At 44.7% G+C, this 112321-nt stretch overlaps 1 protein-coding gene, 1 long non-coding RNA gene and 1 other non-coding gene across 3 annotated transcripts; 2 read left to right on the forward strand and 1 right to left on the reverse strand.

Moving 5' to 3' along the window:
- The first annotated feature begins 5892 nt into the window (after nt 1-5892).
- On the forward strand, nt 5893-10539 carry LOC149465249 (protein kinase C delta type-like). The gene is made up of 7 exons (XM_089673491.1): nt 5893-6111; nt 6778-6866; nt 7682-7744; nt 8472-8610; nt 9467-9661; nt 9835-10130; nt 10290-10539. The coding sequence occupies exons 1-7, from the start codon at nt 5893-5895 to the stop codon at nt 10537-10539; spliced, it is 1251 nt and encodes a 416-aa protein (XP_089529617.1).
- Nucleotides 10540-27429: 16890 nt separating this feature from the next.
- On the reverse strand, nt 27430-82718 carry LOC149465250 (uncharacterized). The gene is made up of 3 exons (XR_016312225.1): nt 82640-82718; nt 55285-55393; nt 27430-27538 (listed from the first exon to the last, which is right to left on the reverse strand). It is a non-coding gene; the product is annotated as an uncharacterized LOC149465250 (long non-coding RNA).
- TRNAR-CCU (transfer RNA arginine (anticodon CCU)) lies at nt 69225-69297 on the forward strand. The gene has a single exon. It is a non-coding gene; the product is annotated as a tRNA-Arg (tRNA).
- Nucleotides 82719-112321: the final 29603 nt, after the last annotated feature.

Below are 112321 nucleotides of genomic sequence, written 5' to 3' on the forward strand. Positions count from 1 at the left end.
ATTCAAAAAGCTGAATATTTACTGAATGCACCTCAGTGGACATCGATCCTAGATGTCTTCTGTGTGCTCCCACATTGAGCCTGTATTATTCTAAGCAGATCAACAGACACGCCATGACCAGTCTCCATCTCATCCTTACATGTCATTTCTCAGCTGTCTGCACCCTGACTGGCAAGACGGGTACCTGGTAACGAGCGCCATCAATAGACAGGCAGAAGAACTGCAGGAGAGCTCAGATATTAGCTCCATGGTGACAGAAGTCTGTACATCCCCGCTGCTCACAGACCCCGCCCATCTACCAACTGACGCAGGGGAAGCCAATCAAAGTGGAAGCACTTGGAGGACAAACCAATCCTGTAGCATACTGTAGACGTCAGGGGAAGAAACAGAGCTAGGAGAGGCTCCCATCCCAGCAGTGACCCCACCCCCATTTCTCTGTCCGGGCGGCCCCATCGAACACTCATACCTTGTCTGCCTGGATTAATACTTGCTCGGGCCATCGCTGCCTGAATTGCCCTATCGTGGGCCGGATTACAATTGTTTTGGGCTCCGCCCCTCTCTTCCCCTTTTTTGGGTACCCAGATGCTACCTTCCTACCCTGATTGAGTGTCTCCCAGATTTCAATAAAACTTTGTGTGTTTATCATCTTCCGTGTGTGTTCTGTCCTGCCTACGCTTCCCTCACATTGTTATTTTAGAAGAAAGAACTTTAGTGTCACTTTAAGTGCACATACCTACCTGTTATTCTTACCAAACATCTTGAGAGTTGATTACTCCTGTGCTCAATGCCTCTGCTGACTGTTATCAGTTACCATTATTCCCATCTACCATGGACTACAAAACACCTCACCACTATGTTATGGAGAAAAGGAGGGGGTGTTTGCAGTCCTGTCCCAGGGTGACAACAGTACTCCTTCATAGATAGAGTACACTTAGTGAGCATTGTCATGACAAGACGGGAAGTGTGTGAATAGAAGGATCCCCGGGGATAATAAAGTAATAAAAAGGCTCATGAAAAAACAAAAGTGGCCACCACATCTAAGAACTGGCAACCAGCAATAATAACATATTTGTTTTTGGGTTTAGATACACTGTAAAGCCAAGGAACTTTTTATCATCACAAGGAACAGTTCCTACAGTCATATGAGAAGTGTCCCTTTTGCTGGTTGCTGCTCTCTAAGTTGAAGTCTCCTGTCCTCTGCTCACCCTGACACCCCAGCAACGGTAATATTTTGGTGTTGCAGGGTGTTAATAAAGAAACTGGACCTGTTGTAGGCACTCATCAAGAATGCAAGCAATGCCTGCCCTTCCTGCCCCCCTCCTCTATTCATCAAAGCTGTATTATAGCTTCCATCAATGAAGTGTTCTATGAGTGGCGGTAGGGTTGACAAATTAATAGCTTCTGATGTTGTGGGGGAAAATATGAGGGAGGATTTCTACTAAGAAAGCAGCCACCAGCCCAAGAGACAGTATGTAAGTGCCATCCCTTGTGCTGATTTAAAAAAAAACTAAACTTAGGCCATAACTACAACATATGTCACATTTGTAAGATCCGTTGTGTGGATGGAAAATGTAATTGGAGAATATGTAGAGCCATTGCTCCTTGCACTCTTGGTTTCATTTGAAACTTGAAGTCTTGTTGTTATGAGCAAAAATTTCTCTCATCATTTATGTAGTTACAGAGTAATTAATGGAATTCATGCCGATTGTGTATATCATTTATAATCCTTCGCAGGGAGAGAGTGGAAAATAGATTTTATGCTCAGATACTTATATTGTCTTATCTCTGTGCTGCTGTCAATTAAACCTGTTCCTCCCTATGTCTGATCAGGGCTCATCAAGGAACCAAAGCAGGGAAAACATTAAACACTAATTTATTGCGGAGTGTAACAGGATGGGCTGGATTTAAGGCTCTGTGCTATCACCCCCTATAGTAGACGGTTGGGGTACACAGGGTGTAATGTGGGGGGATCTCTGTATGTACACAGCACTGTGCTGTCACCCCCTATAGTAGACGGTTGGGGTACACAGGGAGTAATGTGGGGGGATCTCTGTATGTACACAGCACTGTACTGTCACCCCCTATAGTAGACGGTTGGGGTACACAGGGAGTAATGTGGGGGGATCTCTGTATATACACAGCACTGTACTGTCACCCCCTATAGTAGACGGTTGGGGTACACAGGGAGTAATGTGGGGGGATCTCTGTATATACACAGCGCTGTCCCCCCCCCCTAGTAGATGGTTTCATCCATTCATTAAATCCATTAGGCCGCAGTGGGGAAGAAGCAATCACAGTGGTGGGGGAGGGGGGTGGAAGAGTCCCCTGACCCCCAGAAATGATGGGATTGTTTTGCAGGATTTCCTGGTGTTCGGGGAATATACAGGACATCCAGCCATTGCACATAATGCAGTTTCAGCGCAGTGCACTCTATTCCTCCAGGGAACTTGCACTCGGCTTCACTGGACGTCTAACAAGTCTAAGGACACTTTCCTGTATTTTTTATCCCCTCAATACCAGCCTGGTTCTTGATTTTTAAAAAATGAGACATCACCCCGGGGGTCACACCTTCATTTTGGGGGTGTTCGCACTACCCTCCCCCACCCCCCACATCAGCAGCAGCCAAGAAATTCAAATTTAAAAAAAAAAAAATGTCAGTTATTTTCTCAGAAGCAGCAAAGGAATTCAAATTTAAAAAAAAAAAAAAATTGCTGCAAACAGATTTGAAAGTGGCCTAATTTGCATATTCTGGTTGTCATGGCAACAGAGCACAGGCTTGGTCATGTGACCTCATGCTCACTGTGACATCACAGGTCACATGCTCAGTTTGAAAGTAGACTAGCCTCATTTGCATATTCCGGTTGTCATGGCAACAGAGCAGAGGCTGTGACATCACAGGTCACATGCTCACTGTGACATCACACGGTGAGGGAGCCTCAGATTGTGACTGACCTTTGAAGAGAGAGGAAGCAATTGTACTTTCTCTTCAGAATCGCTCGTCGTACGATGTTCAACTTCAACAAGCTAATCAGAGATCATTTTCTGAGCAGAATTCCAGCACAATCAACACAGGAGAGAGACGAATTCCCAATGAAGGATCACCAGCAAGCCGCACAGCCCCATGTTACCGCCCCCAAAAGGGGTGTGGCTGGGGCAATTAGACGGATATTCAAGAAAGACATGAAAATTGACCCTCTGAACAACAACCAAGAGGGTCCAACACTGGAGAGGGCGGGACCCTTGGTAGAGGACTGCCAACCAGTTGCACAGCCCCATGTTACCGCCCCTAAAAGGGGTGTGGCTGGGGCAATTAGACGACTATTCAAGAAAGACAAGAAAGTTGACCCTCTGAACACCAACCAAGAGGGTCCAACACAGGAGAGGGCGGGACCATCGGCAGAGGGCTGCCAACAAACCGCACAGCCCCATGTTATTGCCCCTAAAAGGGGTGTGCGTAGGGCAATTAGGCGGGGGGTTAGAGCAGCTGCACACAGGATTTGGCCCTTTTGTCCAATTTGTCGACCGAAAACCAGGAGAGACGCTGATGGTAAGTATTCTAATAGAGAGATATAATGCAAACACTGCAGGGAAATGTAATGTATGTCACCCACATATATACTATATACACTGGGGTCACTACTATATACACCTAGGGGGGTCACTGATATATACACCTAGGGGGGTCACTGATATATACACCTAGAGGGGTCACTGATATATACACCTAGGGGGGTCACTGATATATACACCTAGGGGGGTCACTGATATATACACCTAGGGGGGTCACTGATATATAATTAGGGGGGGTCACTGCTATATACACCTAGGGGGGTCACTGCTATATACACCTGGAGGGGTCACTGATATATACACCTAGGGGGGTCACTGATATATACACCTAGGGGGGTCACTGCTATATACACCAAGAGGGGTCACTACTATATACACCTAAGGGGGTCACAGCTATATACACCTACAGGGGTCACAGCTATATACACCTAGAGGGGTAACTTCATAGAGTAGGGAAGTGTTCGGACCCCTGTCTTTGTATATACACGGCTCTATACTGTCACCCCATATAGTAGACGGTTGGGTTACACAGGGAGTAATGTGGGGGGATCTCTGTATATACATGGTACTGTGCTATCACCCCCTATAGTAGAAGGTTGGGGTACACAGGGTGTAATGTGGGGGATCTCTGTATATACACAGCTCTGTACTGTCACCCCCGATAGTAGAAGGTTGGGGTACACAGGCTATAATGTGGGGGGATCTCTGTATATACACAGCTCTGTACTGTCACCCCCAATAGTAGAAGGTTGGGGTACACAGGGAGTAATGTGGGGGGATCTCTGTATATGCACAGCACTGTACTGTCACCCCCGATAGTAGAAGGTTGGGGTACACAGGGTGTAATGTGGGGGGATCTCTGTACATACACGGCACTGTACTGTCACCCCCTATAGTAGAAGGTTGGGGTACACAGGGTGTAATGTGGGGGATCTCTGTATATACACAGCTCTGTACTGTCACCCCCGATAGTAGAAGGTTGGGGTACACAGGCTGTAATGTGGGGGGATCTCTGTATATACACAGCTCTGTACTGTCACCCCCTATAGTAGAAGGTTGGGGTACACAGGGAGTAATGTGGGGGGATCTCTGTATATGCACAGCACTGTACTGTCACCCCCGATAGTAGAAGGTTGGGGTACACAGGGTGTAATGTGGGGGGATCTCTGTATATACACGGCACTGTACTGTCACCCCCTATAGTAGAAGGTTGGGATACACAGGGAGTAATGTGGGGGGATCTCTGTATATACACGGCTCTGTACTGTCACCCCCTATAGTAGACGGTTGGGGTACACAGGGAGTAATGTGGGGGGATCTCTGTATATACACGGCTCTGTACTGTCACCCCCTATAGTAGACGGTTGGGGTACATAGGGAGTAATGTGGGATGTATTCTTCAATGATGTCATTCTAGTGAGTGCACTACGTATACTTCTGTCTATAGATCATTCGCAGAGTTCAGGAAGCCCCCTTGTTGTACAACTGCTGAGATAAAACCAATACAGGACATTGGAATGATTCTTAGGATAATGGGAGAATGGACTCCCGGGGCCCAGAACCCCCACATTGTCCATGTATAGAATTCCCATAAAGGGGGCCGGGTGACACAAGATCATTTCCACAACACGGATGACATTCACTTACATATGTAGAAAGGAATGAAATGTCCGCAGATTCTGTGGACTATCTATACATGATGTGTAGACAGAGGAATAGGAATAACTGTTTGTTTTTCTCTCTCCAGATGAATATAAGATCCAATCCGCCAACGATGGAACGACGACCAAAGGGGTTCCATTTATCAGCAAGATCTATCTAACCCCAGGACCCAGCAATGGAACATCGAGGAGGCTCCACCCACTGGCTTCAGACCGCAGCACACCATGGAATGGTCCATCTTCATCCATATTATTCTACACAGCACTATGGAATGGTCCATCTTCATCCATATTATTCTACACAGCACTATGGAATGGTCCGTCTTCATCCAGATTATTCTACACAGCACTATGGAATGGTCCATCTTCATCCAGATTATTCTACACAGCACTATGGAATGGTCCATCTTCGCCCGGATCATTCCACAGCGCCATACTGAAGGGTCCATCTTCACCCGGATCATTCCATAGCGCCATACTGAAGAATCCATCTTCATCAGGATCATTCCACAGCGCAGTATTGAGTGGTCCTTCTGCTTCCAGACCATTGCACAGCTTGATATGTAGCGCTTCACACTCACAAATCGCATGCGGCGCTGAAATATTTAACAAATCATTTTCAAGCAGTTCTGATCGCTATGACCAGACATGTACACTATCGATGGAAACATTCACCTTCCATAAGATCCTTGGACAGGGGTCCTACGGGAAGGTGTTGTTAGCCTCCCATTCCGCCATTCAGCGGAAGCTGGCAGTGAAGCTGGTCAAAAAAAGCAAACTGAAAGGTCAGTATGAATTGGCGTGTATAGAGTCCACCGTAATGCAAGTCTGTGGCAGGCTCCCGTTCATCATGCACCTATTTGGATCCTTCCAGACAAAGGTAAGTCTTTCCATCTTCCAATTTCTTCCTCTCTTTCCTGTACTGCGCCCCAACACTGATCCAGACCCAAAAATACTCATATCGGAAGTCAGAACTGACACAAGGCCTCCCTCTTCCACCGATGATGGTCTTCGGACCTATCAATTAGTCCTTCAGCCAATGAGTGTTGAAAGGTGAGAGGCAGAAGGGAGCTCCACTTGTGTCCCACAACAGAGGGCTCTGGCTGTAGTCGGGTGAGCAGTATAGGTAAGAGCAGAACTCTAGAGCGCCTCCTACAAAGCTGGAGGTTGGTTAGGACAACTGTACAGAGTAGGGGTTTTCTTTACAGAGGTTGCCATTGCTGACCTTCTTCCGAAATCACTAGTTGCCTGGCTGCTTCTGGACTCAGAACTCTGAGTCATGGATCCAGAAGGAGCCTACAGCTAGGACAGAAGTCAGACCTCCTGATCTACACGAGACTTCTAGGATGGTGACCAAACTACTGAAGTGACTGGATCACCCTAACAGCCATACAAACCTAGTACTGTGATCAGGATAGTCCAGCCATGGCGGCCTACGTATTTACTCTGTTTGGTTTTCCAAACTCGTGTGCGTGTTTCTGTATATTAATCCACAACGTGAAATCTTCTATGTCTAATGTAACCTCTACCTCTTCTTTTCACACAGACTCATCTGGTATTTGTCATGGAATTCCTGAGCGGAGGGGAGCTCTTCGGATTGATGGAAAACAACGCTCTGAATGAAAAAACCATAAGGTAAGTCAATGATAGAGACACACTACAGTTGGGGTGACTGACCACTGAGCATAGGCAATCACGTAGTCAGGCCATTCATACCCCTTAATCCATACCCCACTACATGTACTCCTCTACCCATACCCCTCTACATGTACTCCTCTACCCATACCCCTCTACATGTACTCCTCTATCCATACCCCTCTACATGTACTCCTCTACATGTACCCCTCTACCCATACCCCTCTATCCCTACCTATCCATCCATCCCCCTCTACCAATACCCCTCAATCCATACCTCTCCATACATACCCTTCTATCCATACCCCTCTACATGTACCCCTCCACTCATACCACTCTACCCATACCCCTCCACATATACCTCTCCATCCATACCCCTCCATTGATAACCCTCTATATATAACACTCCATAACCTTCTATCCGTAACCCTCCATCCATACCTCTCCATCCATACACATCCACCCATACCTCTCCATCCATACCTCTCCATCCATACACAGCCACCCATACCTTTCCATCCATACCCCTCCATCCATACCTCTCCATCCATACCCCGCCATCCATACCCCTCCATCCATACCTCTCCATCCATACACATCCATCCATACCTCTCCATCCACACCCCTCCATCCATCCATACCCCTCCATGCATACCTCACCATCCATACCCCTCCATCCATGCATACCTCACCATCCATACCCCTCCATCCATACCTCTCCATCCATACCCCTCCATCCATAACCCGATGTACATTTAGCTTTTATTGGTTTGTGATGATTTTGAATACTAATTCATATTTTCTTTCTCCATCAGATTCGTCACTGCTGAAATATTATGTGGCCTGCAGTACCTGCATTTTCACCGAATCGTGCACAGGTGAGTATTGGATCCGCTGAATAATAATGGGATATTTAAAGCTGAACCTCAGGAAAAAGGAAAATCCTCCCTTCCACTAGGGCTCCCACTGCACTGCAAGGGTTAAATATTTATGTCTAGGGGACCAATAACAAGGACTTTTACTGACCTTCCCCGCTCCCCTCTTCTCCCCGATATTCCCATTTGGGGGCGGTCCCTCGGTGTCCTCGGTGCATTGAGGGAGCGGGAGATTAGGTCAATGTCCTTTTCCTGGTTCCCGGGCATAAACCAGAATGTAACCCTTGCAGTGTGGAGGGGGGGAGACCACTACAAGTATTTTCTTTTATTCCCCCAATTCTGCTTTAATGAGTCCTTGTAGTTCTGGGTGGAATCTCTCTTTGGCTTCTGATATCAGGAAGACTTTCCACCAGAGTTCCCCGTTGTGTTCTCTCCTGTAAAGTCTCATTCCATCTGCTGCAGAAGTCTCCCTGCTCATGCCATATTCTGCTTCATGTAGGATTTATACAAAATCCAGCAAGAGGAGTGAGAGCTCCTCATAATGAATATCGCAGGTGGGCGGAGCTGGGAACCCCGGAACAGAGATCTTCCTGTAGTCAGATAAAAAAAAGAAGCCGATGTCCACCCATCAATGTTCATTCTTCTTTGTATAGATGTATATTTGTATCTTTTCTCTCTTTAATATAATGTGGGATATGCAGAGCTAACTGTTCTCTTCTTTTCTTCACAGAGATCTCAAACCTGAAAATATTCTTGTGGACGGCGCCGGACACATCAGAATTGCCGATTTCGGATTGGCCATGGTCGGTGTCACCGAGTCGAATAGGATCAGAGGACGTTCGGGTACAATGTTGTACATGGCTCCAGAGGTAAGTTTCATGACATCCTGATATTAGACGCCATTGTAATGTTTATTATGGGATATAGAGAAGACATAAAGGGGGCTCCCCTTTCATTAGATGGAGAATTCCCCCACTGGGGCCCCGGTTGCTGTCACCGGGTCCCCAGGTCAGAACTATATCCAACAAAAGGTGGGAAGTTCTGAGAGTTGTAGCAGTGTTAGAGCCTCTTTGTAGAGGACATTGAGGCCGGGTGTAGATGGATGGATCTGTCTGTCCGATTTACACATACAAATGGGATAAAAGCTTCAGGAACGCCTCACCTGCTCTACGCCTTCTCTTTACCATGGTGAGCGCTTGTGAACATTGAGCTATTGGGCTCCGTACACCTCTGTCTGTCTCCTTTAACATGCACAATTAAAGTGTACCTCAAGGCAACCTGCTTTTTAGTTTTGGATAGAGCGAGGAAGGGTTAGACCCTCTCTCAGGTTTATATTGGTGTCCCCATTGGGGAGATTCATCCTCTATTTGTACCGGTGATCATTTTCACCGAAAAAGAAATAAAGAGAAAGTTGTCCCGTCTGACTTCCTCTAGGACAGGAAGTGAAGGGAAATTTGTCCAATGGTACAATTCAGCAATGAATAATCTGCCAGGATTCCGAACCCTAAATTACTGGATCCAACACTAAGAAAAGATTTGACTATACATACACTTTAAGCCCCACCTCCAATGCTCACAAGCTCCGCCTCAGTTTGATGTATTTTGAGTACTATGTTAGGACTCCTGGAGGCTCCATACGTCACATATGTTAGCATGGAGTCTCCTCTGTCCTCTGCCTGGCCTGACAAGGTCCTAATCCTTCTATCTCCTCTTTTGTTTCTACAGGTCTTGCAAAATGTGCCATACTTCACCACCATAGACTATTTCTCCCTGGGAGTGATAGTCTATGAGATGACGTTCCACAGACATCCCTTCCTCAGACGCCAAAAGACTCGGAAACAGTATGCGTTCAATGTAATCAACAAGAATCCTCGATACCCCAAGAGAATTGGGTCCTCCCCGCGGGACTTCATGGAAAGAGTAAGTATTCGCAGGGTTTTACCTTCTCTTCCTTCCTTCCCAGGCTCCCTTGGGTTGGGGAGCAAGTTTAAAGGGACAAGTAAGGAAGATGAAATATGTCACTGTCAGAATCTAATAGTAAACGGCATTCTAGTTATTCAATGTTTCTAATTCTATTCCCTTCTTCATTGCAGCTCTTATGTAAGGATCAGGATAAGAGAACGCTCCTTGTAAAGGGTCTAAGACGCCATTCATTTTTCAAGGACATCAACTGGGCAGAGTTGACGGAAGGAAAATCACCCTCACCCCTGATAATGGGACCTGAGCAACCGGAAGATAGAAAAATAGAAATGACAGAATTCATGTCCAAGGAGTATTCGGAGACGGAAGACCAGCATATCAGCGAATTCTCCTACATGAGCGAGTGTTTCCAGCAGCAGCCAATGGCCCCATCTCCAGCACCGCCAGAGGGCCAACAGATTCTACGCAGGTCTCGGTGGCGTTAGTATGACACCAGAAGGAAGACCCTTTCCTTCTTCCTCTCCATTTCCTCCTGTACTTATTGTGTATGTTCAGGGGAATTCAGAACGGCTCTAACACCACTTTTCTGGCGGGAGTCCCCTTTAAGAGCTACCTACGCCTAATTCAGGCAAGCATTTGCTCCGGTGTCACTAACATTACCGACACGTGCCGCAAATTCAGGAAGTTCTTACTACCGCCACTTCAAGTATGGCCGTGACATATTCTTCAAGGAGAAGTGTGGGAATGAAAATAACAGACATCCATCCCAACCTACATGGCTGCAGCTGTCCACCGCTGGCTCCAAGACCCGAGAACTGAGCGATCACATGACCACTGATCACTCGGTTCTCGGTCTTCAGAGAGCAGAAGAGGGATGACAGTCAGTGACCGCTCGCTGCTCTGCCCCCCCAGAGCTCACTGGAGAGCCGGACTGTGGAGTGGGTGGTAGCGGCTGGCTCAGAATCACGGCACCATGCTCAGAGAAGCGTGAACCAGCGAGCCGGTCAGGGATCTAGGTGGATCCCTACAATATTGTCAGGATCTTTGTTGAGCCAGGAATGGCTCTGTGATGTCAGGTGACAGGGTTGGGGTTAGATTTAGGGAGGGGGTAAGAGGGGTGGGGGGATAAGGGTTAGGGTGGGGGGATTTGGGTTAGGGGATAAGGGTTAGGGGTGGGGGGTAAAGGGTTGGGGTTATGGTTTGGAGCTTACGTTTAAGCTGTCATCTGACATCACAGAGTCAGTTCTGGCTCTGCAGGGATCCCGACCGTACTGTTGGGATCCACCCACATGACTGACCGTCAGCTGACTCGGCCTCTCAGTGTGTTGCTGTGATCTTGAGCCAGCCGTCCCCGCCCCCTTCACAGCCCGGAGCTCCGGTGAGTCCTGGAGGGATAGAGAAGAGAGCCAGAGACTGACAGTCACTTCTCTCTGCTCACTGAGGACCGAGAACTGAGCGATGGGTGGTCATGTGATGGGCGGTCATGTGATGGGCGGTGTTTGATCGCTCAGTTCTCGGGGTAGAGCCGGTCAGGGACAGATGCAGCTGGGATCCATGCTGCAGCCATCTAGGTAAGGAGGATGATTTTCTATAAACCCGCACTTCTCTAGGAATGGATGGCCAGCCTGAGCCATCAGCCAGGAGATTCCCCGGACGACAGCTTCATGTACACAATGAGGGGAGGATACAGGGATGTCATTGGCCACTGCCCATATTTGGGGAATGACTTGCACTGGGTGGGCGGAGCCTGATGAGGAGCGGAAAAACTAGTGCCCAATCAGGTCCGCTTCACTTGTGACTGACGGTGCCCAGCAGTGGGCGGATCTGAAAGCCGCAGGATTGAAGAGCAGCTATGGACCCGCCCACTGCCTGTGCTGTCAATGAAAAGTGTAGCGGACCTGATGGAGAACTAGTCTCTCCCCTCCCCCATCAGGCTCCGCACACTCCTACTATACAAATCCTCGGCCAAGCGCCTGTCAGTGTGATGGGTGCAGCGGCCAGGCAGGGAGGGCGCTGGGGGAGGACTGTCCGGTGTGGCGCTCCTTCCCCAGTGCAGACATGGACACATTCATAGACCCGTCTGTGACACATACATGGACTGGGTGTAAGCACCGACACTTTCACTGCTACCTTCAGTGTCCGACTTTCAGGATGGGGCCCCCAGGATGTTGTGGCCCCGCCTCTACCTTCTGAGCACTGTACAGGGACATGAATTGGGCACCCCAGACTGATGATTCAGGGACAACCAATCGCCTTAGGGGGTCAGGAAGGATTTTTTTTCCCCCTTTGGAGACCATCTGACCAAGGGGGGGGTTTGCCTTCCTCTGGATCATCGGAAGGTTTAGGGGTCTAAAAAAGGCATCATGTCTTCCACAGAGCTCAGGGTCCAGGACTGCACAATACACAGAGCTCAGGGTCCAGGATTGTACTATATACAGAGCTCAGGGTCCAGGACTGCACAATACACAGAGCTTAGGATCCAGGACTGCACAATACACAGAGCTTAGGATCCAGGACTGCACAATACACAGAGCTCAGGGTCCAGGATTGTACTATACACAGAGCTCAGGGTCAAGGATTGTACTGTACACAGAGCTCAGGGTTCAGGATCGCACAATACCCAGAGCTCAGGGTTCAGGATCGTACTATACACAGAGCCCAGGGTCCAGGATTGTACTATACACAGAGCTAAGGGTCCAGGATCGCACTATACACAGAGCTCAGGGTCCAGGATCGCTCTATACACAGAGCTCAGGGTCCAGGATTGTACTATACACAATAGATAAATATAAAAAATAGCAAAAGACATATAGAGTGATATAAAAAAAAATACAAACAAAAGATAGATAGATAGATAGATAGATAGATAGATAGATAATATATAGATAGATAGATAGATAGATAGATAGATAGATGATAGATAGATAGATAGATAGATAGATAGATAGATAGATAGATAGACAGATAATAGATAGATAGATAGATAGATAGATAGATAATAGATAGATAGATAGATAGATGATAGATAGATAGATAGATAGATAGATAGATAGATAGATAGATAGATAGATCGATAGATAGATGATAGATAGATAGATGATAGATAGATAGATAATAGATAGATACATAATAGATAGATAGATAGATAGATAGATAGATAGACAGATAATAGATAGATAGATAGATAGATAGATGATAGATAGATAGATAATAGATAGATACATAATAGATAGATAGATAGATAGATGGATAGATAGATACATAGATAGATACATGATAGATAGATAGATAGATAGATAGATAGATAGATAGATAATAGATAGATAGATAGATAATAGATGGATATAGGGGCAGCACAGCGGCTAAATGGTTGGCACTTCCGCCTGGCAGTACTTGGGTCGTTGGTTCAAATCCCAGCCATGGCACCACCTGCCTGGAGTTTGCATGTTCTCCCTGTGCCTGCGTGGGTTTCCTCCGGGTACTCCGGTTTCCTCCCACACTCCAAAGACATGCTGGTAGGTTAATTGGCTCCTGTCTAAATTGGCCCTAATATGTGTATGTATGAATAGGGACCTTAGATTGTAGGCTCCTCGGGGGCGGGGACTGATGTGAAGGTACAATATATATGTGTAAAGTGCTGCGTAAACTGACGGTGCTATATAAGTACCTGAAATAAATAAATAATATAGATAGACGGAGGGAGGGGGGGGGGGGTGGAGATAAAGCTAGATAACAAAGCCCCGGTGGCCTAATGGATCAGGCACTGGCCTCCTCAGCCAGGGATTGTGGGTTCGAGTCCCACCTGGGGGGATATCTTGCTTGTCTCTTATACCAGGATGAGGGGAGGATGAAGAATAGAACCATCTGGGGGGGGAGGGGGGATCCACCTCTCTGTGCTCCATGTGTCAGTCCTAGAAGGTCCCTTTCCTGCGATCACCCGCTGGAGCAGACTCCATGGACCACTTGATCTTCTCCTGCCGTCACTCTTCTATGTTTCTTCCCCAAGAAAGGCCCCTCCACCAGGTGGATGCTGCATCTGTCCCCACGCCGGCTCTAAGACTGAGAACTGAGCGATCAAAGCCTGACAATCGCTTAGTTGCTGCCTATCAGTGCCCATCATTGCTGCCTATCAGTGCAGCATCATTGCTACCTATCAGTGCAGCATCATCAGTACCACCAAAAGAAAGCTCTCTGTGAAAACAATGCTACAAATGTAATCTGGGTAAAGTGTTGCATGACCGCGCAAGTGTCATTCAAAGTGCAACAGAGCTGAAAGCTGAAAATGGTCCTGGGCAACAAGGGGTATAAGTGCCCGGTAGGCGGGGGGTTAACTAGGCCTGTAGTTTGCTCCTCCCTGCTCACTTCCCATTGGCCATACGACTGCTGGTACCGGATTACCTGGGTACCTGGTTACCTCCCCCCCCCCCTTGTACTTACCTGAACCCCATCACGATCATGCCTTTGGGAGTCATGCTTGTAACTGTCAGTTTTGCAATGCCTCATGGGACTTGTAGTTCTACAACAGCTGGAGGGCCACAGTTGGCCACCCCTGCTATAGACCTATCATTATGATGGGCCACCCTACAGGCCATAATGGATAACCATGTGTTAGCACTATTACAAAGTTCCAATGTTTTATTGTCAGAATTATTATTATACAGGATTTATATAGCGCCAACAGTTTGCTCAGCGCTTTACAATATAACGGGAGACAATACAGCAACAATACAGTTCAATACAAGAGGGTTAGGGCAGAATGGCCCAGGGTTCTGCTGTAATGATGGGGTTAAGGAGACTGTTGCTGGTACTTGCAAGCACCTCTATAAGAACTTCTCCTATTTGTTTCCCTTTGGTGTGTTAAGTATACCACTGAAAGCGTATACAGAGGTACCTCGGTTTCTGAATGTAATTAGTTCTGCGGAACTTTTCATATTGCGAAAAATTCGTAATGCGAAACGCGGTTTCCCATAGGAATACATTGAAAACCAATTCATCCGTTCCGGAGGTCAGAAAGAAGTGGAAAAAAGTCTTATCTGTTCAAAACTCTTTATAAAGTGCACTTTAAAGACATAGTACTGAACAGGGACATGATTATAAAAAAATTTGTAAATGCATTGAAAACCAAGTAATCCGTTTGTATTGCGAAAAAAATTCGTAAACCGAGGCATTATTTTCAATGGATTTTCATTCGTTAACCGAAAATTAACTTAACTTCTTCAGCCCCAGCTACTGCATTAGTACGTTTGCAGGGCGGCACGGCTGTGCAAAACCACGTTTTAAAACGTGGTTTTGCAAAACAGGTAGGGGTCGCGAGCGAGGCGCGCGCCCGCCCTACCTGTCCCACGGGTGTCAGCAGCGGGTCTCCGTCGCCGGGTCACGGCCGGTCATTACCGGCCGTTTCACCGTGATTAGCAGCGATCGCTGACAGAGAGCAGGCCTGCATTGTTTACACACAGCCCTGCTATCTGTCAGTTGCCTGTCAGCTCCTGACAAGCTGAAGAGGGAGAGAAGAGTTTCTCTCTCCCGATCAGCCTGTCCCCGTCCAGCACACACCCCCGCCCCCTAGTAAAACACTCCCCTCACACAGTTAACACTAAAAATGTTAATCCCTTCCTCCCCAGTGCCATTAGTACAGTGTCAGTGTTTTTTTTTTGCACTGATCACTGTATTGGTGTCACTGGGGATGTCAGTGACCCCAAGTCAGTTCCCCCCCAGTGTCAAAATGTCCGCCGCAGTCCCGCAGTCCTGCCATAAGTTGCTGATCGCCGCCATAAGTCGCTGATCGCCACCATATGTCGCTGATTGCCGCCATTATTAGTATAAAAAAAAAATCCCACTATCTTTCCTGCCATTTGTAAACGCTATCATTTCATGTAAACCAATTCATTTACACGTATTGGGATTTTTTTTAGCAGAGACATGTCGCAGAATGCATTTTGGATGAAATTTGTGACAAAATTTGATTTTTAAATTTTTTTTACTGGACATGTTTTATAGCAAAAAGTCCAAAATATTGTATTTTTTCTCAAAATTGTCAGCCTTTTTTTTATAGCGCAAAAAAATTAAAAACACACAGGCGATCAAATACCACCAAAAGAAAGCTCAATTTGTGGGAAAAAAGGATGTAAATTTAATTTGGGTGCAGTGTTGCATGACCGTGCAATTGTCAGTTAAAGTAACGCAGCACCGTAACACAAACCTCTTCTGTAACCGCTTCCTGACCATCCTACAGCAGAAATACTGCTACAGGGCGGCATGGGTACGCAAAATCACATATATATATATATTTATATATGTGATTCGCGCTCCTGTGGTTTTCACACCCCTCCCAGATAGCGTCAGATTGCCCGTCAGTACACCAGTCATCACATTTAACCCCTTGATTGCCAGGAGCACGCTCATGTACAATAAACCTCCATTGCTAGTATAGTGTCTGAACGGGTCAATATCATTGATCAGGTCAGCACTATACCAGCGTTCACATTAGTATTGCATCCCCAAAAACGCAGCGTTAGCGGGATCAACCACGGTACCTGCCAACACCTGCGTTTAGCCCCTACGCTTACCCCCCCTTCTCCCCCAGCAAGTGCAGTGTCAGTAGGTCACTGTCACTTGATACATTGTACCAAAACCGCAGTGTTCGCAAAATCAGGCCTGATCTCTGTTAGCACTTGCCGGTAAATTTTGATGACTCTCATATGCAGCAGAGTGCCAGTACTAGTGCCGCTCTACCTTTTGGTGAACTGGCGAGTACCAGCGGTCTAGTACATCCTGGTCTTTCACATACCTTTTTGATTTTTGGAGCTGTTTTTCACGGAATATCTGTATGCGTTGATTGTGGATCAAAGCAGTTTATATGCACAACAATTTATCGCCGCCAACCCAAATTCAAACCTTGCCAGACCATTCGCATGGAAACTCATTACGGTTTTCAAATTTACATTATTTTTGGGCCTAACCCTCAACACGGGCATTACTAAAAGAAATGAATTGCGGTTGTATTGGTCCGCAGACCCGATTCATCATATGCCCGTGTTCTCTGCTGCCATGGCCAGGCATAGATATGAGAGTATAATGTGTTTTATGCATTTCAGCGACAATACACTCTGTCATCCTCGGGGTAACCCTGAATTTGACCGGCTCCAAAAAATTCAGCCCCTCCAAAATCACCTTAACCAAAAATTTGCAGATGTCTATACTCCCCAGCAAAACATCTGCGTTGAGGAGTCCTGCGTTGAGGACAACAGGCTATACTTATAAGTTTCGGATTTACGAGGGAAAAGATAGTCACGTGGAGCCCCCCGGATGCCCAGACTACATGGGGAGCAGTGGCAAGATAGTTTGGGACTTGGTGTCATCATTTCTCCATATGGGGTACCACTTATACGTGGACAATTTTTATTCAAGCGTGCCACTATTTAGACATTTATTCAATCTTGGAACTGGCATTTGTGGCAAAGTGTGACCTAATGTGTGCCCACCATTAGAAGTGGGTGGATGCAGGGCGGTATATTCTAATGGTGGGCATACCACACACTTTTTCTGGCAGAGATTTCTTCTAATTTTTTCATTCAGTCCACTGGCTGCATACAGAAAAATAAAGAACATAGCATATATAACCAACAAGGACCAGCGATGTACTGGTACATCACTGGATTTGAATGGTTATACCAGGATGATGCCTACAGCTGCAGGCATCATCCTGGTATCGTTTTTTTCAGCCGGTGATCGGCTTTCATGTAAAAGCAATCCTAGTGGATAATTAGCTGCAAGATTGCTTTGACAAACAGTAAGAGATAATGTCCCCCCTCCCCCGCTGCCTTCCACCACCTTCTCGGGCAGTCCCGTGCCATCGGGAACCTGAGAATGCAGCCGGTGTTTCTGCCAGCTGACCATAGAGCTGATTGGAGACCAGAATGGTGCCAATCATCTCTATAGTCTAAGAATTCGGAAGCTACAAGCATTTCATCACTTCAGTTTCGCAGGGTATAAACAGCGCCATTTGTAAATTGGGAAAGCATCTGATCACACCGATTTTGGTTTGATTAGATAATGTAAGGGCAGAGGAGATATCTAGAGTCTGATAGACCCCAGATTTCTCAAAAAAGAATATGACAATGCCCATTGAAGTTATAGGGGTTATTTCCATTCCCTCTTATAGCATTAAAAGTGATAAAAAAAAAAAAATGAAAGGTACAATGTAAAAATAATTAAAAAAAACCAAAATAACAAAAAAAAAAAAATTGCCCCTCCCATGCGCGCACACCTGACCTTGACTCTGTGCCGTTATGTAAACAGCGGTTGCACCATGCATGTGAGGTATTGCCGTGAAGGTCAGATCAAGGGCAGTAATTCTAACACTGGACCTCCTCTGTAAATCTAAAATGGTGGCTTTTAAAGCGCTGCCTATGGATATTAAAAATGTTTGCAGTTTGGCGCCATTGAACGGGGCATGCGCAGTTTTAAAGCATGTCATGTTTGGTATCTATTTACTCGGCATACCATTATCTTTTATATTTTACCAAACAATTGGCCAATATATTGTGTTTTTGTGCATTAAAAGTAAAAAAAGTGTATTTTTTTTTTTAAATTTCTTATGAAAAATCGCTGCGCTATGTGCCATAAAAAATTGTAGTACCCACCATTTTATTCACTAGGGTGTCTGCTTTAAAAAAATATATAATGTTTGGGGGTTTAAATTAATTTCCTAGCAAAAAATACTGATTTTTTTCATGTGAACAAAACGGCTTGGTCTTCAGGTGGTTAGAAGAGTGAATGATGTGTGGCATAAACTTCTAATGCTGGGCATAAAACGCCCCCACCCCACAAAATGACCCCTTTTTGGAAAGTAGTCACCCCAAACTATTTGCTGAGAGGAATGTTGAATCAATAGAAGAATTTATTTTTTTACCACAAGTTTTTGGAAAATGACAAAAATAATTTTTTTTTTTTTTTACACAAAATTGTCACTTAAATGATTTACTGCTCACACATGCCATGGTTATATGTGGAATTACTCCCCAAAATACATTTTGCTACTTCTCCCGAGTATGGGGGTACCACATGTGAGAGACTTTTTGGCAATCTAGCCAAGTACAGGACCCCAAAATCCAATAAGCACCTTCAGGCTTTTAAAGGGGTTTATTTCCTCATTACACTTCCAGACTACCTATCACAGTTTCGGAGGCCCTGAAATACTCAGTAGAAGTAGCAGAGTGTATTTTGGGGTGTAATTCCACATATACCCATGACTTGTGCGAGAAATAAATCATTTAAATGACAACTTTTTTGTCATTTTGCAGAAACTTGTGGAAAAAAAATAAATCTTCCATGGACTCAATATGCCTCTCAGCAGATAGCTTAGGGTGTCTAATTTCCGAAAAGGGGTCATTTGAGGGTGTTTGTACTATCCTGGTATTTTAGCACCTCAAGAAATGCGATGAGCAGTCAGAAAGTAAAAGCTGTGTAAATTCCATTATCTATACCATAGTTTGTAGACGCTATAACTTTCACAAAAAGCAATCAATATACACTTATTGGGATTTTTTTAACCAAAAACATGTAGCAGAATACATTTTGGCTTAAACTTATGACGAAATTTTAGTTTTTTTAGATATTTTTTATGACCAAAATGAGAAAATATTGTTTTTTTCAAAAAAAATGTTTTTTCTTCAAAACTTTTTCTGGTTAATTTCCCTATTCCCCCTGCCTGGACTGTCCCTGAATCTCCCTATTCCCCCTGCCTGGACTGTCCGTGAATCTCCCTATTTCCCCTGCCTGGACTGGTCCCAAATAGATACAAGTACACTGGATTCTGTAACAAAATAAATGTATTGGTAAATACGGCCAATAAATAACTAAGAAATGCAGCCAGGCTGACTTATAGACACCGGTCAGTACTGGAACTGCCCTTAGTAACCAGACCCCTGGTTGCTATGGTAACCATTCTAAATTTGCTCCCCGTATGGTAAACAAGCCTGTAATTACCATTACAACCCACTGTGATAAGTCCATCTAGACCTGTGTTTTACTAAAGGGTGGCCATACACACTACAATCTGATCGTACAATCCCATTTACCAAAACTACGTCATATGACAATATACAATACTATACAATCCAATCAATGTCTATCTAATTGCACAGGCCTTTATATTGCATCGTTGTTAGTACATCTAAAGGAGATTGTACAATCAGATTGCATTGTACTAAAAAAATATGAGAATACACCTTCTTCCTATATTCCATCAGCCACAGGAACAGAATTGGGAATCGTTTACACCAGTCTGCACGCTAAAAGGCATGCGTGCTGGTGTGCGTTTCGTTAGGGCAGTACCATGTGCTGTATTTTGATTTTTTCAGCTATATTAAAGTGACACGTCATTCAAAAAGCTGAATATTTACTAAATGCACCTCAGTGGACATCCATCCTAGATGTCTTCTGTGTGCTCCCACATTGAGCCTGTATTTTTCTAAGCAGATCAACAGACACGCCATGACCAGTCTCCATCTCATCCTTACATGTCATTTCTCAGCTATCTGCACCCTGACTGGCAAGACGGGTACCTGGTAACGAGCGCCATCAATAGACAGGCAGAAGAACTGCAGGAGAGCTCAGATATTAGCTCCATGGTGACAGAAGTCTGTACATCCCCGCTGCTCACAGACCCCGCCCATCTACCAACTGACGCAGGGGAAGCCAATCAAAGTGGAAGCACTTGGGGGACAAACCAATCCTGTAGCATACTGTAGATGTCAGGGGAAGAAACAGAGCTAGGAGAGGCTCCCATCCCAGCAGTGACCCCACCCCCACACTACACCCATGGGGGAGGGGGTACCTCTCCTGCCTTGGCCCCACCCACAAAATAGTGAAGCCAATGGAACACAATGACAACGAGGAGAATTGCATTTCACAAGGAGCAGTCAGCAATGGCAGCGTTCTTATTCATTTTGTGTCAAGTTTTTTGTCTTTCTTTTTAATCCTAAAACTGGTCCTATGGATTTTATATCTTCTATTATTGTTTGCAACATGATGATTAAAGATGTGATATTTTTTTTTCCTCAAAAAAATAAATAAAAAGAGAATAATAAAAAAGAGAAGAACACAAAAAAAGGTCATAAACAAATAAGGAGAATTGCATTTCCACAATGGGCAGTCAGAAATGGCAGCATACTTATTTCCTTTTTTTTATTTATTAAATCCTAAAACGGGTCCTATGGATTTTCATTTATTATACAGTTGTCTCTAACCTGATCATGTGACCAGCTTAGAGCTATACAACTCCATATAAGGTCATGACCATATAAGGTCAATGTGTCATGTGATCACAGTGGAGCAGCATTCTAAAAATAGAACTGGCAGGTGGAGCAGAGCTGAGTGTGAGCTGCTTGACTGCAGTGAACATCTCTGTTCCTTGTGGGTCTGTTCACATCGGTTTTTTATACGTTTACTCGTATATTTTATTGCAAGTTTTCTGCCTTCAATTGAGTGTGTAAGCTTGCGTTTTCATTTACTGTTTCTTATCAAGCTTTCATCAAAATGCCACTGAGAACGGCAAAAAGAGCATTGGAAAGGAAAGAAAAGATGAAATTAGAGAGATCAAATCATCCAACTTTCACTCAAATGCCACTAATTAAGATGGAAAGCGTAGAAAAAAGAAATGAGAGGCTCAGATTAGAGAAAGCCAGGCAGGAAGCTTTAATCAGAAAGGACCTCAAATTGGTGGAAACGTACCTGCAAAAGAAAGAGAAGAGGAAAACAGACAGAGCAAACGACATTCTCCAGTTTCTCAAGGACCGTTTCCCATCTGTCCGCGAACCCCCCCATCAGCCCACGTATGTGTTACACCGCAATTCGCGTCAATATGTTGGAGTTCCGGACACAGAGGAATTCAAAAAAGAGGACCACTACCGCAGCAGGTGGGAGACACGGCAACGTCGTCTAAATATGGGACTTTTAACCCCACTCGGTGAACCATGCAATCCTTTTGGAGGGCCGGTCCTCGACGAATTAGACATTTACGCCTGCATGCTAAATGATGAAGATCTACAGTCCTTAAAGAAATTCATAAAAGAGAAATATGGAGAAGAGACAATACCAGAACCAGAGATCATAGTGACAAAGAAGAAGAAGACTCGGCAGCCGCAAATTGTGACACATTCAGGTACTCCTGAATACCTTAAAAAACGAATAGGCGATAAACAAACAACACCCACACCACAGCGTCCTCCAGAGCTCTCCAGACCAGCCCCTGAGCAGAAGAATATTTCTACAACGCATACAACTCCTGATGGTTCACAATCTGGAGCAGCTCAGCCAGGACAAAGTGCTAAATGTATGCCAAGACTGTTAGGGAAAAGAGAGCAATCTACTCCACAGCTACGCGCTAGAGAGTTAAAAGCCGCGGAGGACACAAAGCTGAGACCAGTGGATACTGTGCAAAAAGCCTTCGCAAACTACAAAGAGGCAAAACAGGAAATGGTACAGAAGCCATCCGGGGTACAGAAAGCTCCCCAAAGATGCTGCAGGACAACATCAACTGTACCCAAACTTCCAAGCCTCACAACAAAAGGCACAGTTTCTGAAGACAAAACGAATCCAAGGTGGCAAAAGTGTGCCGACAAAATGCTGGTGCCTAGACCACCTCTACCAAGAGTCAGCGGCAAAACTCCTCTTGTAGCTGAACACAGAAGAAGATTTACTGACGTCAAGATTTCCTCAGACAGAAGGTTCCTATAGAGATTTCTGAGAGGAAGACAGTGGCTGCAGCCAAGCTGCACAGTTTAAGGAAGGATGTCAAACCATCAATAACACTGCTCTCTTGTTGGGTAACTTTACAAATGTACCGTTTCCTAAAATACAATGCTTGGGGAGCACTGATGAAGTGGCACGGATAGGCAGCACTGATGGTCACTGACAGGCTGCACCGATGAGGTGGCACTGATGAGGCGGCAGTGCTGGGCATTGATGAGGAGGCACTGATGATGCTGCACTGATATGCAGCAATGATAGGCACAGATGGGCAACACAGACTGTCGGCGCTGCTGGGCGGCACTGATGAGTGGCACTGCTGAATGGCACTGCAGGGTGCTTATCATCAGGACACTGATCTTCAGTGTCGATCTGCTCTGTGACAATTGCCAGTTATCGGCAGAACTTTCCTCACGCTGTGTCCTCCCCTGGGTAAGGTATCCTACTCATGTTGAGAGCACATGCTTTGGTATGGTTCAGAAGGAACCACTGATTCGTATAATAACGACAGATATATAGATATATATGGAGTTTGCATGTTCTCCCTGTGTTCGCGTGGGTTTCCTCCGGGTACTCCGGTTTCCTCCCACCCTCCAAAGACATGCTGGTAGGCTCCAGTCTAAATTGTCCTAGTTTCATCTCTGGCCATGTGGGATCTCATGCATGGTAAGAGTTGGGGAAAGACCTGGCAACCTATCCTGTAAAATAATTGCTAAGAGAATTTCATGGAAAAAGTCATTTAAGAGTGACAGTCCATGCAATCGCCAAGGGTCGGATACGACTGAATGGATATATATATATGAATAGATAGATAAAAAAGATAAAGACACTTAAGGTAAACAGTTAGATAACATAGGATAGATAGATAGATAGATAGATAGATAGATAGATAGATAAGATCTGTTAGATTGTAAGCGCTGAGTAGGATAGATAGATAGATAGATAGATAGATAGATAGATAGATAGATAGATAGATAAAGATATATAAAAAAAAGATATAGATAGATAGATAGATAGATAGATAGATAGATAGATAGAGAATAAGGTAGGAACTGGCCAGAGAGGGATTACTTTGACGTAGTTGGCTGGCTTAAACATGCATTGAAATGTATGTGAACGAAAAATCCCTGTTTATATGGAAAGTTTGCTAGAAGGGGTTATATAGCAATGTGCAGATGGTTTTCCAGAATTTTTGTTGGTCACACCCATCACATAGATAGATAGATAGATAGATAGATAGATAGATAGATAGATAGATAGATAGATAGATAGATAAGATCTGTTAGCTTGTAAGCGCTGAGTAAACTGTTGGCACTATATAAATCCTACAAACAAAAAATACCTCACTCCCTAAATCCCTTATAATTACAGTAACAGTGCCAAAAATCAGTTATATACACAAACTAAGTGCAATATATTATATATTCACAAATAATTGAATCTGTATCACAAATGCCTGATACCTATATACATTATGTGCAAAATAAATGACAATGTGAATATTTCTATATAATTATAAACAAAAGTCAATTTTTAAAGAAAATAAAAAACACAGCTCAAAAAAAAATATAAATAAATAAAATAAAACAAAAACGTATTGAACAGAAAAATAAAAAAAATAGTAAATAATATATGAAATAATGTCCAAATAAAAGTGCAAAATAAAAGTCCCAATCCAAAGAATGAAAAAATCTTAAATCCAATGTGCTCTAAAAAATAAATGAATAAGTGCCATATGCAGAAACTTCAGTGTATTGGCACCATCCATGTTAACCAACATATACTGCACTCACCAAATATAGTGGACTCTCAGTGATTAAGAGTCAAATACGCTTTGTGGGTATTATATATCCTCCCAATAGGGGTTCACACATGGGGCCAGGAAACAGGGAAGGCAGGCTGCTCCAGTTCTCTTCTCATGGAGGCTTTACAATACACAGTCCAATCAGCTCCCATAGATTAGACTGGATCTGGACGCCGTGGCCTCGGGAATCCAGCAGGGGGGGCTTCACCGACCGTCACTTTGTCCACACTCGATGGCGTCACTCCCGTGTCTTTTCTAGCCCTCCTCTAGATGTCATACCCCGGAAGGCCGTCGCTCCGACATGAACAAAACACGATCATTTAGCCGGCTCCGCGACCTAGAACACCCGTCTACAAGGCACTGGCTGTGTATTGAGCTCGCAGCTCACAAGGCGCTCCGGCTGCCTTGAATGGGAAGGAGAAGTCCGCATAGTCCAACCAAGGCGCTGCGACACTACACATCGGAGCTACACACAAACAGCACCGAGACTCACCGCCGAGTAACCCGGGGGGAGTGCTGGGAGGAGTCCCCAGGCTCTGCCATTGGTACTGGGCGGGGCACTAGCATCTACTATAAATGACAATGTGAATATTTCTATAGAATTAGAAACAAAAGTCCATTTTTATAGTGCTTCATATCCGACTTCCATATTCCCAGTGTGCAGAAATAAAGACAGCCAAGAAATAAGTGCTCTTCCTCTCTTCCCAAGAAGGACAACACACCGCACTCACCAGAAATATATGACATCTTCTCTCAAAGAAGGTCATGTACGCTTGAAATATCAGAAATAGATCTTATCCTCCCGATTGGCCAGCTTGCATATATGGAAAAGACTCTAAGGGCTAGTTCACACTAGATGCAGTCCAGTGCATTTTGTTTTCTGCATCAAAAATACATGCACAGTGTTTTCCATGTATTCCAATGGCCCTAGTTCACACCAGTGTAGTCAGTTCCAGTTAGTTTCCGGAGCAGAAAAATGTAGAACATGCTGCGTTTTTCTGCAAACCATACTGGAGCATAGCAAACTGCATCAAAACTGCACCAGAACGGAGTATGGTGTGAGCTGTAAACAAAAACATATCCGGAATGCATACGAAGTGCATTTTTGTAGTATGAAATGAATGAAAACGTTTTTTGGTGGGATCTGGTATGTTATGGGCCAACCTATTTCGTAGGTTAGGGACTTTACGATACAGTGGAAGTGCGGCCTAGGGTGGATCTTCTTGTGAAGTGGCAGTGCGGCCTATGGTGGCTTGTTTGTGGCCTAGGGTGTGCAGAGCAATACAAAGCAGTCTGTTCCTGTGCTGAAAGGGGAGAGATCTCTATTGTTTACATACAAACCTCTCCCCTGTCAGCTCCGCCAACGATCACCGAGTCCAGTGATTGACATGACGAGGAGCCAATAGCGGCTCATGTAGGGTGGCGTCCTAGGAATACATGCAGAAACACACCTACGTTCCCAGAAATGTGCAAAATACACGCCAAAGCGTTCATCGGCCTTGTGGTGCCATTCATTTTTAGCGGCACTCCAAACACGGGTAGCAGTTGCTTGTTTGTTGCACGACAAAGTGTGGGAAAGACGCACAAAAACGTATACAGCAAAACGCGCTCGGCTCGCTACCAAAAAAAGGTACATGAGCTGCTTTGGGAGGCTTGTCACATGTATGGGGAATCATCCAAGTGAATGCTGTTGCATGACAAATCTGCCAAAAGAATTTGGGAAAAAAAAAGCGACGCATTGCAAAGGTATGAATGCAGCCTTGGTGATGCCTTTTACTCTAAACATCTGAGAAATACAAAGAAACAATCTAGTTTAACCACTTGCCCTCCAGAGGATTTACCCCCCTTCCTGACCAGGCCATTTTTTGCGATACGGCACTGCGTTATTTTAACTGACAAATGCGCGGTCACGGAACACTGTACATAAATTAATGTCATTTGTTCCCCACAAATAGAGTTTTCTTTCGGTGGTATTTGATCACCTCTGCATTTTTTATTTTTTGCACTATAAACAAAAAAAGGCTGACAATTTTGAAAAAAAAAATGTATTTTGACTTTTTCCTATAAAACATATGCAATAAAAAATGTGAAAAATCAAATTTCTTCATAAATGTAGGCCAAAATGTATTCTGCTACATGTCTTTGCTAAAACAAATCCCGATACGTGTAAATTAATTGGTATATATACTGGAATTTTGATTTTTTTTTATACTAGTAATGGCATTGATCAGCCACTTATAGCGGGACTGCGGCGGGCATTCTGACACTGGTGGGGAACTGACTAACTGCCACTGACTTCCCTATTGACACTAAGGCCCCTCTCACATGGGCGGTTAGACTTCAGCTTTTAGCTGCAGTTGGAGAAACTTATTTACCTCAGCTAAATGCAGACAATGCATCCCTATGGGTCTGTTCACACACTGGGTTTAGCAACGTTTTCATAACATACGGTGTGATGTGTTTAGGAAAAATAAAGTTGACAGTGTCCAGGAGCGATGTACCGCAGCTATCTGTACATAAACACAGTCCATTGCAGTACAAAGAAAAAACAAGTAAACAGTTGCTATAAAAAAGGCAAGAATTTACTACTGCAGCTAAGAGCAGCCGCATATAAGCGCACGTAAACGCATGGCATCGCAGAGAAACACAATGTACAAACACAAGTGACCTCTGTGCCAGGAATGTTGGAAATGCACAATAAAAAAACATGCTTTTACAAGCGGCAGAACAACCTCCCGTGTGAAAGAGGCCTAATACAGGGATCAGTGCTAAGAAAAAGCACTGACACTGTACTAATGACACTGGGCAGGAAGGGGTTAACATCTGGGGCGATCAAAGGGTTAACTGTGTGCTGTGTGTGTTATGCTGTGTGCACTGTGTTGTGTGTTACTATGGAGACACGCTGTGCAGAGAGATACAAAACAGCAGTCCATGCTGACAGGAGAGAGACCTGTGTTGTTTATACTCAGGTCTCTCCCCTGTCAGCTTTCCCCGACGATCAGTCGCTGAGTGCTGGCCGGGACCCGATGACTGACATCCTTAGCCGCCAATAGCGGCATGGGCAGGGCGACGTGCGTGCGCCCCTACCAGAAATGTATATATACGTGATTCTGCGCAGCCCTGCTGCAGTAGTTCTGCTATAGGGTGGAGGGCAAGGGGTTAATAAACGGCAAGTCCACCCAAAAACTTATATTTAAAGGGGAACAAAACTCACCTCCACTCCCTTGCTGGCATCACATCGCCTCCTCGCTACCTATTAAACACCTCTGAAAAGCGATTTGAGGGTGGATCGCCAAGCCATATAGATACAAGGACACTGGATTCTGTAACAAAATAAATGTATTGGTAAATACGGCCAATAAATAACTAAGAAATGCAGCCAGGCTGACTTATAGACACCGGTCAGTACTGGAACTGCCCTTAGTAACCAGACCTCTGGTTGCTATGGTAACCATTCTACATTTGCTCCCCGTATGGTAAACAAGCCTGTAATTACCATTACAACCCACTGTGATAAGTCCATCTAGACCTGTGTTTTACTAAAGGGTGGCCATACACACTACAATCTGATCGTACAATCCCATTTACACAAAACTATGTCATATGAGGAGAATATACAATACTATACAATCCAATCAATGTCTATCTAATTGCACAGGCCTTTATATTGCATCCTTGTTAGTACATCTAAAGGAGATTGTACAATCAGATTGCATTGTACTAAAAAAATATGAGAATACACCTTCTTCCTATATTCCATCAGCCACAGGAACAGAATTGGGAATCGTTTACACCAGTCTGCACGCTAAAAGGCATGCGTGCTGGTGTGCGTTTCGTTAGGGCAGTACCATGTGCTGTATTTTGATTTTTTCAGCTATATTAAAGTGACACGTCATTCAAAAAGCTGAATATTTACTGAATGCACCTCAGTGGACATCGATCCTAGATGTCTTCTGTGTGCTCCCACATTGAGCCTGTATTATTCTAAGCAGATCAACAGACACGCCATGACCAGTCTCCATCTCATCCTTACATGTCATTTCTCAGCTGTCTGCACCCTGACTGGCAAGACGGGTACCTGGTAACGAGCGCCATCAATAGACAGGCAGAAGAACTGCAGGAGAGCTCAGATATTAGCTCCATGGTGACAGAAGTCTGTACATCCCCGCTGCTCACAGACCCCGCCCATCTACCAACTGACGCAGGGGAAGCCAATCAAAGTGGAAGCACTTGGAGGACAAACCAATCCTGTAGCATACTGTAGATGTCAGGGGAAGAAACAGAGCTAGGAGAGGCTCCCATCCCAGCAGTGACCCCACCCCCATTTCTCTGTCCGGGCGGCCCCATCGAACACTCATACCTTGTCTGCCTGGATTAATACTTGCTCGGGCCATCGCTGCCTGAATTGCCCTATCGTGGGCCGGATTACAATTGTTTTGGGCTCCGCCCCTCTCTTCCCCTTTTTTGGGTACCCAGATGCTACCTTCCTACCCTGATTGAGTGTCTCCCAGATTTCAATAAAACTTTGTGTGTTTATCATCTTCCGTGTGTGTTCTGTCCTGCCTACGCTTCCCTCACATTGTTATTTTAGAAGAAAGAACTTTAGTGTCACTTTAAGTGCACATACCTACCTGTTATTCTTACCAAACATCTTGAGAGTTGATTACTCCTGTGCTCAATGCCTCTGCTGACTGTTATCAGTTACCATTATTCCCATCTACCATGGACTACAAAACACCTCACCACTATGTTATGGAGAAAAGGAGGGGGTGTTTGCAGTCCTGTCCCAGGGTGACAACAGTACTCCTTCATAGATAGAGTACACTTAGTGAGCATTGTCATGACAAGACGGGAAGTGTGTGAATAGAAGGATCCCCGGGGATAATAAAGTAATAAAAAGGCTCATGAAAAAACAAAAGTGGCCACCACATCTAAGAACTGGCAACCAGCAATAATAACATATTTGTTTTTGGGTTTAGATACACTGTAAAGCCAAGGAACTTTTTATCATCACAAGGAACAGTTCCTACAGTCATATGAGAAGTGTCCCTTTTGCTGGTTGCTGCTCTCTAAGTTGAAGTCTCCTGTCCTCTGCTCACCCTGACACCCCAGCAACGGTAATATTTTGGTGTTGCAGGGTGTTAATAAAGAAACTGGACCTGTTGTAGGCACTCATCAAGAATGCAAGCAATGCCTGCCCTTCCTGCCCCCCTCCTCTATTCATCAAAGCTGTATTATAGCTTCCATCAATGAAGTGTTCTATGAGTGGCGGTAGGGTTGACAAATTAATAGCTTCTGATGTTGTGGGGGAAAATATGAGGGAGGATTTCTACTAAGAAAGCAGCCACCAGCCCAAGAGACAGTATGTAAGTGCCATCCCTTGTGCTGATTTAAAAAAAAACTAAACTTAGGCCATAACTACAACATATGTCACATTTGTAAGATCCGTTGTGTGGATGGAAAATGTAATTGGAGAATATGTAGAGCCATTGCTCCTTGCACTCTTGGTTTCATTTGAAACTTGAAGTCTTGTTGTTATGAGCAAAAATTTCTCTCATCATTTATGTAGTTACAGAGTAATTAATGGAATTCATGCCGATTGTGTATATCATTTATAATCCTTCGCAGGGAGAGAGTGGAAAATAGATTTTATGCTCAGATACTTATATTGTCTTATCTCTGTGCTGCTGTCAATTAAACCTGTTCCTCCCTATGTCTGATCAGGGCTCATCAAGGAACCAAAGCAGGGAAAACATTAAACACTAATTTATTGCGGAGTGTAACAGGATGGGCTGGATTTAAGGCTCTGTGCTATCACCCCCTATAGTAGACGGTTGGGGTACACAGGGTGTAATGTGGGGGGATCTCTGTATGTACACAGCACTGTGCTGTCACCCCCTATAGTAGACGGTTGGGGTACACAGGGAGTAATGTGGGGGGATCTCTGTATGTACACAGCACTGTACTGTCACCCCCTATAGTAGACGGTTGGGGTACACAGGGAGTAATGTGGGGGGATCTCTGTATATACACAGCACTGTACTGTCACCCCCTATAGTAGACGGTTGGGGTACACAGGGAGTAATGTGGGGGGATCTCTGTATATACACAGCGCTGTCCCCCCCCCCTAGTAGATGGTTTCATCCATTCATTAAATCCATTAGGCCGCAGTGGGGAAGAAGCAATCACAGTGGTGGGGGAGGGGGGTGGAAGAGTCCCCTGACCCCCAGAAATGATGGGATTGTTTTGCAGGATTTCCTGGTGTTCGGGGAATATACAGGACATCCAGCCATTGCACATAATGCAGTTTCAGCGCAGTGCACTCTATTCCTCCAGGGAACTTGCACTCGGCTTCACTGGACGTCTAACAAGTCTAAGGACACTTTCCTGTATTTTTTATCCCCTCAATACCAGCCTGGTTCTTGATTTTTAAAAAATGAGACATCACCCCGGGGGTCACACCTTCATTTTGGGGGTGTTCGCACTACCCTCCCCCACCCCCCACATCAGCAGCAGCCAAGAAATTCAAATTTAAAAAAAAAAAAATGTCAGTTATTTTCTCAGAAGCAGCAAAGGAATTCAAATTTAAAAAAAAAAAAAAATTGCTGCAAACAGATTTGAAAGTGGCCTAATTTGCATATTCTGGTTGTCATGGCAACAGAGCACAGGCTTGGTCATGTGACCTCATGCTCACTGTGACATCACAGGTCACATGCTCAGTTTGAAAGTAGACTAGCCTCATTTGCATATTCCGGTTGTCATGGCAACAGAGCAGAGGCTGTGACATCACAGGTCACATGCTCACTGTGACATCACACGGTGAGGGAGCCTCAGATTGTGACTGACCTTTGAAGAGAGAGGAAGCAATTGTACTTTCTCTTCAGAATCGCTCGTCGTACGATGTTCAACTTCAACAAGCTAATCAGAGATCATTTTCTGAGCAGAATTCCAGCACAATCAACACAGGAGAGAGACGAATTCCCAATGAAGGATCACCAGCAAGCCGCACAGCCCCATGTTACCGCCCCCAAAAGGGGTGTGGCTGGGGCAATTAGACGGATATTCAAGAAAGACATGAAAATTGACCCTCTGAACAACAACCAAGAGGGTCCAACACTGGAGAGGGCGGGACCCTTGGTAGAGGACTGCCAACCAGTTGCACAGCCCCATGTTACCGCCCCTAAAAGGGGTGTGGCTGGGGCAATTAGACGACTATTCAAGAAAGACAAGAAAGTTGACCCTCTGAACACCAACCAAGAGGGTCCAACACAGGAGAGGGCGGGACCATCGGCAGAGGGCTGCCAACAAACCGCACAGCCCCATGTTATTGCCCCTAAAAGGGGTGTGCGTAGGGCAATTAGGCGGGGGGTTAGAGCAGCTGCACACAGGATTTGGCCCTTTTGTCCAATTTGTCGACCGAAAACCAGGAGAGACGCTGATGGTAAGTATTCTAATAGAGAGATATAATGCAAACACTGCAGGGAAATGTAATGTATGTCACCCACATATATACTATATACACTGGGGTCACTACTATATACACCTAGGGGGGTCACTGATATATACACCTAGGGGGGTCACTGATATATACACCTAGAGGGGTCACTGATATATACACCTAGGGGGGTCACTGATATATACACCTAGGGGGGTCACTGATATATACACCTAGGGGGGTCACTGATATATAATTAGGGGGGGTCACTGCTATATACACCTAGGGGGGTCACTGCTATATACACCTGGAGGGGTCACTGATATATACACCTAGGGGGGTCACTGATATATACACCTAGGGGGGTCACTGCTATATACACCAAGAGGGGTCACTACTATATACACCTAAGGGGGTCACAGCTATATACACCTACAGGGGTCACAGCTATATACACCTAGAGGGGTAACTTCATAGAGTAGGGAAGTGTTCGGACCCCTGTCTTTGTATATACACGGCTCTATACTGTCACCCCATATAGTAGACGGTTGGGTTACACAGGGAGTAATGTGGGGGGATCTCTGTATATACATGGTACTGTGCTATCACCCCCTATAGTAGAAGGTTGGGGTACACAGGGTGTAATGTGGGGGATCTCTGTATATACACAGCTCTGTACTGTCACCCCCGATAGTAGAAGGTTGGGGTACACAGGCTATAATGTGGGGGGATCTCTGTATATACACAGCTCTGTACTGTCACCCCCAATAGTAGAAGGTTGGGGTACACAGGGAGTAATGTGGGGGGATCTCTGTATATGCACAGCACTGTACTGTCACCCCCGATAGTAGAAGGTTGGGGTACACAGGGTGTAATGTGGGGGGATCTCTGTACATACACGGCACTGTACTGTCACCCCCTATAGTAGAAGGTTGGGGTACACAGGGTGTAATGTGGGGGATCTCTGTATATACACAGCTCTGTACTGTCACCCCCGATAGTAGAAGGTTGGGGTACACAGGCTGTAATGTGGGGGGATCTCTGTATATACACAGCTCTGTACTGTCACCCCCTATAGTAGAAGGTTGGGATACACAGGGAGTAATGTGGGGGGATCTCTGTATATACACGGCTCTGTACTGTCACCCCCTATAGTAGACGGTTGGGGTACACAGGGAGTAATGTGGGGGGATCTCTGTATATACACGGCTCTGTACTGTCACCCCCTATAGTAGACGGTTGGGGTACATAGGGAGTAATGTGGGGTGTATTCTTCAATGATGTCATTCTAGTGAGTGCACTACGTATACTTCTGTCTATAGATCATTCGCAGAGTTCAGGAAGCCCCCTTGTTGTACAACTGCTGAGATAAAACCAATACAGGACATTGGAATGATTCTTAGGATAATGGGAGAATGGACTCCCGGGGCCCAGAACCCCCACATTGTCCATGTATAGAATTCCCATAAAGGGGGCCGGGTGACACAAGATCATTTCCACAACACGGATGACATTCACTTACATATGTAGAAAGGAATGAAATGTCCGCAGATTCTGTGGACTATCTATACATGATGTGTAGACAGAGGAATAGGAATAACTGTTTGTTTTTCTCTCTCCAGATGAATATAAGATCCAATCCGCCAACGATGGAACGACGACCAAAGGGGTTCCATTTATCAGCAAGATCTATCTAACCCCAGGACCCAGCAATGGAACATCGAGGAGGCTCCACCCACTGGCTTCAGACCGCAGCACACCATGGAATGGTCCATCTTCATCCATATTATTCTACACAGCACTATGGAATGGTCCATCTTCATCCATATTATTCTACACAGCACTATGGAATGGTCCGTCTTCATCCAGATTATTCTACACAGCACTATGGAATGGTCCATCTTCATCCAGATTATTCTACACAGCACTATGGAATGGTCCATCTTCGCCCGGATCATTCCACAGCGCCATACTGAAGGGTCCATCTTCACCCGGATCATTCCATAGCGCCATACTGAAGAATCCATCTTCATCAGGATCATTCCACAGCGCAGTATTGAGTGGTCCTTCTGCTTCCAGACCATTGCACAGCTTGATATGTAGCGCTTCACACTCACAAATCGCATGCGGCGCTGAAATATTTAACAAATCATTTTCAAGCAGTTCCGATCGCTATGACCAGACATGTACACTATCGATGGAAACATTCACCTTCCATAAGATCCTTGGACAGGGGTCCTACGGGAAGGTGTTGTTAGCCTCCCATTCCGCCATTCAGCGGAAGCTGGCAGTGAAGCTGGTCAAAAAAAGCAAACTGAAAGGTCAGTATGAATTGGCGTGTATAGAGTCCACCGTAATGCAAGTCTGTGGCAGGCTCCCGTTCATCATGCACCTATTTGGATCCTTCCAGACAAAGGTAAGTCTTTCCATCTTCCAATTTCTTCCTCTCTTTCCTGTACTGCGCCCCAACACTGATCCAGACCCAAAAATACTCATATCGGAAGTCAGAACTGACACAAGGCCTCCCTCTTCCACCGATGATGGTCTTCGGACCTATCAATTAGTCCTTCAGCCAATGAGTGTTGAAAGGTGAGAGGCAGAAGGGAGCTCCACTTGTGTCCCACAACAGAGGGCTCTGGCTGTAGTCGGGTGAGCAGTATAGGTAAGAGCAGAACTCTAGAGCGCCTCCTACAAAGCTGGAGGTTGGTTAGGACAACTGTACAGAGTAGGGGTTTTCTTTACAGAGGTTGCCATTGCTGACCTTCTTCCGAAATCACTAGTTGCCTGGCTGCTTCTGGACTCAGAACTCTGAGTCATGGATCCAGAAGGAGCCTACAGCTAGGACAGAAGTCAGACCTCCTGATCTACACGAGACTTCTAGGATGGTGACCAAACTACTAAAGTGACTGGATCACCCTAACAGCCATACAAACCTAGTACTGTGATCAGGATAGTCCAGCCATGGCGGCCTACGTATTTACTCTGTTTGGTTTTCCAAACTCGTGTGCGTGTTTCTGTATATTAATCCACAACGTGAAATCTTCTATGTCTAATGTAACCTCTACCTCTTCTTTTCACACAGACTCATCTGGTATTTGTCATGGAATTCCTGAGCGGAGGGGAGCTCTTCGGATTGATGGAAAACAACGCTCTGAATGAAAAAACCATAAGGTAAGTCAATGATAGGGACACACTACAGTTGGGGTGACTGACCACTGAGCATAGGCAATCACGTAGTCAGGCCATTCATACCCCTTAATCCATACCCCACTACATGTACTCCTCTACCCATACACCTCTACATATACCCCTCTACATGTACTCCCCTACCCATACCCCTCTACATGTACTCCTCTACCCATACCCCTCTACATGTACTCCTCTACCCATACCCCTCTACATGTACTCCTCTATCCATACCCCTCTACATGTACTCCTCTACATGTACCCCTCTACCCATATCCCTCTATCCCTACCTATCCATCCATCCCCCTCTACCAATACCCCTCAATCCATACCTCTCCATACATACCCTTCTATCCATACCCCTCTACATGTACCCCTCCACTCATACCACTCTACCCATACCCCTCCACATATACCTCTCCATCCATACCCCTCCATTGATAACCCTCTATATATAACACTCCATAACCTTCTATCCGTAACCCTCCATCCATACCTCTCCATCCATACCTCTCCATCCATACACATCCACCCATACCTCTCCATCCATACCTCTCCATCCATACACAGCCACCCATACCTTTCCATCCATACCCCTCCATCCATACCTCTCCATCCATACCCCTCCATCCATACCCCTCCATCCATACCTCTCCATCCATACACATCCATCCATACCTCTCCATCCACACCCCTCCATCCATCCATACCCCTCCATGCATACCTCACCATCCATACCCCTCCATCCATGCATACCTCACCATCCATACCCCTCCATCCATACCTCTCCATCCATACCCCTCCATCCATACCCCGATGTACATTTAGCTTTTATTGGTTTGTGATGATTTTGAATACTAATTCATATTTTCTTTCTCCATCAGATTCGTCACTGCTGAAATATTATGTGGCCTGCAGTACCTGCATTTTCACCGAATCGTGCACAGGTGAGTATTGGATCCGCTGAATAATAATGGGATATTTAAAGCTGAACCTCAGGAAAAAGGAAAATCCTCCCTTCCACTAGGGCTACCACTGCACTGCAAGGGTTAAATATTTATGTCTAGGGGACCAATAACAAGGACTTTTACTGACCTTCCCCGCTCCCCTCTTCTCCCCGATATTCCCATTTGGGGGCGGTCCCTCGGTGTCCTCGGTGCACTGAGGGAGCGGGAGATTAGGTCAATGTCCTTTTCCTGGTTCCCGGGCATAAACCAGAATGTAACCCTTGCAGTGTGGAGGGGGGGAGACCACTACAAGTATTTTCTTTTATTCCCCCAATTCTGCTTTAATGAGTCCTTGTAGTTCTGGGTGGAATCTCTCTTTGGCTTCTGATATCAGGAAGACTTTCCACCAGAGTTCCCCGTTGTGTTCTCTCCTGTAAAGTCTCATTCCATCTGCTGCAGAAGTCTCCCTGCTCATGCCATATTCTGCTTCATGTAGGATTTATACAAAATCCAGCAAGAGGAGTGAGAGCTCCTCATAATGAATATCGCAGGTGGGCGGAGCTGGGAACCCCGGAACAGAGATCTTCCTGTAGTCAGATAAAAAAAAGAAGCCGATGCCCACCCATCAATGTTCATTCTTCTTTGTATAGATGTATATTTGTATCTTTTCTCTCTTTAATATAATGTGGGATATGCAGAGCTAACTGTTCTCTTCTTTTCTTCACAGAGATCTCAAACCTGAAAATATTCTTGTGGACGGCGCCGGACACATCAGAATTGCCGATTTCGGATTGGCCATGGTCGGTGTCACCGAGTCGAATAGGATCAGAGGACGTTCGGGTACAATGTTGTACATGGCTCCAGAGGTAAGTTTCATGACATCCTGATATTAGATGCCATTGTAATGTTTATTATGGGATATAGAGAAGACATAAAGGGGGCTCCCCTTTCATTAGATGGAGAATTCCCCCACTGGGGCCCCGGTTGCTGTCACCGGGTCCCCAGGTCAGAACTATATCCAACAAAAGGTGGGAAGTTCTGAGAGTTGTAGCAGTGTTAGAGCCTCTTTGTAGAGGACATTGAGGCCGGGTGTAGATGGATGGATCTGTCTGCCCGATCCACACATACAAATGGGATAAAAGCTTCAGGAACGCCTCACCTGCTCTACGCCTTCTCTTTACCATGGTGAGCGCTTGTGAACATTGAGCTATTGGGCTCCGTACACCTCTGTCTGTCTCCTTTAACATGCACAATTAAAGTGTACCTCAAGGCAACCTGCTTTTTAGTTTTGGATAGAGCGAGGAAGGGTTAGACCCTCTCTCAGGTTTATATTGGTGTCCCCATTGGGGAGATTCATCCTCTATTTGTACCGGTGATCATTTTCACCGAAAAAGAAATAAAGAGAAAGTTGTCCCGTCTGACTTCCTCTAGGACAGGAAGTGAAGGGAAATTTGTCCAATGGTACAAAGACAGCAATGAATAATCTGCCAGGATTCCGAACCCTAAATTACTGGATCCAACACTAAGAAAAGATTTGACTATACATACACTTTAAGCCCCACCTCCAATGCTCACAAGCTCCGCCTCAGTTTGATGTATTTTGAGTACTATGTTAGGACTCCTGGAGGCTCCATACGTCACATATGTTAGCATGGAGTCTCCTCTGTCCTCTGCCTGGCCTGACAAGGTCCTAATCCTTCTATCTCCTCTTTTGTTTCTACAGGTCTTGCAAAATGTGCCATACTTCACCACCATAGACTATTTCTCCCTGGGAGTGATAGTCTATGAGATGACGTTCCACAGACATCCCTTCTTCAGACGCCAAAAGACTCGGAAACAGTATGCGTTCGATGTAATCAACAAGAATCCTCGATACCCCAAGAGAATTGGGTCCTCCCCGCGGGACTTCATGGAAAGAGTAAGTATTCGCAGGGTTTTACCTTCTCTTCCTTCCTTCCCAGGCTCTCTTGGGTTGGGGAGCAAGTTTAAAGGGACAAGTAAGGAAGATGAAATATGTCACTGTCAGAATCTAATAGTAAACGGCATTCTAGTTATTCAATGTTTCTAATTCTATTCCCTTCTTCATTGCAGCTCTTATGTAAGGATCAGGATAAGAGAACGCTCCTTGTAAAGGGTCTAAGACGCCATTCATTTTTCAAGGACATCAACTGGGCAGAGTTGACGGAAGGAAAATCACCCTCACCCCTGATAATGGGACCTGAGCAACCGGAAGATAGAAAAATAGAAATGACAGAATTCATGTCCAAGGAGTATTCGGAGACGGAAGACCAGCATATCAGCGAATTCTCCTACATGAGCGAGTGTTTCCAGCAGCAGCCAATGGCCCCATCTCCAGCACCGCCAGAGGGCCAACAGATTCTACGCAGGTCTCGGTGGCGTTAGTATGACACCAGAAGGAAGACCCTTTCCTTCTTCCTCTCCATTTCCTCCTGTACTTATTGTGTATGTTCAGGGGAATTCAGAACGGCTCTAACACCACTTTTCTGGCGGGAGTCCCCTTTAAGAGCTACCTACGCCTAATTCAGGCAAGCATTTGCTCCGGTGTCACTAACATTACCGACACGTGCCGCAAATTCAGGAAGTTCTTACTACCGCCACTTCAAGTATGGCCGTGACATATTCTTCAAGGAGAAGTGTGGGAATGAAAATAACAGACATCCATCCCAACCTACATGGCTGCAGCTGTCCACCGCTGGCTCCAAGACCCGAGAACTGAGCGATCACATGACCACTGATCACTCGGTTCTCGGTCTTCAGAGAGCAGAAGAGGGATGACAGTCAGTGACCGCTCGCTGCTCTGCCCCCCCAGAGCTCACTGGAGAGCCGGACTGTGGAGTGGGTGGTAGCGGCTGGCTCAGAATCACGGCACCATGCTCAGAGAAGCGTGAACCAGCGAGCCGGTCAGGGATCTAGGTGGATCCCTACAATATTGTCAGGATCTTTGTTGAGCCAGGAATGGCTCTGTGATGTCAGGTGACAGGGTTGGGGTTAGATTTAGGGAGGGGGTAAGAGGGGTGGGGGGATTAGGGTTAGGGTGGGGGGATTTGGGTTAGGGGATAAGGGTTAGGGGTGGGGGGTAAAGGGTTGGGGTTGGGGTTATGGTTAGGAGCTTACGTTTAAGCTGTCATCTGACATCACAGAGTCAGTTCTGGCTCTGCAGGGATCCCGACCGTACTGTTGGGATCCACCCACATGACTGACCGTCAGCTGACTCGGCCTCTCAGTGTGTTGCTGTGATCTTGAGCCAGCCGTCCCCGCCCCCTTCACAGCCCGGAGCTCCGGTGAGTCCTGGAGGGATAGAGAAGAGAGCCAGAGACTGACAGTCACTTCTCTCTGCTCACTGAGGACCGAGAACTGAGCGATGGGTGGTCATGTGATGGGCGGTCATGTGATGGGCGGTGTTTGATCGCTCAGTTCTCGGGGTAGAGCCGGTCAGGGACAGATGCAGCTGGGATCCATGCTGCAGACATCTAGGTAAGGAGGATGATTTTCTATAAACCCGCACTTCTCTAGGAATGGATGGCCAGCCTGAGCCATCAGCCAGGAGATTCCCCGGACGACAGCTTCATGTACACAATGAGGGGAGGATACAGGGATGTCATTGGCCACTGCCCATATTTGGGGAATGACTTGCACTGGGTGGGCGGAGCCTGATGAGGAGCGGAAAAACTAGTGCCCAATCAGGTCCGCTTCACTTGTGACTGACGGTGCCCAGCAGTGGGCGGATCTGAAAGCCGCAGGATTGAAGAGCAGCTATGGACCCGCCCACTGCCTGTGCTGTCAATGAAAAGTGTAGCGGACCTGATGGAGAACTAGTCTCTCCCCTCCCCCATCAGGCTCCGCACACTCCTACTATACAAATCCTCGGCCAAGCGCCTGTCAGTGTGATGGGTGCAGCGGCCAGGCAGGGAGGGCGCTGGGGGAGGACTGTCCGGTGTGGCGCTCCTTCCCCAGTGCAGACATGGACACATTCATAGACCCGTCTGTGACACATACATGGACTGGGTGTAAGCACCGACACTTTCACTGCTACCTTAAGTGTCCGACTTTCAGGATGGGGCCCCCAGGATGTTGTGGCCCCGCCTCTACCTTCTGAGCACTGTACAGGGACATGAATTGGGCACCCCAGACTGATGATTCAGGGACAACCAATCGCCTTAGGGGGTCAGGAAGGATTTTTTTTCCCCCTTTGGAGACCATCTGACCAAGGGGGGGGGTTTGCCTTCCTCTGGATCATCGGAAGATTTAGGGGTCTAAAAAAGGCATCATGTCTTCCACAGAGCTCAGGGTCCAGGACTGCACAATACACAGAGCTCAGGGTCCAGGATTGTACTATACACAGAGCTTAGGGTCCAGGACTGCACAATACACAGAGCTTAGGATCCAGGACTGCACAATACACAGAGCTTAGGATCCAGGACTGCACAATACACAGAGCTCAGGGTCCAGGATTGTACTATACACAGAGCTCAGGGTCAAGGATTGTACTGTACACAGAGCTCAGGGTTCAGGATCGCACAATACCCAGAGCTCAGGGTCCAGGATCGCACTATACACAGAGCTCAGGGTCCAGGATCGCTCTATACACAGAGCTCAGGGTCCAGGATTGTACTATACACAATAGATAAATATAAAAAATAGCAAAAGACATATAGAGTGATATAAAAAAAAATACAAACAAAAGATAGATAGATAGATAGATAGATAGATAGATAGATAATAGATAGATAGATAGATAGATAGATAGATAGATAGATGATAGATAGATAGATAGATAATAGATAGATAGATAGATAGATAGATAGATAGATAGATAGATAGATAGATAATAGATAGATAGATAGATAGATAGATAGATAGATAGATAGATAATAGATAGATAGATAGATAGATAGATGATAGATAGATAGATATATAGATAGATAGATAGATAGATAGACAGATAATAGATAGATAGATAGATAGATAGATAGATAGATAGATAGATAGACAGATAATAGATAGATAGATAGATAGATAGATACATGATAGATAGATAGATAGATAGATAGATAGATAGATAGATAATAGATAGATAGATAATAGATAGATAGATAGATACTAGATGGATATAGGGGCAGCACAGCGGCTAAATGGTTGGCACTTCCGCCTGGCAGTACTTGGGTCGTTGGTTCAAATCCCAGCCATGGCACCACCTGCCTGGAGTTTGCATGTTCTCCCTGTGCCTGCGTGGGTTTCCTCCGGGTACTCCGGTTTCCTCCCACACTCCAAAGACATGCTGGTAGGTTAATTGGCTCCTGTCTAAATTGGCCCTAATATGTGTATGTATGAATAGGGACCTTAGATTGTAGGCTCCTCGGGGGCGGGGACTGATGTGAAGGTACAATATATATGTGTAAAGTGCTGCGTAAACTGACGGTGCTATATAAGTACCTGAAATAAATAAATAATATAGATAGACGGAGGGAGGGGGGGGGGGTGGAGATAAAGCTAGATAACAAAGCCCCGGTGGCCTAATGGATCAGGCACTGGCCTCCTCAGCCAGGGATTGTGGGTTCGAGTCCCACCTGGGGGGATATCTTGCTTGTCTCTTATACCAGGATGAGGGGAGGATGAAGAATAGAACCATCTGGGGGGGGAGGGGGGATCCACCTCTCTGTGCTCCATGTGTCAGTCCTAGAAGGTCCCTTTCCTGCGATCACCCGCTGGAGCAGACTCCATGGACCACTTGATCTTCTCCTGCCGTCACTCTTCTATGTTTCTTCCCCAAGAAAGGCCCCTCCACCAGGTGGATGCTGCATCTGTCCCCACGCCGGCTCTAAGACTGAGAACTGAGCGATCAAAGCCTGACAATCGCTTAGTTGCTGCCTATCAGTGCCCATCATTGCTGCCTATCAGTGCAGCATCATTGCTACCTATCAGTGCAGCATCATCAGTACCACCAAAAGAAAGCTCTCTGTGAAAACAATGCTACAAATGTCATCTGGGTAAAGTGTTGCATGACCGCGCAAGTGTCATTCAAAGTGCAACAGAGCTGAAAGCTGAAAATGGTCCTGGGCAACAAGGGGGTATAAGTGCCCGGTAGGCGGGGGGTTAACTAGGCCTGTAGTTTGCTCCTCCCTGCTCACTTCCCATTGGCCATACGACTGCTGGTACCGGATTACCTGGGTACCTGGTTACCTCCCCCCCCCCCCTTGTACTTACCTGAACCCCATCACGATCATGCCTTTGGGAGTCATGCTTGTAACTGTCAGTTTTGCAATGCCTCATGGGACTTGTAGTTCTACAACAGCTGGAGGGCCACAGTTGGCCACCCCTGCTATAGACCTATCATTATGATGGGCCACCCTACAGGCCATAATGGATAACCATGTGTTAGCACTATTACAAAGTTCCAATGTTTTATTGTCAGAATTATTATTATACAGGATTTATATAGCGCCAACAGTTTGCTCAGCGCTTTACAATATAACGGGAGACAATACAGCAACAATACAGTTCAATACAAGAGGGTTAGGGCAGAATGGCCCAGGGTTCTGCTGTAATGATGGGGTTAAGGAGACTGTTGCTGGTACTTGCAAGCACCTCTATAAGAACTTCTCCTATTTGTTTCCCTTTGGTGTGTTAAGTATACCACTGAAAGCGTATACAGAGGTACCTCGGTTTCTGAATGTAATTAGTTCTGCGGAACTTTTCATATTGCGAAAAATTCGTAATGCGAAACGCGGTTTCCCATAGGAATACATTGAAAACCAATTCATCCGTTCCGGAGGTCAGAAAGAAGTGGAAAAAAGTCTTATCTGTTCAAAACTCTTTATAAAGTGCACTTTAAAGACATAGTACTGAACAGGGACATGATTATAAAAAAATTTGTAAATGCATTGAAAACCAAGTAATCCGTTTGTATTGCGAAAAAAATTCGTAAACCGAGGCATTATTTTCAATGGATTTTCATTCGTTAACCGAAAATTAACTTAACTTCTTCAGCCCCAGCTACTGCATTAGTACGTTTGCAGGGCGGCACGGCTGTGCAAAACCACGTTTTAAAACGTGGTTTTGCAAAACAGGTAGGGGTCGCGAGCGAGGCGCGCGCCCGCCCTACCTGTCCCACGGGTGTCAGCAGCGGGTCTCCGTCGCCGGGTCACGGCCGGTCATTACCGGCCGTTTCCCCGTGATTAGCAGCGATCGCTGACAGAGAGCAGGCCTGCATTGTTTACACACAGCCCTGCTATCTGTCAGTTGCCTGTCAGCTCCTGACAAGCTGAAGAGGGAGAGAAGAGTTTCTCTCTCCCGATCAGCCTGTCCCCGTCCAGCACACACCCCCGCCCCCTAGTAAAACACTCCCCTCACACAGTTAACACTAAAAATGTTAATCCCTTCCTCCCCAGTGCCATTAGTACAGTGTCAGTGGTTTTTTTTTGCACTGATCACTGTATTGGTGTCACTGGGGATGTCAGTGACCCCAAGTCAGTTCCCCCCCAGTGTCAAAATGTCCGCCGCAGTCCCGCAGTCCTGCCATAAGTTGCTGATCGCCGCCATAAGTCGCTGATCGCCACCATATGTCGCTGATTGCCGCCATTATTAGTATAAAAAAAAAATCCCACTATCTTTCCTGCCATTTGTAAACGCTATCATTTCATGTAAACCAATTCATTTACACGTATTGGGATTTTTTTTAGCAGAGACATGTCGCAGAATGCATTTTGGATGAAATTTGTGACAAAATTTGATTTTTAAATTTTTTTTACTGGACATGTTTTATAGCAAAAAGTCCAAAATATTGTATTTTTTCTCAAAATTGTCAGCCTTTTTTTTATAGCGCAAAAAAATTAAAAACACACAGGCGATCAAATACCACCAAAAGAAAGCTCAATTTGTGGGAAAAAAGGATGTAAATTTAATTTGGGTGCAGTGTTGCATGACCGTGCAATTGTCAGTTAAAGTAACGCAGCACCGTAACACAAACCTCTTCTGTAACCGCTTCCTGACCATCCTACAGCAGAAATACTGCTACAGGGCGGCATGGGTACGCAAAATCACATATATATATATATTTATATATGTGATTCGCGCTCCTGTGGTTTTCACACCCCTCCCAGATAGCGTCAGATTGCCCGTCAGTACACCAGTCATCACATTTAACCCCTTGATTGCCAGGAGCACGCTCATGTACAATAAACCTCCATTGCTAGTATAGTGTCTGAACGGGTCAATATCATTGATCAGGTCAGCACTATACCAGCGTTCACATTAGTATTGCATCCCCAAAAACGCAGCGTTAGCGGGATCAACCACGGTACCTGCCAACACCTGCGTTTAGCCCCTACGCTTACCCCCCCTTCTCCCCCAGCAAGTGCAGTGTCAGTAGGTCACTGTCACTTGATACATTGTACCAAAACCGCAGTGTTCGCAAAATCAGGCCTGATCTCTGTTAGCACTTGCCGGTAAATTTTGATGACTCTCATATGCAGCAGAGTGCCAGTACTAGTGCCGCTCTACCTTTTGGTGAACTGGCGAGTACCAGCGGTCTAGTACATCCTGGTCTTTCACATACCTTTTTGATTTTTGGAGCTGTTTTTCACGGAATATCTGTATGCGTTGATTGTGGATCAAAGCAGTTTATATGCACAACAATTTATCGCCGCCAACCCAAATTCAAACCTTGCCAGACCATTCGCATGGAAACTCATTACGGTTTTCAAATTTACATTATTTTTGGGCCTAACCCTCAACACGGGCATTACTAAAAGAAATGAATTGCGGTTGTATTGGTCCGCAGACCCGATTCATCATATGCCCGTGTTCTCTGCTGCCATGGCCAGGCATAGATATGAGAGTATAATGTGTTTTATGCATTTCAGCGACAATACACTCTGTCATCCTCGGGGTAACCCTGAATTTGACCGGCTCCAAAAAATTCAGCCCCTCCAAAATCACCTTAACCAAAAATTTGCAGATGTCTATACTCCCCAGCAAAACATCTGCGTTGAGGAGTCCTGCGTTGAGGACAACAGGCTATACTTATAAGTTTCGGATTTACGAGGGAAAAGATAGTCACGTGGAGCCCCCCGGATGCCCAGACTACATGGGGAGCAGTGGCAAGATAGTTTGGGACTTGGTGTCATCATTTCTCCATATGGGGTACCACTTATACGTGGACAATTTTTATTCAAGCGTGCCACTATTTAGACATTTATTCAATCTTGGAACTGGCATTTGTGGCAAAGTGTGACCTAATGTGTGCCCACCATTAGAAGTGGGTGGATGCAGGGCGGTATATTCTAATGGTGGGCATACCACACACTTTTTCTGGCAGAGATTTCTTCTAATTTTTTCATTCAGTCCACTGGCTGCATACAGAAAAATAAAGAACATAGCATATATAACCAACAAGGACCAGCGATGTACTGGTACATCACTGGATTTGAATGGTTATACCAGGATGATGCCTACAGCTGCAGGCATCATCCTGGTATCGTTTTTTTCAGCCGGTGATCGGCTTTCATGTAAAAGCAATCCTAGTGGATAATTAGCTGCAAGATTGCTTTGACAAACAGTAAGAGATAATGTCCCCCCTCCCCCGCTGCCTTCCACCACCTTCTCGGGCAGTCCCGTGCCATCGGGAACCTGAGAATGCAGCCGGTGTTTCTGCCAGCTGACCATAGAGCTGATTGGAGACCAGAATGGTGCCAATCATCTCTATAGTCTAAGAATTCGGAAGCTACAAGCATTTCATCACTTCAGTTTCGCAGGGTATAAACAGCGCCATTTGTAAATTGGGAAAGCATCTGATCACACCGATTTTGGTTTGATTAGATAATGTAAGGGCAGAGGAGATATCTAGAGTCTGATAGACCCCAGATTTCTCAAAAAAGAATATGACAATGCCCATTGAAGTTATAGGGGTTATTTCCATTCCCTCTTATAGCATTAAAAGTGATAAAAAAAAAAAAATGAAAGGTACAATGTAAAAATAATTAAAAAAAACCAAAATAACAAAAAAAAAAAAAATTGCCCCTCCCATGCGCGCACACCTGACCTTGACTCTGTGCCGTTATGTAAACAGCGGTTGCACCATGCATGTGAGGTATTGCCGTGAAGGTCAGATCAAGGGCAGTAATTCTAACACTGGACCTCCTCTGTAAATCTAAAATGGTGGCTTTTAAAGCGCTGCCTATGGATATTAAAAATGTTTGCAGTTTGGCGCCATTGAACGGGGCATGCGCAGTTTTAAAGCATGTCATGTTTGGTATCTATTTACTCGGCATACCATTATCTTTTATATTTTACCAAACAATTGGCCAATATATTGTGTTTTTGTGCATTAAAAGTAAAAAAAGTGTATTTTTTTTTTTTAATTTCTTATGAAAAATCGCTGCGCTATGTGCCATAAAAAATTGTAGTACCCACCATTTTATTCACTAGGGTGTCTGCTTTAAAAAAATATATAATGTTTGGGGGTTTAAATTAATTTCCTAGCAAAAAATACTGATTTTTTTCATGTGAACAAAACGGCTTGGTCTTCAGGTGGTTAGAAGAGTGAATGATGTGTGGCATAAACTTCTAATGCTGGGCATAAAACGCCCCCACCCCACAAAATGACCCCTTTTTGGAAAGTAGTCACCCCAAACTATTTGCTGAGAGGAATGTTGAATCAATAGAAGAATTTATTTTTTTACCACAAGTTTTTGGAAAATGACAAAAATAATTTTTTTTTTTTTTTACACAAAATTGTCACTTAAATGATTTACTGCTCACACATGCCATGGTTATATGTGGAATTACTCCCCAAAATACATTTTGCTACTTCTCCCGAGTATGGGGGTACCACATGTGAGAGACTTTTTGGCAATCTAGCCAAGTACAGGACCCCAAAATCCAATAAGCACCTTCAGGCTTTTAAAGGGGTTTATTTCCTCATTACACTTCCAGACTACCTATCACAGTTTCGGAGGCCCTGAAATACTCAGTAGAAGTAGCAGAGTGTATTTTGGGGTGTAATTCCACATATACCCATGACTTGTGCGAGAAATAAATCATTTAAATGACAACTTTTTTGTCATTTTGCAGAAACTTGTGGAAAAAAAATAAATCTTCCATGGACTCAATATGCCTCTCAGCAGATAGCTTAGGGTGTCTAATTTCCGAAAAGGGGTCATTTGAGGGTGTTTGTACTATCCTGGTATTTTAGCACCTCAAGAAATGCGATGAGCAGTCAGAAAGTAAAAGCTGTGTAAATTCCATTATCTATACCATAGTTTGTAGACGCTATAACTTTCACAAAAAGCAATCAATATACACTTATTGGGATTTTTTTAACCAAAAACATGTAGCAGAATACATTTTGGCTTAAACTTATGACGAAATTTTAGTTTTTTTAGATATTTTTTATGACCAAAATGAGAAAATATTGTTTTTTTCAAAAAAAATGTTTTTTCTTCAAAACTTTTTCTGGTTAATTTCCCTATTCCCCCTGCCTGGACTGTCCCTGAATATCCCTATTCCCCCTGCCTGGACTGTCCGTGAATCTCCCTATTTCCCCTGCCTGGACTGGTCCCAAATAGATACAAGTACACTGGATTCTGTAACAAAATAAATGTATTGGTAAATACGGCCAATAAATAACTAAGAAATGCAGCCAGGCTGACTTATAGACACCGGTCAGTACTGGAACTGCCCTTAGTAACCAGACCCCTGGTTGCTATGGTAACCATTCTAAATTTGCTCCCCGTATGGTAAACAAGCCTGTAATTACCATTACAACCCACTGTGATAAGTCCATCTAGACCTGTGTTTTACTAAAGGGTGGCCATACACACTACAATCTGATCGTACAATCCCATTTACCAAAACTACGTCATATGACAATATACAATACTATACAATCCAATCAATGTCTATCTAATTGCACAGGCCTTTATATTGCATCGTTGTTAGTACATCTAAAGGAGATTGTACAATCAGATTGCATTGTACTAAAAAAATATGAGAATACACCTTCTTCCTATATTCCATCAGCCACAGGAACAGAATTGGGAATCGTTTACACCAGTCTGCACGCTAAAAGGCATGCGTGCTGGTGTGCGTTTTGTTAGGGCAGTACCATGTGCTGTATTTTGATTTTTTCAGCTATATTAAAGTGACACGTCATTCAAAAAGCTGAATATTTACTAAATGCACCTCAGTGGACATCCATCCTAGATGTCTTCTGTGTGCTCCCACATTGAGCCTGTATTATTCTAAGCAGATCAACAGACACGCCATGACCAGTCTCCATCTCATCCTTACATGTCATTTCTCAGCTATCTGCACCCTGACTGGCAAGACGGGTACCTGGTAACGAGCGCCATCAATAGACAGGCAGAAGAACTGCAGGAGAGCTCAGATATTAGCTCCATGGTGACAGAAGTCTGTACATCCCCGCTGCTCACAGACCCCGCCCATCTACCAACTGACGCAGGGGAAGCCAATCAAAGTGGAAGCACTTGGGGGACAAACCAATCCTGTAGCATACTGTAGATGTCAGGGGAAGAAACAGAGCTAGGAGAGGCTCCCATCCCAGCAGTGACCCCACCCCCACACTACACCCATGGGGGAGGGGGTACCTCTCCTGCCTTGGCCCCACCCACAAAATAGTGAAGCCAATGGAACACAATGACAACGAGGAGAATTGCATTTCACAAGGAGCAGTCAGCAATGGCAGCGTTCTTATTCATTTTGTGTCAAGTTTTTTGTCTTTCTTTTTAATCCTAAAACTGGTCCTATGGATTTTATATCTTCTATTATTGTTTGCAACATGATGATTAAAGATGTGATATTTTTTTTTCCTCAAAAAAATAAATAAAAAGAGAATAATAAAAAAGAGAAGAACACAAAAAAAGGTCATAAACAAATAAGGAGAATTGCATTTCCACAATGGGCAGTCAGAAATGGCAGCATACTTATTTCCTTTTTTTTATTTATTAAATCCTAAAACGGGTCCTATGGATTTTCATTTATTATACAGTTGTCTCTAACCTGATCATGTGACCAGCTTAGAGCTATACAACTCCATATAAGGTCATGACCATATAAGGTCAATGTGTCATGTGATCACAGTGGAGCAGCATTCTAAAAATAGAACTGGCAGGTGGAGCAGAGCTGAGTGTGAGCTGCTTGACTGCAGTGAACATCTCTGTTCCTTGTGGGTCTGTTCACGACGGTTTTTTATACGTTTACTCGTATATTTTATTGCAAGTTTTCTGCCTTCAATTGAGTGTGTAAGCTTGCGTTTTCATTTACTGTTTCTTATCAAGCTTTCATCAAAATGCCACTGAGAACGGCAAAAAGAGCATTGGAAAGGAAAGAAAAGATGAAATTAGAGAGATCAAATCATCCAACTTTCACTCAAATGCCACTAATTAAGATGGAAAGCGTAGAAAAAAGAAATGAGAGGCTCAGATTAGAGAAAGCCAGGCAGGAAGCTTTAATCAGAAAGGACCTCAAATTGGTGGAAACGTACCTGCAAAAGAAAGAGAAGAGGAAAACAGACAGAGCAAACGACATTCTCCAGTTTCTCAAGGACCGTTTCCCATCTGTCCGCGAACCCCCCCATCAGCCCACGTATGTGTTACACCGCAATTCGCGTCAATATGTTGGAGTTCCGGACACAGAGGAATTCAAAAAAGAGGACCACTACCGCAGCTGGTGGGAGACACGGCAACGTCGTCTAAATATGGGACTTTTAACCCCACTCGGTGAACCATGCAATCCTTTTGGAGGGCCGGTCCTCGACGAATTAGACATTTACGCCTGCATGCTAAATGATGAAGATCTACAGTCCTTAAAGAAATTCATAAAAGAGAAATATGGAGAAGAGACAATACCAGAACCAGAGATCATAGTGACAAAGAAGAAGAAGACTCGGCAGCCGCAAATTGTGACACATTCAGGTACTCCTGAATACCTTAAAAAACGAATAGGCGATAAACAAACAACACCCACACCACAGCGTCCTCCAGAGCTCTCCAGACCAGCCCCTGAGCAGAAGAATATTTCTACAACGCATACAACTCCTGATGGTTCACAATCTGGAGCAGCTCAGCCAGGACAAAGTGCTAAATGTATGCCAAGACTGTTAGGGAAAAGAGAGCAATCTACTCCACAGCTACGCGCTAGAGAGTTAAAAGCCGCGGAGGACACAAAGCTGAGACCAGTGGATACTGTGCAAAAAGCCTTCGCAAACTACAAAGAGGCAAAACAGGAAATGGTACAGAAGCCATCCGGGGTACAGAAAGCTCCCCAAAGATGCTGCAGGACAACATCAACTGTACCCAAACTTCCAAGCCTCACAACAAAAGGCACAGTTTCTGAAGACAAAACGAATCCAAGGTGGCAAAAGTGTGCCGACAAAATGCTGGTGCCTAGACCACCTCTACCAAGAGTCAGCGGCAAAACTCCTCTTGTAGCTGAACACAGAAGAAGATTTACTGACGTCAAGATTTCCTCAGACAGAAGGTTCCTATAGAGATTTCTGAGAGGAAGACAGTGGCTGCAGCCAAGCTGCACAGTTTAAGGAAGGATGTCAAACCATCAATAACACTGCTCTCTTGTTGGGTAACTTTACAAATGTACCGTTTCCTAAAATACAATGCTTGGGGAGCACTGATGAAGTGGCACGGATAGGCAGCACTGATGGTCACTGACAGGCTGCACCGATGAGGTGGCACTGATGAGGCGGCACTGCTGGGCATTGATGAGGAGGCACTGATGATGCTGCACTGATATGCAGCAATGATAGGCACAGATGGGCAACACAGACTGTCGGCGCTGCTGGGCGGCACTGATGAGTGGCACTGCTGAATGGCACTGCAGGGTGCTTATCATCAGGACACTGATCTTCAGTGTCGATCTGCTCTGTGACAATTGCCAGTTATCGGCAGAACTTTCCTCACGCTGTGTCCTCCCCTGGGTAAGGTATCCTACTCATGTTGAGAGCACATGCTTTGGTATGGTTCAGAAGGAACCACTGATTCGTATAATAACGACAGATATATAGATATATATGGAGTTTGCATGTTCTCCCTGTGTTCGCGTGGGTTTCCTCCGGGTACTCCGGTTTCCTCCCACCCTCCAAAGACATGCTGGTAGGCTCCAGTCTAAATTGTCCTAGTTTCATCTCTGGCCATGTGGGATCTCATGCATGGTAAGGGTTGGGGAAAGACCTGGCAACCTATCCTGTAAAATAATTGCTAAGAGAATTTCATGGAAAAAGTCATTTAAGAGTGACAGTCCATGCAATCGCCAAGGGTCGGATACGACTGAATGGATATATATATATGAATAGATAGATAAAAAAGATAAAGACACTTAAGGTAAACAGTTAGATAACATAGGATAGATAGATAGATAGATAGATAGATAGATAGATAGATAGATAGATAGATAAAGATATATAAAAAAAAGATATAGATAGATAGATAGATAGATAGATAGATAGATAGATAGATAGATAGAGAATAAGGTAGGAACTGGCCAGAGAGGGATTACTTTGACGTAGTTGGCTGGCTTAAACATGCATTGAAATGTATGTGAACGAAAAATCCCTGTTTATATGGAAAGTTTGCTAGAAGGGGTTATATAGCAATGTGCAGATGGTTTTCCAGAATTTTTGTTGGTCACACCCATCACATAGATAGATAGATAGATAGATAGATAGATAGATAGATAGATAGATAGATAGATAGATAGATAGATAAGATCTGTTAGCTTGTAAGCGCTGAGTAAACTGTTGGCACTATATAAATCCTACAAACAAAAAATACCTCACTCCCTAAATCCCTTATAATTACAGTAACAGTGCCAAAAATCAGTTATATACACAAACTAAGTGCAATATATTATATATTCACAAATAATTGAATCTGTATCACAAATGCCTGATACCTATATACATTATGTGCAAAATAAATGACAATGTGAATATTTCTATATAATTATAAACAAAAGTCAATTTTTAAAGAAAATAAAAAACACAGCTCAAAAAAAAATATAAATAAATAAAATAAAACAAAAACGTATTGAACAGAAAAATAAAAAAAATAGTAAATAATATATGAAATAATGTCCAAATAAAAGTGCAAAATAAAAGTCCCAATCCAAAGAATGAAAAAATCTTAAATCCAATGTGCTCTAAAAAATAAATGAATAAGTGCCATATGCAGAAACTTCAGTGTATTGGCACCATCCATGTTAACCAACATATACTGCACTCACCAAATATAGTGGACTCTCAGTGATTAAGAGTCAAATACGCTTTGTGGGTATTATATATCCTCCCAATAGGGGTTCACACATGGGGCCAGGAAACAGGGAAGGCAGGCTGCTCCAGTTCTCTTCTCATGGAGGCTTTACAATACACAGTCCAATCAGCTCCCATAGATTAGACTGGATCTGGACGCCGTGGCCTCGGGAATCCAGCAGGGGGGGCTTCACCGACCGTCACTTTGTCCACACTCGATGGCGTCACTCCCGTGTCTTTTCTAGCCCTCCTCTAGATGTCATACCCCGGAAGGCCGTCGCTCCGACATGAACAAAACACGATCATTTAGCCGGCTCCGCGACCTAGAACACCCGTCTACAAGGCACTGGCTGTGTATTGAGCTCGCAGCTCACAAGGCGCTCCGGCTGCCTTGAATGGGAAGGAGAAGTCCGCATAGTCCAACCAAGGCGCTGCGACACTACACATCGGAGCTACACACAAACAGCACCGAGACTCACCGCCGAGTAACCCGGGGGGAGTGCTGGGAGGAGTCCCCAGGCTCTGCCATTGGTACTGGGCGGGGCACTAGCATCTACTATAAATGACAATGTGAATATTTCTATAGAATTAGAAACAAAAGTCCATTTTTATAGTGCTTCATATCCGACTTCCATATTCCCAGTGTGCAGAAATAAAGACAGCCAAGAAATAAGTGCTCTTCCTCTCTTCCCAAGAAGGACAACACACCGCACTCACCAGAAATATATGACATCTTCTCTCAAAGAAGGTCATGTACGCTTGAAATATCAGAAATAGATCTTATCCTCCCGATTGGCCAGCTTGCATATATGGAAAAGACTCTAAGGGCTAGTTCACACTAGATGCAGTCCAGTGCATTTTGTTTTCTGCATCAAAAATACATGCACAGTGTTTTCCATGTATTCCAATGGCCCTAGTTCACACCAGTGTAGTCAGTTCCAGTTAGTTTCCGGAGCAGAAAAATGTAGAACATGCTGCGTTTTTCTGCAAACCATACTGGAGCATAGCAAACTGCATCAAAACTGCACCAGAACGGAGTATGGTGTGAGCTGTAAACAAAAACATATCCGGAATGCATACGAAGTGCATTTTTGTAGTATGAAATGAATGAAAACGTTTTTTGGTGGGATCTGGTATGTTATGGGCCAACCTATTTCGTAGGTTAGGGACTTTACGATACAGTGGAAGTGCGGCCTAGGGTGGATCTTCTTGTGAAGTGGCAGTGCGGCCTATGGTGGCTTGTTTGTGGCCTAGGGTGTGCAGAGCAATACAAAGCAGTCTGTTCCTGTGCTGAAAGGGGAGAGATCTCTATTGTTTACATACAAACCTCTCCCCTGTCAGCTCCGCCAACGATCACCGAGTCCAGTGATTGACATGATGAGGAGCCAATAGCGGCTCATGTAGGGTGGCGTCCTAGGAATACATGCAGAAACACACCTACGTTCCCAGAAATGTGCAAAATACACGCCAAAGCGTTCATCGGCCTTGTGGTGCCATTCATTTTTAGCGGCACTCCAAACACGGGTAGCAGTTGCTTGTTTGTTGCACGACAAAGTGTGGGAAAGACGCACAAAAACATATACAGCAAAACGCGCTCGGCTCACTACCAAAAAAAGGTACATGAGCTGCTTTGGGAGGCTTGTCACATGTATGGGGAATCATCCAAGTGAATGCTGTTGCATGACAAATCTGCCAAAAGAATTTGGGAAAAAAAAAGCGACGCATTGCAAAGGTATGAATGCAGCCTTGGTGATGCCTTTTACTCTAAACATCTGAGAAATACAAAGAAACAATCTAGTTTAACCACTTGCCCTCCAGAGGATTTACCCCCCTTCCTGACCAGGCCATTTTTTGCGATACGGCACTGCGTTATTTTAACTGACAAATGCGCGGTCACGGAACACTGTACATAAATTAATGTCATTTGTTCCCCACAAATAGAGTTTTCTTTCGGTGGTATTTGATCACCTCTGCATTTTTTATTTTTTGCACTATAAACAAAAAAAGGCTGACAATTTTGAAAAAAAAAATGTATTTTGACTTTTTCCTATAAAACATATGCAATAAAAAATGTGAAAAATCAAATTTCTTCATAAATGTAGGCCAAAATGTATTCTGCTACATGTCTTTGCTAAAACAAATCCCGATACGTGTAAATTAATTGGTATATATACTGGAATTTTGATTTTTTTTTTATACTAGTAATGGCATTGATCAGCCACTTATAGCGGGACTGCGGCGGGCATTCTGACACTGGTGGGGAACTGACTAACTGCCACTGACTTCCCTATTGACACTAAGGCCCCTCTCACATGGGCGGTTAGACTTCAGCTTTTAGCTGCAGTTGGAGAAACTTATTTACCTCAGCTAAATGCAGACAATGCATCCCTATGGGTCTGTTCACACACTGGGTTTAGCAACGTTTTCATAACATACGGTGTGATGTGTTTAGGAAAAATAAAGTTGACAGTGTCCAGGAGCGATGTACCGCAGCTATCTGTACATAAACACAGTCCATTGCAGTACAAAGAAAAAACAAGTAAACAGTTGCTATAAAAAAGGCAAGAATTTACTACTGCAGCTAAGAGCAGCCGCATATAAGCGCACGTAAACGCATGGCATCGCAGAGAAACACAATGTACAAACACAAGTGACCTCTGTGCCAGGAATGTTGGAAATGCACAATAAAAAAACATGCTTTTACAAGCGGCAGAACAACCTCCCGTGTGAAAGAGGCCTAATACAGGGATCAGTGCTAAGAAAAAGCACTGACACTGTACTAATGACACTGGGCAGGAAGGGGTTAACATCTGGGGCGATCAAAGGGTTAACTGTGTGCTGTGTGTGTTATGCTGTGTGCACTGTGTTGTGTGTTACTATGGAGACACGCTGTGCAGAGAGATACAAAACAGCAGTCCATGCTGACAGGAGAGAGACCTGTGTTGTTTATACTCAGGTCTCTCCCCTGTCAGCTTTCCCCGACGATCAGTCGCTGAGTGCTGGCCGGGACCCGATGACTGACATCCTTAGCCGCCAATAGCGGCATGGGCAGGGCGACGTGCGTGCGCCCCTACCAGAAATGTATATATACGTGATTCTGCGCAGCCCTGCTGCAGTAGTTCTGCTATAGGGTGGAGGGCAAGGGGTTAATAAACGGCAAGTCCACCCAAAAACTTATATTTAAAGGGGAACAAAACTCACCTCCACTCCCTTGCTGGCATCACATCGCCTCCTCGCTACCTATTAAACACCTCTGAAAAGCGATTTGAGGGTGGATCGCCAAGCCATATAGATACAAGGACACTGGATTCTGTAACAAAATAAATGTATTGGTAAATACGGCCAATAAATAACTAAGAAATGCAGCCAGGCTGACTTATAGACACCGGTCAGTACTGGAACTGCCCTTAGTAACCAGACCTCTGGTTGCTATGGTAACCATTCTACATTTGCTCCCCGTATGGTAAACAAGCCTGTAATTACCATTACAACCCACTGTGATAAGTCCATCTAGACCTGTGTTTTACTAAAGGGTGGCCATACACACTACAATCTGATCGTACAATCCCATTTACACAAAACTATGTCATATGAGGAGAATATACAATACTATACAATCCAATCAATGTCTATCTAATTGCACAGGCCTTTATATTGCATCCTTGTTAGTACATCTAAAGGAGATTGTACAATCAGATTGCATTGTACTAAAAAAATATGAGAATACACCTTCTTCCTATATTCCATCAGCCACAGCAACAGAATTGGGAATCGTTTACACCAGTCTGCACGCTAAAAGGCATGCGTGCTGGTGTGCGTTTCGTTAGGGCAGTACCATGTGCTGTATTTTGATTTTTTCAGCTATATTAAAGTGACACGTCATTCAAAAAGCTGAATATTTACTGAATGCACCTCAGTGGACATCCATCCTAGATGTCTTCTGTGTGCTCCCACATTGAGCCTGTATTATTCTAAGCAGATCAACAGACACGCCATGACCAGTCTCCATCTCATCCTTACATGTCATTTCTCAGCTGTCTGCACCCTGACTGGCAAGACGGGTACCTGGTAACGAGCGCCATCAATAGACAGGCAGAAGAACTGCAGGAGAGCTCAGATATTAGCTCCATGGTGACAGAAGTCTGTACATCCCCGCTGCTCACAGACCCCGCCCATCTACCAACTGACGCAGGGGAAGCCAATCAAAGTGGAAGCACTTGGGGGACAAACCAATCCTGTAGCATACTGTAGACGTCAGGGGAAGAAACAGAGCTAGGAGAGGCTCCCATCCCAGCAGTGACCCCACCCCCATTTCTCTGTCCGGGCGGCCCCATCGAACACTCATACCTTGTCTGCCTGGATTAATACTTGCTCGGGCCATCGCTGCCTAAATTGCCCTATCGTGGGCCGGATTACAATTGTTTTGGGCTCCGCCCCTCTCTTCCCCTTTTTTGGGTACCCAGATGCTACCTTCCTACCCTGATTGAGTGTCTCCCAGATTTCAATAAAACTTTGTGTGTTTATCATCTTCCGTGTGTGTTCTGTCCTGCCTACGCTTCCCTCACATTGTTATTTTAGAAGAAAGAACTTTAGTGTCACTTTAAGTGCACATACCTACCTGTTATTCTTACCAAACATCTTGAGAGTTGATTACTCCTGTGCTCAATGCCTCTGCTGACTGTTATCAGTTACCATTATTCCCATCTACCATGGACTACAAAACACCTCACCACTATGTTATGGAGAAAAGGAGGGGGTGTTTGCAGTCCTGTCCCAGGGTGACAACAGTACTCCTTCATAGATAGAGTACACTTAGTGAGCATTGTCATGACAAGACGGGAAGTGTGTGAATAGAAGGATCCCCGGGGATAATAAAGTAATAAAAAGGCTCATGAAAAAACAAAAGTGGCCACCACATCTAAGAACTGGCAACCAGCAATAATAACATATTTGTTTTTGGGTTTAGATACACTGTAAAGCCAAGGAACTTTTTATCATCACAAGGAACAGTTCCTACAGTCATATGAGAAGTGTCCCTTTTGCTGGTTGCTGCTCTCTAAGTTGAAGTCTCCTGTCCTCTGCTCACCCTGACACCCCAGCAACGGTAATATTTTGGTGTTGCAGGGTGTTAATAAAGAAACTGGACCTGTTGTAGGCACTCATCAAGAATGCAAGCAATGCCTGCCCTTCCTGCCCCCCTCCTCTATTCATCAAAGCTGTATTATAGCTTCCATCAATGAAGTGTTCTATGAGTGGCGGTAGGGTTGACAAATTAATAGCTTCTGATGTTGTGGGGGAAAATATGAGGGAGGATTTCTACTAAGAAAGCAGCCACCAGCCCAAGAGACAGTATGTAAGTGCCATCCCTTGTGCTGATTTAAAAAAAAACTAAACTTAGGCCATAACTACAACATATGTCACATTTGTAAGATCCGTTGTGTGGATGGAAAATGTAATTGGAGAATATGTAGAGCCATTGCTCCTTGCACTCTTGGTTTCATTTGAAACTTGAAGTCTTGTTGTTATGAGCAAAAATTTCTCTCATCATTTATGTAGTTACAGAGTAATTAATGGAATTCATGCCGATTGTGTATATCATTTATAATCCTTCGCAGGGAGAGAGTGGAAAATAGATTTTATGCTCAGATACTTATATTGTCTTATCTCTGTGCTGCTGTCAATTAAACCTGTTCCTCCCTATGTCTGATCAGGGCTCATCAAGGAACCAAAGCAGGGAAAACATTAAACACTAATTTATTGCGGAGTGTAACAGGATGGGCTGGATTTAAGGCTCTGTGCTATCACCCCCTATAGTAGACGGTTGGGGTACACAGGGTGTAATGTGGGGGGATCTCTGTATGTACACAGCACTGTGCTGTCACCCCCTATAGTAGACGGTTGGGGTACACAGGGAGTAATGTGGGGGGATCTCTGTATGTACACAGCACTGTACTGTCACCCCCTATAGTAGACGGTTGGGGTACACAGGGAGTAATGTGGGGGGATCTCTGTATATACACAGCACTGTACTGTCACCCCCTATAGTAGACGGTTGGGGTACACAGGGAGTAATGTGGGGGGATCTCTGTATATACACAGCGCTGTCCCCCCCCCCTAGTAGATGGTTTCATCCATTCATTAAATCCATTAGGCCGCAGTGGGGAAGAAGCAATCACAGTGGTGGGGGAGGGGGGTGGAAGAGTCCCCTGACCCCCAGAAATGATGGGATTGTTTTGCAGGATTTCCTGGTGTTCGGGGAATATACAGGACATCCAGCCATTGCACATAATGCAGTTTCAGCGCAGTGCACTCTATTCCTCCAGGGAACTTGCACTCGGCTTCACTGGACGTCTAACAAGTCTAAGGACACTTTCCTGTATTTTTTATCCCCTCAATACCAGCCTGGTTCTTGATTTTTAAAAAATGAGACATCACCCCGGGGGTCACACCTTCATTTTGGGGGTGTTCGCACTACCCTCCCCCACCCCCCACATCAGCAGCAGCCAAGAAATTCAAATTTAAAAAAAAAAAAATGTCAGTTATTTTCTCAGAAGCAGCAAAGGAATTCAAATTTAAAAAAAAAAAAAAATTGCTGCAAACAGATTTGAAAGTGGCCTAATTTGCATATTCTGGTTGTCATGGCAACAGAGCACAGGCTTGGTCATGTGACCTCATGCTCACTGTGACATCACAGGTCACATGCTCAGTTTGAAAGTAGACTAGCCTCATTTGCATATTCCGGTTGTCATGGCAACAGAGCAGAGGCTGTGACATCACAGGTCACATGCTCACTGTGACATCACACGGTGAGGGAGCCTCAGATTGTGACTGACCTTTGAAGAGAGAGGAAGCAATTGTACTTTCTCTTCAGAATCGCTCGTCGTACGATGTTCAACTTCAACAAGCTAATCAGAGATCATTTTCTGAGCAGAATTCCAGCACAATCAACACAGGAGAGAGACGAATTCCCAATGAAGGATCACCAGCAAGCCGCACAGCCCCATGTTACCGCCCCCAAAAGGGGTGTGGCTGGGGCAATTAGACGGATATTCAAGAAAGACATGAAAATTGACCCTCTGAACAACAACCAAGAGGGTCCAACACTGGAGAGGGCGGGACCCTTGGTAGAGGACTGCCAACCAGTTGCACAGCCCCATGTTACCGCCCCTAAAAGGGGTGTGGCTGGGGCAATTAGACGACTATTCAAGAAAGACAAGAAAGTTGACCCTCTGAACACCAACCAAGAGGGTCCAACACAGGAGAGGGCGGGACCATCGGCAGAGGGCTGCCAACAAACCGCACAGCCCCATGTTATTGCCCCTAAAAGGGGTGTGCGTAGGGCAATTAGGCGGGGGGTTAGAGCAGCTGCACACAGGATTTGGCCCTTTTGTCCAATTTGTCGACCGAAAACCAGGAGAGACGCTGATGGTAAGTATTCTAATAGAGAGATATAATGCAAACACTGCAGGGAAATGTAATGTATGTCACCCACATATATACTATATACACTGGGGTCACTACTATATACACCTAGGGGGGTCACTGATATATACACCTAGGGGGGTCACTGATATATACACCTAGAGGGGTCACTGATATATACACCTAGGGGGGTCACTGATATATACACCTAGGGGGGTCACTGATATATACACCTAGGGGGGTCACTGATATATAATTAGGGGGGGTCACTGCTATATACACCTAGGGGGGTCACTGCTATATACACCTGGAGGGGTCACTGATATATACACCTAGGGGGGTCACTGATATATACACCTAGGGGGGTCACTGCTATATACACCAAGAGGGGTCACTACTATATACACCTAAGGGGGTCACAGCTATATACACCTACAGGGGTCACAGCTATATACACCTAGAGGGGTAACTTCATAGAGTAGGGAAGTGTTCGGACCCCTGTCTTTGTATATACACGGCTCTATACTGTCACCCCATATAGTAGACGGTTGGGTTACACAGGGAGTAATGTGGGGGGATCTCTATATATACATGGTACTGTGCTATCACCCCCTATAGTAGAAGGTTGGGGTACACAGGGTGTAATGTGGGGGATCTCTGTATATACACAGCTCTGTACTGTCACCCCCGATAGTAGAAGGTTGGGGTACACAGGCTATAATGTGGGGGGATCTCTGTATATACACAGCTCTGTACTGTCACCCCCAATAGTAGAAGGTTGGGGTACACAGGGAGTAATGTGGGGGGATCTCTGTATATGCACAGCACTGTACTGTCACCCCCGATAGTAGAAGGTTGGGGTACACAGGGTGTAATGTGGGGGGATCTCTGTACATACACGGCACTGTACTGTCACCCCCTATAGTAGAAGGTTGGGGTACACAGGGTGTAATGTGGGGGATCTCTGTATATACACAGCTCTGTACTGTCACCCCCGATAGTAGAAGGTTGGGGTACACAGGCTGTAATGTGGGGGGATCTCTGTATATACACAGCTCTGTACTGTCACCCCCTATAGTAGAAGGTTGGGGTACACAGGGAGTAATGTGGGGGGATCTCTGTATATGCACAGCACTGTACTGTCACCCCCGATAGTAGAAGGTTGGGGTACACAGGGTGTAATGTGGGGGGATCTCTGTATATACACGGCACTGTACTGTCACCCCCTATAGTAGAAGGTTGGGATACACAGGGAGTAATGTGGGGGGATCTCTGTATATACACGGCTCTGTACTGTCACCCCCTATAGTAGACGGTTGGGGTACACAGGGAGTAATGTGGGGGGATCTCTGTATATACACGGCTCTGTACTGTCACCCCCTATAGTAGACGGTTGGGGTACATAGGGAGTAATGTGGGGTGTATTCTTCAATGATGTCATTCTAGTGAGTGCACTACGTATACTTCTGTCTATAGATCATTCGCAGAGTTCAGGAAGCCCCCTTGTTGTACAACTGCTGAGATAAAACCAATACAGGACATTGGAATGATTCTTAGGATAATGGGAGAATGGACTCCCGGGGCCCAGAACCCCCACATTGTCCATGTATAGAATTCCCATAAAGGGGGCCGGGTGACACAAGATCATTTCCACAACACGGATGACATTCACTTACATATGTAGAAAGGAATGAAATGTCCGCAGATTCTGTGGACTATCTATACATGATGTGTAGACAGAGGAATAGGAATAACTGTTTGTTTTTCTCTCTCCAGATGAATATAAGATCCAATCCGCCAACGATGGAACGACGACCAAAGGGGTTCCATTTATCAGCAAGATCTATCTAACCCCAGGACCCAGCAATGGAACATCGAGGAGGCTCCACCCACTGGCTTCAGACCGCAGCACACCATGGAATGGTCCATCTTCATCCATATTATTCTACACAGCACTATGGAATGGTCCATCTTCATCCATATTATTCTACACAGCACTATGGAATGGTCCGTCTTCATCCAGATTATTCTACACAGCACTATGGAATGGTCCATCTTCATCCAGATTATTCTACACAGCACTATGGAATGGTCCATCTTCGCCCGGATCATTCCACAGCGCCATACTGAAGGGTCCATCTTCACCCGGATCATTCCATAGCGCCATACTGAAGAATCCATCTTCATCAGGATCATTCCACAGCGCAGTATTGAGTGGTCCTTCTGCTTCCAGACCATTGCACAGCTTGATATGTAGCGCTTCACACTCACAAATCGCATGCGGCGCTGAAATATTTAACAAATCATTTTCAAGCAGTTCCGATCGCTATGACCAGACATGTACACTATCGATGGAAACATTCACCTTCCATAAGATCCTTGGACAGGGGTCCTACGGGAAGGTGTTGTTAGCCTCCCATTCCGCCATTCAGCGGAAGCTGGCAGTGAAGCTGGTCAAAAAAAGCAAACTGAAAGGTCAGTATGAATTGGCGTGTATAGAGTCCACCGTAATGCAAGTCTGTGGCAGGCTCCCGTTCATCATGCACCTATTTGGATCCTTCCAGACAAAGGTAAGTCTTTCCATCTTCCAATTTCTTCCTCTCTTTCCTGTACTGCGCCCCAACACTGATCCAGACCCAAAAATACTCATATCGGAAGTCAGAACTGACACAAGGCCTCCCTCTTCCACCGATGATGGTCTTCGGACCTATCAATTAGTCCTTCAGCCAATGAGTGTTGAAAGGTGAGAGGCAGAAGGGAGCTCCACTTGTGTCCCACAACAGAGGGCTCTGGCTGTAGTCGGGTGAGCAGTATAGGTAAGAGCAGAACTCTAGAGCGCCTCCTACAAAGCTGGAGGTTGGTTAGGACAACTGTACAGAGTAGGGGTTTTCTTTACAGAGGTTGCCATTGCTGACCTTCTTCCGAAATCACTAGTTGCCTGGCTGCTTCTGGACTCAGAACTCTGAGTCATGGATCCAGAAGGAGCCTACAGCTAGGACAGAAGTCAGACCTCCTGATCTACACGAGACTTCTAGGATGGTGACCAAACTACTAAAGTGACTGGATCACCCTAACAGCCATACAAACCTAGTACTGTGATCAGGATAGTCCAGCCATGGCGGCCTACGTATTTACTCTGTTTGGTTTTCCAAACTCGTGTGCGTGTTTCTGTATATTAATCCACAACGTGAAATCTTCTATGTCTAATGTAACCTCTACCTCTTCTTTTCACACAGACTCATCTGGTATTTGTCATGGAATTCCTGAGCGGAGGGGAGCTCTTCGGATTGATGGAAAACAACGCTCTGAATGAAAAAACCATAAGGTAAGTCAATGATAGGGACACACTACAGTTGGGGTGACTGACCACTGAGCATAGGCAATCACGTAGTCAGGCCATTCATACCCCTTAATCCATACCCCACTACATGTACTCCTCTACCCATACACCTCTACATATACCCCTCTACATGTACTCCCCTACCCATACCCCTCTACATGTACTCCTCTACCCATACCCCTCTACATGTACTCCTCTACCCATACCCCTCTACATGTACTCCTCTATCCATACCCCTCTACATGTACTCCTCTACATGTACCCCTCTACCCATACCCCTCTATCCCTACCTATCCATCCATCCCCCTCTACCAATACCCCTCAATCCATACCTCTCCATACATACCCTTCTATCCATACCCCTCTACATGTACCCCTCCACTCATACCACTCTACCCATACCCCTCCACATATACCTCTCCATCCATACCCCTCCATTGATAACCCTCTATATATAACACTCCATAACCTTCTATCCGTAACCCTCCATCCATACCTCTCCATCCATACCTCTCCATCCATACACATCCACCCATACCTCTCCATCCATACCTCTCCATCCATACACAGCCACCCATACCTTTCCATCCATACCCCTCCATCCATACCTCTCCATCCATACCCCTCCATCCATACCCCTCCATCCATACCTCTCCATCCATACACATCCATCCATACCTCTCCATCCACACCCCTCCATCCATCCATACCCCTCCATGCATACCTCACCATCCATACCCCTCCATCCATGCATACCTCACCATCCATACCCCTCCATCCATACCTCTCCATCCATACCCCTCCATCCATACCCCGATGTACATTTAGCTTTTATTGGTTTGTGATGATTTTGAATACTAATTCATATTTTCTTTCTCCATCAGATTCGTCACTGCTGAAATATTATGTGGCCTGCAGTACCTGCATTTTCACCGAATCGTGCACAGGTGAGTATTGGATCCGCTGAATAATAATGGGATATTTAAAGCTGAACCTCAGGAAAAAGGAAAATCCTCCCTTCCACTAGGGCTACCACTGCACTGCAAGGGTTAAATATTTATGTCTAGGGGACCAATAACAAGGACTTTTACTGACCTTCCCCGCTCCCCTCTTCTCCCCGATATTCCCATTTGGGGGCGGTCCCTCGGTGTCCTCGGTGCATTGAGGGAGCGGGAGATTAGGTCAATGTCCTTTTCCTGGTTCCCGGGCATAAACCAGAATGTAACCCTTGCAGTGTGGAGGGGGGGAGACCACTACAAGTATTTTCTTTTATTCCCCCAATTCTGCTTTAATGAGTCCTTGTAGTTCTGGGTGGAATCTCTCTTTGGCTTCTGATATCAGGAAGACTTTCCACCAGAGTTCCCCGTTGTGTTCTCTCCTGTAAAGTCTCATTCCATCTGCTGCAGAAGTCTCCCTGCTCATGCCATATTCTGCTTCATGTAGGATTTATACAAAATCCAGCAAGAGGAGTGAGAGCTCCTCATAATGAATATCGCAGGTGGGCGGAGCTGGGAACCCCGGAACAGAGATCTTCCTGTAGTCAGATAAAAAAAAGAAGCCGATGCCCACCCATCAATGTTCATTCTTCTTTGTATAGATGTATATTTGTATCTTTTCTCTCTTTAATATAATGTGGGATATGCAGAGCTAACTGTTCTCTTCTTTTCTTCACAGAGATCTCAAACCTGAAAATATTCTTGTGGACGGCGCCGGACACATCAGAATTGCCGATTTCGGATTGGCCATGGTCGGTGTCACCGAGTCGAATAGGATCAGAGGACGTTCGGGTACAATGTTGTACATGGCTCCAGAGGTAAGTTTCATGACATCCTGATATTAGACGCCATTGTAATGTTTATTATGGGATATAGAGAAGACATAAAGGGGGCTCCCCTTTCATTAGATGGAGAATTCCCCCACTGGGGCCCCGGTTGCTGTCACCGGGTCCCCAGGTCAGAACTATATCCAACAAAAGGTGGGAAGTTCTGAGAGTTGTAGCAGTGTTAGAGCCTCTTTGTAGAGGACATTGAGGCCGGGTGTAGATGGATGGATCTGTCTGCCCGATCCACACATACAAATGGGATAAAAGCTTCAGGAACGCCTCACCTGCTCTACGCCTTCTCTTTACCATGGTGAGAGCTTGTGAACATTGAGCTATTGGGCTCCGTACACCTCTGTCTGTCTCCTTTAACATGCACAATTAAAGTGTATCTCAAGGCAACCTGCTTTTTAGTTTTGGATAGAGCGAGGAAGGGTTAGACCCTCTCTCAGGTTTATATTGGTGTCCCCATTGGGGAGATTCATCCTCTATTTGTACCGGTGATCATTTTCACCGAAAAAGAAATAAAGAGAAAGTTGTCCCGTCTGACTTCCTCTAGGACAGGAAGTGAAGGGAAATTTGTCCAATGGTACAAAGACAGCAATGAATAATCTGCCAGGATTCCGAACCCTAAATTACTGGATCCAACACTAAGAAAAGATTTGACTATACATACACTTTAAGCCCCACCTCCAATGCTCACAAGCTCCGCCTCAGTTTGATGTATTTTGAGTACTATGTTAGGACTCCTGGAGGCTCCATACATCACATATGTTAGCATGGAGTCTCCTCTGTCCTCTGCCTGGCCTGACAAGGTCCTAATCCTTCTATCTCCTCTTTTGTTTCTACAGGTCTTGCAAAATGTGCCATACTTCACCACCATAGACTATTTCTCCCTGGGAGTGATAGTCTATGAGATGACGTTCCACAGACATCCCTTCTTCAGACGCCAAAAGACTCGGAAACAGTATGCATTCGATGTAATCAACAAGAATCCTCGATACCCCAAGAGAATTGGGTCCTCCCCGCGGGACTTCATGGAAAGAGTAAGTATTCGCAGGGTTTTACCTTCTCTTCCTTCCTTCCCAGGCTCCCTTGGGTTGGGGAGCAAGTTTAAAGGGACAAGTAAGGAAGATGAAATATGTCACTGTCAGAATCTAATAGTAAACGGCATTCTAGTTATTCAATGTTTCTAATTCTATTCCCTTCTTCATTGCAGCTCTTATGTAAGGATCAGGATAAGAGAACGCTCCTTGTAAAGGGTCTAAGACGCCATTCATTTTTCAAGGACATCAACTGGGCAGAGTTGACGGAAGGAAAATCACCCTCACCCCTGATAATGGGACCTGAGCAACCGGAAGATAGAAAAATAGAAATGACAGAATTCATGTCCAAGGAGTATTCGGAGACGGAAGACCAGCATATCAGCGAATTCTCCTACATGAGCGAGTGTTTCCAGCAGCAGCCAATGGCCCCATCTCCAGCACCGCCAGAGGGCCAACAGATTCTACGCAGGTCTCGGTGGCGTTAGTATGACACCAGAAGGAAGACCCTTTCCTTCTTCCTCTCCATTTCCTCCTGTACTTATTGTGTATGTTCAGGGGAATTCAGAACGGCTCTAACACCACTTTTCTGGCGGGAGTCCCCTTTAAGAGCTACCTACGCCTAATTCAGGCAAGCATTTGCTCCGGTGTCACTAACATTACCGACACGTGCCGCAAATTCAGGAAGTTCTTACTACCGCCACTTCAAGTATGGCCGTGACATATTCTTCAAGGAGAAGTGTGGGAATGAAAATAACAGACATCCATCCCAACCTACATGGCTGCAGCTGTCCACCGCTGGCTCCAAGACCCGAGAACTGAGCGATCACATGACCACTGATCACTCGGTTCTCGGTCTTCAGAGAGCAGAAGAGGGATGACAGTCAGTGACCGCTCGCTGCTCTGCCCCCCCAGAGCTCACTGGAGAGCCGGACTGTGGAGTGGGTGGTAGCGGCTGGCTCAGAATCACGGCACCATGCTCAGAGAAGCATGAACCAGCGAGCCAGTCAGGGATCTAGGTGGATCCCTACAATATTGTCAGGATCTTTGTTGAGCCAGGAATGGCTCTGTGATGTCAGGTGACAGGGTTGGGATTAGATTTAGGGAGGGGGTAAGAGGGGTGGGGGGATTAGGGTTAGGGTGGGGGGATTTGGGTTAGGGGATAAGGGTTAGGGGTGGGGGGTAAAGGGTTGGGGTTGGGGTTATGGTTTGGAGCTTACGTTTAAGCTGTCATCTGACATCACAGAGTCAGTTCTGGCTCTGCAGGGATCCCGACCGTACTGTTGGGATCCACCCACATGACTGACCGTCAGCTGACTCGGCCTCTCAGTGTGTTGCTGTGATCTTGAGCCAGCCGTCCCTGCCCCCTTCACAGCCCGGAGCTCCGGTGAGTCCTGGAGGGATAGAGAAGAGAGCCAGAGACTGACAGTCACTTCTCTCTGCTCACTGAGGACCGAGAACTGAGCGATGGGTGGTCATGTGATGGGCGGTGTTTGATCGCTCAGTTCTCGGGGTAGAGCCGGTCAGGGACAGATGCAGCTGGGATCCATGCTGCAGCCATCTAGGTAAGGAGGATGATTTTCTATAAACCCGCACTTCTCTAGGAATGGATGGCCAGCCTGAGCCATCAGCCAGGAGATTCCCCGGACGACAGCTTCATGTACACAATGAGGGGAGGATACAGGGATGTCATTGGCCACTGCCCATATTTGGGGAATGACTTGCACTGGGTGGGCGGAGCCTGATGAGGAGCGGAAAGACTAGTGCCCAATCAGGTCCACTTCACTTGTGACTGACAGTGCCCAGCAGTGGGCGGATCTGAAAGCCGCTGGATTGAAGAGCAGCTATGGACCCGCCCACTGCCTGTGCTGTCAATGAAAAGTGTAGCGGACCTGATGGAGAACTAGTCTCTCCCCTCCCCCATCAGGCTCCGCCCACTCCTACTATACAAATCCTCGGCCAAGCCGCCTGTCAGTGTGATGGGTGCAGCGGCCAGGCAGGGAGGGCGCTGGGGGAGGACTGTCCGGTGTGGCGCTCCTTCCCCAGTGCAGACATGGACACATTCATAGACCCGTCTGTGACACATACATGGACTGGGTGTAAGCACCGACACTTTCACTGCTACCTTCAGTGTCCGACTTTCTGGATGGGGCCCCCAGGATGTTGTGGCCCCGCCTCTACCTTCTGAGCACTGTACAGGGACATGAATTGGGCACCCCAGACTGATGATTCAGGGACAACCAATCGCCTTAGGGGGTCAGGAAGGATTTTTTTTTCCCCTTTGGAGACCATCTGACCAAGGGGGGGGGTTTGCCTTCCTCTGGATCATCGGAAGGTTTAGGGGTCTAAAAAAGGCATCATGTCTTCCACAGAGCTCAGGGTCCAGGACTGCACAATACACAGAGCTCAGGGTCCAGGATTGTACTATACACAGAGCTCAGGGTCCAGGACCGCACAATACACAGAGCTTAGGATCCAGGACTGCACAATACACAGAGCTCAGGGTCCAGGATTGTACTATACACAGAGCTCAGGGTCAAGGATTGTACTGTACACAGAGCTCAGGGTTCAGGATCGCACAATACCCAGAGCTCAGGGTTCAGGATCGTACTATACATAGAGCTCAGGGTCCAGGATTGTACTATACACAGAGCTAAGGGTCCAGGATCACACTATACACAGAGCTCAGGGTCCAGGATCGCACTATACACAGAGCTCAGGGTCCAGAATTGTACTATATACAATAGATAAATATAAAAAATAGCAAAAGACATATAGAGTGATATAAAAAAAAATACAAACAAAAGATAGATAGATAGATAGATAGATAGATAGATAGATAGATAATAGACAGATAATAGATAGACAGATAAATAGATAGATAGATAGATAGATAGATAGATAGATAGATAGATAGATAGATAGATAGACAGATAATAAATAGATAGATAGATAGATAGATAGATAGATAATAGATAGATAGATAATAGATAGATAGATAATAGATAGATAGATAATAGATAGATAGATAGATAATAGATAGATAGATAATAGATAGATAGATAGATAGATAGATAGATAATAGATAGATAGATAGATAATAGATGGATATAGGGGCAGCACAGCGGCTAATTGGTTGGCACTTCCCCCTGGCAGTACTTGGGTCGTTGGTTCAAATCCCAGCCATGGCACCACCTGCCTGGAGTTTGCATGTTCTCCCTGTGCCTGCGTGGGTTTCCTCCGGGTACTCCGGTTTCCTCCCACACTCCAAAGACATGCTGGTAGGTTAATTGGCTCCTGTCTAAATTGGCCCTAATATGTGTATGTATGAATGTGAGTTAGGGACCTTAGATTGTAGGCTCCTCGGGGGCGGGGACTGATGTGAAGGTACAATATATATGTGTAAAGTGCTGCGTAAACTGACGGTGCTATATAAGTACCTGAAATAAATAAATAATATAGATAGATGGAGGGAGGGAGGGAGGGAGGGGGGGTGGAGATAAAGCTAGATAACAAAGCCCCGGTGGCCTAATGGATAAGGCACTGGCCTCCTCAGCCAGGGATTGTGGGTTCGAGTCCCACCTGGGGGATATCTTGCTTGTCTCTTATACCAGGATGAGGGGAGGATGAAGAATAGAACCATCTGGGGGGGGAGGGGGGATCCACCTCTCTGTGCTCCATGTGTCAGTCCTAGAAGGTCCCTTTCCTGCGATCACCCGCTGGAGCAGACTCCATGGACCACTTGATCTTCTCCTGCCATCACTCTTCTATGTTTCTTCCCCAAGAAAGGCCCCTCCCCCTCCCTACCCCAGGTGGATGCTGCATCTGTCCCCACGCCGGCTCTAAGACTGAGAACTGAGCGATCAAAGCCTGACAATCGCTTAGTTGCTGCCTATCAGTGCCCATCATTGCTGCCTATCAGTGCAGCATCATTGCTACCTATCAGTGCAGCATCATCAGTACCACCAAAAGAAAGCTCTGTGTGAAAACAATGCTACAAATGTCATCTGGGTAAAGTGTTGCATGACCGCGCAATTGTCATTCAAAGTGCAACAGAGCTGAAAGCTGAAAATGGTCCTGGGCAACAAGGGGGTATAAGTGCCCGGTAGGCGAGGGGTTAACTAGGCCTGTAGTTTGCTCCTCCCTGCTCACTTCCCATTGGCCATACGACTGCTGGTACCGGATTACCTGGGTACCTGGTTACCTCCCCCCCCCCCTTGTACTTACCTGAGCCCCATCACGATCCAGCGCTGTGCATGAGAGCTGCAGCTCTCCTGTCTTTGTCCCTCCTGGGCACTGGGCAGATCCATAGCAGGAGCCGCTGGCTCACACTCCTGTCAATCATCTCCAGTGACGAGGGAATGGGAGCGGGGCCGAGTCCAGCTGTTTGTCTCAATGGACACAGCAATGGGACTCGGGAGCGAGCCCGCACAAGTGCCTCCATGGGAATTGCTTCCTACTGGGGGCACCACAAGAGGGGAGGAGCCAGAAGCAGCAGCGGAGGACCTGAGAAGAGGAGGATCAGGGCCTCTCTGAGCAATTCTATTACAGAGCAGGTAAGTATAGACAGGTTTGTTGATTTCTCCTTTCAGCCGATGTAAATGTAAGAAGTCGTTCTCCTGGGGCTGGGGATCGCTTTTCTATCTGACATCAATGCTGCGCTGCCAATACACAGAGAATACACGAAAAGTGTAAGGAAGTGAAATGAAGCAAATCGAAATCAGAAGCAACCCATAGAAATAAAGTGTCCATAAAGAAGGTCCTGAAATGTGACATCATCAGTAGTGGGTCAGACAATTCTTCCCGGCTGATTCTGCTTCTTCATAGGATCAGACCCCCCCTCCCCCCCCATCAGATGACGTGCCACGAACCACGCAGGCGGCGTCACCTCCGGGCTCACACAACTCTCACCTCAGAGACGTCACATTGGGCGAAGCGTCCTTCACTCTCCCCATCATCCACCATACCGGACAGGTGGGCACCTCTTATACTTCCAGAAACAGGGAGCGGCCCCTTTAAGGGGGTTGGAGGTCTGAGGTGACAACCCTTAGTGGAGGTAACAAAGGACCCCGAAGGTGTATGTACTAGCAAACGTATCTTTATTCAAAGGTAATGCAGTCACATGTAAGAGCGAATAAAACACCATAAAACAGGATAGAAAATCTCCAGATCCAAGCTGCACTTCCATACAGAGTCAGTCTCGATTCACGTCTGCCCACGGCTATGCCCTTACGTGTTACGTCACACCCATGTGACTTCATCACAGGGATGGTAGAGGGCAGATAAAGAATCCTGATAAAGTGTTTAAAGAGCAATTATTCGGAAGCCATTTGGCCGAAGTCTTCATTATACAACCCTATGGTGGCCACTGTCCGTTCATCTCAATGAATAGTAAAGTAACGGTGGCTATTTTTGAGTAGTAAAGGGTCTTATCGTGGCCATTTTTGAGTAGTACAGGCTCCTATAGCAGCCATTTTTTAGTAGTACAGGGTCCTATGGTGACCATTTTTGAGCAGTACAGGGTCCTGTGGTGGCCATTTTTGAGTAGTGCAGGGTCCTGTGGTGGCAATTTTTGAGTAGAATAGGGTCTTATGGCAGCCATTTTTGAGTAGTACAGGGCCCTATGGTGGCCATTTTTGAGTAGTACAGGGTCCTATGGTGGCCATTTTTGAGTAGTATAGGGTCCTATGGTGGCCATTTTTGAGTAGTACAAGGTCTTATGGTGGCCATTTTTGAGTACTACAGGGTCCTATGGTGGCCATATTTGAGTAGTACAGGGTCCTGTGGTGGCCATTTTTGAGTAGTACAGGGTCTTATGGTGGCCATTTTCGAGTAATACAGGGTCCTATGATGGCCATTTTCAAGCAGTACAGGGTCTTATGGTGGCCATTTTCGAGTAATACAGGGTCCTATGATGGCCATTTTCGAGCAGTACAGGGTCCTATGGTGGCCATTTTTGAGTAGTACAGGGTCAGGTGCCAGGCACCGGGGATCAACACTAAAGAGTAATATGGGAATCCGGCACCTATTAATACGCAATGCTTAAATGTAAGCGACAAATCCCAATATAGATATCCCAAATCCGGTGTTAATAAAGGAACATCATAATAATGACATAATAAAATCCAAGACAGATAAATGAATGATACAATTCTTAGGATAATGTTAATATCTAAACAAATAATGATGATGGACATGGATAGTAATAATGAAACTGATGGAAAACAATATCAAATAATACCATTGCAATAATAAGGGTGAAATAAAATAAAATCAATGACTGATGTCAATGGCCGGTATATCACAGTAATCTTCAGGGGGGTTGGGGAGAATAGTCGGACGCAGTGGGCCTCGAAGGAGGAGAATGATAGAGAGGGGGGGTTTGGGAGGACTCGGAAGGTGCTCTGCGGTGACAGGAGCAGACCAACCCCACCACCTTTATGACCGTTGGGCCTGGGTTAGTGGGTCCAGGTGAGACCGCCATAGGAGAGTGCAGCAGGGGAGGTGGAGTCAGTGGCCTGGATCCAGGTTTCCGTAATCGCCAGGAGGTTGAGGGAGCGGGAAACAAAGAGGTCGTGGATGGCGGTAAGCTTGTTGCACACCGATCGGGCGTTCAGGAGTGCACATGAAAACGGGGGAGATTTTAGGGAGCAGGGGGACAGATACTAAGTTGCGGGGGTTGCGGCGAGACATGGAGGCGGGAGGGTGTTGTGCGGGTGAGGGCGGTGGTGGAGGGCCAGGATTCGGGGAGATGTCCCCCGCGGTTATGAGGAGAAGGGTGAGAAAGGTGGCATGGGAGTGGGATGTGCAGGAGCGTGAGAAACTACTAGTGGAGGTGTTCGGGTCAGTGGGAGAGTGGAGTAATAGGAGGAGGTGGTGGGTGCGAAGGAAGCAGTGAGGACACAATATACAATTGTTTAGGAGGAGCAGAGGGATATAGTGAATAGATTTTGGGAACGGAGGAGAGGAAAATGAGGAGGAGTGGAAGAGGCATTTTGGGGAGGTGAAGAGAGCAATAGTAGGGAGATGATAGCAATGAGGGGGAGATGTACAAGTTTTGGGGTGGAGCAGAGAGGTAAAGAAATGAGATTTGGGAACAGAGGATAGTAATATAGACTCCACCTCCGCAACATCACCAAAATCCGCACGTTCCTAACTCCAGAAACCACTAAACAGCTCATCCACTCCCTCATCATATCACGACTCGACTACTGCAACTCCCTCCTCACTGGCCTGCCTCGCCGCTGGGTATCTCCGCTTCAGTCCATCCTGAATACGGCTGCCAGACTCATTCACCTTTCCAACCGCTCCGTCTCCGCCACCCCCCTCTGCCAATCCCTCCACTGGCTTCCGATTGCGCAACGGATCAAATTCAAAATCCTAACGCTGACATACAAAGCTGTCCACCATACTGCCCCGAACTACATCACTGACCTAATATCCAAGTACCGCCCAGCACGCACATTCCACTCCTCACAAGACCTCCTTCTCTCTAGTTCCCTGGTCTCCTCCTCCCATGCCCGCCTCCAGGACTTCTCCAGGGTGTCACCCATCCTCTGGAACTCCCTGCCCCAACCCATCAGATTATCACCTACTCTCCTCTCCTTTAGGCGCACCCTGAAAACCCATCTCTTCAGGGAAGCCTACCCCACCCCCTGCTAACTTGTCGACCTCCTCCACTCTTCCTACCACTCCATCCCCCACAGCTATCTCCTCCTGTGCCACCATCCCCTCCCTCCTAGATTGTAAGCTCCAAAGAGCAGGGCCCTCGATCCCCTCATGTTTTGCATTGTATTGTTATTGTTCTGTCACATGTTCTGTCCCCCTTTGTAATGTACAGCGCTGAGCGAACTATTGGCGCTTTATAAATACTGTATAATAATAATAATAATTTAAAGGAAAAATAATGACCATATCAGAGAGAGAATAGTTGAGCACTTCTGGATTAAAGCTGAACTCCAGGCTGATACTGTACATGTAAAAACACCAATGAATGCAGTTCTCTATTCATTATATCTATATATAATTATATTTTCTTGTCTTGGATAAAGTAAGGGAGGGATATAATGCTTGTCAGGTTTTTTTGCCAATTTAGCCAAATTATGGGAATCCATTGGGCCCCCTAGATAACTAGAACTAGTGTCCCTATTGGAAGAGTTCCCCTCTTTTACTTTTGCTTACAATAACGGGAAACAGGACAAATAATAGAAGGTGAATCTCCCTAATGGGGCCACAGACAGCAATAAACTCCATCTCCATCCAAAACTAAAAAAAATAGTTTTGCCTTTAGTTTTACTTTAAGTGTAAATTATTTTATTTTTGTGTGATGTACTGGAATTGGTGGCGGTCACTAGTAATTCTAATAATTCTAATAATTCCTTTAATTACTTTACTAAGTCACTAGTAATTCTAATAATTCCTTTACTTCTGGTTCCTGTGACACCTGTACATGGAATAAGGAGTAGATACAATTTTCTGAAGCTCAGTGAAGACCCAAAACCATCACAATCACAGTATATAGAGTGCATTCACCAAATGATGGCCACTGCTGCTGTTAATATCCAGTGAATGGACCCAGAAGCTCCAGAGAAAAACACAGATTTGTATTACTACAACCACAGCGCTGTGTTTTACTCTGGAGCTTATGGAACAAGGGGTGCAGTTGTCACTGAAACAGGAAGGTGTGGACATGAATAAAAATTTGTCAGAATCTCTAACCCTTCCTCGCTCACTAAAAATGTGTTTTTGTATCACTACAGAAGTTTTCTAAAAGTAACAAGTCTCTTGTAGGCCTCATTCACATGAGTGCTTGCACTTCTATTTCATGAATGGGCTGTGTCTTTAAGTGGCTGGAGCCGCCAGGTGCTGCATGCAGGCAGGCCATTCATGTTTATGGGAATGCAGTGGCTGCACAGACACAACTGATTGTCCTAATTTGACAACCGTGCGGGTGCAGGTGAGTGGCCCCAAATGTAGACAGTGTGCGTTCAGGGCCACTCACCTGCACCCGCAAGGCTGCCAAATTGGGACATGCAGCCAATGCTTTCCCATAGACCCGACTGGGCTGCCTGCATGCAGCACCTATCAGATGAAGACACGTCCCATTCATGGACTATGAGTGTATAATACTCACCTTCAGGGGAATTTTCTACTGCTTTCCCCTATCACCGCTGCTGCCATCTGCCAAGTGTCATCTGGTGTTAGTGCTTATGGGGACTAATGACATCACCCACCTTTCTTCCATCATGTGTGAGCGCTTGAGCTTAGTGTTTGGCTGCTAGATGTGAACACTACATCATGGGAACAAGATCACATGCTAATACCTAGAAGGACCAAGTATTTTGAAGCAGCTGTGACTGAAGAGGGAACAGTGGGGAAGCATTGCAAAGGTGAGTATTACTATCTCAGGGATGGGTGGGCTTTAAAGAAGCCTGTCAGATCGCAATGAATGGTCAAAGTCACAGGGTCTCCTTAATTACCAGACTATCCACACTCAGATTCAGTGGATTCTTTTAAAATTCATTTTATTGAAGCTTTGAAAAATGTAAAGGCAATCTCCATTAAAATGCGTATTTCCACCTGGTGTGATTATTGACAAGCACATTGTGCTTTTTGTATATCTTATGGCCTACAATGATGAGATGTCCCCACCAGAATTCTAAGATTTGCCCAGCAACTGAAGTCATTAGAATGCTACAGTGATGGTGTTGTACTCTCCGGGGAATTCTTCGTAATACAGAAGACACATACAATTGGATAGTCCATCTGTGAGTGACCTTTCAACATAAGTTTTCAAAATAAGGAATTTTATTTAGCACTTTGATATATACCCAGAAATTAAATATTAGCTTAGTCTGGATTTGACGTTTAAAGGACTCACATCTCCATCCCTTGGGGACAAAATACATGTAGTATACATGTAGTAGTCCCATATAGCTATGTGCTTTGTAAGCCTAATTAGGAGGGTGGACAGGGCACCCTGTGGCCATCTGACAGCACAGGTAGCAAGGACATGGCTGTTTGATAAATGCTGCTTGTCTCGGCTCCAATCACTTGCCCACAAGTACTCAGAATACTCAGAACTGGACATACTGTATGCTACAGTTATCAATGTATCCTTCTTCTTCCTAGCTACCTTGTTGGAATGGCGGCGGGAGGGGGTGGATGGGGGCGTGTAGTGGAGAGGGTGCTCTGCCCAATCTCATAGCTTGGCTTACTAAGCACTGAGGAACATGCAGTACTTTGTGCTCGGGGAAACAGAACACTGGGAAAAATTGATGGGAAAAATGCCAGTTTAGCAAATAAATTGACCATAAAGGGTCCACGGCTGTCTGAGATAGTAGATAGAAGGAGCATAACTACTGGGGTTGCAGGAGTAGCAATTGCAACCCTATCCCATGCTCCAGGAGGCCCATATGGCTCCCCTGTACACCTGGATAGGAAGGGTGGCATATAGAGGAACCAATTCCCTCCATTTTTCTCCTTCAGCTGCTCAATGATAGCTTCCACTCCTCTCCAGGGGCTGCAGGGGGGAAATGGAGGGGATCAGTTCTTCAATATGCTGTCTTTACCACCCCTCCTATCCAAGTCCTGCTGCCCCAGGCCCCTGTGTACTCCCTTGGCCTTGCCTCAGTTCCCCACAGTGCTGCTGGCTTCCCCTGTCCCATCCCCCCCAGCTACTGCAGGGAAAGTGTCAGGATGGAGAGCAGGGAAGGGGCCAATAAATATGTAATTTACAGGCCTCTTCTTTTTCTGAATGGTCAGAGTCCATGACCTGTGGGACCATAATAAAGGGAGTAAAGGTCCATTGATCAGTGGGAAGGGCCCCGAGCCCAGAGGGAAAGCCAGGGGTCAGAAGGGCCCTTCATGGTTTCTTGCATCGGGGCCCTAAAGGTTCTAGTTATGCCTCTGGTGGATAGGATGGCAAATTTAGATGTAGTGGGTTGATTTATAAAGGATATGAAGGCTGTTCACCCTGTAGAACCAATTCTTATTAAAAAAATGTTGGATTTTTGCTTACATGTGATTGGTTGATAAAATTAAAACGGCCTTATCCACTAAGGTCAATGAACATTCAGTTTGATAAATAATCCCCCTCTATTCCTGTGGGAACACAACAGTGGCTCAGTAGCAAAATGGCCCTGGAAATGATCTGAAAATATTGCCAACTATAGCTAGGCTTGTGTGAATATGGTTTTCCATCGTCCTCTTCCTACAGGTGCCTCTTGGGTGAGCTCTGTATTTCTCTCCTCGGAAAGTTGAATGTGGGGTCAGAGGCTGTTCCTTGTAACCTCAGACTGAAATTCCAGATGCTTTTTTGAGACTCTGACTAGTCTAAGTTCATCAATTTCACAAAGCTGAGAATCAGCTCTGACTATGGCCCCGGCAGTGGCATTAATGCAGAACAAATTGAGACATATCCTCTGTGTAATTAGTTCCAGAATTTAAAAGATTTACTGTAAAATAATAGAAGGGGCTACAAATAACCGCTTAATTTTTTTATGGCTCAGCTCTATGGTGGAAATATATTGTGATGGCTGCATGCACACTGAAGGGGATTAGAGACCACTAAGTCATTTGTAAAACGCCCTATGCCTGGCTGCCTGACTCCATGCTGCAGAGATCAGTAATATGCACTTCATTACTGACACATACAAAGCTTGGTGCCAGCAAAAAGCATTACAGTCTTATTATACAATGTAGAATATCTGTGGTTAGAGTTCTTGTTTATCTATGAGGAAACATTCCAAACATCTGAATAATCAGAAAAAATCTGAATGTGACAAAATTGAATGTTCTCAGGTTAAATTCTCTTCAGATGGAAAATTATTCATTGAAAAAAATACAGTGTGAATGGGCAAAATACTGCACTATAGCCAGTAGATGTAGCTGAAGAGCACACTTATTTCCTGTGATACTCAGTGCCATCTAGTGGCCATAATGCAGCATTTTCCCAATTTACACTATTTTTTTAATTAATAACATTTGATCTGCAGAGAAAATAGCCTAAGAACATTCAATTTTGCCCTATTCACACAGAATGAATTCACATGCAGCTTCAATAGATGAACATCTATGTGATTTTCTTTTTATAATTACAGACCTAAGTATTAATTAAAGTGTATTTAAAGGTATTTTTTTGTTTTTTTGCATAGAGCGGGGAAAGGGTAGAACCCCTGGCAGGTTGTTTTTGCTATCTGTTATAATCACACTAGATGTTATCCCAAGTATGGCAATACCTGCCTGTAGTTTGCAAGTTCTCCCTGTACCTGTGTGGGTTTCCTACAGGTAGTCCGTTTTTTCCCCACACTCCAAAGACATATTGGTAGGTTAATTGTCCCTAGTATATGTATGTATGAATGTGCGTTTGGGACCTTAGATTGCAAGTTCCTTGAGGGCAGGGATTGATGTGAATGTACAATATATATGTAAAAAAGGACTGCATAAATTGATTCTGCTATATAAGTATCTGCAGTGAATAAAAAATGAAATAAAATAAGCAAAACAACTTTAAAGAGTTTTCTCAGATCTGTAGAAATATAATTAATAAATTAATGTTAAAGTTATATCTATCTATCTATCTATATATATATATATATATATATATACATATATATTTATTTATTTTTTAGGGATTAAAAAAATTAAAATGTTTACATTTTCTATGATGTATGAATAGACTGGTATAACTTGTTTTTTTTTTTAATTAGTAATGTGTAATGGAAATACATTGTCTTAAATATTTTTTGATAAATAAATATGTTCAAGGGGTAATGAAAAAAAACAAATCATTTAAACAATTTGAAACAAAACAATCAGAAAAACCTATTTGAAACCGTTTAAATACAATTTGACCAAAAACCAAAATAATTTCCCTTTAAAACATACAATACAGGTATAAACAATAAAAGTCATATCTAAAACATTTTTAGACACAGAAAATGTTAAAATAACATCTGTTAATTTGTATTAAAAAAAGACTTTACAGTTTCTCTGTATTATCTAGGGATTGTAGCCGTATTAGTACTGCTTGGATCTTGAAGAAGGGGACACTCCCCGAAAGCTTGTCCTCAAAATTGTATGTTAGTGCAAATAAAAAATGTATCACGGACAGTATTCAATTGTTCCTGTATTATCTAAAAACTGATTGGATGGTTGACCTAAAAAATACTCCCTTAGTAAATCAATCCCAAAGCTTTCAGATCTTATTAAAAAGCTGTTTTCTTTTTCACACCTGAACGGATAAGCTGAATTTCACAATTTAAAAAAAAAATCATCCTTATGGTCACTGTTTAACAGGCAATATTTAAATCTGCATAATTTAGCAACCTTTATACAACATAAGTAGATATGGTGGTGTAGCGCTAATACCATGTGATAATTGACATAAAAATAGTAATAAAGAACTCAATATAAAATGGGTGAATACACAAATTATATGAAAAAATATAGGTGTACAGTGGTGCACCTAATGTGTATCACAAAAACATGCCATCAAGATAGTGACTAAATATAAGTGATAGGTGATGTAAGTGAAACAAATATTAACCAACTATAAATACATGTGATCATAAATAAACAATATTCATAAATCATAGAGCACAAAGTCCCAAAAGGTAAGTGTGCACGCTAGACGGTGACAGATGGTCTGATGCACTTGAGCACGTATTAATTTTCACGGTCGAACATTGATTCATCACAGTTATACGTTTGGGACTTTGTGCTCTATGATTTATGAATATTGTCTATTTATGATCACATGTATTTATAGTTGGTTAATATTTGTTTCACTTACATCACCTATCACTTATATTTAGTCACTATCTTGATGGCATGTTTTTGGGATACACATTAGGTGCACCACTGTACACCTATATTTTTTCATATAATTTGTGTATTCACCCATTTAATATCAAATCCTTTATTAAATTATTTATGTCAATTATCACATGGTATTAGCGCTACACCACCATATCTACTTATGTTTCATCCATTCTAGTCTGGTTAGGTGTCAGCAGCTTCTTTGTTTTCATATCTTTGGCAGCGCATTAGTCCACCCCCCTTTATACAACATTATTTATTTATTTATTTCAGGTACTTATATAGCGCCATCAATTTATGCAGAGTTTTACATATATATTGTACATTCACATCAGTCCCTAACCCTCAAGGGGCGTACAATCTAAGGTCTCTAACTCACATTCATACATACACATACTATTTTTATTATTATACAGTATTTATAAAGCGCCAATAGTTCGCTCAGCGCTGTACATTACAGAGGGGGACAGAACATGTGACAGAACAATACCAATACAATGCAAAACATGAGGGGATTGAGGGCCCTGCTCTTTCGAGCTTACAATCTAGGAGATTGTACATACTAGGGCCAATTTGGACAGGAATCAATTCACCTACCAGCATGTCTTTGGAGGAAACTAGAGTACACGGAGGAAACCCACGCAAGCACAGGGAGAACATGCAAACTCCATGCAGGAGGTGCCATGGTCGGGAATCGAACCCATGACCCATTTACTGCAAGGCAGACGTGCTAACCACTATGTCACTGTGCCACCCATGATCATTATTTTACTAATAATAAAATAGGATGCCTGAGATTTTTTTTCCAAAGACTTTCTAAAGAGAAAGAAGGAAAAAACACCCCTACAAAGTCTACATTTAAGGGCAGATTCACACCAGGGGCGGACTGACCATTTGGAAACTAAGGGCCCAGGGTCAGTAGTGGCCCCATGAGATGCCCCTGGTACCTTTTTCATAGGCTTTTTTGAGTTTGGGCAAGGACACAGGGGCCCCATGATCCCCTATTGCCCGAGGGCCCCATGAGTTGTCAGCCTGCCCGATTCACACCATTGCTTTTCGGAAATGATTGAATAACAACCCAGTGCAGCTACACAAGGCACATGCACTGCAATATTTATTACGAAAACTTGACAAGAGATTCACAAAGCTAGCAACATCACAGACTGTGCTTTGCTACTGGCTTAGCAAATGGAGGAAGCAGTGGCTGTATCTATATTCTTTTGTTCAGGTTCTTTTCCCTTTATTTTAATTTTGTGTCACTCCTATCCTAGGGTGACAACACTCACTCACTGTACTTTGGCACTATGGCATTGTAGTAACGCACTATAAACGCCTCCTTACTGCAATATGCGGCAACACATGTATGCACTGCTACGATGTGGTGCCATTCATCATGAACTGGAAACCAATGGACCTTGGCAATAGTCAGGAGGTGCAGTTTAGCTTGCTGCAATGTACAAACACTAATTGCAGTGCGCTCTGCTGGAAACAAATGGTACATGCAACTCAGTGTGTCGCAATGCATGTCAGTGCATTGTTGCATGTTGTGCTGTACTCCAAAGCATATCTATTGCAAGGTGCATTGGTGTACCACATAGTTGGGCTGTACAAGGTGAATATTCTCCCGCTGGCTGGGTGAAGTCTCCTCCCATAAACAGTGCCTGGTCCTACCCAGAATAGAGGCCTGTTGAGACAATGTTTTCCCCGGAGAGTATGCTTTTGTGCAAAGTGAGCCAAGATACATGGGTTCTAGGTCTCTGATCCCTCCTTCCATGTCTCGATGTTCTAAAGAAATCCTTGAAGGATTCGGAGGCTTAGATGAACCTGTTGGAGGGGGTGGATTAGAGGCATGCTACATACCGTATTTTTCGTCGTATAAGACGCACTTTTTCTTCCCCAAAACTGGGGGGAAAATGTCAGTGCGTCTTATGGGGCGAATATGGAGCGGCCGGTCCGGTATTTCCACCGCGGCCGTGTCCGAATACCGGGCCGGCCGCTCAGCTCTGCAGCGGGACCTTACCTGTTCCTCTATCCAGCGGCGTGCTGTCTTCCCGGCTTCTGTAGTGTGGGCACTGGGCATGACAGCCGGGTGCCAAGTGCGCATGCGCAAGAAGCGGTGCTTTTTGTGAATGGTAAGGCGGTACCTGGGACACATGACAGATCCCAGAAGCCGCCGGACCAATCACAAAGCGCAAGTGCTTCTCGCTCATGCGCACTGGGCACCCGGCTGTCATGCCGAGCGCCATTACAGAAGCCGGGAAGACAGCGCGCGGCTGGATCGAGGAACAGGTAAGATCAAACAAAAACGCTGCGGAAGTAAGAGCGGGTACCTGTCAAATTCAGGTACCCGCTCCCCACCTCCCCAAAGGTCAGCAGTCATCTGTACTGTCCGCAGTCTCTGGTCATCCCTGTGCTGTCCGCAGTCTCTGGTCATCCCTGTGCTGTCCGCAGTCTCTGGTCATCCCTGTACTGTCCGCAGTCTCTGGTCATCCCTGTGCTGTCCGCAGTCTCTGGTCATCCCTGTGCTGTCCGCAGTCTCTGGTCATCCCTGTACTGTCCGCAGTCTCTGGTCATCCCTGTACTGTCCGCAGTCTCTGGTCATCCCTGTGCTGTCCGCAGTCTCTGGTCATCCCTGTGCTGTCCGCAGTCTCTGGTCATCCCTGTGCTGTCCGCAGTCTCTGCTCATCCCTGTACTGTCCGCAGTCTCTGGTCATCTCCTGTACTGTGTCTGCAGTCCATTAGTTCAGAATTTTTTTTTTCCTGTTTTCTGCCTCTAAAACCTAGGTGCGTCTTATGGTCAGGTGCGTCTTATACGGCGAAAAATACGGTACATAATATTTCACTGACAGTATGAATTAAAAATGTACAGATCTAAAGTGCTACATCCCTATCATATCAATATCCTACCCTACAAAACTCTAGAAAATTGGGACTTTTGAGGCAAAACATACCACCATTAAAATACAGTATATCAGAATGTTTATTCATATACATTAAAATAGCAAGGGTACATTGGCTGACCAGTATATCCATAAAACAAGCATAATAGCGCATAAGAACACTCTCAGTGCTGTACTAACAAATTGTCAGATGACTTTAAGCTATACAGACCTTTTTATAGTCGTGTAGCTCAACGCGTTTCTTGGACTTGGTCCACTACTTCAGGACAAATAGGAACTCTCGATAATCTATATTCGAAGTGAGAATATTACAATTACAATAAGGTTTTAACATCAAAAACATATCCGGTTTCATTACACACCATCTTGCCACAAAGTAAAGGTCCCCCAATGGAACTGAAGGAGCAGGAGAGTCCTCACCCAAAACCCCCGCAAGACCCCCCACCTAGGAGAAACCCAACACCTAGGAGAAACAAGTCCTAACAAAGCTTCATGAATGTCCCTAAGATAAACAAGACTGCAGGCTGGATACAGATCGTGATTATATTTACTATGATATATCTTTTCCTTCCATATCAAACTTTTCCCCTGTCCATACAGACCCTATACAGAACCATACAAGGCCTCTATCATCCAATGACTGGACCCTATACAGAACCATACAAGGCCTCTATCATCCAATGACTGGACCCTATACAGAACCATACAAGGCCTCTATCATCCAATGACTGGACCCTATACAGAACCATACAAGGCCTCTATCATCCAATGACTGGACCCTATACAGAACCATACAAGGCCTCTATCATCCAATGACTGGACCCTATACAGAACCATACAAGGCCTCTATCATCCAATGACTGGCTTATCTCCTATACTGTTGGCAAAAAAGAAAGGGGGATAAAAAAATATACCCGTATTTTCCGGCGTATAAAACGACTTTTCAACCCTCTTCTGAACAGTCGGGGGTCGTCTTATACGCCGGTAAACGGCGAGCCGGTGTCAGGGGGGCGGCCCCTCTGCCCTCCTCCAACGGACACTAAGTACAGGGGTGGGCAGAGGGGCTGCTGTACCTTACCTGGCTCCGGTCCCGGTCCCGGTCCCACGACGATCCGGTACAGGAAGCGCGGCCGCTCCTTCTTTCAGTTCGGTCGCTCGTTGGTCGCGCGGCCGCTCGGCTCCGCCTCCTCACCGGTGATTGGGCGTCAGCACTGGAAAGGCACACAGGCGACCAATTACCGGCGAGGAGGCGGAGCCGAGCGGAATCGAGCCGCGAAAATCGAGCGGCCGAACTGAAAGAAGGAGAAGCCGCTCCTCTCCCCCACTGACACCAACGATGATGCACTGTTCTCCCCCACTGACACCAACGATGATGCACTGTTCTCCCCCACTGACACCAACGATGGGGCACTGTTCTCCCCCACTGACACCAACGATGGGGCACTGTTCTCCCCCACTGACACCAACGATGAGGCACTGTTCCTCTCCACTGACACCAACGATGAGGCACTGTTCTCCCCCACTGACACCAACGATGGGGCACTGTTCTCCCCCACTGACACCAACGATGGGGCACTGTTCCTCCCCCACTGACACCAACGATGAGGCACTGTTCCTCCTCTCCACTGACACCAACGATGAGGCACTGTTCTCCCGACTGATACCAATGACGGGGCACTATTCTCCCCACTGATACCAACGATAGGGCACTATTCCTCCCACTGACACCAATGATGGGGCACTATTCCTCCCACTGACACCAATGATGGGGCACTATTCCTTCCACTGATACCAATGATGGGACACTATTCCTCCCACTGACACCAATGATGGGGCACTATTCCTTCCACTGATACCAATGATGGGGCACTATTCCTCCCACTGACACCAATGATGGGACACTATTCCTCCCACTGATACCAATGATGGGACACTATTCTCCCCACTGATACCAATGATGGGGCACTATTCTCCCCACTGATACCAATGATGGGGCACTATTCCTCCCACTGACACCAACGATGGGGCACTGTTCTCCCCCACTGACACCAACGATGAGGCACTGTTCCTCCTCTCCACTGACACCAACGATGAGGCACTGTTCTCCCCCACTGACACCAACGATGGGGCACTGTTCTCCCCCACTGACACCAACGATGGGGCACTGTTCCTCCCCCACTGACACCAACGATGAGGCACTGTTCCTCCTCTCCACTGACACCAACGATGAGGCACTGTTCTCCCGACTGATACCAATGATGGGGCACTATTCTCCCCACTGATACCAACGATGGGGCACTATTCCTCCCACTGACACCAATGATGGGGCACTATTCCTCCTCCCCACTGATACCAACGATGAGGCACTGTTCCTCCTCTCCACTGACACCAACGATGATGCACTGTTCTCCCCCACTGACACCAACGATGGGGCACTGTTCTCCCCCACTGACACCAACGATGGGGCACTGTTCTCCCCCACTGACACCAACGATGAGGCACTGTTCCTCCTCTCCACTGACACCAATGATGAGGCACTGTTCTCCCCCACTGACACCAACGATGGGGCACTGTTCTCCCCCACTGACACCAACGATGGGGCACTGTTCCTCCCCCACTGACACCAACGATGAGGCACTGTTCCTCCTCTCCACTGACACCAACGATGAGGCACTGTTCTCCCGACTGATACCAATGACGGGGCACTATTCTCCCCACTGATACCAACGATAGGGCACTATTCCTCCCACTGACACCAATGATGGGGCACTATTCCTCCCACTGACACCAATGATGGGGCACTATTCCTTCCACTGATACCAATGATGGGACACTATTCCTCCCACTGACACCAATGATGGGGCACTATTCCTTCCACTGATACCAATGATGGGGCACTATTCCTCCCACTGACACCAATGATGGGACACTATTCCTCCCACTGATACCAATGATGGGACACTATTCTCCCCACTGATACCAATGATGGGGCACTATTCTCCCCACTGATACCAATGATGGGGCACTATTCCTCCCACTGACACCAACGATGGGGCACTGTTCTCCCCCACTGACACCAACGATGAGGCACTGCTCCTCCTCTCCACTGACACCAACGATGAGGCACTGTTCTCCCCCACTGACACCAACGATGGGGCACTGTTCTCCCCCACTGACACCAACGATGGGGCACTGTTCCTCCCCCACTGACACCAACGATGAGGCACTGTTCCTCCTCTCCACTGACACCAACGATGAGGCACTGTTCTCCCGACTGATACCAATGATGGGGCACTATTCTCCCCACTGATACCAACGATGGGGCACTATTCCTCCCACTGACACCAATGATGGGGCACTATTCCTCCTCCCCACTGATACCAATGATGGGACACTATTCTCCCCACTGATACCAATGATGGGGCACTATTCTCCCCACTGATACCAATGATGGGGCACTATTCCTCCCACTGATACCAATGATGGGGCACTATTCCTTCCACTGATACCAATGATGGGGCACTATTCCTCCCACTGATACCAATGATGGGGCACTATTCCTCCTCCCCACTGACACCAATGATGGGGCACTATTCCTCCTCCCCACTGATACCAATGATGGGACACTATTCCTCCCACTGATACCAATGATGGGACACTATTCCTCCCACTGATACCAATGATGGGGCACTATTCCTCCCACTGATACCAATGATGGGGCACTATTCCTCCCACTGATACCAATGATGGGGCACTATTCCTCCTCCCCACTGACACCAATGATGGGGCACTATTCCTCCTCCCCACTGATACCAATGATGGGACACTATTCTCCCCACTGATACCAATGATGGGGCACTATTCTCCCCACTGATACCAATGATGGGACACTATTCCTCCCACTGACACCAATGATGGGGCACTATTCCTCCCCCACTGACACCAACGATGGGGCACTATTCCTCCTTCCCACTGACACCAATGATGGGGCACTATTCTCCCCACTGATACCAATGATGGGACACTATTCTCCCTACTGATACCAATGATGGGACACTATTCTCCCCACTGATACCAATGATGGGGCACTATTCTCCCCACTGATACCAATGATGGGACACTATTCCTTCCACTGATACCAATGATGGGGCAGTATTCCTCCCACTGACACCAATGATGGGGCGCAATTCCTCCCACTGACACCAATGATGGGGCACTATTCCTCCCACTGACACCAATGATGGGGCACTATTCCCCCCACTGACACCAACGATGAGGCACTGTTCTCCCGACTGATACCAATGATGGGGCACTATTCTCCCCACTGATACCAACGATGGGGCACTATTCCTCCTCCCCACTGACACCAATGATGGGGCACTATTCCTCCCCCACTGACACCAATGATGGGGCACTATTCCTCCTCCCCACTGACACCAATGATGGGGCACTATTCCTCCCCCACTGACACCAATGATGGGGCACTATTCCTCCTCCCCATTGACACCAATGATGGGGTACTATTCTCCCCACTGATACCAATGATGGGACACTATTCCTTCCACTGATACCAATGATGGGGCGCTATTCCTCCCACTGACACCAATGATGGGGCGCAATTCCTCCCACTGACACCAATGATGGGGCGCAATTCCTGCCACTGATACCAATGATGGGGCGCTATTCCTCCCACTGACACCAATGATGGGGTGCTATTCCTCCCACTGACACCAATGATGGAGCACTATTCCTCCCACTGACACTAATGATGGGACACTATTCCTCCCACTGACACCAATGATGGGGCACGATTCTTCCCACTAACTAATGATGGGGCACTATTCCTCCCACTGACACTAATGATGGGACACTATTCCTCACACACTGACACTAATGATGGGGCACCATCATTGGTGTCAGTGGGAGGAATAGTGTCCCATCATTGGTATCAGTGGGGGGAATAGTGCCCCATCATTGGTGTCAGTGGATGAAATAGTGCCCCATCATTGGTGTCAGTGGGAGGAATAGTGTCTCATCATTGGTATCAGTGGGAGGAATAGTGCCCCATCATTGGTGTCAGTGGATGAAATAGTGCCCCATCATTGGTGTCAGTGAGAGGAGTAGTGTCTCATCATTGGTATCAGTGGGAGGAATCCTGCCCCATCATTGGTGTCAGAGCGAGGAATCGTGCCCCATCATTGGTGTCAGTGGGAGGAATCGTGCCCCATCATTGGTGTCAGTGGGAGGAATCGTGCCCCATCATTGGTGTCAGTGGGAGGAATCCTGCCCCATCATTGGTGTCAGTGGGAGGAATCCTGCCCCATCATTGGTGTCAGTGGGAGGAATAGCACCCCATCATTGGAATACCATACTGAAATAGCATACCATATTGAAATCAAATCTGATGTTTTTTCATTTTTATTTGGTGTGCATTGGAAGAGGGGTAGTATTATACGGCGAGTATAGCTCAAACCCTATATTTTAACAGGAAAAATAGGGGGTCGTCTTATACGCCGGAAAATACGGTATATCCTTCATCTACGTTAGAGTACATAAACCTAAACATTTTAAAAATATTTTAATGGTTGTACCTCAAAAGTCTCCATTTTCTAAATTATGTAGGGTAGGTCACCGACTAAATGACTGAATGGCTTCCATTTTTTATGATAACATTTAGTTAAAAGTTAAAAAAGGGGCTCCAGGTAACCTAGCACATAATGTTTAATATGATTTTTTTTATATATGTACCAAATTGGGTTATTTATATGGTTAGATTTAATAAAAAAAACAGATTTTTTCTTTTTAGTCTGCAAGGTAGTGGTCCTTGAAGATGAGTAATGAGAAAAACCCTCAGGGGTTTCTGCCAAAAAAAAAAAAGGGAAGAAGAGGAGAGATTTGAGAGCCCTATAGTGTAGTTTCTTACTGGTGGTATTTGGTGTACTACAAGGTAGAACCTGATCAAAATCAATATAACTTACATTTGTTGAGGCTGCGAGTCACCAAAAAATTGGTAAAATCAACTTTCTAAGAGTGCTATTTGGAGAATGCTCCTGTCTCTACGTAGGGTAAAAGAGGTCGCTCTTGATGCCTAGGAGAACCAAATCGTAGGTCCTCTTCAAGGACACTGGAATGGCGTCTGGAACTATTTACACTTCCCGACCGGCCATTGCATATAAACGGCCGGACTGTGGCAGTGCAGGGTCCGGTGGCCGTTTATGAACGGCCTCCCCGCACCCTGCTTGTGCGCACTCCGTGGGAGCACGCAGCACCGCGATCAGGTGCCCGCTGTGTCCTCCGGACACAGTTAAACACCGATCGTCAAACGGGACCTCTGTACGAGGTCCCGATCATGTGATCACTGATTGGCCAATCAGTGATCACATGCAAAGTAGTAAGCAAGATGTCACTTGTGACATCATGGCTTACTACGTGTGAAATCTGTGAATGATCACAGTGGTCACATGGTACAAGGCTATTCACAACAGCCTTGTACCATGTGACAAGGTGTGACCAATCACTGCTCACTCAGTACTTCTCAATGAGTGCAGGAATGCACACAGAGAGAAAGAGAAATTATTGCTTTTACATCCTATATGGGTGTAAAAGCAATCAGTGTAAAAAAAAAAAAAAAAATCATCACCCACCACAAGTAGTACAGTGTCACCATGGTGACACTGTACTGCTAGGGTGACAGTATGTAAAAAAAAATAAAAAATAATAATATAAAAAAATAAAATAAAAATGTAAAAAAAATGTTTAAAAATTATAATTTTTGGTTATAAACTAATTTGTGTTTTTTTTTGTTTTTTTACTAAAAAGATAACGGAATAAATTTTGGCAAAGATTTATGATGAAATATTATTTATTTGCAAAATTTTATAAAAAAACACTTTTTGGACTTTTTCATTTACATAGCAAAAAAAATTAAAATCCCAGCGGTGAATAAATACCACCAAAATAAAGCTGTATCTGTCTCAAAAAAATGGTAAAAAATTAATCTGGGTACAGTGTTGCATGACAGCGCAATTGTCATTCAAAGTGTGATAGCGCTGAAAGCTGAAAATTGCCCTGGTCAGGAAGGGGGTAAAAGTGTCCGGTCTGGAAGTGGTTAAAAAAAAACATTGATAACCAATGTGGCAGAGGCACCCATAATTTCATAGATAAAAATCCATATAAATGATAAGTATATTTGGTAAATCAACCATTTTTATTTTTGTATTGTATTTAGAGATGACCCCCCCATTCAGGAGAAGAAAAAAAAAACTTTTTTTTAGGAGATCTGAATACAGCCCAAGGGAAGTTTCTCTCTCTTGTGCCCATAGAAAGGGCGCATCTCACTTAGAAATAGTCTAATGTAAATGTTTATAGAATAAATAAATAAGTAAACAAAATAAATTAATACATAAATATATATTGTAGCAAGTCATATGTCAACTTATTCTGAACCTAGTAATAAAGGAGATTTTTTTTTCAATATTCCTATTAAAAAAAAATATTTGACAAGAAAGGCTTTTGATATTAAAATCTTTTACTTTAATAAATAAATATATAAGTAAATAATTTATACATACAAATTGTAAACCAAAAAGATTTAAAGATTTTTCATACAGATGATAAGAATTATATTTATCCTTCTTCAAATAAATGGACAGTACAAGCAAACAGATTTTTTTGTTGCTAAATTCCTGCCAAACATTTCACATTACTAAAATCCCAGCATGATACACAGCTACTATTGCCATCCATAGCATAACCATTCAAGGTACTGTTTTCTTTCTGGTCCACGGGCTTTATCAGGTTTTTCTTTCCTTTATCTGTAAGTTCTCAGAAAAAAGAGAAACATCAAAGGCACCCAGCTGATAATAGTGTATCCACATGAAAAAGCATTGTCCATCCCGATACATCAATTTGACAAAGTGAAAATGTTTGTACTAATCTTAAAGTAAAGCTGTCACAAACCTGAGCATATAAACAGAGTATATGATTATAAAATACATAAGCACAGGTTAGCTAATTCAAGTATATTCCACCTTTGCAGTAAAATTTGAGAATCCCCACTATATGTTTGTTATATGTTCTCATGCACAAAACTTACCTAAAAATATTTTTAGAAAATATTTTTTACCCTTCTAGTTGTTTCTTTGTAGCATGATTATATATAGGACTCTATAGACAGCTTGTATTGTTAAGAATAGTTTGTGTAGCACTACCCCTAGAGAAGCTGCTGAATTGTTTTTTAGATATTTCTGAACACCTGAAGATTACACACCTCGCTCACCCAGCATTTACCAACATACCTTGAGGTATTTCAAAGAATTTATTACTCCAGGCATAGCCTAAAAAAGAAAGGATTAGTGAGTATATTATACAATCAATAAGACAGTAATGTAATAATGAGAGAGATTGCTAAACATTAAGTATTCAGATTAATAGTAATTAATTGAACTGAACCTAACCTCTTTTAACAGTCCTCATTTCATCACACTGGCCAGTGATTGATAAAATAAAGAAAACTGATGGCCGGCAATGTTGGGGCCCTTGAAGAAAGCACAACAGTTCCCAGCAGACAACAGATTAACTTGTGCTATGTTAGACTCTTACCAGACACTGGGTGCCCTCTCCGGACTCTGGACATGCTCTGATTTAGTAAAAGTCAAGTTCAAGTCAGACAGAAATATAAGATGCTGTGATTTCTCTTTTTCAATCTGGTTGAGACCGTCCTTCTTTTCCTTCCTTACAAGTACTAGGGGTGCTCTCTAGTGCAGTATGATCACAGCAGGCCTCCACATCACACCTCGCGCCTCCAGGAAGAAAGTTCCCAGTCTCTGAGGCAAGGTCCTGTGCGATGAGCAGTCTCTTTGTTTCTCTAAGGCCTCACCCAATTGTGGTCAGCTATGGCAAGGTTCTGTTCAGCCAGCAGCCCAGTCACCTTATTTTCACGCCTCCTAGCTTTGTGGCTGTCCCCTCTTTTCCTCTCAGCAGCCTGCAAGCACATACACATCCCTTGCTTTGTTGCATCAGCTAATCACCATCCTCCAAGATCAAGCCAGACCCAGCCAAGATGGCTACCCCTGCACTAGAGACAATCCATTGTCAAGCATTGCAAAGTGGTCTCCTTAAAGAAGGCTGCAGTTCTTTCACATTAATGAATATTCAGTTTGATCCTGTCCACCCTACAGAAGGATAATACAGCAGCAACACAGGAAGACGTTCCTCAGCAGTTATCAGATACTGTCCAGTATGTACAATGTGCAATTAGAGGATGGGTTGATTTAAACCTTCATAACCATACCACCCAAGCCTTGAGATTGTTACCTCTTTGTTAGGATAGACAGTGTACCCATCTGGTTTACAACTGATAATAAGAGTCTACTAGCACAGTACAGACAGGGATAGTTATGGTAACCATAACTACCCCGCCCCCTCTATAACATTACACAGAAGAGGAATGCTAAAAAGGTTTGTTCAGCAAGTAAAAAGAAAGTTAAAAGATGAGCAGCAATTTTTAGTGCTATGTGAATGAAAACATCTAACAAATATAAAGTAGCTGCTATCCCAATCTGTATGAAAAAGTGGGAATACACTTTAAAATGTATTTAAACCCTAAAAATGATCCATACTCGTGTTCCCTTTTTACTGTGTTAAATATACAATTGGTTTATCTTTTTGGAAAATGCATACAAACATTTGTGGATCCCGCCAGAAATCTTCTGAACTAACTCAGCAGTGACCCTGGTATCAGTTCTACACAGTTTCCCTCTGTGGACTACAGAGCACCTATGGTATGAAGAAGATGAAAGGGGGAGGAGTTCTGTAGTCCTGTCCTAAAGTGACAATGCTGCTTGTCCTTAGATACAGTACAGTGACAGTGTTGTCACCCCAGGACAGGAAGGGTGTTACAGACATCTGGCATCTTCAGTGTTGGCACCTGGCTGTGACAGCTTGTGGCTTCACAGCTGGGTGCCTATTGCGCATACACAGGTAGTGCTGTGCTTTGTGAATGATCCCATAACTTCTGGGACCTGTTACGTGTCCCAAAAAACTACGAGGAGGGAGGTGAGAGGACAACTTCTGCCCCCGATCGCCTATGCGATTGCAGTGGAAGTGGGAACGGGTACCTGTCAAATTCAGGTAACCCCTCCCCCCACTCTCCAAAGGTGTCAATCCTTAATGGGAACAAAGCCTTAGGGCTCATGTACACTGCAGCTGATAAACTGATGTTCAGGAGCTGTTCAGCGTTTTTTCCAGCAGACCCTGAACTCTCCCTAATGTTTTCCTATGTGTCCATGTACACATAGTTGTTTACAGTCGTTTACAGGCAGTTGAGTTTACATTAGTTTTTTTGAACGCACCAAAATTGCATTCAGTAGATTTTACCGGCGTTTCAAACAGCAAACGCTTGTAAACGTGGTTAACCGCATTTATAAGCATTTGCGTATAGAAGCGTTTTTTGACTGGTTTATATCCAGATGCTGTCCAGAGCCTTTTTTAATCATCAGAAATGCATGCACAGCGTTTTCCATGTATTCAAATGGACCCGGTACACCAGCGCAGTCAGTTCCAGGTTTCGCATAAAGGAAAAATTGGTAGAACGCGCCGCATTATGCTCATGATGGGATCCATAGTGAATACAACCAGAAAAGACAGGTCATCTGAACACATACTGCTCTCTCTGCTATTTACTATTTTTCAGTGCATTCTGGGCATTTTGGAAGGTCTCCTTAGGTTATCTTTTAAAAAAGCTTCTAAACACAAATGCTCATAAATGCGGTTAAACGCGGTATGCAAACGTGGCTAACCTGATGTTTTTTAACCTACGTTTTCCAGCAGTCAGTTTCCATTGTACTTGAGCCCCATGTACTTGAGCCCTTAATTGGAATTTACCCTTTTTGTGGAGCTCCGCTTTAACAAAAGTCCTTGGCTGTCCGAAAAGAACACTAAAGTAAGATTAAAGTTTTCTATTGAACATAGGCAAAGCCCAGGTCTTCAGGAACAACGTGCTGAAAACTGGTCAATCAAATTAGAGTTGTTGGGTCACAGTAATAGTAGACATGTCTGCCACAAATCATATCTATTTCTGGAGAAAACACTACTAACAACTGTGAAGCACAGTGGTGGAAATGTTATGGTTTGGGATTGCTTTACTGCTGGGACCTGGGCAGTTTGCAGTCATCAAGTCATCTATACATTCTGAATTTTATCAAAGTGTGCTTGATGAGAATTTAAGGCAATCTGTCCAAAAGGTGAAGTTCAACTGGTAATGAATCTTTCAGCACAATAATGAGATCTGTACAACACTCACAAATCTATCAATAAATGGCTAAAAAAGAAGAAATTGAAGATCATGCACTGACTTTTTCAAAGCCCTGACAAATTTCTGATGAATTTTGTATGACAAATTTGAAAAGGGAAATTCATGCAAAAAACCCACAAAAAAATATGGTGCTGAAGGAAATTTTAACAAATGTTAAAAAATAACTCAATGTCAGATTCTGGTGGGCAGTTCTACAAATTGCCTACAAGAATCATTTCTTCTACAGGGGGAAATACCAGCTTCTGATGCCAAGGGTGTCCTTACTTTTTCAACAGCACACCATTACAACTATTGATATTTTTGCATAAGCGAGTACAAAAGGCAAATTTTTCTTGTGTTCCTTATTCAAGTATATCATCTTGTTTTGTGGATACTGTTCAAATAAAGATATATATTGCTTGCCTGTTCAAATAGGTTAACCACTTGCCTACCAGGCACTTATACCCCCTTCCTTACCAGGCCAATTTTCAGCTTTCAGCGCTGCCGCACTTTGATTGACAATTGCGCGGTCATGCAACATTGTACCCATATGAAATTTTAATAATTTTTTTCTCACAAATAGAGCTTTCTTTTGGTGGTATTTAATCGCCACTGGGCGCTTTACTTTTTGCGCTATAAATAAAAAAATTGCAAAAAATTTGAAAAAAAAAAAAAGTTTCTTTGTTTCTTTTATAAAATTTTTCAAACAGGTATTTTTTCTCCTTCACTGATGTGCGTTGATGAGGCAGCACTGATGGGCACTGATAGGCGGCACTGATGGGCACTGATAGGCAGCACTAAAGGGCACTGATAGGCAGTACTAATGAGGTGGCACGGATAGGCGGCACTGATAGACAGCACTAATTAGGGGTCACGGATAGGCGGCACTAATATGCAGCACTGATAGGCGGCACCGATAGGTGACACTGATTATGGGTACTGATAGACGGCACTGACTGGCATCACTGCTGGGCACTGACTGGCGGCACTGACTGGCACAACCCCTGGGCACTGACTGGTGGCACTGACTGGCAGCACTGCTGGGCTGCACTGGTGGGTGGCACTGGTGGGCAGCACTGGTGGGTGGGCACAGGTGGGTGGCACTGGTGGGTGGGCACAGGTGGGTGGCACTGCTGGGCACATGTAGGTGGCACTTCTGGGCACAGGTAGGTGGCACTGCAGAGTGGCACAGGTGGGTGCACTGCTGGGCACAGGTGAGCGCACTGCTGGGCGGAACTTGCGGGTGGCACTGCTGGGCACCGATCATCAGGGCACTAATCATCAGTGCCCTGATGATCGGTGCCGATCCCCGCTCTGACAACTGCCGGTTCTCGGCAGTACTTTCCTCACGATCTGACAGCGTGAGGAAAGTGCAGCCGAGAACCGGCACTTGCATTTCCCTGTGATCACCGTGTCATTGGACACCGCTGATCACATGGTAAAAGGCCGCTGTTATTGGCCTTTTACCACATCACGTGATCAGCTGTGTCCGTAGGACACAGCAATCACGGAGATCGCCGGGTGCGTGCCCCCTGGGGCGCGCAGGAGAGCGCGTTCTGGGAGGACGTGATATGACGTCCACCCAGAACTGGCCGGCCGCAGTGAAGCCATCATTCGGCTATCTGCGGTCGGCAGCTGGTTAAAAAAGTAATTTTTGTTTCTGTGGGGCATACTTAATTTTTTACATGGCTGTGAGTCAAGCTTTCCTCTTTTTTCTTTCTTACCCCTTGATTTTTAAAAATCTACATTTTAAAATATATGCATTAGATTTTTTTTTAACATATAAAAATTTTGTTTTAACATATAGTTTTACATATATTTGTAAATGCATTCCAAAAATGTAGATTTGTATTTTTAAAGACACACAGTATATTTGAAATGCATTTTTAAAAATATTTTTCATATATTTTGTAATAAAAACACATTTCAACATGCAGTGTGTATATACTCTCTTATATTGTAAAGCGCTGCGCAAACTGTTGGCGCTATTTAAATTCTGTATAGTAATATAATAATAATAATAAAAAAAAATATATATATATATAAATATATTGAATATGGCCAAACTTGTAGTATTTCAAATATATGTCAATATATTTGGGAAGAATATTTTTAAAATATATTTCAATTATATTTTTCTTTCATGTGGGTGGCAGGACCCATAGTTTTGTGAACCTATTTGCTCATGCTACAGTTCACACTTACTGTACATGGTGGACATGGAGAAGTGCAGCATGGCTAATCAGGGATGATAGTCAAGGGGATTGCCCCCTCTCCCTTGTCCAGTTGCCTTTCGTCTCATCCACCCACTGACCCTGTTACCCATACCACACCACACACACTACTGCTGGAAGAATGTTAAATCTGCAATATATGACTTACTGCTCACTGTACACCATTTATGAATTTTCTTCACTTTTTCAAAACATGCTTCTTTATAGAAAAAAAGTATAAATAAAGGTAGGTGAAAAAGAGATTCATATGATGAATACTAATATTGCAGATATTCAGCCCATACAGTTTCCAGACACAATATATTTCCTTATAATGATTAAAGTGATAGCAAAGGAAATTTTCTTGGTCTTAAAATATAAAACATGTTATACTTACCTGATCTGTGTAATAATATTGAATTGAACGGTCCCTTATCTTCTCTTTGGCAGTCCCCTTTTCCGCCCCTTCCTAAACCAGGTACCTCCTTAGCATACCAGGCGCAAAGATTGCACCTGTGTGAATGCGCTCCCAACTTGGGCTGTGTGTGTCACAGGAGTTTGAGTGACAGCAGTAGGAGTCTATGGCTCTCGCTGCTCTCAGTGACTGCTATGGGACCAGGAAGAGAAGAGAGCAGTGGTGCAGCTGGCACAGCACTGAAATGGTTAGAGGAGCCAGGTAGGTGTTTAGGAACGAGGGGGGTTTACCGTAAATGTTTAGAACCACTTTAATGAGATAATTAATATTCTTTAAAGAAAGGTTGCAATAGATTAGGGCACTGGGCACATTCTCGGTGCTCCTTGCACTGTAATTATTGTACTGGCTTGATATATCAGAAGTTTTTTTCAGGGGATGAGCGGTATTTAGGAACAAAAGTTCTATCAGTGTTTACATGATTGCTTCAACTCCCCCACCTCATAACAATTTTAAATAATCATAAAGTCTATCTTTATCTTTCTGGATTTGTGCTATCCCAGATTTCAGTGGTCACTGTACAAGGGTCACATGGACATGCAATGCTTTCAGTTGGATATCCCAAAAAAGTCAGCAAAATCCACTGACTTTCATTTAGTTCCAGTTAAACACACAATTCACAGAAGGATAAGGAAATTTATTTTCAGCCACGTAGCTATAAGTTTAGAATCTCATTGTCTCCCAGCTAAAAATTGTGTTTTAGACCAATGGTCTCCAAACTGCAGCTCAGGGGCCAAATGTGGCCCTTTGCTTGTCCTTATCTGGCCCATGGGGCACTATTCTATCCACTGACAGCAACAATGGGGCATAATATCTGTCGCTGACACCAACAGTGGGTCAGTATTCCTTCCACTGACACCACTGAAAGGGCACAGTTCCTTCCACTGACACCAATGATGGGGCAATATTCCTCCCACTGACACCAAGGATGGAGTACTATTCCTCCCACTGACACCAACAATGGGGCACTATTCCTCCTACTGATACCAACAATGGGGCAGAATTCCTTTCATTGACACCAGTGATGGGACAGTAGTCCTCCCACTAACAAAGATAGGACATTGTTTACACTCACTGAATGCCAGGACATTTTATATTCCCACTGTCTGGCCCCCCTAAATACTCAAGGACAGTAAACTGGCCCTTTGCTTAGAAAGTTTGGAGACCCCTGGTTTAGGCTAAAACTAGCTACACACTAGAAGGATTTGTTTAAAAAATTAATTTCAGGAAATCATCAGTGGGTTCAAATCAATATTTTTTGACTGCAATGCTAAGAAAATTTGATTTTGAACAAATGGTAAAATATTTATTAATGAATCAGCTTCTGTATAGCCTGCGTAAGTATCCTTATTCAGTTGTGGTTTGAGTTTTCAAACTCCCATCTACTGCCTGTCTGCACATTTGAAGAAGCAATAATTCACTACAGCTGTACTGCTCTTCCAAGCAAGTACAGTGTGTATATATAACAAGCGAATATTATATGTATTGTTTTCATTAGAATTAAAATGATATACTGTATATATACAGTGCTCAGCATAAATGAGTATTTTGAAAATGAACAATGATAATCATCACAATTATGACAAATCACGGCTTGAACTATCTTGCTTTGCATGTAATGAGTCTATCTCATTTATTAGTTTCACCTTTTAAGTTGTATTACTGAAATAAATTAACTTTTGCACGATATTCTAATTTTTCGAGTTTCACCTGTATACTCTACTACATTTATACACTTATCCCAGTGTTTAACTAATGCCTGGAAGGCATAGAAAGATATGTCAGCACACCTGTCCTAGGACAGTCTGCTTCAATTCGTCATCATTGCTTTCCCACAGAAAGATTTGTCTCTTGTGCAATTTGACATTGCAGGTTATGCGTGGCAGGAATGACTGCTGTGGGCTGGGAACCACCACAGCTGGGATTGTCACTGACAGACGTGCGGCCATCTTTGAAACGTTTACAACATTCAAATGTCTTACTGCGGCATCTCATCACCGTGCTGTGCTTGAAATCTTCTGTAGATATCCGTGGGTTTTAGGCCTTCATTCTCAGGAAACTCCATCACCGCATGTTGTTCCATGCACGCACTAACACTGCTGTCTGCCATCTTGATTAATGGTCTCTGGACTGAACCGTGGCCTGTGCACCGCCTATCAGTAATAGGACTCACTTGCCACTTACTACTATGTGTAGAACTGCCACGTTAGCATCCCTATTTATGCCTGTAAAATTAAAAGTCCCGGTTTGACTAGAACCCCGCCCCTCATATTTTATTTAGTTTTAAATACATTTAAAATAAATATACATTTCTTTCTTTCTTTATTTTTATATATACATTTCTTTATTTACTTATTTTTAAATATATTTATTTAAAATAAAAAAATAAATACATATATATATATATATATATATATATATATTGTTTTATATATATATATATAGTTTTTTATATATATATATATATATATATATATATATAAATATATATATATATATATACTATTAGTTTTGGGTTTTTTTTTTAAACAAATTGTGAACATTATTTACAAAACATTGGACACAATACTACACTTTCCCTTTAAGATATATAAAGAGAAGGAGTCAGTACCACGTAGAGTTTGATAATGAACTCCGTGTCTTTAATAATCCACGTTCATTTTTCTTTCTGATACAAGTTGGAATTCTCAGACCAATAACACTGACTGTAGGATGGAGTATGTGCATAGTTTGGTACTAGCAGAGGCCACAGGGAGGTCAAAGGCACTATTTATTACTGCGCTGAGTTCCTCTGCAGGTCTGACAGATAACTGGTCTGCCGCCTGTTTTTACAGTTGTACATTGCTTGTAAGGTTACAGAGGAAGCACAATATAGACAGACAGAAAGTGATTCAAATCCCCTGGTGGAGTGGGCCTAGCAGCATCCAACTCAGCGTTCTTAAGATGTCGATGACAATATGCCAAAGTTTAAAGCGGAGGGCAGAGGGAGACTCCCTCCCTACACGCACACTCCTTCTGATCTCAAAATAATATATGAAACTCTGGTTTTTTAGTACAAGAGCTTGGGCTGGGTTCCGCAAGAATTTTCATCATAATGGTGGTAAAATGAATTTGAAGAGTTCCATACTAGCAATGTGTACACTTTCTGGTTGGTTGGAACTCCTATGTTCATGGGTTTAACACATCTTTAGAGCTTGTGTTGCCATGTTTCTAAAAAAGTCCATCCCACGTCCACAGTCAGTGACAAAGAAATTAACAAATAAATATCTATGTTAAAGCCCAATTGAAGCCACAGAAATAGATATTCAGTCCAGCAGATATTGTACTAGCAACTGGAAGTTAGCATGGATTCTGCTTGGGTTCACTCCAAACCCATGCTCAGCTTAACTGGGAAGGAAGCTATCGGTGCCAGACCAATTAGCTTCAGGTGAGAGATTCTCCATCCCACATCTCCACATACACAAAGAGGCAGGGTGCTGGTGACATAATTGACCTAATATGGCTACATGGTGACATTGGGTCAAAGTCCATGCACAAAGAGGCAGGGTGCTGGTGAATAACTGACCAAATATGGCTACATGGTCACATTGGGTCAAAGTCCATGCACAAAAAGGCAGGGTGCTGGTGACATAACTGACCTAATATGGCTACATGGTCACATTGGGTCAAAGTCCATGCACAAAGAGGCAGGGTGCTGGTGACATAACTGACCTAATATGGCTACATGGTCACATTGGGTCAAAGTCCATGCACAAAGAGGCAGGGTGCTGGTGACATAACTGACCTAATATGGCTTCATGGTCACATTGGGTCAAAGTCCATGCACAAAGAGGCAGGGTGCTGGTGACATAACTGACCTAATATGGCTACATGGTCACATTGGGTCAAAGTCCATGCACAAAGGGGCAGGGCGCTGGTGACATAACTGACCTAATATGGCTACATGGTCACATTGGGCAAAGTCCATGCACAAAGAGGCAGGGCGCTGGTGAGATAATTGACCTAATATGGCTACATGGTCACATAGGGTCAAAGTCCATGCACAAAGGGGCAGGGCGCTGGTGAGATAACTGACCTAATATGGCTACATGGTCACATAGGGTCAAAGTCCATGCACAAAGGGGCAGGGCGCTGGTGAGATAACTGACCTAATTTGGCTACATGGTCACATAGGGTCAAAGTCCATGCACAAAGGGGCAGGGCGCTGGTGACATAACTGACCTAATATGGCTACATGGTCACATTGGGCAAAGTCCATGCACAAAGAGGCAGGGTGCTGGTGACATAATTGACCTAATATGGCTACATGGTCACATTGGGCAAAGTCCATACACAAAGAGGCAGGGTGCTGGTGACATAATTGACCTAATATGGCGACATGGTCACATTGGGTCAAAGTCCATACACAAAGAGGCAGGGTGCTGGTGACATAATTGACCTAATATGGCGACATGGTCACATTGGGTCAAAGTCCATACACAAAGAGGCAGGGTGCTGGTGACATAATTGACCTAATATGGCGACATGGTCACATTGGGCCAAAGTCCATACACAAAGAGGCAGGGTGCTGGTGACATAATTGACCTAATATGGCGACATGATCACAACTGGCCAAAGTTCATACACAAAGAGGCAGGGATGCTGCTGTCATAACTGACCTAATATGACTACATGGCCACATTGGGTCAATGTCATTCACCTAATTTTGCCACATGGTCTTATTGAGTCAACAATGTCATGAGCATCCCCGCCCCTTTGTGTACATACAGCTGTAGGGTGGGAAATCCTCCATCCTCAGCTGACTGGCACTAACCGAAACCAAGCTCATTCCTACTAGCTACCCCTATTTATACTGCCTTATCTCCATTTTCCTTTTATTAATTGTTCTGAAATATTTAAATTTGGCTTGTAGTTGAATAGGCACAAAAGCTGGACCTACTGCATCTGGTCAGACAGTCCCCCATTCTTCCTATGCAATGCTAGCTTGTATGAGGACACTCATGCTGTAGAGAATGGCTACTACTCAGCTATGCCATGTCAGAGCACTGGAGTTTAAGAGCAGCTAAGATACAAATTCCTATGCCCACAGGCTGTTCTCTGTATGTACAAATCACCAAAGGCAATCAGAAAATGGGAGAGGGCCAATACAATACACTGTAATAAGATATAATAATATGATACTGCAAAATATAGTTATATAATATAAATAGAACATTGATGGATGTGTAAAAAATATGTTTTAGGTAAATATGAAAAGTGAAAAGTAATTTTAAAAGGTTTGTAAACCATGACACATCTCTCATTAGCATTGTTAAATGTACCACTGAAAGTGTTTTGTTACTGCATATCTGTTTGATTAAAAATATATGTTGATCCTACCAGAAATCTAGTGACTTACTAGTAGGTTACCGGCAAGACACTAGATTCCCCATGCCCATTTGTGTCTCCCAAAGTTTCCATCTAGGAGGTCACACCATAGTTCTCTTTGGATTTCACCTACTACTAGGTTACTGGCAAGACACTAGATTCCCCATGCCCATTTGTGTCTCCCAAAGTTTCCATCTGGGAGGTCACACCATAGTTCTCATTAGAGTTTTAACAACCAAACTTGAGTCCTGATCAAGGGGAATCGTTGGCTCAAAAAAGTGCTGGATATTTATTTTCTACTGGTGACTTTGCTATCAAGAATAGAATATATAAAGTTTTTATTGCTGTTTGTATCCCCGCTGGAGAATTTTAACCTTGCTACTTGTCCTGCTGACTGTTGTCACCAAAATAGAAAGTGAGGGATAATCCAAAATTTTTAGTTGACACCGAAATAGGAATAGAGAAGAAATCTTCCAGTGAGGACACATGTTCCAGGAGGAGATTTCCTTCACTTTCCACAAATTGCTTCACATTCTGATGTATGTACAGAATAGTAAAAAAGATTCCAGTGGGACAAGGCAAAAAGGTCTTTAAACCATTCCCTACTTTATCTAAAGCTATAAAACATTTGGCCTATAAATAAACGTTACACTTGAATTTTCCTTTTTACCTTTAAAGTTTAGCTATAACATTATACAGATAATCCAAGGACGCCAAATACAGGTCAGACGCATGTCACAATCTACGTGTAAGCCTAATCCCTTATTTCCAACTGACGGACCTGAAAGGAGACAGATCTCCTCTGCTCTGACTTATCAGTGTGAACAGACATTGCTGGGGGAACCTTGAAGATTTATAAGGGGATTTCTCTTGGAAGTGTGGCATCAAATTTGAAAGGAAACACACAGCCATCAATACATTTCCCAACTGATAAAAGCCTGTCAGTGGTGGCTAACTTGTGTTAAACTCTCTTTTGTGAAACGGCTAGACCAAGCATGCACTTACCATAGAAGAGTGATGGCAGAAGAAGACCATCAAGTCTGCCCTTTTTTTTTAACAGAATTTTTTGGGGGGTTTTTCTTTTAAAACTGAACTCTATCCAGAAATAACTTTTGGACATTTGTACTGTAAAAATAAATGACCACTAATTAAGTGTGTGCCATGTGTGGCTGCTGCTGCTTTTTTGAAAATTCTTACTTTCATTCCGCCCGTACAAGAAAGTAGGTGTCGGTCATCCAGCGCTGAGACTTAAACTGGACATACACTGCTGGACCTGACACATTTCAATCAGTGTGTGGTGTGGGCTCACCTGCTCAACAGAAGTCAGTTGTTTTAGACCTCAGTGGAAGGGACATGCTCGAAAACATCCAATGATCAGAGACAGCAGGCAATCATCTGAGGCAGCTGATCTGTGTATTCCGACAGTGGCAGGTGCTGCTGTCAGAATGCAATGTGGGATTCCTTTGTTTTTGACTGCATGGATGGAGGAATCTGTTCCTAGCTCCCCCCTCTCTCCCTCCCTCTCTACCTCTGTCTCTCTCTCCCCCCTCTCCCTTTCCTCCCTCCCCCTCCCTCTGTCTTTCCTCCCTCCCTCTCTCTCCCCCCCCCTCCCTCTCTCTTTCTCCCCCTCCCTCTCTCTCTCCCCCTCCCTCCCTCTCTCTTCCTCTCTCACTCCCCCTCTCTCCCTTTCTCTCTCCCCCTCTCCCTCCCTCTCTCCCCTTCTCTCTCCCTCCCTCTCTCTCCCTCTCTCCTTCTCTCTCCCTCCCTCTCTCTCCCCCTCTCTCTCTCTCTACGCCCTCACATCACAAAATGCACATGTGTGAACGGGGGTGATATTGAAAATACTTCCCTCGTAAACCTTAAAAACCTGCTAAATGTATTTAATGCTGAATTCCAGATATGGTGCTTTTTATATTGTTGCACTTGCCCAGCTTGGACCAGAGTAAGTATATGTGTGCCATACTTGTGAGATCTTTATGGAAGCTGGAAATCACTACCAAAAGGCACTGCTACTACAATGGTCTCCACTTGCTTTGGGGTTCAGTGCTGAGTTGCTGCCCTGCTGCTTACTTGAAAAGGAAGTCACTTGCTTGGCACGGGTGCTGTTCAGAGAACACCTTCTCAATGAATGCAAAGTGTTCATTGATTGGATGAGGTGAAGATCATGACATCACCTCCCCATCTCTTCACCTTGTCCAGTCAGAGAATGCATTGAATTCATTAAAAGAATGCAAAGTGCTCCCTGAATGGAGCCTGTGACATGTGAGCAACCCGATGTTCACAATGCAGCAGGGCAGCTGCTCAGCACAGGACCCGGAAACTTGTAAAGATCACTGTAGTAGTGGTGCCTATCATAGTACTTCCCAGCTTCCATGGGGATCCCACAGGTATGGCACAAAGGTACTTACAATGGTCCAAGCTGGACTAATGTAACTATGTATAAATTGCCATACCTGGAATTCAGCTTTATAAGTTACAATCATGTCTCCCTTTTCCCATCTTCCCTACAGACTAGGGGCGGACTGACCATTTGGAAACTAGGGCACTGCCCGAGGGCCCGGGGTCAGTAGGGGGCCCCATGAGATGCCCCTGGTACCTTTTTTATAGGCTTTTTTGACTTTGGGCAAGGACACAGGGGCCCCATGATCCCCTATTGTCTGGGGGCCCCATGAGTTGTCAGTCCACCCCTGCTACAGACTGTACATAGTATGTTTTTACCCCCCAAATCTTTCACCATTTTTTCCCTACTGTATGTCTATACTTGTTCTATCATATAATTACTATTATTATTATTATACAGTGCTTTACAAAATGGAGACAGTACAGTTACAATAACATTCAATGCAAGATGAATCCGGGACCTGCTCGTTAGAGCTTACAGCCTAAGATTGTCAGTTTTATTGATATCACTGTAAGTGAGGTCTCTAGAACCGGACACCGTATTCTAAATAAGACTTTACCAGCTTGTTCACACAAGCAGCGCTGGTCTGCATTGGGCAGCAGGGTCTAACACAATCCAAACCTAAAAGTGTTTCTTAACTCACAACAGTAAAATCAGTCTGTATATGCAGTAAAGCATGTTTGTTGTACTCACTGTGGAACCTAAGGGACTTCCACATTGTGTAAAACTGCTGTTTGATCCTGACTTCTCTGATTCTCCCCATATTTCAGTGTCTACCTCTTATCTCCTGATAAGACATATTGTGTGGAGACACTGCACATGCTCAGTTTGGTGTGTATTGCTAGAGAATTTTTTTTTTCTTGGGAGAGTGCATGTGATCAGCACAGGGCCAATCAGCACTGCCCAGACAGAGGTCAGGGGTTCTGTATCCTCCTAGAGAAAACTTCTCCTACAAGCTTTAACCAGTGCTCTGCTGATAGAAGTCACATGACTGCTCTAACTGCTGATGAGAAAAGGTATTTAGCAGTTTATATTTACTAAAATAACTGCACTGTGTTCTGTGTACTGTGGGAGACCAGATATAGTAAATGCAGGGTCCTGGGTTTTACTCATGGGGCCCCCGGGCAATAGGGTGTACACCCTATTACAATATGTACAATATGTGTACACCCCTGGGCACTGCAGCTAAAGGGGGTGGGGTGGTAAAAATGCATCTAAACAATGGGGTTTTACCAGGGGCGGACTGACAACTCATGGGGCCCCCGGGCAATTGGGGATCATGGGGCCCCTGTGTCCTTGCCCAAACTCAAAAAAGCCTATGAAAAAGGCACCAGGGTCATCTCATGGGGCCCCCTACTGACCCCGGGCCCTCCGGCAGTGCCCGAGTTTCCAAATGGTCAGTCTGCCCCTGCAATAGATGCAGTTTGGTGTGCTTTTTTTTCTGCATCAAAAATGCATGCTTAGTGTTTACCATGTATTCCAATGGCCCTAGGTCACACCAGTGCAGTCAGTTCCAGTTTCTGGTGCAGAAAAAAAAGTAGAACATGTTGCATATTTTCTGCACAGAACCATACTGGAACATAACAAACTGCATCAAAACTGCACCGGAACTGCGTGTAGTATGAACTGTAAGCAAAAATCTCCTAGATTGTAAGCTCCAAGGAGCAGGACCCTCCTAACCCTCTTGTATTGAACTGTATTGTTGCTGTATTGTCTCCCGTTACATTGTAAAGCGCTGAGCAAACTGTTGGCGCTATATAAATCCTGTATAATAATAATAAAAATGTATCCGGAATGTATCCGGAGTGTGTTTTTGTAGTGTGAACTGGCCCTAAAAGAAATAGGTCATGCGGCATTTCTATGTAGCACGTTCTGACATACTGTAATATATCACATTGTGCTTCAGAGCATAAAAATGACATAGCAATTAAAAAAAAAAAGAAAAGAAAATCAAACACTACAATGCATGTTGACAATGCACTGGAACATAGAGCAGTGTGCATTCCCACCGCTCATCAGTGCACATTTGTTCTGTGCACAATAATGGGCATGTGTGTTCTGAACGAGCCCAAAAGAATACTGTGGATGTGTATTGTCTGTTGTGATTCTTTTGCAGCAATATAACCATTCTCTTTTTTTAAAATGCTTGTACTGAAATGATACTCTCGTTTTTGTAATATCATTCATATTCTTTCATTTCAATATGTACTATGTGCTTACCTGCAATGTGGGGCAAATGTGCCTGCAGAGACTACAGTGCACATACAGTGAATGAACTAATAGGTATGTTGTGTTATGACGTGTACACTCTGTTTAATTGGGCAGCTATGCAAATGAGGTTTAATGTTGATAAATGTAAAGTTTTGCACTTGGGGGCTAAGAATATGCATGCATCATACAGGGGCGGAATGATAACCCATGGGGCCCCCGGGCAATAGGGGATCATGGGGCCCCTGTGTCCTTGCCCAAACTCAAAAAATCCTATGAAAAAGGTACCAGGGGCATCTCATCGGGCCCCCTACTGACCCCAGGCTCTCGGGCAGTGCCCGAGTTTCCAAATGGTCAGTCCGCCCCTGGCATCATACATACTAGGGGGGGTACAACTGGGGGAATCAATGGTGGAGAAGGATCTGGGGGTTCTGGTAGATCACAAGCTTAATAATGGCATGCAATGCCAAGCTGCGGTTTCCAAAGCGAGCAAAATCCTCTCTTGTATTAAAAGAGGTATAGACTCCAGAGAGAGAGATATCATTTCCCCCGTTACAAATCATTAGTAACACCTCATCTGGAATATGCAGTTCAGTTTTGGGCACCAATTCACAAAAAGAATATTGGGGAACTGGAGAAAGTACAGAGAAGGGCAACCAAACTGATAAGAGGCATGGAGGAGATCAGCTATGAGGAAAGATTAGAGGAACTGAATTTATTCTCTCTTGAGAAGAGGAGACTAAGGGGGGATATGATCTCCATGTATAATACATAAGGGGCGATATGATCTCCATGTATAAATACATCAGTGGTTCATATAGTGAACTCGGTGTAGAGCTATTCACCCTGAGGTCATTACAGAGGACAAGGGGGCACTCTTTACGTCTGGAGGAAAAGAAATGTAATCTCCAAACATGGAAAGGTTTCTTCACAGTAAGAGCTGTGAAAATGTGGAATAGACTCCCTTAAGATTTGGTTCTGGCCAGCTCAGTGGATTGCTTTAAAAAAGGCCTGGATTATTTCTTAGGTACACAGAATATAACTGGATACTAACATTTATAAGTAACGTTGATCCAATGAATATCCAAATGCCTCTCGGGGGATCAGGAAGGAATTTTTTTTTCCAGCAGGAGCAAATTTGATCGTGCTTTGCTGTTTTTTTTTGCCTTCCTCTGGATCAACTGTGGGTGTAGGATTATTTATTTTATTTCAGGCACTTATATAGCGCCGTCAATTTACGCAGCGCTTTACATATATATATTGTACATTCACATCAGTCCCTAACACTCACAGGGTGTACAGTCTAAGGTCCCTAACTTACATTCATACATACACATACTAGGGCCAATTTAGACAGATTATAACTTTTTTTTTTTTAATGGTTGAACTGGATGGATTTTTGTCTTTTTTCAGCCAGGCTAACTATGTAACACCAGCGAAGAGGTGGTATGCATAAATTAAAAATGTAATTGTCTCCAATATTTTTTTCTTGGTCTGTCTGACCGACTTTACATGTACCTACGACATAAAAATAAACTGCATGAAGCATGTACTGATATCCTTACAAAGAGCTGTAAAAAGGAAAAAAAACAGCATAATGCTGACTGTGTTGGGGGTATCACTATGCACATGTGCAGGTACATGCACTACGCCCACAGCAGGCACACATAAACATTTTCATACACAGCTGAATATCTGTCTGTAGTTCTCACACTCTTAAGACTAGTTCACAGGGGTGCGGCTGGGGAACCCTGGCTATCAAGTGGTACAAAATAGGTAAGTGAACCTCCCAGGTGGTCCCATTAACTTAACACAGAGGCTGGAGGGAGTCACACACATGGCACGGGTGTCACAAAAATCATACCCCCAGTACTTCTGCTGAATGTGATGCATTCAAGTCAGTGAGAGCGCTCCGCAACCACCCTGCAACCATGTGAAATCACTTTTCAGAGGGCCAGCAAGGATCGCCACAAGCGTAAAAAAAAAGCCCTTAAAAGCCAATACAAAAACAAAAACCTTCCTTTAATAAAGGGGACCTTCTCCCAAAATACAAAGCACCACTCCTCTATATTCCCCAGCCTATCACATGTTTGCAGCTTTTTTTTTCTTTTTTGTGTGGAGAGTGGCTATCATTTTTTGACAGGTACCATCTCTCACTTCCTCAACTCTCACCTAGGCAAGAATGACATCTGCTTGGCTCGCCCCCTTCTGCTGCCCACAGCCTCCAGGGACATGTCACATCTCCCAGGAGGCTGCAGGACCAGTCACTACATGCTGGTGTGCCTTGCGCATTGGGTAGTGGTACTGTCAGCTGTGAGTCATCAGGATGTCACAGTCGGCTCACAATTCCAAGATGGTGGCACCTGAGAGCCAAAGTCTATCGGCTGCAGTGAAGACAACACTGGACTCCATGGACTGGTGATTATCTGTTTCTTAATATTTGTAGATTCTAACTTTTTTTTACAGCCAAAGTGAAGTACTTCTTTTTAAAGTAAAGCTGTGCTTAGAGAAGAACATCGGCAGCCATTGCTGATCTCTCCTGAAATTGCTAGCTGCCTGGCTGGTTTTCCAAACTGGCTGATTTTAAAGTGACACTAAACTTTATTCTTTTTATACAAAAATAATCCCTATACATCGCCTACATCATGGCCCTGTAATCTATTACATCTATCTCATGAAACTGTTTTTTTAGGTGTGTTTTTCTTCCTCCTTTTAACATATGCTCCTAAACCTCTCCTTTTCCCTCTTCATTTCCGTTTGGAATGAGCAACACGTGTTAGTTGACACCATGTGCACTTCTCTCTGCACACTACACATCTCATAGTCCATAGTCTCTAGTCCATCTCAGGTGCGAGCAAGAAAAGGTAGCTACATTTGTACATACAGTGGGATCATGGAGAATGAATGTAGCCACCCTCTAACAGGAAGTAGAATCACAGCAACACAAAAATTGGAGGAGGCTGAGAGCAATTAAGAGTAATTTTTGAGTTAAAGCGGGGGTCTGCAACCAGTAGATCTTGGCCAGGTGACTGGTAGATCACGGTCTGGGCTTGCTGACCCGCCATCCCAGAGCATCAAACAGAGTTCAGTGCAAAGGGACTACTTGTAAAGTTGGAGCTGTAGTAGGGAGCAAGAATAGCATAAGCCGATGTAGTGCTGGCAACTGTCCCATGTGGAGTGATACCAACTACACTCCACCTCCGGCTAGCAGTCTCCAGAGTGGTGCCAGCAGCAGGAAAGAAGAGATATTCAGGTCAGTGTGAAGCAATACACTGGACATAATAGTACAGGGCTGCTTTCACACTGATATGCTGCGGTTTACCCACATGGTGGGCTCAGTACAGTGTACCTGCAGCTTTCCTGTGAGTTAGCTGCATTGAACCATAGACTTCTATTATATCCTGTGGGTTTGATGCACTTTCAGAAAGTACATCACACCCTACATCTATGGCAAAGTGCAGCTAACCCAGGAGTCGGAGATGCACTGCGCTGCACTCGCTGTGTGGGTAGACTGCAGCACATCAGTGTGAAAGCAGCCTTATAGGGAGTTCAGAATAGTAAGTGTTCATTTACATTTGCAGTTGGGGGGTGGTAAAACCCAGGGGCGGACTGACCATTTGGAAACTCGGACACTGCCCGAGGGCCCGGGGTCAGTAGGGGGCCCATGAGATGCCCCTGGTACCTTTTTCATAGGCTTTTTTGAGTTTGGGCAAGGACACAGGGGCCCCATGATCCCCTATTGCCTGGGGGGTCAGTAGGGGGCCCCATGAGATGCCCCTGGTACCTTTTTCATAGGCTTTTTTGAGTTTGGGCAAGGACACAGGGGCCCCATGATCCCCTATTGCCCGGAGGCCCCATGAGTTGTCAGTCTGCCCCTGGTAAAACCCCATTGTTTAGATGCATTTTTACCACCCCACCCCCTTTAGCTGCAGTGCCCAGGGGTGTACACATGCCCCAGCAGTTATACTCCCTGTTATTCTGCCAAGCATGCCCCATTCAAGTGAATGAGTCCGCTCTGCAAGTGCCCTGCAACCTTGTTCAGCACAGCAAACAAGGGCAGAGTTGTGTTGCTTTCTCACCACCTGCTTTAACCCCTTGGACCCTGCAGAAACATGCAGTTGTGGAACGCTTGCAGAGTGGCCCCATTTACTTGAACTGGTCGCTACTGGCAGGTGGTAAGAACCACCAAAAGTAACAGGGGTTTCATTTCTGCTGCAGCATGTGTCCATCTTTGGCTCCTGCCTCAGCAGCTAAAGGGGGTAGGGATTGGGGGCAGTAAAACCGAGACTCAACCACAGGGTTTTACCACCCTACACCTTTACATGTGAATGAGCTCTAAGGGTGCCGTTGCGGAAGGCACTGCTGCTCCTCTGAAAAGTGATCCGAGTCTGTTTGACAGGTGGTATATTGCCTCTTCACCACCTGATTTAAACCCATGATTGCCATGCAATGCACGCGATTGTGACCTGGTAGTAAGGAAATTATAGGTTTGAATCAGGTGGGGGAGGCGATACTGTGCCTGGTGATCTTTGATTTCTCCCATGTTGTTCAGGTAGATCTCCACCTCTTTAAGGTTGCCTACCCCTATTCTAAAGACTAAACATTGTTTTGCCATAAAGCATTCCTTGCCCCAAGGTAAAAAATGTTTAGGTAGCAGTATGCCCCCTCTTATATAAACATGAATACTCACTCGGTCCACTGCTGTGCCCATCTACAGCGCCTCTCCCTGGTCTCACAGACTTTGCTGAGGCAGTGGATGTCATTGGCTCCTGCTGCCAGTCAAATCCTGTAATAAGGGAGCAGGGGCGGAGCCGAGCCAAGCTGTCTGTGTCTATGGATGCAGGCAGCATGGCTCAGGATTGAGCTCACAGGTGTGCCACCATAGGAACGAAAAATGGCCACTGCCCCAGTCTATAACTGGCCTTCACAGCAAGGAACACATGGACGGGTGACGCGTGTCAAACAACAAAAAAGAAAAATTCCCAGCTCTGACTTGCCAGCCAGCTTGCAAACAAACCGAATTTACCTAACAGTATGCATTAAAAACAGGGTTTTAGTTAGCACACATTTGCAAATACATACGTAAGCTACAGAGCCTCGTCATGGCACCTCAATATTCTGTAGTTCCTAACTCTACAAATTTAAGAGCCCCCATAGTAGAGGCACATGTATTTAATGGATAGACTGAGGGCAGAAGGACCTGAGGGAAGCAGCTTCCTATGGTGTCACACAGTGAAGAGGAAAGGCCAGGGACACCATCGGGGGGACCTGAGAAGAAGAGGATTGGGGCCGCTCTGTGCAATTCCATTGCACAGAGGGAGTATGTATAATTTTTTATTTTATTGAGTTTACAATCACTTGGTTTCATGAACACTGGTTTTTAAAAAAAAACGTCTGTGCTCTTGGCAGAAAAAAATGCTAATTTGAGTTTTTTCTGTACTAGTGTTTAGTATTTTTTGTGGCAGAAAAATGGTCTAAAAAAACTCCCACAGAACATAAGGGTCTTGTTTTCTGCCTCTAAACGCTGAGCTTAAAAACCACCTCTAGACTGTCTAATGTGCATGGACACATAGGATGACATTGGTCACTTCTACAGGCAAAACGCTGAACTCCTCTAGGCACAGAGGTTTTTTAAAGCCTATTGTACATGGAGCCTGTATATATTTCAATAGAAATTTTTATGCAGTTAGTTAAATTTAATAGAGTTTTGGGCAGCACAGTGGCTAAATGGTTAGCACTTCCACCTGGCAGTACTAGGATTGTTGGTTCAAATCCCAGCCACGGCACCACCTGCCTGGAGTTTGCATATTCTCCCTGTGCTTGCGTGGGTTTCCTCCAGGTACTCTGGTTTTCTCCCACACTCCAAAGACATGCTGATAGGTTAATTGGATCCTGTCTAAATTGATCCTAGTATGTGTATGTATGAATGTCAGTGTGGG

The sequence above is a fragment of the Staurois parvus genome, unplaced genomic scaffold (assembly GCF_062004578.1).
Source record: "Staurois parvus isolate SC_StPar_1 unplaced genomic scaffold, SC_StPar_1.0 ptg000138l, whole genome shotgun sequence".
Taxonomy (NCBI): domain Eukaryota; kingdom Metazoa; phylum Chordata; class Amphibia; order Anura; family Ranidae; genus Staurois; species Staurois parvus.

What these genes read in the sequence shown, in the direction of transcription:
- LOC149465249 (XM_089673491.1), top strand. Translation starts at nt 5,893, where the DNA reads ATGGAAACATTCACCTTCCATAAGATCCTTGGACAGGGGTCCTACGGG. An exon ending in TGTTGTACATGGCTCCAGAG is followed by an intron (nt 8,611 to 9,466) that starts GTAAGTTTCATG and finishes TTGTTTCTACAG; the next exon opens with GTCTTGCAAAATGTGCCATA. An exon ending in CGCGGGACTTCATGGAAAGA is followed by an intron (nt 9,662 to 9,834) that starts GTAAGTATTCGC and finishes TCTTCATTGCAG; the next exon opens with CTCTTATGTAAGGATCAGGA.